The 121,215-nt window shown below is 49.8% G+C and overlaps 6 protein-coding genes and 1 long non-coding RNA gene across 10 annotated transcripts; 1 reads left to right on the top strand and 6 right to left on the bottom strand.

The window, feature by feature from the left end:
- Positions 1-16,202: 16,202 nt before the first annotated feature.
- On the bottom strand, positions 16,203-19,034 carry LOC142929799 (uncharacterized). Its single transcript, XR_012945948.1, has 2 exons — positions 18,903-19,034; positions 16,203-17,911 (listed from the first exon to the last, which is right to left on the bottom strand). It is a non-coding gene; the product is annotated as an uncharacterized LOC142929799 (long non-coding RNA).
- A 15,813-nt stretch (positions 19,035-34,847) lies between these two features.
- Positions 34,848-53,700, top strand: TRMT13 (tRNA methyltransferase 13). 2 transcript variants are annotated; one of them, XM_032965882.2, is made up of 12 exons: positions 34,848-35,710; positions 36,259-36,305; positions 36,897-36,963; positions 40,307-40,366; positions 41,418-41,487; positions 42,614-42,720; positions 44,503-44,673; positions 45,693-45,787; positions 46,440-46,509; positions 48,747-48,955; positions 50,325-50,539; positions 52,049-53,700. In XM_032965882.2, exons 1-12 carry the CDS (start codon positions 35,543-35,545, stop codon positions 52,303-52,305), a joined length of 1,536 nt encoding a protein of 511 aa, XP_032821773.1. In that variant the 5' UTR covers positions 34,848-35,542; the 3' UTR covers positions 52,306-53,700. The 2 variants fall into 2 exon arrangements, with proteins under 2 accessions (XP_032821773.1, XP_032821775.1); XM_032965884.2 differs by having other exon boundaries at positions 34,849-35,710; positions 45,693-45,765; positions 46,435-46,509.
- Positions 52,886-68,796, bottom strand: LOC116948792 (leucine-rich repeat-containing protein 39-like). 2 transcript variants are annotated; one of them, XM_076071784.1, is made up of 9 exons: positions 67,638-68,796; positions 65,191-65,334; positions 64,472-64,577; positions 62,770-62,926; positions 56,777-56,913; positions 56,387-56,532; positions 55,442-55,594; positions 54,833-54,990; positions 52,886-54,003 (listed from the first exon to the last, which is right to left on the bottom strand). In XM_076071784.1, exons 2-9 carry the CDS (start codon positions 65,319-65,321, stop codon positions 53,951-53,953), a joined length of 1,041 nt encoding a protein of 346 aa, XP_075927899.1. In that variant the 5' UTR covers positions 65,322-65,334; positions 67,638-68,796; the 3' UTR covers positions 52,886-53,950. The 2 variants fall into 2 exon arrangements, with proteins under 2 accessions (XP_075927899.1, XP_032821780.1); XM_032965889.2 differs by having other exon boundaries at positions 52,886-54,990.
- Positions 56,933-61,614, bottom strand: LOC142929850 (uncharacterized). Its single transcript, XM_076071958.1, has 2 exons — positions 61,599-61,614; positions 56,933-60,935 (listed from the first exon to the last, which is right to left on the bottom strand). The coding sequence occupies exons 1-2, from the start codon at positions 61,612-61,614 to the stop codon at positions 59,434-59,436; spliced, it is 1,518 nt and encodes a 505-aa protein (XP_075928073.1). The 3' UTR covers positions 56,933-59,433.
- Positions 68,797-68,912: 116 nt separating the features above from the next.
- On the bottom strand, positions 68,913-81,449 carry LOC116948790 (TFIIA-alpha and beta-like factor). The gene is made up of 11 exons (XM_032965881.2): positions 81,038-81,449; positions 79,527-79,628; positions 78,161-78,269; positions 76,809-76,864; positions 76,007-76,079; positions 75,376-75,749; positions 73,884-73,976; positions 72,438-72,730; positions 71,295-71,703; positions 70,178-70,267; positions 68,913-69,810 (listed from the first exon to the last, which is right to left on the bottom strand). Exons 1-11 carry the CDS (start codon positions 81,068-81,070, stop codon positions 69,703-69,705), a joined length of 1,740 nt encoding a protein of 579 aa, XP_032821772.2. The 5' UTR covers positions 81,071-81,449; the 3' UTR covers positions 68,913-69,702.
- Positions 81,450-88,296: 6,847 nt separating this feature from the next.
- BTBD17 (BTB domain containing 17) lies at positions 88,297-97,531 on the bottom strand. 2 transcript variants are annotated; one of them, XM_032965879.2, is made up of 3 exons: positions 97,050-97,531; positions 96,055-96,346; positions 88,297-95,743 (listed from the first exon to the last, which is right to left on the bottom strand). In XM_032965879.2, exons 1-3 carry the CDS (start codon positions 97,132-97,134, stop codon positions 94,678-94,680), a joined length of 1,443 nt encoding a protein of 480 aa, XP_032821770.2. In that variant the 5' UTR covers positions 97,135-97,531; the 3' UTR covers positions 88,297-94,677. The 2 variants fall into 2 exon arrangements, with proteins under 2 accessions (XP_032821770.2, XP_032821771.2); XM_032965880.2 differs by having other exon boundaries at positions 96,055-96,310; positions 97,050-97,529.
- A 1,530-nt stretch (positions 97,532-99,061) lies between these two features.
- On the bottom strand, positions 99,062-120,971 carry LOC116948788 (phospholipid phosphatase-related protein type 5). The gene is made up of 6 exons (XM_032965878.2): positions 119,008-120,971; positions 107,915-108,047; positions 107,541-107,812; positions 106,753-106,929; positions 106,010-106,141; positions 99,062-103,656 (listed from the first exon to the last, which is right to left on the bottom strand). The coding sequence occupies exons 1-6, from the start codon at positions 119,209-119,211 to the stop codon at positions 103,615-103,617; spliced, it is 960 nt and encodes a 319-aa protein (XP_032821769.2). The 5' UTR covers positions 119,212-120,971; the 3' UTR covers positions 99,062-103,614.
- Positions 120,972-121,215: the final 244 nt, after the last annotated feature.

Genomic DNA, 121,215 nt, shown 5'->3' with positions numbered 1-121,215 from the left:
TGTGGATGAAGCGGCGAACGGTGGCGCAGTGATTAGCGCACTGCTCTACGAACTCGCTGACGACCCGAGTTCGATTCCAACTCACGACCAATAACAGTGGCGAAAATTGCAACCGGTGCTGGGCCTCCCCTAGGTCGACTCAGCCTTAAACGAGTACCTGGTGCGGTGTCTAAACATCAGCACTGGAAAGACAAAGGCGGCTGGTTTTGGTGCTGACCACCCACCTCCCTCCTGTGCTGTCAGCCTTCACAGGTGCCCACAAAAAGCACTTGCCCCAACAAACGTGTACTGTGGGGAGTGCAGGGGTATTGCATTGTAAACCCGCTGACTTGAGTTGGGCTGCCATCCACGACTCCCACCGGTTTCCAGTGGTATCAGAACCTGGCCTGAGCCTTAAATGTGGTCCTTTGCAGTGTGCACAGATGCCGACAATCAATCACCTAGGAGGAGAGGGTTGGTGGATCACACGGAGATTTTTTAGACTCCAAACCCCACAGGGCTGCAAGTTGGCAAGAAAATATTGACTTCACGATCTGCAAGGAGTACAATATGGGAAATCTGCGTGGTTCAAACAGCAATGGATTGAGATAACATTGGCTAACAATTCTGGTTATTTAATACACACGTGTGTCTTATATTATCATGCATACAGACATAGAACAGCCCATACATTGCTTTGAAAAATATTCACGTTATAGCAATCAATCATTATTTGACTGTTTGGTATTTTAATGTTTTCCACATTGCACTCGGCTGCCGTGTTACCAAGACACCAGCCTTTGCCGCGTGTTTGCGCTGGAAACGACGCAGGGTTGATGATGCAAGTACTAGGTATGAATTTCGCGAGCTTCAAATCGGCGTTAAACGTGTAAGTGTGGTCGCGTTGTCGTTCTCTGAGATATCTACTTTGGCGTGAATGTTGTCACGGGAGAATTTCGCGCTCGCTCAACACCACCACCACCACTACGTTGTGATCACGTGACTTGGCTGAAGGTGGTGCTAAGTAAATGAATGCACTTAAGTGACCCTTCGTAATATTAACGGTTACATCGTTCACAGAGAATGTCACATACACGTCTGAGTGTCTGAATCGGGAAACAGCGAGAAATTAGTACCTTTGGCGCGTCCTTCGTTACTATAACCAAGCACATTGCGCAACGGCAAATTCATTCTGACATCCTGCACAGCAATGTGTGAAATGGAAGCTACTCTCCTTTTCCCAGCGACACTCGCTGCCCTCAACTCTCCCAAGCAGCCGTGAAACGTCGCAGTGAAGCGCAAGGCGCTCCAATCACGCCTCCAGTTACACATGGCGGGCTGCTGGATGTTAGTTCGGAATATCGAGGTCAAAATGTTGGGCATTCAGAAAGCCGAACAATATAGCGGGAATGAAACAGCGCGACAGAGACTCACGGACCGAGGGATGGAATCAACGGACAGACACTTGTGAATTACATCATTATATATAAACCATTACTAAACATTAACTCAAACTAAAACACTTGCAACAAAGTCGATATGTAGCCTATCATTTGGTGATTTAAAGACATACATTTGAAGTTGTCATTCTTGCAACTCGAGAGATTAACAAAAATATATATATAATGGGAAATGTTTTAGCATGTGAAGCTATATTTAGCGGTGTGCAATGGGCTTACGGAATACGGAGTGCTCCGCCCAGAGCACCGAGAGGCACTCCCCTTGCCTCTGGGTCCACGGTTCATCGGTTTAAAATCCAATTCCATCCCAAGGAGCTGCTCGGTGCACGCGGCACCAGCGCTCATTTTGTGCCCAGCTAATCCGATGTCATAGCGACTTTGTAGGTGTGCAGCATCTCTTGACGCTTCTCTCGAGAGCATGGCGTGACGGGCAACTTCTCTCAAGAGTCACTGCCAATGCCCAGGACGTATAATTAAGCGTAATAAAGCGGATCGTATTGGGGAAATTACATAATCGATCCTGATGAAATGACATAACACGGCAACACATTTTATATTATAAAAATATCGGTTATCATTTATCCGTGCTGTATTCATAAACAGTTCCAGCTAATGGTGTATGTGTTTATCGCCGCTGTTTCATTCAATGTTGTAATGAGTGCTGTGTTAATGAATGACTGGAGCCAATTCAATGTATAAATCCAATATTCGGTCCCCATCGCTACCAGCTTGTGTTGATGCTGCTCATCATCAGTAATATTCATGTTCGTCCAACCACCGTGAGCCCATTCTTCTCGTTGAATGTGGTCGATGCTATTTGCGGACTGTGCACATAACGCCAGCTATCTACGCTTCTGTCTGTAGCTAACAAGGCGGAACTTCCAGCACCTCGTGGTTCCTCCTGTTGCCTGCGGAAAGCCACAGCTCACAGAACCAATTTGACTCCCAGGAGACCAGCTCAGGTGACTTCCTATCTGAGAATAAGTGCCGGATGGTAGAAGTAATGTGATGCACATTTTGGTGATTATTCATATCCACGGATAAGTGTGGATTATAGGATAAATCCATGTCGATTTTCTGTGGATTGATGAACTGACCGTAGTTAATCTCATCGTGATCTAAGAAGCCTTTTTGCACGACAGCCACGCGTTACTTTTCGCTGACACGTAACTCGATATTTACATTCATAATTCTTACAGTGCACATATCCAGGTGACATTATGAATGCGCTTCGTGCTTAACCCTTTCCGAGTAATGAGCCAGCGGAGTCCCGTGTCGGTATGGCTCACAGGCTGCGAGTCACGCGGTGTGTTGGGTCGCGGCCTCCGCTGTGGTCCCTCTGGGTCCTACCCCGCTTCTGCTCACCCCGGCACTCGGCGACTCTCCGTGTTGTCTGCGACTCTCCGTGTTGTCTGCGACTCTCCGTGTTGTCTGCGACTCTCCGTGTTGTCTGCGACTCTCTGTATTGCACTCGGCGACTCTCCGTGTTGTCTGCGACTCTCCGTGTTGTCTGCGACTCTCACTGTTGTCTGCGACTCTCCGTGTTGTCTGCGACTCTCCGTGTTGTCTGCGACTCTCTGTATTGCACTCGGCGACTCTCCGTGTTGTCTGCGACTCTCACTGTTGTCTGCGACTCTCCGTGTTGTCTGCGACTCTCACTGTTGTCTGCGACTCTCTGTATTGCACTCGGCGACTCTCCGTGTTGTCTTTGACTCTCCGTGTTGTCTGCGAATCTCCGTGTTGTCTGCGTTATTGTCCTTTTGCACAACACAGAGAGAGAGTTCAATGTGGCCTTCATAACAAAGAGTTCCGAGGCCAGTCAAACAATAATAAATACTATGTACAAAACGGGAGTGACGTCTACATGAAATATCCGAGAAGCTCGAAACAATAAAAACACGCATGCGATATCCTACTTGAATGAGCATCAAGGTCGTGTTTATTAGATTCCACAATCCCGTGGCAGGGACGAGTCTATCGATAAGACAGCCACTGTGGACTTCCCCACAAAGTGGTACCTGTTTTATGGACTCGGAAAGGATGATGGGGTGAGCCAACCTCAAACCAGGATGTGAACTCACACGCTTCTGATTGCGAGCCGCTCGCTCTACCGCTGAACTATCACTCTTGAGATGTAAATCCAAACCTGGGCAAAAAAAACGAGTCGTTAACGATCATTTTGGATGTTGATTTTACGCCGCTCCGCTCGGCAATGTCTTCCATGCCCAGGCACAGCGAGCACGTGGGCGAGACGCAACCCACGGGGATGAGCACACGGGCGGGGTGCGTGCGGAACGCGGTAGGCGATCTTCACTCGCTGCTCCTCTGAAAATCTGATTATTCTTCCATAGTTTTTCGCGGAGCACATTTGTGCCACGTTCTCAACTTTTTGTGGTGGTGAGTGGGGGGGGGGGGACAAAATCGCCAATTGTATGGGGCACTTATTGAAGCGCATTGTTCCTGCAGAGCAGCCGGCTGAGGTTGTTATGGCGACACGCTGCGAGCACAGATTGGCCTCTTGGCACTGTCAAAACCACATCCCCGTAATGGATGATCGGGAGAGCCATTTGGAAAACGCGTTTTAATTCTGCCCTGTTTACTGACGGGTGTTGAATGTGCTCAGTATCGAGCCAACCAGTGGCCGAGTTGAGTGGGTTACCGGTCGTTAATGTGATGATAATGATATGATAATGATATGATAATGTGATGGTAATGTCGGGATGATAATGTGCAATCGGAATGGACTCTGAGGCATTCCGAGCGCTGTATTCAACAACGAGCTCCGCGTTCATTCCATAAAATTGAGTCTGATTGGATTACGCCGGCAAGGCGTTTAATGGATGGAGCGAATAACGCGATTAGTTTTTATTACTACTGAGAATCAATTAATTGTAACCATTTCTGAAGCTCATCAAAATGACAAAAAATGCATTCTGTCAACTGTTAAAATATGTTGCTCAAGCCGATAGAATGCAGCCTTCCCAGAGCGGTTTATCTTTGTTTGAACCCCCGAGAGAGCTCACTGAGACTAAAGGCCCAATTCATTTAGAGTTTTTCGCTGTATCTACGACATTTTTTCTGAAATTCTTACTGTGCATAAACATTGGTCCCATGCCTCCGATTTGTGTTCACGTGGTCTGCTTCGGCACCAAATGGCGCCGAACGGCCCAACGCGGACCGGGTTAGGGAGGGGTTGGGGTTAAGATGCCATTGCAAGACTTCGATAACCCACACACCTGGATCGTATGATTGTGTATTTACTCAGCCCATCATCTTTATGAGGTCGATAAAGTCACTACTACCAATTCATCTTTGTTTTTTTCGGTAAAGTCACGTAGAAATAAGAAGAAATAAAATTACATAATATACGACGTTTCGATTGCAACACAAGCAATCATCATCAGGTAGAGGAAACACATAACCGCAGATATATATACAGACCTTAAGTAGAGGGAATTAACACAGATATACCAGGGGATACTTTGTGGGAAATCAATGGTCGTTGCCCTATGGAAAATCTCGTCCTGTCCACGCAGTGTGGAATTTCCTCCACTCACTGGAGGAAGTGAGCGGGAGTTGAGCTCCGTACGTTGCACGTTCGAGTGGAGAAGCGATTTCACGTGCTTGGGTCCACATCGGGGAGTGAGAAAACCGGAGAAGTTAACACAGAGCTCTGTTCCCCAAGACTCCTGTTTGTTGCTCCAAGGGGGAACCGATAACTGTGCCATTACCATAACTATTTATTTGCTCGGTCCCTTCAAGAGTTAGTGCCGTACCGTACATGTGCACATACGCACTCAATGTTAACAGCGCTAAGTATGCACAGGTTAAGAGAAGATCACAGCTGCACTTCATCTGCACAAACTCTCCAGGATGAATACTCCAGTGACAGCTTGTGCCTGCTCCACCAAGCTGCCCCTGCAGCACCCTCGACTGTAAATGCATCGTCTGCTCGTGAGCTTATGAAGACATTCGTCTGAGTCTCTGCATTGGAGCTCTTCGCTAAACTCTCTGCCAACCAAATGTCCTTTCTTTGACGGTTCTTCGCAGGGATGTCCTGAATTGGGAATGCGACGTTGCATCGATTATTCGAATCAACTCAATTATTTATTTCATGATGCACGCCTTGGATGGTGTATCAAAGAATCGTTTCTTTACAAAGTATGACCATCGCATGACAACGTTACGTTCGGGCTAATGGAGCGAACGGAAATGCACAAATGAGACAAACAAATGGGAACGAATACAAACGAGAGAGCGAAACATCAGAACGATGTTCGAGGAGCCGCGCGTCGCAGGCCGTGTTGCCGGGCTTGCTTGTTAGCCGACTTCGCGTCTGCGCGCCCACGGTAAGAGGCAATGTTTTAGGAATATTAAAATTGTATTTTATGATCATTAAAAATAATGGCTATGAAAAGTCCAAAGTAATCACTGCAGCTATGGTCTAGGGTGGTTGATGATGATAATAATAATAATAGCATGTGTGTGTGCTGTTTTGTGAGGGACATTTTCATATTCCGTCCCTGTAGCAGGCGATTCTATTGCATATCGTCAACGTAGCAAACATTGCAGTGATGCAGACAACAGTGATGCAGGCAACAGACGCTGGAGAAATTGCATAAGATGATCAAAGCTGCACGGAATGGGGCGCAGTCGCTAGACGACGGGGAAGGCTTTCATCGTGGCCGTTACATCCAAAGGAGGACATAATAGGAGGTTGCATTTAGGGTAAATTGGCAGAGAGATGGGTGCGTTCTTGACGGGGATCTTATAGCAAACCGCACTGGAACAGCGGTGACCCAAACAAGGAGCAGGTGTCCTGTGCAGTACACGTGGAATTTCCCTGGCATTTGCTTATGGCAGAATATCCATCAAATGGCCATAACGAGCAAGACACGTGTATTTGTATGCGAGCGCTTAAAAACAATCAGCAATGCGTACCGCTGTTAGGCTGAGCAGGTGAATGCAGGTTAGTGTACTGCCAGTGCAGCGTTCATAGTTGTTGTCTTGTATGTAATTAGGGGCTCGCAGACAGAAACCCGGGTATTTTTCTGGAGTCAAAGAAGGGCTTCATTTTTCACTTGATATTTTCCGGTGCCCTGCTGGAGATTAGCGCCACCGGACAGCCGAGCCGCGGAGAGCAGAGCGCGGTCTCTTCACAGTGGAAGCAGGGGCACCGATAATGATGACGACGAAGGAGCTTGCCTGGCTGATGCAGAGCCGTAGCCTGGACCCGTTGGTGCTCAGCGCAAGGTGGGGTCATCCTCTCGCTACCCCCCCCCTCCCCACCTGGCTGAGGCACCGTCACGGCCCCACCGGTATTTTGAGGCACACAGCCACCACCACCGCCACCACCGCCGCCGCCACCACCGCCACCACCACCTCCGCCGCTGCTGCTTTGTTTCCAACAACTCGGCCGCACATCCTGGAAGCGCCGTCCCCACTCTCCTTGCGCCCGCGCCAACCGCCAGAGCATATTTGTCAAGAAATACGTTGAGACTCAATCACCAGATATGTCCTTAGTAACACACGGGTTCTCGTTAAGCAGCAGGAGGAATTGGCAAATACGAATACAGGAACGGGGCTTAAACTATCAGCCGAAATGGGAAAAGACAGGAGCCATGGTTGTTCAAATCGTGCAGAAGCATTGAAAACGAATACAGAGGGAATCATTGTGAAAGCTACAAGATTTGCGATAGGGTCAAGATAATAGTCTCATATACGGAAGTTAATCTTTGCACATAACATGAGGATTCTGTAGTATTAAACTGCGAATTCATAAAGTAGATAGACTCATTGATAATTTGAGAGTAAATGCTTTCGAGACCAACTCAGGGATCTCATGGATGGGGTTGCGTGAGCAGACAGCGCAGGGCAGGGCCTCATTTGTGAGGGCGGTGTGCGACTGTTTAGCAAGAGAGCGGGTGGTGGAGGTTTCTCGAGAATTGATGAGAATATATTTGGGGCAGATGATCTTGTGACAGACCATGAAGAATGTGGAGATACATGAACCAGAAGATGTAAGATCATTCTGTTTGCTATGTATGACGGGCAAGTAGCGAGACGCGCGGGGTGCGATTTGGAGAACGATGGCTTTGGTGGAGATGGGGACGTGGCGTGGCACGCCCAGGCGTGGCCGGGCGTGCGAGAGGGCCTTGCGAGGCAAGCTATGGCGACAAAGCACGGGCTTTCTACTCGGTGAGCAGAGTCTTAGCCACGGCAGGAGAACGACGACGTGTATGTATCGTCTCCTTCTTGTTATCTGCGGTCAGCAAGAAAATGTACGGACCGTGTAGAGAGTGGCGCACACGTGCTGCAAGATTTTCAGGATTTGAAATTCATCGCGTATTGCATTGCCTGACAAAAAAATGCTACTCGGCATTTACCACTGATCCTCAGCCAGCAATGTGTGAAAACAAAGTATAGTGTACATCATGTGATTTATTTTACCGCCAAAGTGAAAGAACATTGAAGCCACTGAACAGGAATGTGTCTAGTAGAAACCCTGGACTGGTTTAATAGCAATGACCTATTCTACATATTGTTTGTCGTCATCATCGCCGCCACCAACCGTGATCTATCCGTCTGCTGAACGAATGCCACCCCACATCATCACCATCCCTCATGGTCTTGCCACCCCACATCATCACCATCCCTCATGGTCTTGCCACCCCACATCACCACCATCCCTCATGGTCTTGCCACCCCACATCATCATCATCCCTCATGGTCTTGCCACCCCACATCACCACCATCCCTCATGGTCTTGCCACCCCACATCACCACCATCCCTCATGGTCTTGCCACCCCACATCACCACCATCCCTCATGGTCTTGCCACCCCACATCACCACCATCCCTCATGGTCTTGCCACCCTACATCACCACCATCCCTCATGGTCTTGCCACCCCACATCATCATCATCCCTCATGGTCTTGCCACCCCACATCATCACCATCCCTCATGGTCTTGCCACCCCACATCATCACCATCCCTCATGGTCTTGCCACCCCACATCACCACCATCCCTCATGGTCTTGCCACCCCACATCATCATCATTCCTCATGGTCTTGCCACCCCACATCATCACCATCCCTCATGGTCTTGCCACCTCACATCACCACCATCCCTCATGGTCTTGCCACCCCACATCACCACCATCCCTCATGGTCTTGCCACCCCACATCACCACCATCCCTCATGGTCTTGCCACCCTACATCACCACCATCCCTCATGGTCTTGCCACCCCACATCATCATCATCCCTCATGGTCTTGCCACCCCACATCATCACCATCCCTCATGGTCTTGCCACCCTACATCACCACCATCCCTCATGGTCTTGCCACCCCACATCATCACCATCCCTCATGGTCTTGCCACCCCACATCATCACCATCCCTCATGGTCTTGCCACCCCACATCACCACCATCCCTCATGGCCTTGCCACACCACATCATCACCATCCCTCATGACCTTGCCACACCACATCATCACCATCCCTCATGGCCTTGCCACCCCACATCATCACCATCCCTCATGGTCTTGCCACCCCACATCATCACCATCCCTCATGGTCTTGCCACCCCACATCATCACCATCCCTCGTGGCCTTGCCACCCCACATCATCACCATCCCTCATGGTCTTGCCACCCCACATCATCACCATCCCTCATGGTCTTGCCACCCCACATCATCACCATCCCTCATGGTCTTGCCACCCTACATCACCACCATCCCTCATGGTCTTGCCACCCCACATCATCACCATCCCTCATGGTCTTGCCACCCCACATCACCACCATCCATCATGGTCTTGCCACCCCACATCATCACCATCCCTCATGGTCTTGCCACCCCACATCATCACCATCCCTCATGGTCTTGCCACCCCACATCATCACCATTCCTCATGGTCTTGCCACCCCACATCACCACCATCCCTCATGGCCTTGCCACCCCACATCATCACCATCTCTCATGGTCTTGCCACCCCACATCATCACCATCCCTCATGGCCTTGCCACCCCACATCACCACCATCCCTCATGGCCTTGCCACCCCACATCATCACCATCCCTCATGGTCTTGCCACCCCACATCATCACCATCCCTCATGGCCTTGCCATGACAGAAACTTTCCATCCCGCTTCGTTCGTTGTTTGGTAAACTTGTTGCACGCGACTTTTGTGTTGCTCCAATTTCCCCTGAGACCGTTATTCACTTTTTCAGCTATCAATCATCCCTATTGGTTGTTGTAATTAAGGCTATAGGTAACACATATTATGCTTAACACTCACCTACAAATTATAAATGGGAAAACTACCGCATCATAGGTTTGCTTTACGCACAGTTTGCTGAAGCATCATATATTAAACGAACGTTTATTCGTCAAAGTAATTATAATCACTTTGAATATTAAACGAACGTTGTTATAATCACTTCGACTAGCTATTAAACGAACGTTTTCAGAAAATGTGTTGTGAGCAATATTAGTTTTTTTCAGAAAAGACGTGAATTCCAAAAGTGTGAAAAGCATTTCAAGTGACTTCGTGAAAATAACACTTTAAGCTGAATTCAAATTGTCATGGTTGTGGCTCATTTGCAACAATTTCTAGGTGGAAAGAGTTGGTGGGAGAACAAGTTGTACCAGTGGCGTTACACGTTCCTCTGATACAGTCACATTGAGAAACTGACTCAACATGTTCATCCAGAATTCAGTTACACTGCAGAGTAGTGCAGAGTTGTTTATACAGAAAGCAGGACGAATGCTGAGCCGTGGAGTTAACCTGTCGATAGTATATTCAGCATTAACAAACATACATTCTTGCAGTTTCATTTGCAAAAAAAAATATTTAAGATACAATTGTGATTTAATATTCAATTTGGCCAATCAAATTTATATCCCTGCATTGGCAGCACCCCGCTGAGTCTGCTCGCTATGTGTCCGGTATCCACACCCACACAGTGGCACCGTACACTATTATTATTATATTGTGTTGGCAACAATTGGGTAATTTGCTTCATTTAAACCAGGATATGAGAATACACACACCAGCTAAGGTCTTGCAGTCAGTCCAAATCACGAGAACCCTGCAGTGTCGTAACCCTTCGCGTGCGTGGATTGATCTTGCATTGGACTGCTTGTACGAGAACAAGCTACACATTCGGGGAGACGTGTCCCTGGCATGGCAATGTGGAATGTATAGCACTGGCTCGGGGCTGCCAATGGCCATGGACACCAGACGAGTGCTCGCCTGGGAAGTCAGACACTCCGTTGACCGGTGCCGCCCACTGTGCAGTTCTTCAACGTGCGCCCTCCACCCCATGAGAGAGTGGAGAGATTCATCTTCGGGTTAACAGTGGGAAATGCGACCTTTATTGTGTTTGTAATCCACTCAATGTTAACAAGGCGAAACGATGTGAGGGTTGAGTGAGCATGTCTGGTTCAAAGTACACGCGATCGCTTAGTCTTTGACAGCTGAGAAGAGGACGAGGCCACTGTAGACTTGGATGTCACACTGTTAAACATATTTAAACATCAGCTTCGTTCATGATCATGCTATTGTTTTTCAAATACTTGAATACTTTAAAAGCTTGCTGTGGAAGTGTTGGGGCTCTGATTTGTCTTTTGATCTGAATGACTCTGCGTTGTTCATGCATAACCAATGTAGCATTCCCTTTTTGTAGATATTTCAATACATTATTTATACGGGCTTCTTTTTTCTAGTTTATAACTTGGCTGTTGAACATTTGGTGGCTGATTTATTGCAGGCAAATCAAAAGCATTTTCAGAGTCAATAAAAATAATTTACTGCCGCTTATAGATCCTGGCTCTTAGAAATATTTATCCATGAACATTGTCTAAGTAGTTTGTTGGAGTAGAATACCATTTTAATTTGATGCCCTTGTATTTTCTGTGAATAGTTTATGCGTGCAAGATTGAGTTCTAAGAAATATTCTGCAAACCTGAGTTGTCTCATTTATGAGATAAATTAAACAATGATTGGCTTTGTGATGACATCAGACTGTTAACAATCCGCAGTGACCAATGTGGTGAGGTATGGTGAAACAACTCCTATGACAGACACGGCCTTCATACAGCAGTGGATTGGCAAAGCAGTAAATTGAACATTATTTAAAGGAATTAAATTTAAACTGCTCATACCCACCACAGGAAGTAAATGTATAGATGCTACGCTTGAATAATGTCGTGCTCATCTCCTCTTCGCAGCTCTGAGCCAGCGGTGTAAATTCCACATTACTATGTCTGGGACGCGTCTATCCATAGGACAATCACTGTTGACTTAACCAGGAAATGGCAAATATTTTATCCACCCGAGAGCGATGATTGGCAATAGCACTATTTCATTTTTTGCAAATGGCACTCTCTAATCACCTAGGTGTAAAAGCTACACACAGTGGATCTGTTAAATTCGATAGATGGTCATCTGCAACAAAGCGATGCCTTTCAAGGTCTCAAATCTCATGTAATGCGCATGAGGGGTAGTCGAGAGTGTTCTCAATATCTGTGCGATAAAATGCCCGCTCGTGGTGTTAGGAAAGCCTGTCCCGTGCCTTGCAAATTCACCACAGTGCCGTCAGGCCCACACGTCTTACAGATCTCCGTCATCATCATCAGCCATGGACAATCTACTGCTGAATTAAGGCCTCTCCAAGCCGTCGTCTTCTTTCTTATTCTGCGAAGTTTTAATTCACTCAACACCTACTACACTCAAGCAGATTCTTTCGTTCCATCTCCTCGATGGACTTCCTACCAGGATACCTTCCTTGGTTGCCACGCCGCCACCACCGTGGCCATTGTCCACCGTCCTTCTCTCCCACTCACTGTGCTCAGCGGTGTGGATTACGTTGCTCTCATCAACATTCATATCTCGACATACTCTCAAGCGTGCATCGTCTATCCGTGATTTTTTGCGAACTTTTTAGATTTCGTTCCTTTTTCTTTGTTAACGACCGTGTCGCTGAGCCATACGCCACACAAGATGGCGCGCACGCCTCTTGTTGCGTCACAAAGGCACGAGGCGTGACGATTTGCGCCCTCAGACGTCGGCGTTTTTGGCGTTGCGCGTCGATTCAATCGTCGTGGTGAGTTGTGGTGACCTCTCGTGACAAGGGCGGTCACGTGAAGCAATTAAAGACGTGCTAATCAAACACGCGGCGTCGACTCTGGCACATGATGAGTGAGCTGAGAGCCCGTAATGAGCGGATGAGTCTGCGTGCTGCACCCCTGCTATTGAGGGAGGTGTCAGGGTGCTCCGCTCTGACACAGAGGTTCGAGGTCACGGCATTGAGTACAAGGAATGGAAATAACAGCACACAAATCGCCTCCTTCCCATCGCTCTCCCTCCACATTAAAAATATATATTCTTTAGACATCCCATCAGCCGCACTGCTGATGGAAATGGGAGTCCCTTCATATAAACAATTGGCCAGTTCACCAGCATTGGTTCAAGCGAGCCCGACTCTGCTGATGAGACACTGAATGTCGAAACCTGCTCAGCGTTTGCTTTCACTGAAGCAACGCTGCTTAAATGATTCACTCCCATAAGGCCGTGTGGTTGATGGGATGTGTAAAAACTATACTTATGTATTTATTATTTGGTGGGACAGCTGTGGGAAGGCGTATTGTCTGCTTATGTATCGTGTTACTTATATTCTCTACAACGAATGTGCATGAAGTGCGGTGTACAGAGTGCGTTCCGAATGTGCATTACTGCACTTACACTTGTTGCTAAATATGTAGATGATTCGCGTACATGTATATGTTTGTTGACTATTACAGGCCTCTCCGCATATAGTTGTTGTTGTCGTCGAGTCAGGGGCGTGCGCAGGCGGTGCAACTGCCACGAGGCTCGAGCAGTGAGCGATGGAGGGAGAGGGACGGGCCTCGCTGCTGCCTGCACCACGGCCCGGACGGCCACCCCGCGCCGCTGAGTGGAATGGCCCTAGAAGGCCACCGCAGTTCACCAGCAGATCGTTTATTGTTCAACCAGGCGAGAGCCCAGTGAGACGAAAAGTCTCTCTTTGAAGGGGCCTGGGTCGCAACGTCAAATACAGTTATAATAACAAGAACAATGCATCCCAGTGGCTCTCAGCATACAGCTGAAGGACGTACTCTCCACACCATGGCCAGTCATGTTTAATTTGTTTGAACGTACTTCGCCACGTTGTTGAGTGCGGGTTGGTGAAGTGGGGGGAGAGCATGGCCAGCTGAAATCTCTCACCATCGATGGTCGCCTGTTTTAGCGGGACTCGAACTCGGGCCACCAGATTCAAAGCGTGACGCACTCACCACTGCACTCCCACTCCACACTCAATGCAATTGATGAACATTTCTTATCTCTTAAAAAGCAAATGTCTATGAAGATGTCCATATTAGTTGGTGTGTGAAGTGTTCTGTAATTCTTGATAACGACTGCAGTCAATGATTCTGCCACTTTGTTTGCGGTGCTCCTGTCACGCAAGCCGTTTTGCCGGCTGCTCTGTGATTCACTGCAACTGAGAGACATCATTCTGTTTGAGAGGCACGGTTCTCTCCCACGTGCAACGTGTCACCGGCTGTCATGTGGAAGGCCATGCCTTGTGCGTCGTGCAGATCCCACTGCGCGCCGAGGATGTCCCTGTGTATCGGCGTGCTTCGCGTTCCGAGGCGGTTACACCGTGCTGCTGCCCTCTGCTGTGTGGACCAGAGGTGACTTGAAGGGATCTCAGAGGTAGCTCTGTGATATCCGCTTCCCCGGGCCGTTCTCTGCCAAGAAGGGTTGGACTGATCTATGAGAGATTCGATTTTATCATTCGTCTCAGGAAAAAAAAACAGTACTAATCCAAAACAATGTTGGGGAAACTAAAACATTAAAAAAAAACGGGTACACAACATCCAAACGAGACAGCTTGCTTCAACTCAGCCATTCTACGGAATTGGTTTTGATTTGGGATCACACCAGATTAAACTGCGGACAGTTTTAATATGTTTTGTTTGCCACTCATGTAGGTTACACTTTAAGAGAACGAGGATGCTGCATTTCATTGTCTGGTGTCGTGACATTTGAAAAGGTGACCACTGCCTCGCAGTGTGGTGCACGGACACAGTGACAGTACCGTGGATGGATTCTGGTGCATGTCCCTACCTGCCTTGCTTTCACCTACACACACACCACACAACACCACCATCGACCAGGAGTTGCTCAAATAAATCCATCTCCGTTCTCTATCTGCACATACAAATATATATTTTATTGTATCGACCTATCGCCCTTCTAGACATTTATCAGCAACAATTGTTCAAGCTCGCAAATTCTCGACCGGTTTCGACCTTCTGTGTGTCATCAGCAATCATGCCTGCAAGTCAATCAATCTGCTGTGCAGAAGAGTCATTGCGCGCAACGTCGCCTAACGTATGTTTCCTCTTTAGGGCAGTGGCCTTAATGGTTGTGTTCAGTTTTAGCTATTTGTACCTGTGCAACACTCGCAACGCAGTTTAATCACTGCACACGCGTGAGATTAAATACTGCTGCTGGTTTACCAGATGTCATTGGTGACAGCCCTTCCTCCTCGACGCGACATGGGCCATGTCTCCGCCCCAGCGTGTTTCAATAAACTCTATATAGGACGCTCTAAAGCAGTGCTCTTCGTTAATTTTCAGAGGGCGACCACTTTCCCCGATGAGACATTATCAGTGTGAGGGCCGCACTCAAGGCCGCCAGTGGCCCGCGGGTGTCGCAGTGAAGAACGCTGCTCTCACGTCGTGCAGCACGGGCAGCACGTGCAGCACGTGCAGCACGGGCAGCACGTGCTGGGGGGTGGAGGCGGCGGTGGGAGGGCGCCCCGCGCCGACTCGGGCGAGCCTCCAGGCCCGCGCACTCGGCGCCAGCGCGGTCCGCGAGCGCCGCGCGACCCCAAAACGGAGGAAGAGGGGGGAGGGGTGAGGAGGGGGAGGAGGAGGGGGGAGGGGTGAGGAGGGGGAGGAGGAGGGGGGAGGGGTGAGGAGGGGGAGGAGGAGGGGGGAGGGGTGAGGAAGGGGAGGAGGAGTGGGGAGGAGGGGGAGGAGGAGGAGGGGGGAGGAGGAGGGGGCAGGAGGAGGGGGGAGGAGGAGGGGGTGAGGGGGGCAGGAGGAGGGGGAGGAGGAGGGGGGAGGAGGAGGGGGCAGGAAGAGGGGGGAGGGGTGAGGAGGGGGGGCAGGAGAAGGGGGGCAGGAGGAGGGGGCAGGAGGAGGGGGGCAGGAGGAGGGGGTGAGGAGGAGGGGGGAGGAGGAGGGGGTGAGGGGGGAGGAGGAGGGGGGATGAGGAAGGGGGAGGGGGGAGGTCGCAGCCCGTTGATTGGCAACGTGGCTCCCGTGAGCCGCGTGTAATCCCGTGCCGGATGACGGCTATAGGCATAAGGAATAGGGAGTTGAAACCTATCGATTCATTTGTCAAGCCAGGAGACGGCTACAGTGCCATCGATTTTCACTTTGATACATTAAACTAATAACAAAATCATACGACGCAGTCCTGTGAGGTTAATGAAGGAAGCCGCGATCACGCAAAGGAGACGGAAAACGGCGGTGGGGAATGCACGGCACCGTCGCGCCGCTGTGGAATTTGACGTCAAACTGCGGTGAGGAGTGCAGCGCTCTGGAGGCAGCGTGCAACACGTGCCGCTGCTACTGCTGCGTGGCTGTTACACCACCACGGGCCGTCCACACATCAGGGCGCGACGCGGGTTCCCATGCAGCTTGGCTCACCCAATCGATACCGTTGTTGTTGTTCTTGCAGAATTTATTGATTATAAAACATTTATTTGAAAATACTCCAGTGTTTGGGTTATCACCTGACGCTCATGCTATCAGAAATAATATATGTCTACAAGCGTGTCAAACATCACGTGTGCGCATGCGCATTGGTGTGATGGTAAAATGCGACGAGAATAGCTCTTAACTAGACAGTGACATTACAAGCTAAAACAGGTGACTGCATTCATGTCTGTTCAAATACACGCATACGTAACAGCTATGCAATACAATTAGGCAATTGACAAACGTTAAAATATGTTATCCTCCCGATTTTAACGTAAATTACAATTCACGATAGCGTGCGTGCCCTGCTCCACAGTCCTGTGTGACTCACCGCATTCCGTACACACACACACACAAAGATCACCCGTATAGCCTTAACAGACTGTTGGGGAAAGTGCTATTAGTGAGCACCTATGAAGGCCGGCAACGCACACGAGGGGGTGGGTGGCCAGCACCACGTCCAGTGGCGATGTTTGCACACCACACCAGGTACTCATTTGAGGCTGAGTCGACCTAGGAGAGGCCCATGACCGGTTAAGATAATCGTCACTGGGGTTGACCGTGAGCGGGAATCTAACTCGGGACGCCGGGTTTCTAGCGCAGCGCGCTAACCGCTACACTACCGCTCCCCACATATACATACACACACACTCATACACACACTCATACACACACACTCGTGCCATTTGGCACATGTCAGACAGAGCTGGCACGCCGACCACCGGCCGTTGAGAGGACATGCGCCTCACTGTCCCATTGGCCGCGACACACACACAGCCAGCTCACAGCAGCAGGACAAACAGAGAGAATCGTCGGCGACAATTAAAGGTAAACAAATGCATCAATGCAGAAAGTGTGTACGCGTGTGTGTGTGTACGCGTGTGTGTGTGTACGTGTGTACGTGTGTGTGTGTACGTGTGTGTGTGTGGGGAGCGATAGTGTAGCGGTTAGCGCGCTGCGCTATGAACCAGGCGACCCGGGTTCGATTCCCGCTCACGGCCAACACCAGTGACGATTGTCTGAACCGGTCCTGGGCCTCCCCTAGATCGACTCAGCCTCAAATAAGTACCTGGTGCGGTGTGTTAACATCCCCACTGGGGAGACAAAGGCGGTCGGTCGTGGTGCTGGCTCTACCCACCCACCCCCTCGTGTACCGTTCCGGCCTTCATAGGTGCTCGCTAACAGCACTTGCCCCTACAGTCTGTTAAGGCTATATGGGGGGCGCGTGTGTGTGTGTGTGTACGCGCGTGTGTGTGTGTGTGTACGCGCGCGCGCGTGTGTGTGTGTGTACGCGCGTGTGTGTGTGTGTACGCGCGTGTGTGTGTGTACGCGCGCGTGTGATATGAAGGGGCGACGCTACGTCGCTCGCGACATCGCGTTTTGGCAGGAGCTCCTGCGCTCGTGACATTTCCCCGGCCTTCACGTCGCTGACTCATCCGATCCCAATATTCCATTAGCGCGCGGCTCGCTGCTGTCGTGCCGCCGTGGCTGGTCGCACTCCCCCCGGCTACGTGTATTCTTAAGCAATAACAGCGGGAAACGTATTATTTACCCAAGAATACGCGTCGCCGCGAGGAGCTATTGACGGTCGTGAGCTTTCTCCATTGCTGCTCAACGTCTCACTTTGCCTGTTGAAGCAGAGGTTTACACCGGACACGACAGCATCGCTTTCTACATTCCACACAACGACGGGAGGACAATCACAAACACACACACATATGTATACACATTCCAAGTCCACACGATATCACAGGCAATCATGAATGACAGTAATATTAGAACCGTTGCAATATATGAAAAATGCACTGCATTATCAATACAGATTATTATACATTCGGTAGAGTATATTATTAAATTAAACGCGAATATATAGCGCACAGTTAGTGAGTGTACATTTGACAAAGCGCAATACAACAATGTACGGTCAGTGCTGACTCGGAATTATTCGCATCAGCCCAGTGCCCATTACGTTTTATGCAAAATATCCCGTGTGCGGATGGTTATACGTTCTGTGCACTGATGTTAATATTAAGTCTCGGGAATTTACATCGCATTTGATATCAATCCCTAACAGAAGAAACACGGCATTTAACAAGTCGCCTTTTTGTACGATGGCAATATTAAATATTCAAGACGGATGCTCAGAGGTATATTATACACGAGCATTAGCGGTCTCACACAAAGGCAAGCGGCGCGGCTGATAGCCCAGCACTGCTGGCAGGCACTGGGTATGCATCGCGTACGGCTTACACATGTCACATGTCACACGCATGTAATAAAGACGTAACAGGTCGGTCTCATTCCCCCACCGCTACCTTGCTACCGTGTGGCTGTTAGGATAATCAGACGATGACAAATTGGCGTTGCGTACAAAATGCGACGTGAGCGGATATGTAAGTGATTTGATCGTATCGCGCTTTAAGAGAGAACATCTCCGCAATAAACACGGGGATCGACCCTTTGTCGTTGTCGTTGTTAGAACATTAGCAGCCAGATGCGAGGCACGGACGAGCAAACTCGAGCGGCGGCGGCGCGGTTCGCCTCGGCTTCGAGCGTGCTTGGGTCCACGTAGAAGCCTCGGCACATTCCCGGTTCAAAGTGTTCCGCCCCGCGTGCGTCGTGTGCAGGGTGCGGTGCAGGGCGAGGGAAATTGGCCTCTTACCTCGCCCGCCTAACACGCGGCTCGGATTCAGCAGCTGGACAGCGCCCGCGGGGCTCGGCGCCCATCGGCCGCGAAGCGTCGCTCAGCACCCGGGCTCTCGCTTCCCACAGCCGGCTTCGTGCACGCGTCTCTATAGGTATGACGGCTATTGGAGAAGAGTGCGCTGCGCCTACGTTAGCCTATGGAGGGAGGCGAACGAGGAGGAGGGCGAGTTAGTGGGCGGAGGGGGGAGACAGGGATAGAGGCAGAATGGGAAGGGGGGTGGTGGTCGCGGCGAATCTTAAGCGCTCTCTGTTGCACCCCCGTTCCCTCTTGGAGGCAGGGGCGGATGAACGTCGCAGGCCCGGGTGGTTTGTCCGGCCCTGGTCGCGGCTTCCACCGATGCCGTCCGTAGCCCGCGGGCCCCGGCGGCAGACGGGGGAACCCCAGCGGCGACGCGGAGCCCTCCAGGACGCGGCGCGTCCAGGAGCCATCTGCGCCGCCGCGGCTTTTATCGCCGCCGCCTCGGGCCCCCGGGGAACCCCGCGTGACGCCGCGGGAACGAAGACGAAGAGCTGATTGCCATCAGTGCGCTACCGGTAAACGAGCTTAATGGGCGATTACATAAAGCACAGGAAACGTTTAGAGGAAGAGCCGCGCTGGCCGAGCGCGCGGCGTGCGGCAGCGGCTGTGGTGATGGAGGAGACGGCGAGAGGAGAGATACGCGGCCCCTCTCAGTGCCCCACCCTCCACTGCCTCCTCCTCCTCTTACATCTGCTGCTACATCTGCACTTAGAAGCGAACATCGCGTCACTATCGATTCCTTAACAGAGCGACATATCGTTAAGACGAAGAGAGGGTTTTTGTCTGCACTTGATGCCTGGCATTTATTACGTTATTTTATAGCCCGCTCATATTTTATTAATGTTTTGTTTGCTCTCTCCTTTCTGTAACGTCTATAACTAAGCCTCGTAGCAACAGCCACCGTTGGGCGTGACCGATGCTGCGCCGAGCCGCGGGACCCTCAGCGGGAGGGACATCACCACCATCACGATATTTAACAATGGCCCCATGGCCATTGTGGCTCGGCGAGAGCGATCGTTTCGGGGAATCGCTCTGTTCACGACGCCAAATTGTCTCATAATGGACAATTGTCCCATAAATCTTTGAACGTGGCGACGAGGAATAATATTTCTGGGGGGGGGGGGGTAGAATTATGAGCCAGCCCCTTAACGAGCTGTGCGCTCATTCGCTGTAAATGACAAGAGGGCAGAGCACTTAATGTATACATGATACCGTGCTGTATTTAACATTTTAATTAATAAATTAAAACATTCGCGCGTAGAGAGGTCATCAGAGAAGGGAGAACACGCATGGGCGACGTGTGTCCGCACAACGCGGAATTAGTGCTCTCATTTGTGTGGATGTTGTTTGCAATCTAAGTAGGCATCAGTACGTCCCACCGTGAAACATCTCCCGTGTTGAACTATGGCGCCATGCGCGCGCCACGCACACAGCCATCCCCACAGGCGGGGGAGGGGGGGGGGCGAGTGAGACCCACCTGGGGGGGGGCTGGGGCGGGCTCCACCCTTGGGGGGGGGGGGGCTGCCTCCTCCCCTCACTGTGTGGCGCTCGGAGTATTCAGAGGAAGTTGATTGGCGGAGCGCGCCTCGCGGTTTCCGAGCAATGTGGTGACGTCACAACATAACCGCCATGGGGAAACGTGTCGTGGAAGCCATCTTTGTCGTGCCAGAGTTGGCGTGGTCGGTGGTGAATTACGAGCGGGTTAATAATACACAGCACGCCTCAGTTATTACTTCACTGGATTTATTTTGGAAAATACTAATTTTGAGCTTTGAAAGATTCGTATGGGAAATTTTATATGCAGTCTCGCTAGTAATTTAGGCCCAGCCCAGCCCAAGAAGCCTGTTTTCCTAGATCCTTCCCCGGGATATGAGGCCCTTGTCTGGCTGCGTGGAGCCCAGCCCACCAAACCCACTCTCCTGCTCCCAGTGCCGCGCCTCCTAAAGTTGTACTCGACATTTTAAACACACACTTTATTGAGCAACGGGAATAAACACATGTTAGTATACTGTACATACAAACATTTACGTGAGAAACTACCTTCTATGTAAAAAGAGGATTGCATGTATATGTGTATGTGGTGACCTCCTGTCACAGGTGCTGGCTAAAGTGGCCCCTCGGGATAGAGTCATCTTGTTGGGTGACTTCAATGCCCGAGTTGGTCATGATGCTGGCACCTGGTCTGGAGTGATTGGAGGGCATGGGCCAGATCAGCTCAATAACAACGGTAGGAGGCTGCTAGATTTTTGTGCAGCCCATGGGCTTGTAATTACCAACACGCTGTTCCAGCATCGGCGCATCCACACAACGTCATGGATGCATGCCGGGTCCAAGCAAGAACATCTACTTGACTACACAGTGACGGACCAGTGGATGCGAGCCCATGTCCTTGACACTAGGACCTACCGTGGAGCTGATCTGCCCTCTGACCATCGACTTGTCATCTGTAAGATGCACCTGCAATTCTTCCGCTCCGGTGGTGGGTATACACCCAGGACCCCATTCCAGCCTAAAGTGGCCTGGTCTAAGTTATCTGATGAAAGTTGCAAGCGAGAATTTCATCATCGCTTGCGGCTGGGGTTGGCATCGTCCCTCACTCCTCCTGATATTGAGGGTAAATGGGCGAGGTTGAGGACTGTGACTCATGCAGCTGCAATGGCTGCTTTGGGTACGCGGTCCAGACGTCCCCAGAGACCCTGGCTGACAGAGGAGGTGTTCAGGATGGTTGAGAAAAAATGCGACAGGCCCACTGTCATCGGCTACAGAATCCCACGTCAGAGAATGAGGAGGCTTACCGCAGCCTTCGCTCGGAGGTTCGGAGAGCCGTGAAGCGCTGCAAGGATGGGTGATGATCGCGGGTTGCTGAGGAGATGGAGTCTGCCTCCGTGGCCCGCGATCACAAATCTCTATTTAACTCCATCAAAAAAGTAACCTGCAGCGCGACACCTATTACCATCATTAGGGGAAAAACGGTGATCCAATCTCCGACCCCCAGGAACTGGTTTGCAGATTTGCTGAGCATTTCTGTGAGGTCCTGGAGGAGGGAAAATCCCTCAGCCAGGAAAACATCGTGGCACAAAGTGAGGATGACCCTGCTGAGGCTGCGGTGCCTCTAATATTGGAAGAAGTCACCCCCTGTGAGTGGCTGGCTGAGGTGCCATCTGTTGAGGAAGTACTGAAGGCGATCCGGAGTCTGAGACCAGGAAAGGCAGCGGGCAGAGATGATCTCCCAAGCAAAATGCTGAGGGAGGGTGGCGTTTGTGTACAGACTGCCCTATATGACATCATAACAACAGTCTGGACCACTGGACGGGTTCCGCAGGATTGGAAGGATGCCCTAGTGGTCCCCCTCTTTAAGAAGGGGGACCGCACAGACTGTAACAACTACAGGGGCATCTCACTCCTCAGTGTGCCGGGAAAGGTCCTGGCAAGGATTATTCAACATCGCCTTGCCAGGCACACTGAGGAGAGGCTTGTGGAGCCCCAATGCGGTTTCAGGAAAAGGCGGTCCTGCACAGATGCCATATTTTCTGTCCGTCTGCTACAGCAGAGGTGTAGGGAATTCCAGCAAGACCTACATCTCTGCTTTATTGACCTGGTCAAGGCCTATGATGCCATCAGTAGGCCTGGGCTCTGGGTTGTTCTTCGTGCTTTTGGAGTCCCTGACCCTCTGCTCACGATCATTAAGGACCTTCATGTTGGTGAGCGGGCCCGGGTAAAACTACTTGGCCGGGAGTCAGAGCCATTCCCTGTATACCTTGGGGTGCGACAGGGGTGTCCTCTGGCTCCCACATTATTTAACATCTATTTTGACCACGTAGTTCGTGAAGCCTTTAATAGCTGTACCGGGGGAATCTCCGTTTGGTACAGATATAATGGGAGGCTGATCGATGCTCGGGCGCGGCAAAGGGATGGCTCCCTATTGCTCAACCACGTTATGTATGCCGATGATTTTGTAATAGCTGCTCATTCAGAGGAGGAGTTGGAGACGCTGCTGCCGAGACTGGAGCGTGCCACTAAGAGATGGGGCCTTACCATCAGCCCCACCAAAACTAAGCACCTGCCTGGGTATTTTGTACCATCGGACACTCCACCCCCACAACTCCCAATCGGTGATGGGGCAGTTGTGGAGAGAGTGGAGAGTTTCCCATACCTGGGCAGTGTGCTTATGACCGGCTCCAGTTTAACAGCAGAGGTCTCACTCTGAATCAGTCGAGCGGCAATATCTTTTTATCGGTTGCGTAATGCTGTGTGGAAGCTACCTGGTCTGTCGCTCCGCACTAAGCTTCAGGTCTTCTCGGCCACGGTCATTCCCTCCCTTCTCTACGCTTGCGAAACGTGGACCACCCTAATGGAACATCTTCGCCGGTTAGAAACATTTAGGCTAGCCTGCCTACGATCCATCCTGGGTTTAACCAGGCTGGATTGTGTGAGGAGCTCACAAATCTGTGAAAGATCTGGGCAAGGTCCCATCGGTGAGCTCCTCCGGCAGGCAAGGCTGCGTTGGCTAGGTCGGCTAGGTCATGTAGCCCGCATGCCCAGCCACCGCATGCCGAAACAGCTTTTGTTCGGCCGGATCGAGGGGGCTAAACGGGCGCGGCATGGGCTACAGAAGAGATGGAGTGATGTGGTACAGGAAGACGTGGAGCTGAGTGGACTTGCCGATGACTGGTACCAGCGGTGTGAAGATCGGCCTCTGTGGAGGAGGCTCGTGAAGGACGCTACTGGGCAGTTGGAGGTAGTCCCCCTCCAACAACAACGGAGGGCGGAGGAGCGACGCTCACAACAACGAGCGGAGTGCCGGGTGGCTAAAGCACAGCAGGTTGGCACAGTAGGGGGCACAGGTGGTGCATCAGCCAGTCATCTTAGTCAGTCGACCCGTGGCACTTGGGTCTGCCCTGTGACCTCCTGCCCGCGAGCGTTCGACACTTCACGTGGCCTCAAGGTGCACATGGCCTGGCACAAGCGTCGTGGTGACGTCACCGCCACTTAGTGGCGAATGGCGGTTGTTGTTGGTGGAAGGGTGGTGAGGTGGTACAACAAGTTTGTGCCTTCCAGCAAGAGGGAGTCTCTGTTCGATTCCCGACGGGCACCTTTGTGTGCGGAGTTTGTGTGTGTTCTCCCGCTATTCTACATGGATTTCCTCTTGGTTCTCTGGTGTCATGTATCTAGAAATCATACACGTACAATGTCAATGGTATTGGGCAAGCATCCCTCCTGGATATAGACTTGAGACTCAGTGACGCTTTTTTGGGTAAATGAGCATAATACAGTTTTAATTCAATCATAGCATAGATCCGCTTATGATCTGATTTCGCCAGATCTCAAAAGCTAAGCTGGGTTGAGCCTAGATGGTGCTTGTGATAGGCGACCCTCCACCATAAAGCAGGCGGGATCATCTGAAACTGGTTGGATGCGTGGTGTGCAGAAGTTGGCAGTGCATCAGCAGCATTCATTGCTCTGCACTCCTGTGTTCTCACGTCGATGCTCCACACATTCACCAATCCGTACTGACCAGCGTGGTGAAGAATAGTCAAATAAGGACCCACCACCACCTGCACGGCGTGGGGCGGTCCTGATCCAGCTGTGGATTTACAACATAGCTGTACTCGTAAAATAGTGCACTTAATTTAGGTTGCGTTTTATAGTTAATATTTTTTAAGTGTATTACAGTACAAAATTATGCTTTGCAAATTAACCAAAAATGTGGCAAACACGATTAAATGTTACTCGAGTTACTACATTTGTTTTGTTATTTTGCATGATTAGGCTTATTCTTTTATAGGAAATGGCACGTGTGTAATTAAATTAGTGTAATTAATGGAATCCTGAACTGTGTAGTTAATTACTGAATTACAACGTGTGTACACAGGCTGTTTGGAAGCAGCGTGAGTCTGATTAAATTGAATTACGGTGTTCTGTAATGGTAAGGCATATTGGGAGAAAACATACATCATCTCTGTCTTATGACTACAATACTACAGTTACACGGAGTTATAATGTTGTGATAATGATGTCATGATTTCCAATGAACCAAGGTGCCTCTCAATTTTCATGAATAGAGAATTGCAATTCCAACTTTATCTTATCAATTCATTGTCACAACAATAGTTCAAAGTGTTTACAGAAGTGTCTATGAGTGACATTACAGGATTTAGTATCAACTCAAGGGCTAAGTACGGGAGTTTAAATAAACATATCCTGGTAGATCAAAAACAATGTGAAAACTAACCAAGTCAAAACAAATTTTGAATCAAATAAATTTTATTATTTCGATAGCAAACACTGTCCAGTGGTGCTTTAAAAAAGTAAATTTCATCAACACTTAGGTAAAGTGAATAATGCACGTATAATAATCACAGAGGAAATGCCTGACGCTTTCCCCCATTTCTTTAACAGCATATTATTGCACTTATTGCCCTGGGTAAAGAAGTGTGCATTTTGAAATCCCTATCACAACGTGTTTTAAAAGTAATATAGATGTGTTACCAAAGGGAATATATTTCAGCAATGCTGTATAGTATCAAGAACTACCCGTACATCCATTTCCACTTGATTTCTAAGATAATTTCTTTGCTACAAGCAACAACAACAAAAATCACGACTTGGGGAATAAACTATACTGCACAGTAAACTGTGTGCTCATCTGTGCGTTGTCTGAAAGCTTAATTAGCTGAGTCAAGGCACAATTCACGTAGAGTCTGCTTCCGCACATTTGCTAAATCCTGGCGATATGCTATTTGCTAATTCGCGAGGTGGTGTTTGGCACGATTCGCCGTGTGGAATGGATCGAGTCACATTCCAGTACAAACCCGCAGCCACGTCAGGAGCCGGGGGAGGAGTGCCGTGGAGAATCCCATGAGTAGCACCGCCGTCAAGATCCTCACTCTGCCAACGCACACAGCTGACCAAAATGGGTGGCTCCTGTCCACTCTTTCCATTATTCTTTTCACAAGTTTCTCCTTTTGTGCTGCTATCCCCTCTCACCTCCTTTGATTTCCTGCCCGTCTTCCCCTGTCTGTGGTCTACATGGTTTTATTTTTTAATATGAAGATGACACCTTGACCATAGTCTGTTTTTGTACGGACTATAACAGAATGGCAGTTGGAGGCGATGGTGTTTCCTCCAAAATTTTAGACAAGCGGAACGACTTTGGGAACGTCATTGGGTCCTCATAAGGAAAGCCTCTTGTTGATTCTGCTAGATATGACATTTGTAAGGCGCATTGGGATCTACAGATGAAATATGCCTTACAATATAAGCAGTTGGCGGGACCCCGGGGTCCCATCACTGCCCCGGGGTGGGAATAACCGCGTAGCGACACGAGTCTTGCCTTACCGACAACAAAACGAGTGTCAATCGATTGGCCTCGTCGAGAGCTACTCGGGTCACTAAGTTTCGTAAAAAGTTGAAAAATTGCATAAACACGTTAAATTCACTGCGGGGGCGAGCTCGCCTTGGCAAAGAAGCTGAGGATCGACGGCTGACCGGAGGGCGTTGTCGCCACGCGCGACTGCGGCGGACGCCCCCCGGGCTTGCGTTTGGCCGGTGGGGTGGCCCCCATCGTGTTGATCGCCGCCTGCTGGCGCTTGTTGGCGCAAGTCTGGGCGGGCGGCGCGTTGCTGTCGGGATCACGAGTGGGCGGACTGAAAAATAATAATTATTGACCTGATTTTTGCGGGACCCCAGGGTCCCGCCAAATGATTCAATTGTAAATTATTATTATTATTACCCTTGCAGACGAGTGTATGGCTCAGCGTATTGGAAACCATACACAGTGGAAAGTTAAAGAACAGGCATCTGTGAACTGTGATCAATAAGCTACCTTCCTGAAGTTATGGGTCACCACATGGGACCAGAAAAATTAACTCAAGTACTAAACCAAGTGGTGGGACTGTTAGCTCCTAAACTATGGACAACAAGGGATTTTAACCATAAGCGTTACTTGTGAGCATTATCAATGGGTACTTGTTCGATTCATAAACCTTGTTTAGGTTACCATACTCATTATATTGCGTGATGTTTTGTTATATCAAATTACAAAAGGCTCATTTTGTTGGTGTTAATGCAATTGCATTGTTAATTTTCTAAGTTCCAGTAGAACAGTTTTATGTCTTTGGATTAGCTTAAAATCCCAAAAAGTCTGGGAATGCATGCACCATTACAGCGATATTGTTATTAGGATAACAATTTGTGCTTAAATTGTTTTAAGTGTGGGCATGCCCATAATGTTGTTCTGTAACAAGCTAGAAGCAATTTGTTCGGATAAAAAGGAAACATGGTCAATGATGGCCATGCTTAAATTCAATGTCTCAAACTCTTGTTACTGTTGTTCTTGTGTGTACAGTACCGTAATATGAAGGCACGTTAAAGCCTTGGCATAATAATTCTAGGTTTTTTTTACGAAATTCGAAGCTCATAACACTTGCTTTATGAAATTATATTATAATTTTAAAACGACATTGTGGTTATTGGACGTGTGATTTAAAAATCATCAGTTTATACATGTTTGCCTTCAATGCTATATGAAGCATAGTCCTACACAGTGCATACAATCGAAACAATGACAATGTAAGGTATGTGATCTCAACTTAATTGATGTGCCAAAATTTAATGTAGTGTTTTACAAAAGATATATTTTTGTACTGAAACCTCTGGAAAACAGAACAAAGTATAATTGAATGAAAAGTGTATATACTATGCAGCATGAGGACACAGCAACAATAAACCCATTGCACACGGGAAGAGCTTTTTATAATATTTCATCTTTATTTAGTTTTAATAAAATGCCATATGTTTCACTCGTGATTCGGTGATGTTGACAAATCAAAATAAATCTACTGTCAAAATTGTTGGCTCTCAAAGAGGTGTTTGCCATGAAGGGCGACACATTATTTTTTCAATTTCAGGTTCAAAATATATATCCCAAATGTATCTGTCTTGTTTCACAATAATGTGTTGGTAATACATCATTTAGTGGCAAGGACATTGCATCTCCCATATTTGCCATCACACATTCTGGTCAAACCCTATATTTCTGTCGGAAGATACTGTATGGCAATATAATAGACATTGGATTCCATTAAGGGCAACCGTGTTTTTGCTACTTGAAAGCAGGTGGAAAACTCGGATTGCGAGTATATGTATCTACCACTTCCATGATACATCAGTCAAGGCCTGCACAGTTTTGTCACGTTCCAAAACTTCAAAGTGGTCAGAAGGTAATAGAAGTGAGACAGGCATTTAAAGTGTTTACTTTCACATGCATAATCTCATGCTGGTTTATAAATCTACATAGTGACAAGTCGTTTTCTCCCATATGGTCACTGGCTTTTATTTTATTACATGGTGAAAGTGACTCGGATTAAACTGGGCAGTGGTATGTTTTTAAAACGATATTAAAGTGTGACTATTACATTGCTAGATATTACGTATCATGAATTAACTAAATGTCTTGGGTGTTAATTATGTGTAAATGTAATTGCATATTTTATCAATATTTATGGTTTGCCGTACTGTACATGGTGGTACATGGACAGTTGATAGGTCTGTAAGGGGCCACACAACCAGCTGCATTCTATCCTCATGGATCAGGAGAGGTTCAGATGATGGTTACAGTGAGGGAAAAAAGTATTTGATCCCCTGCTGATTTTGTACGTTTGCCCACTGACAAAGAAATGATCAGTCTATAATTTAAATGGTAGGTTTATTTGAACAACAAAATCCAGAAAAACGCATGTCAAAAATGTTATAAATTGATTTGCATTTTAATGAGGGAAATAAGTATTTGACCCCTCTGCAAAACATGACTTAGAACTTGGTGGCAAAACCCTTGTTGGCAATCACAGAGGTCAGACGTTTCTTGTAGTTGGCCACCATGTTTGCACACATCTCAGGAGGGATTTTGTCCCACTCCTCTTTGCAGATCATCTCCAAGTCATTAAGGTTTCGAGGCTGACGTTTGGCAACTCGAACCTTCAGCTCCCTCCACAGATTTTCTATGGGATTAAGGTCTGGAGACTGGCTAGGCCACTCCAGGACCTTAATGTGCTTCTTCTTGAGCCACTCCTTTGTTGCCTTGGCCGTGTGTTTTGGGTCATTGTCATGCTGGAATACCCATCCACGACCCATTTTCAATGCCCTGGCTGAGGGAAGGAGGTTCTCACCCAAGATTTGACGGTACATGGCCCCGTCCATCGTCCCTTTGATGCGGTGAAGTTGTCCTGTCCCCTTAGCAGAAAAACACCCCCAAAGCATAATGTTTGACGGTGGAGATGGTGTTCTTGGGGTCATAGGCAGCATTCCTCCTCCTCCAAACACGGCGAGTTGAGTTGATGCCAAAGAGCTCCATTTTGGTCTCATCTGACCACAACACTTTCACCCAGTTGTCCTCTGAATCATTTAGATGTTCATTGCCAAACTTCAGACGGGCATATATATGTGCTTTCTTGAGCAGGGGGACCTTGCGGGCGCTGCAGGATTTCAGTCCTTCACGGCGTAGTGTGTTACCAATTGTTTTCTTGGTGACTATGGTCCCAGCTGCCTTGAGATCATTGACAAGATCCTCCCGTGCAGTTCTGGGCTGATTCCTCACCGTTCTCATGATCATTGCAACTCCACGAGGTGAGATCTTGCATGGAGCCCCAGTCCGAAGGAGATTGACAGTTATTTTGTGTTTCTTCCATTTGCGAATAATCGCACCAACTGTTGTCACCTTCTCACCAAGCTGCTTGGCTATGGTCTTGTAGCCCATTTCAGCCTTGTGTAGGTCTACAATCTTGTCCCTGACATCCTTGGAGAGCTCTTTGGTCTTCATCATGGTGGAGAGTTTGGAATTTGATTGATTGATTGCTTCTGTGGACAGGTGTCTTTTATACAGGTAACAAGCTGAGATTAGGAGCACTCCCTTTAAGAGTGTGCTCCTAATCTCAGCTCGTTACCTGTATAAAACACATCTGGGAGCCAGAAATCTTTCTGATTGAGAGGGGGTCAAATACTTATTTCCCTCATTAAAATGCAAATCAATTTATAATATTTTTGACATGCGTTTTTCTGGATTTTTTGTTATTCTGTCTCTCACTGTTCAAATAAACCTACCATTAAAATTATAGACTGATCATTTCTTTGTCAATGGGCAAACGTACAAAATCAGCAGGGGATCAAATACTTTTTTCCCTCACTGTACGTGGGCTCATGTAAACGGTAATGGTGCAGCTCTGCAATTGCTTGCTCAAGCTGCTGCTGCTGCAAAAAAGCTCTCCGCTAATAGAAGATTAAGAGAGCCCTTCATACGGCATTTGGCCTACGCTTCCACACTGGCAAGACGTTTTTTGAAGAGGAGAGAGTAGCCACATCTGACTCCACCATACGCGACCCGACAATCGACTGTGGCGTTACCCATTTATACTGTGCTGCAGTGCTGGTGCACTGAGACGGAGGGATTTAAGCAACTTGCTTCTTAAATTTTGATTTAAAGCTTTCGTGACTGCAGTAATTCATATTCTTAGTTTTTTCGGTAAAGTCACGTTGAAGAGAAACAACAAAATAACAAAATATATATATATTTTTTATTGTTTTATATATATTTTGTTATTTTGTTGTTTCTCTTCAACGTGACTTTACCGAAAAAACTAAGAATATAACTTGCTTCTTGTTTCAACCGCCGCGTCGGGAATAGAACCGGGAATAGAACCGGGGATAGAACCGGGAATAGAACCAGGAATAAAACCGGGAATAGAACCGGGAATAGAACCGGGGATAGAACCGGGAATAAAACTGGGAATAGAACCGGGAATAGAACCAGGAATAGAACCGGGAATAGAACCGGGGATAGAACCGGGAATAAAACTGGGAATAGAACCGGGAATAGAACCAGGAATAGAACCGGGAATAGAACCGGGGATAGAACCGGGAATAAAACTGGGAATAGAACCGGGAATAGAACCAGGAATAGAACCGGCCTAACTCTGGATTGGATTGCGAATGCAGCTCGCTAAACCATTGGACCGCGGCAGCATCCCCAATGGTCGAGTGACTCGAGTGTGCCGTGTTATTATATGCTAATAACATAAGGGCCCACAGCTCGTGAACAAGCAACCCCCTGCCTCAACGACGTGGTTGGTGTTCCTTGTTGGTGCAAAAGCGGGGAGAACGTGTGTAATTAACACAGTGCTGTACGCTCGCTGCATGCTCTGTGATTAATGCCACACACACACATGCAGCCAATCTTGTGAAGTCACTCGATTGTTTTTTTTTCACGAATGATTTTGAACGCTCATAAGGTAACGTTTTAAAAAAAAAATTATATGCCACAGAGCCACTTGCAATAATTGCTGCAACACTTGCCTCGGAGGTGTTGATGAAAACATTGTAGTGTTGTTTAAACTCCACCAATAGCATAAGTTTCCTCTCTCCTGAGAGCCACTAAAAACAGCCAAAATTACCATTGAGACACGCTCGTGTGGGATTATCTGTGTGTCTAGACTGGAAACGCGTCGATGTGAATGGAAACTGTTAAAAATATGTTTTACTTGGCACGTAAACTTATTTTTGCCCACGTGGAATGTTATTCAAGTTGACGATGTAAAACTCGATGACAAGTTGTTAATTGACAAGTTATCAAGTATTTACAATAACTGTCAATTACTAACTCGTCATCAACCCACTCTACTCTTGTATGATCACGTTGATGGAGGCGGCTTGGGTGTTTGTGCTTGTGACGCACGCGACAAAAGAACCGACAATGGGGCACATCTGCTGGCATATCCCAGCATACTTCCCTTTCTTCCGCATGGGAAAGTAATACGCACTTAGACAATACAACTATTTTATAATGGCTGCAATATTGGTACGCACATCCAACCTAATAGCACATTGCTTCAAACTGCAAATCCTAACACTCAAGATGAATACACTAAATATGAATACACTAAAGATGAACACAATAAAGATGAACACAATAAAGATGAACACAATAAAGATGAACACAATAAAGATGAACACACGAGAGATGAACACAATAAAGATGAACACAATAAAGATGAACACACGAGAGATGAACACAATAAAGATGAACACAATATAGATCAACACAATAAAGATGAACACAAAGAGATGAACACAATAAAGATGAACACAATAAAGATGAACACACTAAAGATGAACACAATAAAGATGAACAGAATAAAGATGAACACACGAGAGATGAACACAATAAAGATGAACACAATAAAGATGAACACAATAAAGATGAACACACGAGAGATGAACACAATAAAGATGAACACAATAAAGATGAACACAATAAAGATGAACACACGAGAGATGAACACAATAAAGATGAACACAATAAAGATGAACACACGAGAGATGAACACAATAAAGATGAACACAATATAGATCAACACAATAAAGATGAACACAAAGAGATGAACACAATAAAGATGAACACAATAAAGATGAACACACTAAAGATGAACACAATAAAGATGAACACACTAAAGATGAACACAATAAAGATGAACAGAATAAAGATGAACACACGAGAGATGAACACAATAAAGATGAACACAATAAAGATGAACACAATAAAGATGAACACAATAAAGATGAACACAATAAAGATGAACACTCAAGATGAACACAATAAAGATGAACACAATAAAGATGAACAGACTAAAGATGAACACAATAAAGATGAACACAATAAAGATGAACACACTCAAGATGAACACAATAAAGATGAACACAATAAAGATGAACACACGAGAGATGAACACAATCAAGATGAACACAATAAAGATGAACACAATAAAGATGAACACAATAAAGATGAACACAATAAAGATGAACACAAAGAGATGAACACAATAAAGATGAACACAATAAAGATGAACACACTAAAGATGAACACACGAGAGATGAACACAATAAAGATGAACACAATAAAGATGAACACAATAAAGATAAACACAATAAAGATGAACACAATAAAGATGAACACAATAAAGATGAACACACGAGAGATGAACAAAATAAAGATGAACACAATAAAGATGAACACACGAGAGATGAACACACGAGAGATGAACACACGAGAGATGAACAAAATAAAGATGAACACACGAGAGATGAACACACGAGAGATGAACACAATAAAGATGAACACAATAAAGATGAACACACGAGAGATGAACACACGAGAGATGAACACAATAAATATGAACACAATGAAGATGAACACAATAAAGATGAACACACGAGAGATGAACACAATAAAGATGAACACAATAAAGATGAACACAATAAAGATGAACACAATAAAGATGAACACACGAGAGATGAACACACGAGAGATGAACACAATAAAGATGAACACAATAAAGATGAACACAATAAAGATGAACGCAATAAAGATGAACACAATAAAGATGAACACACGAGAGATGAACACAATAAAGATGAACACAATAAAGATGAACACGAGAGATGAACACAATAAAGATGAACACAATAAAGATGAACACAATAAAGATGGACACAATAAAGATGAACACAATAAAGATGGACACAATAAAGATGAACACAATAAAGATGAACACACGAGAGATGAACACAGTAAAGATGAACACAAAAAAGATGAACACAATAAAGATGAACACACGAGAGATGAACACACGAGAGATGAACACACGAGAGATGAACACAATAAAGATGAACACAATAAAGATGAACACACGAGAGATGAACACACGAGAGATGAACACAATAAAGATGAACACAATAAAGATGAACTCAATAAAGATGAACACAATAAAGATGAACACACTCAAGATGAACACACTCAAGATGAACACAATAAAGATGAACACACTCAAGATGAACACAATAAAGATGAACACAATAAAGATGAACACAATAAAGATGAACACAATAACCACCACGAATCTCTCATTCGCGTGGAGTTGTCACACAATCGCCATGCCATCCACTAATCTGAGAAACATTTAGCAAAGCGACAATTGAATCGGTAATAAAGTATCTATGTATTTAGGACTTTAATTACACTTGCGAATTTCTGTCACTGTCATATTAACATATTTAAGGGAGATTTCAGAAAAAAATTAAGCCATCACAGTATTTTTGAAAACGAACGATTCGAGAATCTTATTCGACAATTGGACGTCCGGGACGCGCTGTCCTCCAGACAGTCTCGTCCCTTCACCTGATGAAGGCCGCTTGTGTTGTGACCGAAACGTCGTGAGAATTTGATTGTGTTATTTTATTTTATCAATTTATTATTTTATTCTCATTCTACGTGACTTTACCGAAAGAACCAAAGAAGGGGACGCCCGACTTTACACGACTTGGGGGGGGGGTTCAGACAGCACGCGGCATCTGTGCGTGCTGCGAGCACCACCACGAGCACCACCACCACGAGCACCACGAGCACCAGCACCACCACGAGCACCAGCACCACCACGAGCACCACCACGAGCACCACCACGAGCACCACCACCACCACCACGAGCACCACCACCACCACGAGCACCACCACCACGAGCACCAGCACCACCACGAGCACCACCACGAGCACCACCACGAGCACCACCACCACCACCACGAGCACCACCACCACCACGAGCACCACCACGAGCACCACCACCACGAGCACCACCACCACCACGAGCACCACCACCACGAGCACCACCACCACCACGAGCACCACCACCACCACGAGCACCACCACGAGCACCACCACCACGAGCACCACCACCACCACCACGAGCACCACCACGAGCACCACGAGCACCACCACCACCACCACGAGCACCACCACGAGCACCACCACCACGAGCACCACCACCACGAGCAGCAGCAGCAGCGACGGGAGTTGGTGAAGGCGTGCGGGCTTCGTGCCGTGCACGAGCTTGGGAGAGAATTCATGGCAATTCCGCCCCCTAGCGTTCGGGCTGACTGTGGTCCTGGTGACGAGGCGTGTGGTCAGTTGTTTGCGCAGTCCACTCAGGTCGACTCATCCTCAAATGAGAACCTGGTGCGGTCCGTAAAAACATCGCCACTAGGGATACAAAGGCGGCTGGGCGTGGTGCTGGCCACCTACCGCCTTCATAGGTACTCGCTAACAGCACTTGTCCCAACAGTCTGTTACGGCTATACGGGAGGATCTTTGTCTTGTATGTGCAGTATGTTGGACTTATTTCGTCTCAAGTGCAGACCTCCCTTGCTCGCCGCTGATGCGAGCAGGCGATGGGGGGGGGATCGTCCTGTGGATTTGCCGCCTGATAAACCTCAGGCGAGGCTCGGTCGTCGCAGCGGGCACGCTCGCCCGGTTCGTTCCGACGCGCCGCCGCAGCCATCTTACTCAGGGCAACAACGCCGCGGGTTAGCCGTGGTGACGTCATCAGAATGTGCGCCGCAGGGGCGAGGCCACACGCGCGCTGGGCCCCCGAGTAAGATGGCGGCGGTGACTTCACGGTGTCGAACGGGGTTGGTGGCGGTGGCGGCCACGTGGTCGCGGCTCCTCCCTTCTGCCCCCCTCGGTCACTGGGGCGGCTGCGATGGAGGTGGTGGCGGCCGCGGGTGGCGGCGACGCAGGGATCCAGAGCCCCGCGCCCGGGTGCTGCGCATTCTTTGTGGCGAGGAAGCGACGCTACTGCAAGATGAGCGTGGCCGCGGGCAGGGCGTTGTGCGGGGAGCACGCCGCCTGTTCGGGCACGGGCGCGCCGGTGAGTGAGGCCCAGTCAAGGCTGACCCTACACGTGGCTCGCACGTGGTCCCGCGGTACAGAGAGAGTGGCTGAGCGAGGTGCCTAAAGAGGGATACCAAACAGATGCATGTCGCAATTACACGAAGAGACAGAAGAACATACGCAGGGAAAGACGATGCAAATTTAATAAAAGTGAAGCGAAAGTTGGCAAGACACGTCGTGGCTAGAAGGGGGGATGATGACCGACGGCCAATATCGACGGGAGCGCCCACCGAGGAGTGAGTGGAGCGGGTCCGAAAGGAAATGCCGCGAGGGGAAGGAGCGATTAAAATGAGTAAATTAGCTCGATGGATTGTTACATAGCACGAGTGAGGCCGAGAGCTTGCGGAGGCCTTAATCCAGCAATGGATAGAACATGGCTGAAAGGCTATAACGTAACATTCATTCTGTGATACAACTTTTGCCCGCACCTTGCAGTTTTGCCAGTGCCCTAAATAAATTTACACCTTGTTTCCACTGTGATGTGTGTAATGATCCAGTCTAAATCACGGGATGTGTGTATTTCAGGTGGCTAATGAGAGGAGACGAATCGTTTGTCCACTTGATTCAAAGCAGTAAGTGTCATACTTTGTACCTTGCATTAACATACGCTGCACATACAGATTTGACACGCATTTTTTTTTATGAAACTATAAGCGATGCTATAAATGTATGATGATCACAAGGGATATGTGATTGAGCGAACTCCCCACTTCAACTAAACAATGGCGAAAGCTTCCCTGGAACGATCAATAAATCTAACCTTACTTGCTCTTATTGGAACAATTGATGTCAACGAGAATATTAAAATTAACGCTCGCTATGGGCAAGTTGCGTATCCCTCCCCCAGCTCTGTCCAGCCAGCAGGAGAAATGGGTTCACCACGTTTGACGTAAAGTTTTATTACTCTCACCTTAGGACTGCACCGTTCCAGTGTACATGGTATTGGTGATATATCATTAGCAATATCAATGAAAGTTTTATTTAACTCTCGCTGCCTCTATCCCACGAGTCTCCCTCAGCCTAGACCAGCCAGACCCCTTGTTTCACCGTCTCCACGACCCCTGCCCAGATAGAGCAGCATGTTAAAGTTAAGGTACCGTTTTGTTTGTTCTTGTTAACATATAATGCATATTTCCCCCTTCCAAAATTGGAAAATCTTTCAGTACAGTTTATGAAGATGTTTTGGAAAAACACCTCAAGAAATGTAACGCAAGGGAAAAATCCAAACCGGTGAGTCTAAGCCAGTGGTTCTTTACCTTATTGGAGGTACTGAACCCTGCAAGCTTCATCAGCGCATTCACCGAAACCTTCGTAATTGGAAAAAATAGAATATGATTTCTTCAAAACATAGGTATATATTTTATTAGTGCACAAAATGAACCATGCATCAGTTGCACACGAAATCACTGTGTTCAAAGAACAAAAGCAACAAAACATGAATTTCACACAAAACATAACTCAATGAATATTTACTGCAAGTGCCACTCTCATATCATTTTCGCAACAAAGTCTGTTCCTTTTCTTAGTTTTTATGTCTACCATCCTCGAAAAATATTGCTCGCAAAGATACGTTGTAACAAACGGTGTGAGTATCTCAAGGGCTTTCTTAGCAATAAGAGGGTATGGTACGATTTGGTGACACCAAAACGTTGAGAGCGTTGTTGTTCTGAAGAGTTGCTGTTGAAGCTGGCTCTGCTGAAGTTCAATGATTTCCTCGAGGTATTCATCGTTGACATCTGCTGTCGCAACACTAAACGTGAACGGCTGTCTCACCCATGCTCGATATGACTCTCTGGTGGGGAAGTATCCGTCGCGAGACTTTGCGAGCTCATCTAAGTGCATGGCAATTGCTTGCATCAGCTCCCCAGGTACAGAAATGTCTCCAATTTCAGACACGTCTTCGATCTTACACAGTCGTCCAGCAGGGGAAAGTTTGCGAAGTTATCATTCTCTGTTCATCGTTTCCATAAAGGTAGCTTTTTTTTAAACGCCTTCAGGTTTTCTTCTGCTTCGATGATGTTGACTCCACCGCCCTGCATCTGTCGATTGAGATGATTGAGAGCATCGAAAATATCGGTCATGTATGGCAAAATGAGAATGAACTCAGAATTTTCGAAGCAATCTACGTGACAATGTTGGTACTCTCGCAAAAACAGGGCTAATTCCACACGCATGGCAAAAACACGATTCAGCACCTTTCCCCGGGATAACCACCGAACGTTAGAATGGTACAGAAGTACCTCGAATTAAGAGCCCATTTCCTTACACAGCTCTTTGAAGATGCGGTGCTTCATAGCACTTTCGCACGTAGTTCACACATTCAACTCCAATTTTTAATACTTACGCCAGTTTTGGAGGCAAGGTTTTTGTTGCCAACGCATGCCTGTGCAGAACACAGTGCGTAACAATGATGTGTGGTGCATCGGATTTCACCAGCGCTCCAAAATCAGTGTCATCCCAGCATGGCTGGAGCTCCGTCCGAACAAACTGCAGAAACCATATTCCACGAAAGATCGTTGTCTCTGAAGAAGTCATCCACGAGTTTCTTCACATCGACTGCCTTGGTTGTTGTAAGAGTCTTACAAAATAAAAAAATCTTCCTTTATCACGTCGTCTTTCATATAGCGCACGAATACAACAAGCTGGCTTAGATTGGAAACGTCGGTGGTTGAGTTGGAGGCTGAACTTTGCTGGGCTTGAAATCAGATCTGCAACTACTTGAGCCAAGATGTCATCGCTCATGTCGTCTTCTGCTGCTGATAGTTTCATTTGAAAGAGGAATTTGGGATAACTTATCTTCAGCTTTTCCCAGCATGATATTCGCCATCTTCAACGCAGCTGGTTTTACGAGTGTTTCACCAATGGTGTGTGGTTTGCCCTGCTTTGCGATCAGGTACGCAACTTCGTATGATGCTGTGAGGATCGGTTTGTCGATGGGTACAAAGCCGAGAACAGGCAGAGTAGCCTTTTCATCGAATCTGGCTCTCTTCACCTTGAATTCAGCGAGCGTTGTGTTCTTGTATTCCCCATCTCCATGCAGCTTTAGGAAGTGTTCCTTTAGTTTTGCTGGTGCTAGACTAGAATTGCTCAACTTGGCATTGCAAATCATGCATTGAGGACGCTGACTCCCATCACGTTCCTTTATACACGTGAATCCATATTTTATGTATTCGTCCAACCACTTTCTTTTTTTTGCTCGACATAGTATGAAGGGATTGAAAGATTAAAAGAAATTCACAAATGACGTACAATCACAACAGCCACAAGTCGACTACGGAGCGCACCAAGTTCCTGATCACGCAATGTGGCATGATCAGCTGCAGCCAATGATGGCCAAGCGGAGCGTGACGTCACGAATAATACAAGTGGGCTGAATTTATTTTGTGTAACACATTTTTACTGAGCAACTAAATATTTGTAATCTAACACGGCGAAGAAAAATTGTATGTTGCCAATTTTTTGACGGCCGACAAACGGCCCTACATTACCGGTGCGAACCGGGTTGCTATACTGTGTGTGTCTTGACCCCTGCCGAACCCCGGAGAGTGACTCAACGAACCCCTGGGGCTCGATCGAACCCAGCTTAAGAACCACTGGTCTAAGAGCTCTTGTACATTCTGCATATGACATTCTCTTTTACAGGCGCAGATGTGAATTAGCACAGACTTTCAACAGTTGGCTGTAATACATAGATTGACATTTTTTTTCTACCTTTCTAGTGTGAGTTATAATTTTAACCATGGTAATTTTTCTGGACCATGTGATTGTTTTATATTGAGCTGATCTGGAAGTTGCTGCTATTGGAGCATGTGTGTGTGTGTCGCTTGGTGCATCGCAATTGCCCCGCTCTCGATGCAGCTCAGAAAATGTATAATCAAATTTATAAAATGTATGATCGGTTTAAAAAATATATTTGCCACAACTTTCACATTTAACCTATTTTGTGGTTGGGCCACATAGTACAAGTATTTTGGCACAACTGCCATATGTATTTCATCTGCACTAAAAATGTGGGAAATTAAACGGAGGAGCATATAAATGGAACGTCCACGTATTGATTTGGGAACACATAATAGGAGGCAGATAAATGTGTTTTGCTTTCAGATGTAGTGTCCAATGCGTTTATTAACGTCTTAATGGACATTAAGGGTTATGGACTTAAGGAAGCAGAATAATAAATAGCGGGATGGTGATAAGTATTTCATAAGATGGGATTAAGTGTTCAATAGGACAGTGAAGGATTATGACCATGCGAGTGAATGGGTGTTCACATTAATGTGCGGAGGCCGTAAGACTTATTCAAGATGAGGTCGTCAAAAAGATGACAGAAAATGGGAAATTGCATTAACGTGGCTGGGAGGTGAATAATCCGTAAACTTAGTTCATAAAGTAAATAAAAAAAATACAGGCAAAGGAAACAAATTCTAATCTACAAAAGAGAGCTGGTTAACCAGAATTGTTTTGTAATAGAGCATTGGTTTAGAATAAAAGGATCACAGGGAGACGTGTGGTAATTTAACTTCTATTTAGCAGTTTATATGACTTAAAGGTTAAGTAATTTGTTTTCTTGCAGGCTTACTATGTGCGAGATATCAACTGTGGAGAAAACGATGATCTGCCTTCAAAAGAACAGGTACGTTGTTGGAATTCATTAATTATCGTTGACTCCTTGATGAACGCTATTAAATATATTCCCCAATTATATAATAAACTTGTTATCGGCGTCATGACATACGTTAAATCGGAGTTCTTGGGGAGAGCAGTGCACCACCCTGTGAGAAAATGGCCATAGAAGATTTATCTCAGAGCTACTCTTGAAGTCACTATTGAGATGCACATTTTGTATGCCCCGCAAAGATCCGTATCTTCGATTAGCATGTACGGTGCAAAGAAAGTTCAACATACATATCAATCAGTCCTAAATGTTTTATTTACAGAGCTGAAATAAGCTAAATTAAGTTATCAAATCTCATGTGTTTTTGTGCAGTTATTGATAACCAGGCTGAGACCATCAGCTCACTATGCTGGAGAACCTGGCTTTGCCATGCACGGATATCCAGATTTAATTCAGGATCTCAATCCGCACCTCCGATTAGCACGGTTGGCTACGTACCGTGCGAAAGAAGTTCAACACACGTGCATACGTATCAGCGTCCTGACTCTGCTCGGACCCTTGAGCCACTAAATATAGCAACGACCAAAAATAAATCAAAACAAACACTAATTGTGTTGTCTGTCCATCTGCCCATTGGCTCAGTGATGGGATAAAATAAGATTACGTGGGTAGGACTTCTTAACGTGATGTCAAGTTGAAGGCTCAAGTGTATAAATTAATGACAGCAAGTGACACTGTTGGCCATGGATATAGTCTTGAAAATAATTTGATTAATCTCCATTAGAGGCTTACACCTTCGATTAAACGTCACTGGTTCAACACACAACTAACTAGCTGTGGGGTTGGTGGGGTCAAGTTTGACCAACTCAGGGCTTTGAACATGAAATCTATTTTTACCATTTTGGTTTTTACCTTTCCACATTGAAGTTTTTTTTATATATAATATGTTGTAAAGTAAATAAAAAACACTTTTAGAAGTTTTCTTTTAAAATTCAGCCTTGTATATTGAAGCAGAGTAGCACTGAGTGCGTGGTATGTAAGGACGTGTTGCTGCTGTGTTGTGGTGCAGGTTGCGTTATCCTCGCTCTCAGCAGAAGAAATGTCAGCGCTAATAAGCAAAGTACAAGGTGTATTTCAAGGTAAGCATCACTTTCTTTGTAAGTTAAGTCTGATGGACTGGATCTGAGCCGAGGTGTCATGATTCGCACGCTAGACTTGCAATCCAGAGGTCGCTGTACATATGAACCGCTACAAACATTTCCTTAATCCCCCTGCCTCTGTTCATCCAGTGGTGCAAATAATTACACCACAGTTGGTTGTGTGTGGTAGAGTAAAATGTGGGTACTCCTACCAACTTCAAGACATCCTTGAGTAGATGTCTTGCCAGCAGTGGTAAGTAATTTAAGGACTGCACCTGTGCCCTTTTTAAACTGGATGTGACCAATTTCAAACAAGGTGTTCATTATCTCTATCTGGTGAAAGCCCCCTGAGATATCCTACCACTTGCTGCAATGGAACCGTGGGGTCCATTTTTTCACAGGGTCGCAGTGACATGCCCACGTTAGATCAGGGATGACCACTACAGCACGTTCACCGTTATGAAATCACTTCATTTTTTATCTCATCAAAATGTTCTTGAATCTGCACGGCCTGTGGGTAACCGAGATAATTTATCCTCCAATTACCTCCACTACAACAAGATTAATAAAATAAGTTCCATGGTAAATACTTGCATACAAAGTTCAATAGAAGTCATCCATTTACATGTTACATTTATTGAAAGTCAAAAAGTCTAATTTCCTGCTCAATTGAGCATTAAGACCTTGATGATCTGTTGTTTACAGCCTTGACCCAGCGGTGGAAATTCCACATTACTATGGTGGGGAACAAATTTACCCACAGGCTCATCACTTAACTTTACCAAAAAGTGGAAATAATTTAATCTAAAACATTTTAGATTTTAAATAAAAGCTTTACTTCCCATCAATCTTAACTCAATAAAAGCTTTATTGTATGGTAATATAACATGTTTAATTAAATCGAAATAGCCTAAAAGTATGTAAACAAGCGGCTGCATAAATGAATAAAATATACCCCTTAGGCTTCCTTGCTTAACAATAATGTTGACAAAAGTGCTGTGGCAGCCTACCCGGTGTTTGACCAGAATGTGCCAAAGACTCTCACAAAACTTAATCCATGAAACGTGGCGACAACCGTCGCGAGAGTGGGCGTGGGTGACGCATGGCATGCATCTCTCTCTGGCAGGCGCAGAGGCGGTGCTGGAGCTTCGTGTCCTGTCCCACCCAGCCCTGCAGCAGGAGCTGACAGATCCCAGCAATGGAAAGTCAGCCCTCAAACATCTCCAGCAGCAGGTGAGGAGAGCTTTGCTACCACCATCTCTTGTGTAGTACGACATCGTCATGACCATAGGACGAGTATTGCGCAACGATCGATGTGCAGGGCAGGGCTACGTGGCGGCGTGGCAGCACATTCACCTGTTCTCTGTCCTGCGCCCAACTGTGGGGTCACCATTGTAAAGTTATTTTAGCGTTCCCAGCGATTCATTCTCATCGGACGTTATGATGGCTGTTATCAGAAAGTAATAGATTGTGAATGCTATGGCCATTAATATTTATGCCTTTTTCCCCTCCAACTTTGGGAAAATATACTGTATTCCCATGTCGCTTTAATTCAGTGTGGAGAAAGCGTGTCCCCTTGCCTTATTCACATTCTCATGCGTATTTTAGAGATGTCATCTTCACCATTGAGGAAAGTGAGTGTGCTTGGGAATGGCTATAAGGAATTATTGCAATGGATGAGACTTTTAACAGAATGGCAGCCAATGGGGAGAACTAACCAGAGAGGATGCGCCCTGCGTAGATGAGCCAACGAGATCTGGTGTATGTGTAACACTGAGATGAGTCGTGGCATTGCAGGACCTTGAGGGATAGCTATGGGTGTGGCTGGTCTTTATCCATCAGTCGGTATACAATGGCTGCTGATGTTGATGATGACCTCCGAATATTCCTGCCTGCAGCATGGGACAATTATCCCTTCAATTTTATCTTATATTGGCTCGATGGGCCTGAACTCCCCCATCAAAGCCTGATAGGAAGTAGGGAATTGTGATTGAGCAATGCCATTGACATTCACGATGCAATCTGCGCACGATCACGCTCGGGGAAATCGGCACTGTCAGGCACTTGATGTCATTGTCATGCACTTCAACCCCTAGACCTCTGATGGAGCGAATGGTAAAAGCACATCTCATTATTTCTTGTGCCAAGCGTAATGTTTCATATTTGAGCCTCGGGACACAAGTAGTTTTCTTAAAATAAAGTAAAAATAAAATTGTAACAATGGTTGTTAGTTCTAGAAATAAGTGCATAGCTTTTATTTGAGAGCACAGTGGTGTTTCTTTAGATGTATAATATTATTGCATTAGACAGAATAATGTAAATCTACCTGCAGCTGAGTATAGCCTCGTCTCTCTGGGGGAAACTAAACCCCGCTCCAGATGATGACACTTGAAGGAATCGGTATTGGAATCTTTATTTAGACTGCAGGAGGAATCCGATGAGCTATGAAGCTCTTTTTCACAAATGCCCAATATGGGCGGGTCAGCAAGTTACATGTTTTTCTTTAAGTGGAATAAAATATGAAAGGGTCACTTTTTTTTAATAGTCGTCTGAAAACTTGGTACGCACACCTCGGCATGTCTTGTGCCATAACTCTGCTGTAGGATGCTGATGACGTTCAGAACAGGCAAACGCCTCTAAGTTCATATACAAAATACGTTTGATTTTTGTGTTTGTGCTTGTTTATTTTCCGTGGCGGAGTGTGCGGAGCTGTAAACATAGCGGTCAACGCATTGCATTCCGACGATATCAACAGCCTGAATTTGAAACCCGCCTACGGCGAGCATCGGTGGTGATTCTCAGTACTTGTACTGGGCCTCCCCGAGGCCCAGGCTTCCTTGAGTGCCTGATGGGATCATCAGCACCGGGGTGACCATAGCCAGATGTGGTTTTGGCCCCTCGTGCTCCCTGTCAGCCTTCACAGGTGCTGCTTGCTAACAGCATCCACTCACAACGGCCTGTGTGGGCTCCACGTGGGATCTCTCTGTCTCCTGTCTGTGTGTTATTCATCGCTAGGCATCCATAGTGGGCCACCTGTCGAGCCTGGGCCTGCTGGGAGCCGACCGCTGCTACGTGGAGTTTGGCGCCGGGCGGGGGAAGCTGTCCCACTGGGTGCGGCGTGCCCTGCCCGGCGCCACGCGCGGCGTCTCCTTCCTGCTCGTGGAGAGGTGCAGCACGCGCTTCAAGGTGCAGCGCCGATGCAAGCAACGTCAAAAAGAAACATTTAGCACAGGTTTTGTTTTGTTTTAAAGCGTGAGAAACCACAGACAAGCGTTAAGGCAGCCAGAACCGGCGCCAACTATTTTCAAAACTCTGGCCCTTTGATTGGATGTTTGGCCAACTCCTTAATGAGTGTTTATACATGCGGGAGGAAACCAGAGTGCCAAGTAGCTGATTGCACCGAGGGATTAGGAAGCCTTTTTACAACATCTGTTGTGACGAGTAGCGCAAGAGCGCGAATGGACACGAGTGCCGCGTCAAAGGCGTCGGCGTGCCCCCGAGTTTCCCCGGTGAGACTGCCATCCCCACGATCCAGACATGGACCACACAGTGGCAACCACTGCCCACTCGGGTTGTGCGTTGTCAAATCATAGCTCTGTCGTGCGTGTTTTTGGTCATTGCATGATGTCTGGGAGCTTCAGCTCGAACAACAAATGTAAGAATATGCAACGGTGAATCCTAGCAAATGTGCACTTGCCAATACGCGATCACACGGTCATTCAGATACTGAGCGGTGCCCAGGAGATGGTGATGAAGCAATGAGTACAGTCCACAGGTGATTCGGTGTGTTGGATCCGTCTGTGGAGCGATTTTTTGTTGGCTGGACCATACTTAATCAGCCCAGCCCCTCCTTCAATGGATGTGGCTCGGGGTCATAGGTCACAGCCAGAGCAAACGTCCCATTTTAAAGCAGCCCGCCCTGCCGTGGGTGACGCTGCGTCGGAGTGGGACCACAACCCGAGTGTTCGAGAGACATCTCCGACGAGTTCTACCACGTGTTGTTCGCCATGGTGTCCGACGTTTCGCTGCACGTGCAAACCTAAGAGCTTTTCGGCAAAATCGTGAAAGCATTCGGTTACTCTTCACGCATATAAATGTTTCCCCATTTAAAAGAGACAAACGAAATTGATTTACTGATTGCATTGTTTGGTTTGTCTGCCCGTATTGTTCAAGTCACTGAAACATGTACGACGACTGCTTTGCAGGTGGACGGGAAGCACCAGGAAGGGGACGTGGATTTCCGCCGCCTGCTGATAGACATTCAGCACCTTCACCTTGGTAATAAAGCCAGTCTCTTCAGGTGACCGAAAGGATTGCTTTCAGATGGAAAACATTTAGGCCACACACGGACATATACAGTACATCGTCGCACATCCAACTCGCTGGGGACTGAGGTGTAGGCGGATATGCGAAAACGTCTTCTATATGAACGTCTCTCGAGTGATAGTTATACGACATACTGCTCTGTGGTGCGATTAATCGGTCAGGGAGATACGTGGTGGTTGGATAATGCCACGTACTGTATTATATGTTTGAGTCTGTGCATTGTGCATGAAGCGATGCATTGATTATTGGGTTAAAATAAATTATTTTGCTCAAGATACACCTGTCACGGTTGTGTGTTTAAGAATCCGTTTATTTACATTTGTGTGTTGTCTCCAATTGTTTGAAATGCCTGCAGTTACAGCTGCTATATTTACCACGGAAAAAAATATATGCAGTAGTTTCTTGAATTGTGATCACATTATTGGAATGCTTGGAAGTTGAGGAAGATGATGGTTACCAGCCTAAGTAGTTCTACTTGTTATGTTAGCACATTCTAACTGGGCAAGTAAAAATGTCAAGGGCCTCCACTAGAGGGAGCTCTAGCGAGCCCCTCTGTGGAATGGGTGGGATTACCCACACTTTACCCCCACCACACGCTGACCGTGAACTTGATGTGCGCAGGGAAGGTGCCACAGCTTCAGGATAAGGGGACGTCTGTGGTGGCCATCGGAAAGCATCTGTGTGGAGCGGCAACAGGTCAGTGTGAGCGAGTGACCCCAGAGTGCCGCTCGTCTCCAGCGGGCACTGCAGTCGTCCGCACTGCGGCACACCCCGTTGGTAACACGGCCGGGATTTGTGCTGTGCTTGTAGGGCAAAGCCAACACCAAGGTGCCATGTCTCACTGACAAGTGCAGTCTTCCATTAGGAGGGGCGATGTTGCCACGTGGTTATCCAATTAAGTAATTTGTGGGTAATTGGCAAACTTGGACCGTGACCCCAGCACACACGCCCTACTCTTTTAGAATAATTTCAGAGGGACTATATAATGCCTACTGTGAAGCAGATGGCATATTTTAATGGTTCATGCACCCGCAGTATTAATCAGGGCTGCCCCTGGGCCCTGAATCTCTGCAATGGATGCGTTGCTGCATCCATTCTGCACATTGATTGCTTCTGAGCCTGTGTTTACCTCTGGCTGGACATCCCCAATGTGTTCAGTCCAGACCCGTGCCTCAGGGATATAGAAATTGTGGCCATAAGCTATGGTCCCGAGTAATCGTGAGCATGGAAATTATTTTCTCAGCAATTTTCAGTTCTCAATTCAGAGTACTACTGTAACCAATTTATCTGGAATGCTCCAAATCTCATCAGTGCTCGCAAGCCAAGCAGGGCTTGGACAGGCGATCACCATGCATAGAACACCTATTCTGCGTGGCTATATGGTGTTCAGCAGAGGGTAGTGCAGCAAGAGACATTTGTATTGTACTTATATACCCCACATCTATACTCCCCGCCATAACAACCGGCATCGACCACCGTAGCGAAGTACGGTCAAACAACCCGTATGGCGTGGGGAGGCTCTCGTTCAGAAGTGGATTGATGCTGGCTTTCTTTCTATTTCCATTTGCTTCATTGTCGTACTATTGGTTCTATATTTGTCATTTTGGTGAGTCAGGAGGTTACTCTGGGAAATGAGCCTCATCTTGGTCTCTTGAGTTCTCACTCTCCTGGTCACAACAAAATGGACTTGGAAAATGACTGAGTGTTGTGACTCAGCCGAGCCAGGATGTGCCAGCCGTACGCCCTGCGATGCCTTCATTCATCTGGAAAACATTCCCCATGACTTGTTTCACTCACAGATGTTCTCGGTGTCAATTTCACAGCCTCCTTTGATAAGATTTGTGCTGATTTCTCGTGTTTACGTTGCATTGGTTCAAATGACTGCCGTTGGCACATCGGAGATGGTGAATATGTTTTCTGATTATAATCTTTGTTTCTCCAGCCCAATTGGAAGTATTTCTGGCTGAAACGTGACGGGTATGTCGCGTTTTCATGCTGTCATTAAAATAAATGCCGAATGGCGCCTGAGCTTCATCTTCAGGGGACACTTAATGCTTCTTAATGTGATAACTGCAGACGAAAGTAAATATGTCAAAGCATGCCACAAATGTGTCCGCTACACTGTAATGGGTGAAAGTGATAAATTGGGTTTATTTCAGATTCGCGTGATGCTTCAGCATGCACAATGCCCATGGCTCTCACTCCTGCTGTTTTAATTATCCGGTGTCTCGCTTATGCCTCCCAGTATATTGAGCTGACACGGCGGCTAATACCACGCTACGTTATTCACAGGGATCTGTACGTTTTCACATCGAGTGAATGCAATTTGTAACCCTAATGTACTTATGCAGGAACAATATGCGTTCAGATGCAAGTCAGGTGTCATCGCTCTCTCTATGCCTATTTCAGTAAAGCGATTACATCCAACCCAGCATGCACTCGCCACCCAGCGGTTACGCTGCCAGTCGGCTACTCGGCAATGGGCTAGGTGATGGTGGGGAACCATTGAGTACAGTCCACAGGTGAATCGGTGTGTTGGATCTGTCTGTGGAGCGATTTATTTTGGCTGGACCAAACTTAACCAGCCCGGCTCCTCGTTCAATGGGGGCGGCTCGGGGTCACAGGTCACAGCCAAAGCAAACGTCCCATTTTAAAGCAGCCCGCCCTGCCGTGGGCGACGCTGCGTCGGAGTGGGACCACAGCCTGAGCGCTCGAGAGATCTCTCCGACGAATTGTACTGTGTGTTATACGCCATGATGTCCGATGTTTCGCTCCACATCCTCTGCGAGCTTCAGAAAATGAAGAAACTCCCAGCATGGCGATGGTCACACCGCAAATGACACCGCGCATTTCGTAATTGGGCAATGCAGAGCAATCATCTCCCCCCCCCCCCCCCCCACCATGACCACGGTGTTGCCAAATGCGTGCCCCAGACCTGGCCCTGCGCTGCCTCATGGAGACCCTTCCGCGGCACGGCACCCGGGCCGCAGCGCCAGGACTCGCCGCCTGTGGGGAGGAGGCCCCCGGCCAGGCCCCCTGCGAGACCGGCACGGGCCCCACGCTGGGCATCGCCATCACGCTGTGCTGCCACCACCGCTGCAGCTGGCCGGCCTACGTCGGGAAGGAGTATTTTTGCTCTCAGGTGATGACTGGACGCTTTGAGCTGATCCGAATGGATCCAGAGTTGCTTGTGATGAACAAATGCTGCTTAAATTGTACATTTCCATAAGGCCACGAGGCTGATGGTGTGTAAAAATCAATACTTGTTTACGTAGACAGATGTACGTCATGGATGTGTTAGTGTCTGCTTACTTTCTTACCGATGGGTTTTATATTTACAAGAATACCACATTAAAGGAATGGAGAATGTTTTTACTTTTCTGCAGTGCTGTTTTGAGCACAAATTTAACCTGATCTTTCATCCATAATACTACGTGCCTCATGCTGATGTTAATATTTACAGGTACTTTAGAATGGCCTTTTAGTTGGCAATTCCTGCAGTAGTTAAACATAATTTGGCCTATGACAAAATGACCCCGAAAGCACCAGATCTCATCAGTTCTCAGAAGCTACGCATGGTTGTGAATGGCTTGGGTTGGAGACCAGTGCATTTACAGGGGTGACATTCTATAACGTGTAAGACGTGTTGTAGATCCTTGCATAATTAGATCTGGCGAAAAGGAAGTGGCCACCCGATCGACCCTGTTTTATGATCCTGCACCTCCAGTTAGCACGGTTGGCTATGTATGGTGTGAAAGAAGTAAAAAATGCATTCGTCCCACTTGAGAAAATAGGAGCCTTCCTGTATGGTCGCCATGAGGTGTTGGTGAACCAATGAGTTAGGCCCACAGGTATTTCAGTGAATTGAATCAGTCTGAAGCGTATCTATTTTGGCTGGACCAAACTTGATTAGCCCGGCCCCTCGTTACATGTGGGTGGCTCGGGGTCACAGGTCACAGCCAAAGCAAACGTCCCATTTTAAAGCAGCCCGCCCTGCCGTGGGCGACGCTGCGTCGGAGTGGGACCACAGCCTGAGCGCACAAACTCCTCTCCCTGCTCACCCCCTGAGCACATCAACATTCCCTGCTCGTCACATCTGCCATCCCATGCTTCCTCCTGCCCTTTTCCAGACATCCTCGCTCCGCACTGCCTCCAACGGGCCTCTTCTGCCACAAGGGCTTGTCCCTGGGACTGTAGTGAAGGGCTGCCCTAGTTGTCCCTGGGCTGTAAAACTCATTTTCATGAAACTTAAAATAAAAAAAATATACTTCCTTGGGGAGGAATGGTAAGCAAAGATTATGATAAAAATAGAAAGTTCGTTTTACATTTTAAAGAATAGACAGGAAGTAATTTTGTGCAGCAGCCTATGTATGGAATTCCCAGACTAATGTGTTCCAGTGTTGTTTAAGCCGTTAAAAACTGTTAATTGTATTCACAAGCAATTGCGTTGGTGCTTTCACACAGACGCCGGTAATGCTCCAGTGTGTATGTTGCTGTCTTTGTCCGAGCAGGGCCTGGGCCCAAAGGAGTTTGACCTCATCCAGAGGATGTCCAGCTGGGCCACCTGTGGCTGGAGGAGACCGACGGACCAAGTGCCGGACAACGGAAATGAAGACGCCACAAGAGAAGAGAGGGCGAGCAGACAAGGAGGAGTGGAGTGGCATGCAGAGGAGGAGATGGAGGCCATTGATCATGCTGCACCTTGTCAGGCAGAAGATCAAATCAGGTGATTCTAAGCTAAGGTTTTGCATTATTCGGGCATCTTAATACCTTGGCAACTTCAAGCACTTTACATCACATCCCAACCATTCCAGCGCCCTACTGCAGTCTCGACATGGGGACCCACTGTGGTAGCTGTCTTTATGCAGCACAAGAGGTGGACGACACCACTGGCTGCAAATGAACAAAGCCTGACAGTAGGGGGCGGTGTTGCATTGTAGTTTTTTCCAACACCCAGTCATTAGCTGGGTGCTGGTGGCTATGCGTGCCTGTAGTCCAGCTCTGGAGTAAGCGAGGGCTTTTCTCTGGGTGCTTCAGTTTCCTCCCATTAATTGGCAGATAATACCTTTATATCGAGGATCACAGCTTGGGGGTGGAATTTGGCACAGGCTCACCGCGTGGCTATTGCCCTTCCCGGTCGTCTTCTCTTCGCACCTCCGAGTTGTACTCCCTTTCTCTTGAGAGCGAACAATGTAATGGGATGTGATGTGGAAGAAAAAAACTAATATAAAGTGTTGGAAGAGGTGCGTGTACCCACACTTTACCCCGCCATCCGTAGCTTGCCAACTGACTTACTGGTGTATAACAAAACCAAATGATATTTTCACCGACTGCACGCCAGGATGAGTGGGAGTTGCATGCAGTTTAAAATTAGATTATTTTCTGTTACGCTGTGGAAGCTACCAGACATACAGACATCCGTCGTAATAATCAGGTTAGAGAGCTCCGATGGGACCACGAGTTTTTCTTTCAAGGGGCACATGGGAAATTAAGAGAAATTTGCTGAATCTAAAATGAGATGCGGCTTTTACCGGACCGAAGTTCTGTGCATCCTCTCTCGTCGTGGGTTTTTCACCAACATTGGGTGGAGTGAAAATAAAAAGTTACGCAAGTCGATGATGAATGTCGGTAAGAGTCATAGCAGAGTGGCTCATGCTCCCCGGCCTCGTGTCGCTCAGCACACTCAAGACGTGTGGTGCGTCAGTCACTTGATTGCCTTGCCGGAGGTGTCAGCGTCATAGAAAAGATGCGCAAATATCGATACGTCGCCGTGTGTTTGTGCCGAGGTTTTGACGGCTGTGCTGTTTGAGGAATGTCCGACGTTTTGCTCCACGCATGGCACAACATCGAAGAGCTGGGTCTGTTAACTTGGCTCTATCCATCCAACAGTAGACATGGCTTCACCAGCTTCAATCCGCAAGTCACATGTGGCGTTATAAAACGTGGGTACGCCCACCTCTTCTAAGACGTCTGTTCAACGTCGAAGAGTAGTACCCTTCAGAGTTCCCCCTCGTGGAGGCCCTTCCGACAGCTGTGGCTTGATCGAGAAACGGCAGGGCCCCACCTTTACCTCTATACTGAAATAAATTGACCAGGCAATTCCTTTCAGGCCAGCGACTGTGAGTAGAGACGCACATTCATGTATGCGCATGTAAAACTGCGTTTGTACCTTACGTAGCCAACAGTGTGTGGGGAAGGACACCTAAGAGCGCGTGCTGTGTCACCGTGTATTTAGCTACGGCCGGAGCCGTGCAGAGCGGGAGCAGCTGGGCCGGCTGTGCAAGCGCGTGCTGGACGAGGGCCGAGTGCGCTACCTGCGCGAGTGGGGCCTCACGGCCCGGCTGCAGCGCTATGTGGAGGCCGGCACCACCGTGGAGAACGTGCTCCTCACTGCTCGCTCTGCCACCGCCTCCTGAAGCCACCGGCCCGTACCGTCTGGAGAGCTCAGCTGATGCCTGGCGGCAAGGGCGCCAAGAAAATGTACCTTGGTGACACCAGTTGGAAGACAGCCTCCTTGTCTGCCATGGAATCACCACCATGCCCAGAAGTATTTATATGTACCTATGTATATTTTATCTGTAGGAAAAACTAAGAAGAGCCAGAGTGTACAGTGCTGGCAGTTGGGGAAATTGTAAAAAAAATTGGTATGGACAATTTTCAAATGTTATAGACACGAGAATGGATATGTTGGTGACACAAATAGAAAGGTCTAAGGAGAGCCATCCATGAAAAAGATTAATTGAAATGTTCATGAAGGCAGGGTGGAGGAAGAGCAGAAATGGTTGGGTTGGGGATTGGTTTTTCTCCCAGTTATCCCTCAAGGTCTCCAGCTGTTGAGCAAACTCGTGCATGTGACCTTTGATTTCACTTGTTTATCCTTTGCTGCCTTGTACTATTAGACATGGAGATACGCATGGGAGCCCAACAATAGACTTTTAAATGAATTTATTATGGATGTGATTATATAATGCTCAAAAGCCATCACCCCAGCCTGGATGTCCCATTCTTGGAGTTGGCAACATCTGCATATTTACCTACAGCTGGCAAGGAACATTCACCAAGCATGCTTCCATAAGTATAAAAACTGTTTTATTTAACATACAGCATACAATGCAAAGGTATCCGTTACAGTTCTACATAGTCAAATGCAATTGGTGTTTACTGCAAAAGTCACATGGTGTCTACATTATTAATGCACACTCGCTAGCAGGATATGTTGTGTTAGACCAAACACTATCACCATTTTGACACCAGAGCAGCTCACATCTGATATGTTACACTACATTATTACTACTTGTAAAAACAGCCTTTTCTTCTGTGTCACCTACAAAAACAAATTTGAAGGCCATGTAAAGTGTCTGCAACTGTGGCCTAGTTCCTGCTCAAAAGCACCAGCATCTCGTGGGGCAGTTGGAAACCGAAGCCAAGTCCTTGTGCATGGGATTCATGAAGACGTTGCAGCTTATCCACCATTAGTCGACGTTAATTTAAAAAGTGCTTCCTTGGGCTGGGCAGAGCACAGCCCGGGGCCCTTCCACTTGAATTTGTGAATCTGCAATGCGTTGTGCTTCAGTCACAAGTCAACATGTATTGTACATCTTGACTTAAAGCTTTCATGACTGCAGGAGTTAATGTTCTTTGGGTCTTTTGGTAAAGTCACTTACATAGGCTGAAAGAAAATAACGATGCTTTTTTTCTCCTCCTTATGATGGTCACTTGTGTTGTGATTGAAACGGCATAGTTTTTTCTTATTTTCTTTCAACCATCTACGTGACTTTACTGAAAGACCCAAATAATATGTATTGTTACATTGTGGTGAATGTAATGACCAGTGTTTGCACAAACCCAGCACATACAACATGGAATAAAACAAATTGCTACTTACAAGCGCTGTTTGACGGGTGCTTGTGAAGCAACGGATCATTACCCCTCTACGTCATTCTCAGCAGCTTTGTCTTCACGGAATCAATGAGCTTTTATTCTAAGGTGGCACTACAAAATGTGAATACTTTCATTGTCCATGTTGTGGTGTAAGCAGTCAGATTGAGTGCGCCCATCAACGGAGGGAAGGGGCGTAGGCACTTGAGGCTGAATGCAATACTGAACGTGTGACGCAGCCGCTGGCCCAGTGCTGACGTTAGCCGAGCTGCAGACTCAGGGAGACCACGGTGGTGTATTCTGGGCTCGTCTCTAAAAGCCACAACGGAGAGAGAGAGAGGTCAATGCTGCCATCGAAGTTAATGAACACTTACAGGACAACACTGCATCAGCCACTTCGTTTCAGCATAATTACTACATCTGCATTACGTTGGCCCTGCGGACATGATTCAGGTGGCAGTGCTAAAGGGGAAGTTCCAACACCAAGAATGAAACTAGCCTCCATCGCTCACACCACTTGGCAGACGGGCATCTACTCGAGGGTATTTGGCCTACTCTTCCATGCTGGCAAGATGCCTTGTAACAAGTATCCCCTTTACAGTTCGCACAATGCACAGCATAAGGTTACTATGGACATGGAGTATTAAATATGCATTCAATGGCTGTCATTAACTATGTTACATTGGCCAACATAACACACAAGCTAATAATTTGCATCATCAGCCTTTCCACAAAAAATAAAAGTATTGTTTACACATCCACTCAACCACATGGCCTAGTGGTGCATAATTTAAGAAACAAGCACATGGTTGTTTTATTGGTTTGATTGAACTAGAACCCAACTCTTTCAGAGAGGGTCCTTGCCTACGAACATTCCACAGTTTCAGCAAGGCTGGCTGCTGGTGAGACTCAAAACCGGTCCTGAGTTTGCTTGTGTTGAATCTAATACTGCTAAAATTATGCACTCCCATAAGTCTGGGTGGCTGATGCGATGTGTAAAAGACATTTTTTAACACGGAGGGACAGATGTGGAAATGTATTGCATAACACGGGTAAAGAAATTTAAATCCAAGTTGTGGTGCGGCACCCTCCGTCGTCGTTTTGCCGTAACAAAGGCAACGTGCGGGCCCAGGACACATACCTCTCTTCTGCAGGTCCTGGAAGTACGACGTCATGAACTCCTTCCCCATGTCCTCTTGCTCTGCGTCGACGACCTGCAGCCGCTTGTTGAGCGGTGGGGGGGATGTCTGCTTCGTGGTCCTCATCTCCTGCAGCCGGTTCTCCCTCATGTCCAGGATCCTGGCCCCACATGGGTCCCAGGCACCACGTGACGCACACAACTAGACGCGCCGCGTGTATTTGGCTGAAAGAGGCGACGTTATTTGTCCATAAAATTCACTGGAGTGGAGATTGAGATAGGGCAGGAGCGAGGGGAGATACAGCGCCACAGAGTGGAGGTCACTGCTGGACGGGAGCGGTGATGGGGAGGGAAGGGAATTCAGGGAGGCCTTCGTCCAGCAGTCGGATGGTACAAGCTGACCCTGTGATGTTATAAACAAAACTATTGACACCCTGGAAGGGTCTGCGGGAAAAAAAACGTCAAGAAATAAGCTTAAATGATCGCAGGCACATATCGAAGATTAAACGTAAATGTGATGACCAGGCGATAACGGAGTTCTGCTGTTGTGTGTGTGATGTTCACGAGATGGTGGTGCTGGTGAAGCCCCCTGGCTGAACACCGCTCGCTCACTTGAGGTGGGGCAGCTTGTAGAGCACCGTGGGCACCTGCACCAGATGGTCGGCGCTCACCACGAGCGTGCGCAGCTCACCCATGTCGCTGAGCGCCAGGGGCAGGTAGCGGATGCTGTTGTGATGCAGCAGCATGGTCTCCACTCGCTCGAGCCTGCGGGCAAGGGACAGCGGTGCTACTCGGTGCCCTCCACCATCCGCAGCAGTGGCACCAGCCTGGTGTCTTGTGAGGCTGAAAACCACGCGAGCGCTCGCTCCCACGTTTGGTGCATCACCTTACGCAATAGATTCCACTGTAACACCCCCATTGAGAACCTTAAATTAAACATTTTATTGATATGTCAAAATACATCGATTGTCTTCATTATTAATGTAGGGCCCTCTGAAAAGCTTCACGCTTTAAAACCACAATCCCCTTGGGTGTCGACATCCACCTCTGTATTTGTGTAATGATCACGCTGTCTCTGCGGGATATTATTGCTGTAACATCACTGCACTGCGAACGTTTTAAAAAGTTACTTGTCGGAGCCAATTTGCGTTATGGGGTGTTATCTTCAACGTAAATAAATATATTTTCCATTAATATGGTGCTTTGTCAAATGTTTTCTAGGCTAGTTAATAGCATGGCAATTATTTGATGACATTGATTTATCCATTTTAATAATTAATTAGATCATGACTTATAATAGCGGTGTAGATGGTCATGTGATTCGGAAGGCCTATGACAGGATTATGTCGAGGGGACTGCAGCTGAACTCTTGAGCGATATTTATTTGTATTGGAAGTACAGGAAAGCACAGGAACAATGCATACACATATGAAATGCAGAGTTATGGGAAACGGACACGGTAATCATATCGTGAAATTTGATATACAGTATGGTAGCAATGTGAAAAATATCACGGCAAAGCACAGCAAGCACATGCGACTACCACCGTGGCCTGACCTGTCAATGTCCTGGGGCAGTTCATGCAGCCGGTTCTTGCTCATGTCCAGCCACTGGAGACCACTCATGCGTAACACGGCGATCGGCACGGACGAAAACTTGTTCACCGACAGATCGAGCAGCACCAGCTTCTTCAGAGAGCTCAGCTGGGGCCACAGAAAGAACAGACGGATCAGATTCGCAGGGCACCGAGGTGTGTGGAATTGTCGGTTTAGTGAACTGTACAGGGTACACAATCCTTGCACTGGATGTGGGCGGTTCATCGCGGGTGTCATTTAGCCACTGCAAATCAAACAGCATCGAATCGCAAAATCAAACCCCCCGACCAACGCAGTGTCTGGGAACGCGCGCACGTTTGTGACGGCGTCTGTGCACGGGGCGAGTGGGCACCTGGTAGGGCAGCTCCTCCAGGGAGTTGTTGGAGGAGAGGTCGAGCCTCTCCAGGCTCTCGCAGTCCCCCAGCTCCTCGGGGATGCGGCGCAGCTGGTTGTAGCTCAGCAGGAGCTGCTGCAGCCCTTTCAGGAGGCCTGCGTGCCACGTCGTGCATGCAGGCACAGTGACGTGGAGATTATTATTATAGAGCTCGTTTACCCAGCAAAGCTTCTCTCGAGCCTCAAGATTTTTTTTCAAGAGGGTCCTGCCAACTTCGCAGTAGTGAGCGATGTTTTTCCAATAGAGGTATTTTTTTCAGCATTGGAATGTTTGTCCCGAGTTTGAATCCAGGCCACAGATTGAATCAGTAGTGAGTGATATATGCACATGTTGCTGTTAATAATGCATTTAATTATTAAAAATACGGGAAACATTAAACATTAATACAACATAACTAATTAAGAGCTTCATAAAACATATCGAGGGTATGTTTCCACACTTTGTTTTAGATTAATATCCGAAGCAAAGCCATCTTGAGTACGTTGTGGATATTTCCTGATGTGATCACTTCCCATTCCCTGGGTAGGGGAGCCAGCTGACGGTGAAGTTTTAATCGGGGAAACCTCTCAACAGTTTTAGGGGAATGTGGTATCTGGTGGGTTGTGGATGACCAGGAGCCACAGGGAGATAACAACGCAGGCACGACTACTCGTGCCCCATTGGTCCCCTGGAGAGACACCAGGAACCTCGACACAAGGTCCCCGAGGAGGAGCCCGTCGGGTCGATGTGAGCCAGATGCTGAAGGGGTCGGCCACATCCTGAAGCAGTTGAACATTTGTGAAGATCATCTTCCTCGTGACATTACTCGTCACACAAGTGCTGTCATTCCCCTCCATGTGTGGTCCAAGAACAAAGATCCCGCCCCCCCCCACGCGTATAGCCTATTACATACTGCCGAGGCAAGTGCCATTCAGGTCAGAACAGCACACGAGGGGATGGGTGGCCAGCACGACACCAGGCCGCCTATATCTCCATGGTGATGATGTTTACACATTACACCAGGTACTCTTTTGAGGCCAAGTTGATCTAGGGGCGGCCCAGGACCGGTTCAGATACTCGTCACCAGTGTTGGCCGTTATCGGGTATCGAACTCGGGTCAACGGAACGAATTCGTAGCGCAGCGTGCTAATCGCCACACCGCTGCCAATAACCCAGTAACCACCACACTCACCGATGCCAATAACCCAGTAACCACCACAGTCACCGCTGCCAACCCAGTAACCACCACACTCACCGCTGCCAATAACCCAGTAACCACACTCACCGCTGTCAATAACCCAGTAACCACCACACTCACCGCTGCCAATAACCCAGTAACCACCACACTTACCGCTGCGAATAACCACACTCACCACTGTCAATAACCCAGTAACCGCCACACTCGCCGCTGCCAATAACCCAGTAACCGCCACACTCACCGCTGCCAATAACCCAGTAACCACACTCACCACTGCCAATAACCCAGTAACCACCACTCACCGCTGCCAATAACCCAGTCACCACACTCACCGCTGCCAATAACTCAGTAACCACACTCACCGCTGCCAATAACCCAGTAACCACCACACCGCTGCCAATAACCCAGTAACCACACTCACCGCTGTCAATAACCCAGTAACCACCACACTCACAGCTGGCAGTAACCCAGTAACCGCCACAATCACCGATGCCAATAACCCAGTAACCACCACACTCACCGCTGCCAACCCAGTAACCACCACACTCACCGCTGCCAATAACCCAGTAACCACCACACTCACCGCTGCCAATAACCCAGTAACCACACTCACCGCTGCCAATAACCCAGTAACCACCACACTTACCGCTGCGAATAACCACACTCACCACTGTCAATAACCCAGTAACCGCCACACTCGCCGCTGCCAATAACCCAGTAACCACCACACTTACCGCTGCGAATAACCACACTCACCACTGTCAATAACCCAGTAACCGCCACACTCACCGCTGCCAATAACCCAGTAACCACACTCACCGCTGCCAATAACCCAGTAACCACCACTCACCGCTACCAATAACCCAGTCACCACACTCACCGCTGCCAATAACTCAGTAACCACACTCACCGCTGCCAATAACCCAGTAACCACCACACCGCTGCCAATAACCCAGTAACCACACTCACCGCTGTCAATAACCCAGTAACCACACTCACCGCTGTCAATAGCCCAGTAACCACCACTCACCGCTGCCAATAACCCAGTCACCACCACACACACTGCTGCCAGTAACCCAGTAACCGCCACACTCACAGCTTTCAATAACCCAGTAACCACCACACTCACTGCTGCCAATAACCCAGTAACCACACTCACTGCTGCCAATAACCCAGTAACCACACTCGCCGCTGTCAATAACCCAGTAACCACCACACTCACCGCTGTCAATAACCCAGTAACCACCACACTCACCGCTGACAATAACCCAGTAACCACCACACTCACCACTGCCAATAACCCAGTAACCACACTCACCGCTGCCAATAACCCAGTAACCAGCACACTCACCGCTGCCAGTAACCCAGTAACCACCACACTCGCTGCTGCCAGTAACCCAGTAACCACCACACTCACCGCTGCCAGTAACCGCCACACTCACCGCTGCCAATAACCCAGTAACCACCACACTCGCCGCTGCCAGTAACCCAGTAACCACCACACTCGCCGCTGCCAATAACCCAGTAACCACCACACCAACCGCTGTCTAACCCAGTAACCACCACACACACCGCTGCCAGTAACCGCCACACTCACCGCTGTCAATAACCCAGTAGCCACCACACTCACCGCTGCCAATAACCCAGTAGCCACCACACTCACCGCTGCCAATAACCCAGTAACCACCTCACTCACCGCTGCCAGTAACCCAGTAACCACCACACTCACCGCTGCCAATAACCCAGTAACCACCACACTCACCGCTGCCAATAACCCAGTAACCACCACACTCACCGCTACCAGTAACCCAGTAACCACCACACTCACCGCTGTCAATAACCCAGTAACCACCACACTCACCGCTGCCAATAACCCAGTAACCACCACACTCACCGCTGCCAGTAACCCAGTAACCACCACTCTCACTGCTGCCAGTAACCCAGTAACCACCACACTCACTGCTGCCAGTAACCCAGTAACCACCACACTCACTGCTGTCAATAACCCAGTAACCACCACACTCACCGCTGCCAATAACCCAGTAACCACCACACTCACCGCTGCCAATAACCCAGTAACCACCACACTCACCGCTGCCAGTAACCTAGTAACCACCACACACACCGCTGCCAATAACCCAGTAACCACCACACTCGCCGCTGCCAGTAACCCAGTAACCACCACACACACCGCTGCCAATAACCCAGTAACCACCACACCAACCGCTGCCAGTAACCCAGTAACCACCACACTCACCGCTGCCAGTAACCCAGTAACCACCACACTCACCGCTGCCAATAACCCAGTAACCACCACACTCACCGCTGCCAATAACCCAGTAACCACCTCACTCACCGCTGCCAGTAACCCAGTAACCACCACACTCACCGCTGCCAATAACCCAGTAACCACCACACTCACCGCTGCCAATAACCCAGTAACCACCACACTCACCGCTACCAGTAACCCAGTAACCACCACACTCACCGCTGTCAATAACCCAGTAACCACCACACTCACCGCTGCCAATAACCCAGTAACCACCACACTCACTGCTGCCAGTAACCCAGTAACCACCACTCTCACTGCTGCCAGTAACCCAGTAACCACCACACTCACTGCTGCCAGTAACCCAGTAACCACCACACTCACTGCTGTCAATAACCCAGTAACCACCACACTCACCGCTGACAATAACCCAGTAACCACACTCGCCGCTGCCAGTAACCCAGTAACCACCACACTCACCGCTGCCAATAACCCAGTAACCACCACACTCACCGCTGCCAGTAACCTAGTAACCACCACACACCGCTGCCAATAACCCAGTAACCACCACACTCGCCGCTGCCAGTAACCCAGTAACCACCACACACACCGCTGCCAATAACCCAGTAACCACCACACCAACCGCTGCCAGTAACCCAGTAACCACCACACTTACCGCTGCCAATAACCCAGTAACCACCACACTCACCGCTGCCAGTAACCCAGTAACCACCACACTCACCGCTGCCAGTAACCCAGTAACCACCACACTCACCGCTGCCAGTAACCCAGTAACCACCACACTCACCGCTGCCAATAACCCAGTAACCACCACACTCGCCGCTGCCAGTAACCCAGTAACCACCACACACACCGCTGCCAATAACCCAGTAACCACCACACCAACCGCTGCCAATAACCCAGTAATAGAACGAGGGTCAGGCCTGGCTGGCTCCCTCGTGAGCGAGGCAAGGCCGCGCTCTTTGCGGCCGCGCTCTGCGGCGCTCGAGGGCTCTGCCGCGCAGCTGGCGACTGTCGCAGCTGGCAAGGGGCGCCTCTCTCTTATTTTTGGTCTCTCCCGCTGGCCACGCTGCCACAAGTGGAGATGACTTCTCTTGCGAAACACTTATTGACGCCATACACATACAACATATTGCTGTGAATAATCTTTTTTTTTACCTATGCCGATTATTTTACCGAGGAGAGCCTCACTTGAGTCGCAAGACTCCTTTTTGGAGGAGGAGGCTCCTCCTGCCTTTTCATGTTTGGCAAAACACCGAGAGGCGTGTGGAGGCGACAACACTAAGCCAGCCTCTGCCACAGCCCCTTCCCACCAGCAGGCTGAAGCATGGTCACAGGGACTGCAGTGACTGCCACGGCGTGGGGAGGAGGTCTCTATCCAGTAGCAGAACGACAAAGGGCTGAACGAGTTAAGAACCAAAGCTTGAGACATCAGTAAAAACTACGCAATGGAAGAATGGTGGACTATGTCCTATTAACGTGAATGGTGGACTATGGCCTATTAACGTGAATGGTGGACTATGTCCTATTAACGTGAATGGTCGACTATGTCCTATTAACGTGAATGGTCGACTATGTCCTATTAACGTGAATGGTGGACTATGTCCTATTAACGTGAATGGTGGACTATGTCCTATTAACGTGAGGCTTACGAGCAGAGATGATAACAGCCCGTGGTGGTTGGTGGCGAGCTGTAGACGCGTTCCTGAGATCGGGTCTTGCGTGGTTTACTAAAGAGAAATCTCTTATTCAAATAGTAATCTCTTTACTCAAGAGATTAGAGATTACTTTTAATAAGATTACTCTTTAGTAAGCGATCACTCTTTAAGAGATTACTATTTAGTGATAGATTAGTCTTGAGTAATCTATTACTAAATAGTAATCTCTTAAATAGTGATCTCTTACTAAAGAGTAATCTATTACCAAAGAGTACATTACTAAAGCGTAATCTCTTTGCAGCATTCGATGTCTATTTCAGTAATAGACAAATCTATTTCCATCCTCAGCTGACTTCCCCAGCCAAATGGCGTAAACATGCAGGCACGTGCCGAGATCCGAGACACCGCGACTTACACCCCTTCCCTGAGTTATGATGCAGACGGGTTCACTGCTCTTGCACTCCAAGCCGATTATCAGCTTCGGGATCGTTGCAACACAGACTTATCAGAATATCACTCAACCGCACGAATGGCACAGCAAGAGAAAGTTGTGTTACAGGATCGGGAGTCATTTTCGGAGAGTTGGTGACCCCCAGGCCACTGCCGATGTGGGTAGGCTGACCTACAAGTTATTTCTGACTGCCTCCGCGTGTCCGCCGAGTGTTGCGGGACTAATCCAAAATGTCCTTTAAGACGAACCGAAGATAATGTTGACTTTGAGAATGTCGGTATATTCTTCACACAGTCATAACATAACTTCTGTTTAAGGCACAAAAACAAGGCACAATTGAAACCCTACGTCGTTCAGGTAATGCAAAATGTTCACCTATTTCTTTGGGAAGCTCCTGAAGGCAGTTTTTGGACAGATCCAGGGTTTGCAGCCTTTGGAAGTTCGCCACGAAACGCGGAAGAACGTGGAGGCGGCTGTTGAGGACGCGGAGCTCGTTGAGGTCGACCATGTCCTGCAAGGACTGAGGCAGAGCCTGGGCCAGGCGGAGGCGTCGTTCAGCGCAGGCACGCGGCAGGCACGCGGCACTCACGGCGCATCGCGGGTCCCTGCGATAGTCCCAGGGAGAGTCCCACGAGGGCCCGCGAGAGTCCCCACGAGAGTCCCAGGGAGAGTCCCAGGGAGAGTCCCAGGGAGAGTCCCAGGGAGAGTCCCAGGGAGAGTCCCAGGGAGAGTACCAGGGAGAGTGCCAGGGAGAGTGCCAGGGAGAGTGCCAGGGAGAGTGCCAGGGAGAGTGCCAGGGAGAGTCCCCGGGAGAGTCCCCGGGAGAGTCCCCGGGAGAGTCCCCGGGAGAGTCCCCGGGAGAGTCCCCGGGAGAGTCCCCGGGAGTGTCCCAGGGAGAGTCCCAGGGAGAGTCCCAGAGAGAGTCCCAGGGAGAGTCCCAGGGAGAGTCCCCACGAGAGTCCCAGGGAGAGTCCCAGGGAGAGTCCCAGAGAGAGTCCCAGGGAGAGTCCCAGGGAGAGTCCCAGGGAGAGCCCCACGAGAGTCCCAGGGAGAGTCCCCACGAGAGTCCCCACAAGAGTCCCCACAAGAGTCCCAACAAGAGTCCCCACAAGAGTCCCAGGGAGAGTCCCAGGGAGAGCCCCACGAGAGTCCCACGAGAGTCCCCGGGAGAGTCCCCACGAGTCCCTGTCCACCCAGCGGTGTTAATGCCCTACGGACCAGGGGACCAGAGTTCAATTCCTGTCCACGGATAACCTGGACCCCCCTCTCGCTTTACCAACCTACACGAAATGGTGAAGTATGGTCAAAACCCCCCATGGTTGACACGGTGCAGGAAGACCTTGATCCAGCAGTGGAATTACAAAGGACTGGGAGTTGTGATTTTGTAAATAGATAGAAATACATAACAATATTATATGCATGAAAAGAAGCATCAACTGGTCAATGAAAATTGATTATGCTAATCATACACACATCGCGTGTCAAAATTGATTATTTAAGATTAATGCAAATGATATGCTGTTACAATTAGGCTAATGGCGAAACGTCGTACTCAGATTGTAAATGTTGTGGCTTGGCTCTCCAACACACCGGTGTGCTGTACTAGTGACCAATTGGCACGTTCTGTTTACGTGACAATCTTTACTAGTTGGCTGTCGGGTGGTGGCGGGTTTTAACGACACATTTATATATTTACGCGATCCAAACCTAAAAAACAATTTTATGGATGATATTGGTCGCGAAAGCCTCGTACGTGTTAAACGAGGCGAATGGAGCAAAAAAAAAACCACAGCTGTGAGCCGAGACGCTCCGCCTCCAGCCGAGCGCTCGCCACTCTCTTTCATCCGGGGGGGGCGAGACTCCGAGTCGAGGGCCGCGGCGCTGCCGTCCCAGCGCCTCCGAGCCCTGGGTCACCCCCCACCCCGTTGTGACCAAGTGAACGTGACACTCGCTCGAGAGGTTCACCGCTTGACTCGAGAGTTCATGCTACGGAAATGCATCCAAACCGCGGCGATTTCGCATTTCGCTTCGTCCTCTCGGCCCGCGTGGCCCGTGTGGCCCGTGTGGCGGCGCTCACCCTCCAGTCCTCCCCCTCCACACGGAGCGCCACGTGGCTCTCGTCCCGCGTCACTTTCTTCTTCACCGCCGCGATATCCACGTGCGTATGCCACTCTGCCCGTAATCTGGCGCGCGCGCAGAGTCACCACGTACACAGCCTCATCATCACTTGGTGTGCCATCAATCGCATCGGAACATCAAAAACAGGCCGATGCGTACTTCTCTCCTTCATGAAATGTAAAATGAAAGACAAGCCACAGAATTGATATTGTGGCCATGCAACTCGGAACTTTGGAGCGTACAGTAAACCACGAGTCTGCACTCCTTCAACAGCAAAACGAGGCGAACCCTCTCACTGCTGATGTCCTCTAGTGGCCAACTGACCTCGACATTCACCAGTGGCTGTCCTATGAATATACAGCACAACCCCCCCCCCCCCCCCAAAGTAATGTGGAATTTCCAGGGCTGTAAAAAAGCGGGCACCGAGCACCGCCTCAATGCGAGTTTGAGCTCGGCATCGCCGACTTCATAAACTAGATGTCGCCATCGCCCGTGTTGGCAGACGACAGCCAGAGTTGCAGGCGCTGCACAGGCACAGCTGCCTGTGGGGTCAAAAAAGACTGCAGCAAAGGATTGTAATGGTTGAGATGCGACGCGAGAGGGTTGATGCGGCGTTGAAGCCCGCGGCGCGTGCGACTCCTCGCGGGCTGGTGGAGTCTGCTAAGCGGCAGTCCCCACCTCTCAATGGCGCTCCTGGCCTTGCGCTCCTGCTCCCGCTGCTGTCGGACTTTCTGCTTGCTGATGCGGCTCTCCCACATGGCGCGGATCTGCGACACTCCCGTGTACATCACCTTCGCCATGTTCACCATGGAGAGAGTAATCCTGCAAGATGACATGTGTTCTCTACTGCGCCTGTTGACTCAGGAACGTGTCCCCGAGTCTCAACTCGTTCGTTTTATAGGAGGGGCGATGCTGCTGCATGTCATCCCCAATGAGTCATTTGCAGGTATTGTTTAAGCATTGGGATGTTTGCTCACACCAGGTATGTTTTATTTTAGCTATGGGAGGAAACCGGAGAACAGAGGGAGAGAATACGAACTCCACACAGAAGAAAGGCGCCCAAGTCAGGGAATCGAACCCAGGGGCTTCTTGCTGCGAGGCAGGAGCGTGACCACAGCGCCACCAACCTTGTCGCCGATTGACATTTCAAACTTTTTAATACATTAGACTCGCACACAAAATATTACAAAGTATATCAGAAATCCAATGGTTTTTTTACGATGCATTTTGCACTTTGTAAAAATGTGCATTTATGTATAGTACACAATTATACAATGACACATGCACTGAAAACCTGGCAGTCTCCCACATTACAGAGATAACGTTCCCCCATATAGCCTTAACAGGCTGTTGGCGCAAGTGCTGTTAGCGAGCACCTGTGCAGCCCAGAAGTGAACGCGAGGACGAATGGCCAGCACCACACCCGACAGCCTTCGTCTCTCCCCAGTTCTGATGTTTACACATCGCACCAGATGCTCGTTTAAGGCCGAGTCGACCTAGGAGAGGCCTAGGACCTATTCGGATATTCGTAACCGAGGGTTGGTCATAGGCGGGAATCAAACCGCTAAACCCAGCACCCTGTGCCCACACGCGCGTACGTTACCCCCCACACGCCACCACACCACGTGCACTCCCCCAGTCGCGAGTAAGTGAACAAACCCGCCAGCGAGTCGCCAGGCTGACGTAATGCATCGTCGCTGCGAGGAGCTTATTCTGCCCCGTGGTATGGCGGGTGTGGAACAGCATGGCAGGCCGTGCCTTGCATTTCACGATCATGCCACAAAATAGCCCCGAAGAGCAGGGGCTATCGGAGAGACAGCACAAAGGTCACCGCAGTTCGACCTGATTGGAAATGTCCTCATCGACAAATCTCTTACTCCCCACTGCTGATGTCACTGCTAACAAGACCGGCTCCGCTCAATATTCAAGTCTAGCGATTTGACTGCTCAAATAACCCTTGCAGCGGTGCTCAGGTCCTGCCCCGAGCCAGTGGTGGAAATTTCCAATTGCGATTGCTGGGGTGAGTCTATCCAAAGGACAAGGACGAAGTGGTTCTAATTTGATCGATTCCAGGGGGGTGATGGGCCAAGTCAACCCCCAGCAAGTTGAACTCTCAACCTTCTGATCACTCTACCGCTAAGCCACCTCCATTGAGCGGTAATCGCCCCCAGTTTCACGAGGTGACATCAATAAATGTCATCAGATACATTACATGGACGGAATTTTAATTATGCACTCCTTTGTTACAATTATTTGTAATTATCATTACATATGATACGTGCCAGTTGAATGCAAAATTGTGATATGGTAATTTTACGTTTAGGCTAAAGGACGACAAAACAAAATGAGAAAACGCACATGGTGAGGCCTCTGCCATTGTTGGCATCGCTAAGTATCACGTTCTCACCTCTCGTACGGTATTTTTTTTTCTATACTGAATTTTATAATCAGTTAAATAATTTAAATCAATGGATGTTTTAACAGGCGTAGTGTAACACAGGATTATTTTTAAACACACTGTATCCTTCCATTGTTCTATTTTTGAGTATGATAGCAACAGGAGTAGGTACAGGAGCTAAATGCCAACGTGGAGGACCACGACGAGAAGGCTTCAAAGGGAGCGAGTCCGTGGTGGTGTTTTGCCATTCCGCCTTCAGCAAAGGAGCGCAGCAGCCCCATGCAATGCCCACGTCTCCCTCGGTAAAAAACAAATCGCATATTAATGAGTATGACAACTCAGCTATAAATACACAACTGTGCACACGTGCGAATGTGGCGGCACACGTTCTTGTGTCTAATCTGATGCCACTAACGACTCGCTCGCACACAGCGTAGATAACGCATCACTCGCCTCGCTGTGGAAAAACAGAAGACAAAACGCGTTATCCTCACACGTCTGTCCCTTCCCATAAAACATGACCTTATTTCTCCTGGGAGTTCATCTCAACATTAGTTTAATACAAGCTCTAAACTCTGGCCCGGTTTTGATGTTCAGTATCTCATCGGCAGTCAGGCTTACTTGAACCCACGCTGCTGGTTCAGTCTCACTAGAGACGCGACTCCAGCGTGGGGGGGAGGGGGGCCTTGAGAATCTCACCGCGACACTCACTCACCGCGACACTCACCGGCACGGGCAGCAGCAGCAGCAGCAGCTGGGACATGAGCGGCGGCGGTACTGCCGCGCGTCGACAGAAGCGGAGTGTCTCGGCCCGTGCCACGGAGCCCAGTGCGGGAAGCAAACGTGGACCGTAAACAGATCAAGGTGTCCCTCGCTGCACGAGAGCTGCTCTAATTATAAACCGTGAGGCAGGGCGCACGCGGCCCTGGCATAGTGCGGCAACTGAGTCACGAATGCCCAGCGAGGTTCCGTCGTCAACCCTTGCCGCCCGGCCACGCCGGGGCAATGCCCCCCGCTCTCTCGCCTCCTCGTGCCGACTCAAGCGGACACCGATCGCGAGGAGGGCCGCCTGCGGCCCGCGACGAACAGAACAACCCGGACACGTCATGGGACGGAGACATGTTAAATTGTAGAGATGTGGTTTCATGTTTTACGTGGAGAAACAGGATATGGGAAGGAGGCGGATCGTCTCATTGTTTCGTTATGTTCTCCACGACGACGCGAGTGACTGTTCTGCGTTGTGCGAGCTTCGTGTCAAACTAGGACCCATATCTAACAGAGCAACGGGGTTCTTGCCTGTACACATCTGGCAGTTCACCAGCATTGGCTTAATAAAACTGGATTCTGCTGACTAGATGCTGGGCATTGAAGCCAGTCCATTCTGCTTGTATTGAACTCGGGTTGTTAATTGTTAATTTTTGCATTTCAAGTATCCGCATGAAAAACCGGTTAAACTACTCGTTACCGGTTTGACGCAAATATAGGCAGACACGTTTAGCAACAACCATAACACGTTTTAGTTTTTAACTGAGAAACAGAGGGAGCTGCCGTGTGATAATGGTGACCGAACTGGACTTGCAGTCCAGGAGCTCCTCCCGTTCGATTCCATCCCCCGGCGCAGCACAACGCATATGGTGGGGTAAAGTGTGGGTACACCCACCTTGTCAACGTCCATGCGGGGAAGGTCTCTAAACTCGAGGACGTCTAGCGGCCTCTAGTGGAGGCCCAGCCAGCAGCAGTGGCATGAGCAGGATATTGCTGGGCTGCACCTTTACAATTGAACGAAGACACGAGGGCAATTGGTGTATTCATGACGTAGCATTCCACTGGAATCTGTGACCGCTTCCCGACTTACGGGACTGGATTCTGGTGATCATTCAACATCCCTGTGCTTTGAGAAAATTCACTCAGAGGGTGGTGTAAAAATAAAAAGTATTACTTCGTGTAGAGAGACCATGTATAAATGAGATGTGCAATGTCTCACCGAGTTACAAACACAGCATTTGATAGACAATTTACAAAGCAATTTATTATCAGCAACCAGCCAATGTGTGTTCACTACTTTGTACAAAAAATATATACAGTACTTGCAACCACTTTTCAATGAAGCTGAAAAATCACGAAAATATAATATTCTTACAAAATAGCATGAGTACAAGTATGAATGTGATCAATGATAAACATTACAAAACCATGCACTTTAAAGCACAATACGAGTTTTCGCGGTTGTGCTGCGGAGAGAAGCTCCAAGCAGGTGCAGCGGAACATCTGACATCGTGCCAAACACCGTATCACCCGGACCCGCAGCGGGGAAGCGGTGAGTCGTTCTTCAGGTCATGCTACGTGCATCATGGACCCGTTCCTCAGACTGGAAAATTATAATTTATCTAATTTTTGTCAACAACAAAGACCACACAGGCCATTGTTTCCATTACCAAATACTGGGCAAATCGCAAAGGCAAATGTGAATATGGGTTTTTCATTTAAATATAATAAACCAGTGTTCATGTGAAGTCAACTCTTTAGGAACTACCATTTAAAGAGATTATGGAAGAAATATCACCAATGTGCCCCCCTCGGTAAATGGCACAGAACTGTTACAAATGAGATTGTAGTTGTTGACTCAATTTTAAGTTGAGCATCACAACTCTGCCTAAACTCACGAACACAAGTCAACAAGGGCTGCTGCGCCACTCGTAGCAGCGCGTGCACGTGGGTGTGTACACACACACGTGGGCACGTGCGCGTACACACGTGTGCGCGTACACACGTGCGTGTAGCGAGGCTCTGAGTTACCACTCGGCGTCGCCGGCGAGTTTGGAGAAGAAATAGTCCAGTCCATCGAGGTTCATGATGCCGTCCTTAAAATGGAACTTCCATTTGTTCTTGCTTCGATGAATCTGAAAGTCAGCAGAGTGAAAAAAATCAACTCATCTCCCCGCTACAGTCTTAACTGCAGCCCATGAAGTCAAGAGAATTGCAGTTGATAAAAAAGACTCACGGATGTAAATGACAAAGCCAGGATGTGCAAGGGCCCAAAAACGTCAATGACCAGCAACAAACAGCATCGTCAAAGTGATATTCGTAAGAACGTAACACACGGTTTTTTTTATTTGGGCAGGGTTATTGTTACGAGAGCTGGAGAAGAGAGACGGCGATGGGAGGAGGGCATCCCAGACTGAGAGAGTGCGGGGGAAAAATCAGAGTGCCAAGTGGGGCGAGACCTGCAGTGCCGTGGTGGTTGTGGTGAACGCAGTGTCGCCATACCTTGTCGTACTGACACACCACCACGTTATCAACATCAAACATCTCAGAATTGTCCTGCTCGCTCACATCGTCCCCGGAGTTGAGGGGGTCCTGCCGGGAGAAGTGGGGGCACAGGGGAAGACGGGGGGGGGGGGCGGGGGAATTCACGAGCTGCACCGCGGGTTGCGCACTGCGCTCGATGGGCAATGGGGCCTCGGGTCGTTGGTCACGGACGCTCCAGTTGTGCTTCATTGCTCTACCTCGGTTTTATTTGTTTTGCTTTTGTTATTTTGGTGACCAAAACTACAAACACCATTACGGTCTCTCGTGACCTCACGTGGTTAAACATGAACCTGAAACTTCTGGTGATTTTTAACAACTTTACCTTATAAGGCAGTGAGATACTGGACATGACGGCCTAGTCTCTCACTTCCATCCTGACGTACTTGGTAATTGCTCGATGCTTTGTCGTGGATTTGAGTTCGTTCCGAGATGGCGACTGCTCACAGGCACTAGTAAATTGGTTTTGTTTTGCCCTTTATGGTAAAATCACCGAAACGCGAGACCTCAGAGGCCAACCCCCATTGTTGTTCTGCACTCCCCTCACAATCATCATCCCACACTGACCAGCATGGCGAAGTATGGTCAACTCCCAAACAGTCGATTGACAGAACGGCTGTACACGTGCATACTGCTTCGTTAACGAGGTGTTCCTTTGAAAAGGGTTATCCTCCTCGACGGCTCCCGCCTGACTTAAAGGACGTGTAATGTGTCTGCATCCTTACCGCGCAGTAAATATATTAGTAAGCCACTGCACTTGTACCAAAAGACGTGGTTCACTTGGACCGATGTGTATGGACACGTCATGCATGGCACTAAGAATGTTTACAAGACAATGAGAAACAAGCAAAACAGAATGTGCAGGTTTTCCCACCTTCTAAAACCTGCCCGGCGTGAAAGAGTAGGCCAAATACCCTCTCGTAGGACTCCCTGGAGCTGTCAGTAGCGGAGGCCCTCCTGCTAGCGGTGGTGCGAGCAAGCAGTTGCAGGGCTGCACCTTTTTCCAAGCGGAATGTTCACACAGCGCATGACAGAACCACGAACCGCATCGGCAAAACAACGCCTCGGGGTCAAATACCTCCTCCACAACGAGCTCCTCTTCCAGGAACTTGGCGTCCATGTCGTCCACCCCGTCGCTGTCGTCGCTGCTCGTGGTGGTTGTGCTGCTCAGGTCATGACCCTCGGGCTCCTCGGAGCTGTCTTCAGCACCGTCTAGCTGCAGGAGCAAGGGCAGCTCGTCTGCATCTCGTCGCGCCTTCTCCGAGCCGAAGCTGGTGCCGCAGGGTTTCAGGCCACAGACTTTTGGCTCCTCCTTGACATTCAGCACACCGTCAAAGTCAAAGTCCATCTGGAAGTCGCCTTGAGCGTGGTGCGACAGAGCCCCCAGAGATTCCAGGCCGATTGCGGCGTGCGTAGTGAAGCTGTCGGGATCTATTAACCGCGGTGAGGTTTCGAATTGCAGGTCTTCCAGCAAGTTCTCCGCATCGCTGGAATGTAAAGTCAATGTCCCTTGAGTACAGGATCAAGACATAACAACAGATGATGTACGGCACATCACAAATCCGACCAGCTATAGGCGAATCCAAAAGTTAGAGGGAATGTACCTTTACACCACCAAGCACAAACACAGCACTGGGCGCTGGCAGCTACTTCGTCAGGGTGGATACGTGACATTGTACTGCATTGTACATTACACTGTTCATGCATCAATAGACCTCCTTTGCCAGTACCAAAATATAATAATAGGGGTTTTTTCCCCTTTTTTCTGGCAACAAAACTGAAACCTTTTACAAGGAATCATGTGTGCATTAACCACAATACTTGTGGTCAAAATACGAACAAAAAACACACTATGATAATATATGCATTGTCCTTGAAACTGATTGATCCACACCATGGACGGCTTTCTTTTGAGCCTCGACCCAATTGGTGCTAGACCAATTGGTGACGGAAACCAAACAAACCCAATTGGTGTTAGACCAGAGGACGCCAAAAGGCGCCAAAAGGCGTCCTCTGGTCTAGCATAAGAAGGGAACGTCCCACTAAAGTGGACATCGCAGAACTACTTCTGACTAACATGACGGTTTTCACATGTTTGAAACGAGTATGTTCTAGTCTGCTCATCAATCCGATATTCTAAATGAACTCAACACTGCTGACATGCTTTATACTGTTCTACAGAACAAGCAGCAAGCTTTGTCAGTCGACAGCTGCAGGGCACCTGTTGAGCAGATAGAGGCGATCGTCTCCCAGAGCAGCAGCAGCAGCAGCAGCGCTGCCGTCCGCGACGTTGGGGAACGGCTCCCCCTCACCCCACGACTCCAGGCTGGGCTCACACTCTTGCACTCTGGGCGCCACCTCTGACCCCACTCCTCCTGTTGCCGCCGCTGCTGCTGCTGCTCCCTCTTGCGGTGCCGCGCTCCCGTCGAGCTCCAGCAGCAGCTGCGGCTCCAGCAGCGAGTCGAGGTAATCGGGATCCGACATCGCCGACAAGTCCATCGCTCCTCGTCCTTCCTGTAGAATGTCATTCCGGACATACAGTACCCTGGTGTCTACAAACTAAGTTGCCTCTGTGGTAGTAGTTACATTGGAGAAACCAAACGCCATGTCTCGGACCGCATTCGTGAACACAAAGCAGACCTTAAACACGGTAGGACCAACACCTCGGCCGTGGCAGATCATTGTTATAATTCAGTAGGCTCACATGATATTGATTTTTCCAAGACAGAGGTTCTTTGTAAGCCATCTGGCTACCATGAGAGATTCGTTCATGAGGCTATCCACATATACAAGCAGAGACAATTTCAACCGAGCAGATGGATTCTGGCTTAGCAATCATTGGAAAGATTTAATAAACCATTTCAGGTCTTAATTGATTGTTCACACTTAGTGGCTTTCAGACAGCATACAACATTAATTTTTCGTCTCCCCCCTCCTCTTTTCAGAACATAGATGGACTAGTCCTTCTAAATAAACTGCCAAATCGCTGCGCGTGGCGCTGACGTCTTTTTATAGATAAATAAATACACCGTTTAAAAATAAATAAATTTATGCAAACCGACACACCTGATGACGACCGTTTGTGTTATGGTCGAAACGTCGTGAAAATTTTTATTGTTTTATTTTATTGTTTCCCTTCAACGTGACTTTACAGAAAGAGCTAAGAATATGAATTACTGCAGTCACGAAAGCTTTAAATCAAAATTTAACGGCCCCAGCGTCTCCGTCCCTGCGCTGCCCCAGGGGGACGGAGACGTTCCAGACTCACGAGCTGCGGTGGACCCCTCTCCCCCCTCTTACAGGGGCCGATGTCCGCTACGTTGGGACGTCATGCCAAAGGCGCAGTGAACTTCTTCAGAAATCGATTCAGTTCTGATTCAAGAACCGATTCGGTTACGATTTCGTTCCTGAAAAGGCTCCCAACAAGTGGAGCAAAATGTCGCACATCACGCCGCATGACCCGAAAGAAAACAAATCGGAGGAGGGGGCAATTCCATATTCTGTGACGTCAGCAGTCGTCACAGCGCACTCTGGCTGCGTGACATTGGACCTCTCTCCATCCCCATGCACGTCTCTGTTTAAATCTTCTCCACGAACTGCCGACGCTGTCCAATCCATGATCGTGGCTTGCGGCTCCCGAGCGAGGCCCTGCGAGCCGCCGGCTTACCTTATGTGCACTCACACAGCCGGTGACGGCCAGCTCCAGCTCCTCCAGCACGGCCAGTTGGCTGGCGCTCCTCTGCAGGGATGCCAGCTCGCGCTGGGGGGGCACGCACAGGCACGGCGAGACGCCACTCGCGAAATTACACCGCTCGCGCTCAAGCACTTTGTCAGGAGAGTTTGAGATGCATCCAGGAGCTACGTCGAGACACTGCAATCAGCGCACCTGGCAGTTGGGTGGAAAAGGAGCCTACGCGCGTTAGGCTCCAGCAAGTCTGAACATGTTATTGTGCACTCTCACGGGTCCGGTCCATCCCGAATGCGCGCAATGATCGTTACACCCTCGCTACCAGGAAAATTGCGATCGTTGGATAATTCACTTGCGAGACGCTGGAACGGGCAACAGCACTTTGTAGACATAGTCACATGATTAAATCACTGGTCCTTGGTTTCGGGTCCAGGTTCAGATAAATTACATGTTATCATTTGTGCATGAACCAAGCCAGGTGGTCCAGCGGTAGGAGTGAACGGCTTGCACCAATCAGAAGGTTGAGTTCTAATCCTGGCTGGGGGGAGGGTGGCGGGGGTTTGACTCAGTCCCATCACCTGACGAGAGTCAATAACTTGGATGGGGAAGTCACCAGTGGCTGTTCCATGGATAGAAATCGCCCCCTCCAGTAAAATCATGTAAATGGCACTGTAGGATAATCATTAAATTGTACATGCACAAAAGTTCAGATTTCTGCTCACAAGCAAGGAGTTTTCCTGTCCTCCCATCGACATCTCTGCTGGACTACTACATTCATAAATGTCGTGTTCTTCTCCAGCCTTCAACTGGACCCACACTGTCTTCTTGCAGCTATGGTTCCCAATTGTTTAAGTTTCTAAATTGATTTGAAAAGTTAAACTACAAGATAGAATAAGTGGAGAATCGTTACCCAGTCAACATTGCAGCCGATGGCTCGATCTAAAATGCGGCGGTGTAAAGATTGTCACCAGCAGCACGAGCGTCCTGTGAGAGCCACACAGATTGTCACAAGGAGCACGAGTGTCCTGTAAGAGCCACACAGATTGTCACGAGGAGCACGAGTGTCCTGTGAGAGCCACAAAAGAGGCTCCATAGAAGTGTTAAGTCAAAAATTTGTAGAATCTTAACCGGCGCTTGTTAAATAAAAACCTTTATCCCAAGTCACTGGAGATGCTTCACCATTCGCTGTCAATGCTGAAAAATGGACGCTCAACGAGGCAAATTCGGCATTCGTGAACTGGAAAAAGCGTGGATGGTGTCGATTATGTCGCAAAACACCGGCGCGTGGAGGCTGCGGTGGTGCCGCGACTTCAGCGCCGCGTCTCTCCACTCGGCGTGCGGCAGCAACCGGCAACGCCTGGCACTGCTGCCGTCAGCGGCGCTGCGGATCAGACATGGGCTTTTTTTTCTGTCCAAATCCCAATGAACGAGATGACCAACCCCTTTACGACAATACTTCACTCCAACTCACCTTGTCGACAGCAGATCGGTCCTCGGCGTGCCATCGCTGCTGGATCTTTTCCACTGGCTGCTTGAGATTTGCGGCGTCTGCAGCCGCTGGCGCCGCAGGGCGGGGTGCGCCACGTGGGCCAGGTTCCCGGCCTTGTGGCGGAGGTTGCGTGGCATTGTCCTCCGCACGGTCCAGGGCCTGCGACGTGCGAGGCGCCGGCGCGTGGAGCGCCATGCCGCCGGTGCTCGCAGGCAGGCCCAGCGCGGGCCCAGCCGAGGAGATGGTAAGGTGGCCCAGCTGGATCACCTGCTGGTTCCGCCCATACATGGCGAGTCTGCCATCCGACTGGATGACAACCACCTTCTTGTAGTTGTGGTTTGGATCTGGCATCTGCTCTGTGGAATCGAAAGAAAGGTTGTCTGTGTTATACATTTGGGTGGCAGGGTGGTACAGGGATCGGTACACTTGTGCCTCACGGCAAGAAGAGCCTGGGTTCGATTCCAAACTCAAGCCCACGGAGATGCACATCTCTTGAAGTAATGGAACAGGAAATGAGCCACACTCCGCCATTCTCGTGAAAACGCAGAATTCGTGCAGGGCCTGATTGGTGAAAGTGACTTGAGAAGCGTAAACCCACTCCGGCAATTCCTACCTGCATTGAGAGGCGCTGGTTTTGACATCGCAGGACGCACATTGGTGCATGGCCAGGTCACTGTAGACTCTGCCTGTGGAACACAGCGCATGGAGTCAGCCCAGAAGCAACTTCGAGTCCAGCATTGCTGGCCAAGCCTCAATTACGGCCTCAGTTGGACTCACAGGAGCTTAGCAGCTGCAACTCTTCAGAGCCCCAAATACAGCACTAACCACAATCTAGGTAAGATGATCATCGGGAAATTCACGTAGAATGTTTGTAGTGAACAGATGGTGTGTAGCTCACTACAACCTGTTAATAGCGCTAGTTTACAAACTATTTCAAATGGCAATGGTCCCCATTGTAAGGGTTACGCCAACATCGCAAACAGGTATTGCTTTGACAACGCCCGTAAAAAGGCCTCACCAACTCGTATCCCAACTAAACCATTCCAATGCCCTACTGCAGTCTAGCCAAGGTGACCCCCAGTGGTAGCTATCTACATGTGGCATGTGGTGTATGCAGCACTGGCCTGCAAATGAGTGTTCGTCTGGCAGTCTCTGTGATTCTTCATTTTTATGGAAAATTAAGAGTATCTATGAGAGACTCCGTTGTAAGCGATTTAGCCAAATCATTTTCTTCGGAGAGTTGGTGGATTGCAGATGCACCCACCCACCGCCTTCACGTGTATATTGTGGGCAGTGTAAAATTATGTGGTCCGTGGTTTAGAGTTCGTCGCTGCAGTCGCAGGTTCGCTCCGCTTCTGCGCATCTCACCAAGCGTCATCGGAGTGGATGAGTCGCTGGAACCACGTGCGACTCACCGAGTTGGTCGTGTGCAGCTGGTGGAAGTTCCTGCCATTCTGGGCCACGATGTTTGCTGCAGAGTCAACACGCAGCACACACACGCACGAGTCGAGCACCCCGAGACTTGTGGCTCACAAACTCCGTGCCTAGCTCTCTCAATGTAAACGGCTTTGAAATTCATATTCTTAGGACATTCATTCAATCACTTTTGCCTTTTAAAAGTAGTTTATTTTTTACAAACATCGCTAGGTACCGGACAACTCCAAGAGGAATTCATGAATTGAAATGAGGACAGCTCAAGGTCGGACGGAGGACCCAAGTCCTGCAACTGGGCAGAGGAGTAACTCTGGCGATGTAGCAGCTTGTGATTCACCAGAGCAACCTTGCCCCATGCTCAGGCCGAATTATTCTCGGCCGGTTTGTGTTTGGCGCAAACTGCAATCAACCGAGCTGGGATGTAAGTAATGCAATGTTTTATGCGTTTTAAAATGGTCAGGGCACCAGGTCTAATTAAATACTTCCACCTAGATAATATCTTTTGATCATAGCATAACAGTGCAATATAGAGTGTCATCTCATTTATCATACAATGTGTCATCTTAATGTCTCACATCGAAGACGTAACTTTGATGTGCACACAATGTGCTTGTAAACGTACATGATTGATACACCGCTGTATTCATTTAAAACACCCAATGGGTTCGAATGTGACGTAAATGAGACCGAGGTTTCAATGTTACCATCTGGAGCGTTATCAAATATCTTGAGTTGATCTCAGACAAAGTACAAAATAATAATCGATACACATCTTGCCTATAGACATCTGAGGAGTTCAGTAGTATTGGTTCAAGCAAACCTGACTGCTGGTGAGACACCGAGTGCCAAAACTAGGTCATAGTTGGTTTGTCGTATTTGTAACCAAATGTTTATGGAATTACACTCCCAGAATGCCATGCGGCTGACGGAATGCGTAACCAAAAGTTGTTTTGTTTGTTTATATGACGGTGTATTGATCGTCTGCAATGTCTTTGGAGTGTCATCAATGGCAGAGAGAAGAGAGGCACACTCCAAATCCCTCAAACCACCCCCCGCCTGTCCTGTCACCATATCTACACCACCACTTTTAATAACCCCACTCATTATCATCAACCACTACCATATTATGTACAATTAGTTATTTTTGCTATCTACTTTAGACTAAATTAAGTTCCAAACAATACCGGAACAGACCTCGGTACAAATCAACTCCACCGCCCAAACTGAGATGCCACTTCCCGGACTGTCTGGACCCAACCCGGACAAGTGACCGCCCCACGTGGAGGGGAATGGAATCAGCTGGAAACGCGACATGTGGGAGGAGCAGCCTCACTTGAACACGGGATCTGCAGGAAGTGCACGTGAGCTTTGAGCAGGAGAAGTTGATTGTCGACGGGAAAGCTGCCAACTGCATTCGACTGCAGTAGCTTAAGCTCCCAGAGCTGTAAAGCAATGTTCACGCGCCAGGTTAACAACACACGTGACTGCATCCGTGTCGTCTGTACGGGAGGAGACAAACGCACACGAGGCATTCAGAGGTGATGCCGCTCTCTCGTATGAGCACCGAGGTAGCTTTGCTAAAGTCCAGAGTGTAACTCAGAGATCCGAAACGATGTCAGGCAGCAAAAAGTGTCAAGCTTAACGCTAGAACGGAGGCCTTCATACCAAATATTCGGATTCATTATTGATTTGTGGATCAAATTGCTATCATGGCATTATAATTCATGCAAACCCACGAACCTTTAAGCATCACATAGATGGCATCACACCCAATCCACTGAAGGCTCAAGGCTGGAGGAGATTTAATAATTGTGGCAGGCGCCTGATGATGCTGGTTTTAACTACCGGCAAAACGTCCATACCCAAGTGTTCAGTGTGGATCGCTTCACACCGGTCGTGGTGCTGCTGAATCTATAATACCGTGGCACGTTTGGCCCCGTGACACCTTTATTCATTGGGTGTGTCAGGTGGAGGAGGGTATGACACATTTTACTTTAGCGATTTGACCCTAAAGATAAATTATGAAGTGTCAAGTTTGTTTCACAGTTTATCAACTGCACAGAAGTACAGTATAGCGAGAGTCCGATGTTTATCTCGATGTATCCAAGACAAGCTTTGTGTGCCGTGGGTTTATCCAAAACCCAACACTGACATTGCCACACAGCTGAGCACAACGCTGTGACGTGTCCCGCGGTTGTATAGGACGCAAGCCGAGAGGAAACCAGGAGCACGCTGGTGAAGCGCTCAGACGAGCAGGAGACGCGCCTCGGGCTCCTTCAAGACCTTTCCTCTCAAGGCTTTTCCTCATCCCGCGACAGAGAGAGGAGCTCCACTGGGCTAGCGACAGCAGAACGGAGCGGTCCGGCTGCAGCCCCGTGGTCTGGCACACCCTCTGACTCCGCAGTGTGACAATTTGTGAGTTTAAGATCAGACTAAAGGCATTTATTTTCTCTTTTGTTTAACTTCGTTTAATCTTTGTCTTTGACATCTGCGTTTTCGTCTTAGCTTTGTGATGAATATGGCGTGCGTTATACATCTTAATGTGGGCTGGGCATGCTGCTAGGTTTTTCGCGACCCTTTATGAGACAAAAACAGATCTCCCGTATAGCCTGTATCAGACTGTTGGGGCAAGTACACGCGCACCATTATCCAAAGTACTCGCATCACGATATTGTGGAAATGTGAGCAATTCGACTTACCTTTTTTAGATCTCTTAAGACAGTCTTTTCGACTCCTTCTTCCACAAAAAACTCAATGGAGTTTTCAATCACATCCTCAATTATGGTCCTGTACAACCTCACCTGGATTTACCACAACACATTCATCACGTTCATAGGCACAGAGTTAAATATCGGATTCAACGAGGGTCGCCAACTGTTCCACTGCAGACCAAACCCAGACACATTCCTCAGCAAGTCTAGGCCAGGGGTCGGCTCCAGAGCTCTCCAAGAACTGCTTCGTGACGGTCATTTATTCAGGACCGTCTCGTATTCACGTGACGTGCATTGCGGCTCTTGAAATTGAAAGGTTTTTTTTTACGGAATTCGATTTTTTTTATTATTATTTCGGTTGCCCACCCCCGATCTTGGTCTATCGAATAAAGTTCCAGCAGAATCCAACCAGCAGATCGCGGCAAAGATCAATGCCTGCCACCTGACCACGGATCTCTCTTGTAAGATAGCCGTGTAATGAAAAAAATATTAACGAAACGACCACAGATGCCAATTCCCAGACAGATGGCCCAGGGCGCGGTTTAAAGCTCCGCCTCTGGCGGGACATTTGGCACCGATTCGCCGCCGCAGCTGTGGGCTCGGGAAGGTCGCAGCGTTACACGGGAACTCGCCATGGCATCCGTTACGATTCCCGAAATGAGGCATCTTTCAATGCATCGGCAGCACCGTAATGATGGTGATGAAAACAACTTCCACATTTACCGTTGCAATTTAGCCACCTGTCAATAGGCGTCTCTAGCAAACCGATCACCACCAGAAACCGCTCGACCACCCACCGTGACGATGGGATGGATGCTTGTTACAAAACCTGAACCTAAAATTTCAGTATAAAATCACAATATAGATTTATCATGTTTTTGAAACCCTCCTATAATTTCCACGAATTGTTTTTGAAAGTAGACAATAGCCCACCATCTCTAAATGGCTCGCCATGAAGATAAACTAAATCCCGCGCTTCGTTTCCATGGCCATCATCAGGAGGAAAGTCTACAACAAAAACAAGGTGGAGTATGATTCTAATCATCTCTAGCACACGGAGTGATATTCCGTTTTCGGCGAGAAAAGAGCAGACGCCAAGAAGTGGTGTTCGTGTTGGTCCGCCATGCCCCCTCTGGGAGGGGAAGATGAGCCCCGTGCCACGTGCAGCCCATCAGCCCGGGGATTTCAGGCCGAGTCTGAACTCGTGAATACTCAACACGTATTGTGAATCAGCCCAGCTGTAGCGAAACAACAAACTCTGCGCAATCCGCGTTACACGAGCTCCCATCGAGTGTAAAACCTGAACGGAATGGGTAACGATGCCACCCGATTGTCGCTACCGTGCGTTCTGTTCAAGCTCTCGCCCTCACGGACGTTGTGTGGACGTTACCGTCCCGTTTCTCGGAGCCCCGAGCAGAGGAGCCTCGCTGCTCACGCGCCCGGCGACTCCCAGACGGGGCTCGCGGCGAGCCGGACAGAGGGGGCCGTGCGGGACTGACCACGGGGTGGAACCTGACGGAGTCGTCCGCCATGCCGAGTGCTGTCCGCGTGCGGTGCGCTGTGGTTGACGCTCACGCAGCCAGGGAGGGAGGGAATCCTGGGTTCGTCTCCCAGCGTAGGTGTGGGTGGGTCCAGGTGTGATGGAGGAGTAGGGATGCAACGATATGGCGATGCTACGATATATCGTACGATATGAAGTCCACGACAATCGCTTCGTCCGGTTATTTTTTAAAAAAATGCTTTGTAATTATCATTGATTGAGTATATTTTCTCTACATATTTTACGTCCGAAACATAAAAAAATGAGCAGAATCACAATCACACCTCTCGATAATAAACAGCTGCTACCCATAAAATGAGTGCTGTGCTGCATGTGATCCCGAGTGATTGGCGGGATGGTGATTGCATGAAGTCATCACTTTCGCAGTTAGTTTATTTTATTATTTTGTGTAATTGAATGCACGTGCGTGCATTACAGGCGTGTGTGTATGCCCAGGTATAATATTCACTGCATAATTATAAGATTTACAATGTGTATATGTGATATCACGTGTTTCCTGTGTGGGTCAAGTGTAAATGTGAGAGTGGTGGCGCAGTGGTTAGCGCATTATGCTACGAACCCTTAAATGAGTACCTGGTGAGGTGTAAAACATCGCCACTGGGGAGACAAAGGCGGCCGGGCGTGGTGTTAGCCACCCACCCCTTCGTGTGCTCGCTAACAGCACTTGCCCCAAAAGTCTGGGGATCTTTGTCTGTGTAAACGTGTCATTACGTGTTTGCTATGCATGTGTCAATGGATACTCCGGACACTTAGACACGAGATTCTACATCCCAAGGGGTAATCCACGTGGCATATTGTCCACTCAACACGAGCCTGCCAGACGACGGTAAGTCGTTGCAACTTTGTATTCAGTACCGCTCATAACGCAGATGCTGTCAGTTACAACCAACGTCATGAGATCTTGAGATGGAATCTAACAACTTTGACACGCCGTGCAATTACTCTTTGCGCAGATTTTAGTGGATGAAAAGGTGGTCACGCTTCCGATACGTCTGGCCGTCGTAGACGAGTCGGCCAGAAATACTCTCCAGAGGTGGGTGTGGACTCTCCGTGGTCCGCATCGAGAGGGCTCCCCGCAGTGGAGGAGGCGTGGCTGCTGGAATGAGTTGGGCCCCATCACCACTCCGCGCCTGTGCTGCTGCAGGCCACGTGCCGGCGACCGCTGTGTCGTGACTCGCACCGCAAGCAGCAGTGATACCGGCACGTGGTAACACTCATTAGTCATTGTCCACAGCAATCCAAATCATTCATCGCATTTATTCGGTAGGCTTACAATCGGCGTATGGAAGCACGAGATCGCGAATTGTGATTTCTGATTACCCCGCACGCAGCCATCGCTCGCTGTCGATGATTAGTGACCACGTGAGCCTCGTGGCAAATTAAGCACAGTGCACGAATCACAAATCGCCTTGTACGTGATGGGTTTCAGAAACAGGTTCATCGGCAGTGTGCGTGTGATGGGGTAAAGTGTGGGTACTCCCAGCTCTTCTTCCAATACGTCTGACCGGCATGGATGAGTAGGCCAAATACACTCTGGAAGGGCTGTTTAGAGCAGGGACGCGCCTTTACCTTTACAGAGATTTGACCACGAACTGCAGCAACGAACTACTCGTGGTGGCAGTGGGGCTTCAACCGGGGAGCAGACGACTCAACACGTTCGTCAACACCGCGTGGCCTTAAAATGACAATCACATAATAGGCGACGTTTCGGGCAATGGCCTGCGACATAGCACCACATGAATGAACGAGGCTTTGCTGTCGCACGCAGGGGCGGAGCCAGGGGGGTGACAGGGTAGATAATTGTCACCCCCGAAAAAAAATAAAAATCGAAAATCTGAAACATTCTGCGTATAAGTGTTCGACACTCGGTCTGGCGGACTCCGTGCAACTGCATTGTCAGAGTGTGTCGCCAACCGATGGCGTCCAGTTCAACAGCCCGACTCTCTAAATCATTCTTGAAATTAACATTTGTTGAATGTCACCCCGGGCTGAAAATCCTGGCTCCGCCCCTGGTCGCACGCGTTGTGTTGTTCGCTATGCAATGCGCAGCAGCACCAACTGTGTTTAACCCGATTTGTATGGTGACTGCTATCGTTTATTTAACCATGTGAGACCTCGCTGAGATGACTTGTATACACTGATTCATCTCCTTTAGTCAATCGGCCGAGAGACGATGTCTCTTTGTTCATGCTGTCCTTTATTTAAAGAGGTGAGAAGCTCTTTTGAATTTGTTATCCAGAGTGATTGACGCCCTTAACCAGGCGAGAACCCATTGAGATGCATTATCTCTTGTGATTGACGAACTTTAACCATGGGAGGAGAGTCCATTCGCTTGAATCATTTAATATCATGTTCATAGTTTTATTTTCTTACTAAAATATAGGTTAAAGTATCGCCCTTTGTCGATCCACTGCTAGATGCAGGCATCTTGAAGCCGTGTTCATCATGGAGGTTTGACCATACTTCGCCACGTTGGTCAGTGGGAGTTGGTTGAGACAGAAAACGTGAAATGTATGTGTGTATGTTGAACTTCTTTCGCGCCGTACCTAGCCAACCGTCCTAATCGGAGGTGGACGTCGTTTGCACTGCCCTCTGCCGTGCAGGTCATCATCCTACAGCACCCGAAGTTCATGTACGGTGGTGGCCCATCCCAACAAGCGGAGCGGCGTGAACACGGCCAGCAAGCCCAGCCGCACGCACGCGCGGCCGCACGCGCAGCGCCGCGCCCGCACTGCCCCCGCGTGCACCGCTCTGGCACTGCGGCTCCGAGTCCCCAGCGCCTCTCTGCACGCAACGCTGCGGTGGCCGCTCTCAAGCTGCTGCTGGCTATGGCGACTATCGCGATGTTCATCTCCATACCGTCTCACTCATGTGCATTTATTGTTTGCATATCTCTGCATCTATGTCTCTCGATGACCTCTCTTTCATCTCACTAGTCGCGATCTCTGCATGTCTCGTAGAGGGCGACCGACTCGCAGCTGGAAGGTTGTGAGTTCAAATCCTGGTTGCGGGTGGTGGTTGACTCAGCCCATCATCAATACGAGGTGGTTAAAAAATGGTACCACATTGTGGGGGCGTGTCATAATGAATACAACGATCATACGTTTAGTTTTATACACTGTTATCAGCGGCTGTGAGTAAGCAAATATGTGATTTAAACAGTTTCCGAGCACAGCTCAAAACGTTAAGCGAACAGCGACAAGCAGCACTGTTAAAGTTGCAACAGTTTCAACATACACACACGATGGGGGGACAGGGGGGCTCCACAGTGGAGCAGTGCGAGAGAAGAAGCAGAAAGGCGGAGTACGAAGCGTTGTGAGCTGGTGAGTGAGTGGGTGAGTGAGTGGGTGTGTGGGTGAGTGGGTGGGTGAGTGAGTGAGTGTGTGGGTGAGTGTGTGGATGAGTGGGTGTGTGGGTGAGTGGGTGGGTGAGTGAGTGGGTGAGTGAGTGGGTGAGTGAGTGTGTGAGTGAGTGGGTGTGTGGGTGAGTGTGTGTGTGGGTGAGTGGGTGTGTGGGTGAGTGGGTGTGTGGGTGAGTGTGTGTGTGGGTGAGTGGGTGTGTGGGTGAGTGAGTGGGTGGGTGTGTGTGTGTGTGGGTGAGTGTGTGGATGAGATTGTGCTGTTGTGAGCTGCAGTGTGTGGGTGAATGAGTGTGTGAGTGAGTGAGTGGGTGTGTGTGGGTGAGTGAGTGAGTGGGTGAGTGAGTGGGTGAGTGAGTGAGTGGGTGTGTGTGTGGGTGAGTGAGTGAGTGGGTGAGTGAGTGTGTGAGTGAGGGTGTGTGGGTGAGTGAGTGTGTGTGAGTGAGTGGGTGTGTGAGTAAGTGGGTGTGTGCGTGTGTGGGTGAGTGAGTGTGTGTGAGTGAGTGTTTAACTCGTGGTTTCGTGGTAATTAATTGAAGGTGGAGGGGTTACCAGCCCCTCGCACCCGTCCAGAGCCCCCGTTTAGCCCCTGTGGTGGACACATATGCCATGAGGGGAGGAGCCAATCAAAATTGGATCTCCCCACAGCACTGTCCACGACAGAGTTGCCCGTCCGGCACCGCGAGGAGGTAGGGGGTTGATTTGCCGGACGCTGTTCCGGCATCGGCGCATCCACACAACATCATGGATGCATGCCGGGTCCAAGCAAGAACATCTGCTGGACTACATAGTGACGGACCAGCGGATGCGAGCCCATGTCCTTGACACCAGGACCTACCGTGGAGCTGATCTGCCCTCTGACCATCGACTAGTCATCTGTAAGATGCGCCTGCCATTCTTCCACTCCGGTGGTGGGTGTACACCCAGGACCCCATTCCGACCTAAAGTGGCCTGGTCTCAGTTATCTGATGAAAGTCGCAAGCGAGAATTTCATCATCGCTTCCGGCTGGGATTGGCATCGTCCCCGACTCCTCCTGATGTCGAGGGTAAATGGGCGAGGTTTAGGACTGTGACTCATGCAGCTGCAATGGCTGATTTGGGTACGCGGTCCAGACCTCCCCCAGAGACCCTGGCTGACAGAGGAGGTGTTCAGGATGGTTGAGAAAAAGCGACAGGCCCACTGTCATCGGCTACAGAATCCCACGTCAGAGAATGAGGAGGCTTACCGCAGCCTTCGCTCGGAGGTTCGGAGAGCCGTGAGGCACTGCAAGGATGGGTGGTGGTCGCGGGTTGCTGAGGAGATGGAGTCTGCCTCAGTGGCCCGTGATCACAAATCTCTATTTAACTCCATCAAAAAAGTAACCTGTAGCGCCACACCTATTACCATCATTAGGGGAAAAAAACGGTTATCCAATCTCCGACCCCCAGGAACAGGTTTGCAGATTTGCTGAGCATTTCTGTGAGGTTCTGGGGGAGGGAAAATCCCTCAGCCAGGAAAACATCGTGGCACAAAGTGAGGATGACCCTGCTGAGGCTGCGGTGCCTCAAATATTGGAAGAAGTCACCCCCTGTGAGTGGCTGGCTGAGGTGCCATCTGTTGAGGAAGTACTGAAGGCGATCCGGAGTCTGAGACCAGGAAAGGCAGCGGGCAGAGATGATCTCCCAAGCGAAATGCTGAGGGAGGGTGGCGTTTGTGTACAGACTGCCCTATATGACATCATAACAACGGTCTGGACCACTGGATGGGTTCCGCGGGATTGGAAGGATGCCCTGGTGGTCCCCCTCTTTAAGAAGGGGGACCGCACAGACTGTAACAACTACAGGGGCATCTCACTCCTCAGTGTGCCGGGAAAGGTCCTGGCAAGGATTATTCAGCATCGCCTTGCCAGGCACGCTGAGGAGAGGCTTGCGGAGCCCCAATGCGGTTTCAGGAAAGGGCGGTCCTGCACAGATGCCATATTTTCTGTCCGTCTGCTACAGCAGAGGTGTAGGGAATTCCAACAAGACCTACATCTCTGCTTTATTGACCTGGTCAAGGCCTATGATACCATCAGTAGGCCTGGGCTCTGGGTCGTTCTTCGTGCTTTTGGAGTACCTGAACCTCTGCTCACGATCATTAAGGACCTTCATGATGGTGAGCGGGCCCGGGTAAAACTACGTGGCCGGGAGTCAGAGCCATTCCCTGTACACCTTGGGGTGCGACAGGCATGTCATCTGGCTCCCACATTATTTAACATCTATTTTGACCACGTAGTTCGTGAAGCCTTCAATAGCTGTACCGGGGGAATCTCCATATGGTACAGATATAATGGGAGGCTGATCGATGCCCGGGTGCGGTCAAGGGATGGCTCCCTATTGCTCAACCACGTTATGTATGCTGATGATTTGGTAATAGCTGCTCAGTCAGAGGAGGAGTTGGAGACGCTGCTGCTGAGACTAGAGCGTGCCACTAAGAGGTGGGGCCTTACCATCAGCCCCACCAAAACTAAGCACCTGCCTGGGTCTTTTGTACCATCGGACACTCCACCCCCACAACTCCCAATCGGTGATGGGGCAGTTGTGGAGAGAGTGGAGAGTTTCCCATACCTGGGCAGTGTGCTTATGACTGGCTCCAGTTTAACAGCAGAGGTCTCACTCCGAATCAGTCGAGCGGCAATATCTTTTCATCGGTTGCGTAACGCTGTGTGGAAGCTACCTGGTCTGTCGCTCCGCACTAAGCTTCAGGTCTTCTCGGCCACGGTCATTCCCTCCCTTCTCTACGCTTGCGAAACGTGGACCCCCCTAATGGAACATCTTCGCCGGTTAGAAACATTTAGGCTGGCCTGCCTACGATCCATCCTGGGTTTAATCAGACTGGATTGTGTGAGGAGCTCACAAATCCTTGAAAGATCTGGGCAAGGTCCCATCGGTGAGCTCCTCCGGCGGGCAAGGCTGCGATGGCTGGGTCATGTAGCCCGCATGCCCAGCCAACGCATGCCGAAACAGCTTTTGTTCGGCCGGATTGAGGGGGCTAAGCGGGCGCGGCACGGGCTAGAGACGAGATGGAGTGATGTGGTACAGGAGGACGTGGAGCTGAGTGGACTTGCCGATGACTGGTACCAGCGGTGTCAAGATCGGCCTCTGTGGAGGAGGCTCGTGAAGGACGCTACTGGGCAGTTGGAGGCAGTCGCCCTCCAACAACAACGGAGGGCGGAGGAGCTACGCTCAGAACAACGAGCGGAGCGCCGGATGGCTAAAACACAGCAGGTTGGCACAGTAGGGGGCACAGGTGGTGCATCAGCCAGTCATCTCAGTCAGTCGACCCGTGGCACCTGGGTCTGCCCCGTGACCTCCTGCCAGCGGGCGTTCGACACTTCACGTGGCCTCAGGGTGCACATAGCCTGGCACAAGCGTCGTGGTGACGTCACCGCCACTTAGTGGCGAATGGCGGTTGTTGTTGTGTGAGTGTGTGGATGAGATTGTGCTGTTGTGAGCTGCAGTGTGATGGTGGTGGCTAGGCACAGCGTGGAGCCTCTCTGAGCTTCATCGCAAGGCAGAAAGGAGCGCAATCTCTCGAGCCTGGGCTCCAACTGGGACAGGGAATCGACAGCACGGGCGACTGGTGGAGGTCATTCCAGACCGGGCGTGGAGTCGCTGACGATGAGCGACCTCCCATTGGCCGAGTGTATGCCCAGAAAGCGCAGACCTTGAGGATACACTTCGTAAGTCCAAGCAACAGCAGCAGCAGCAACATTTTATCCACCAAGATTAGACTTGGTGATGATGGCAATGACAGTCGCCGTGCTCTGTGTTTATTTGCAATGTAACAAAAAGCCAAAGGAGCGACTCAAACCACCGAGTCCATGCAGTAGCACGTGTCTTTATTGACTGGGTTAGTGCGCGGTTAATACGGCGAGATCGGACGTGAAGGCGCTGACTTGGTCCGAGTCGCAGCTCGATGCAAGGACGAGGCCTGACACCTGTCCCGGTTTGACACCGGACGCTCTGGAATTTGGCATCTGTGGTCGGACGGCAGGAGATGATTTTCACCGAGACCTGGTACCGGTCTCGTGTGCAACTCTATTCCAGGAGACTGCTCGGTGTTGACAGACCCACACTGGCCGAGTGTGGTCAACGGTGGACACGCGGCCACCCGGATGAGCAGGCCCATTGGGAGCAAGGCCAGTTGTGCTTATATCCGAAGTATTTGCCGATTTAAGAAGTTGTCTTAACTTCCCTCTACGAGTGTAATGTAAGCATGCGTTGTTTACGTTGTAACTGTGGCATATATAATGTGTGCTTTGTATCCAGCTTCCACCGCATCAGAGCCACGAGAATATCAACAGGCGAGGTTCTTCAACCGACCCGCAACGAATGCGGAATCGACACGATTGTTATAATGACTCGATTCTTGTTTAGTAAGCACGCGACTACATGCGAGTATGGTGAGCACTGAGAGTCAACGTTGATCCACCGATGGACACAGAGTGGGGGGGGGAGAGCTCGCGAGACGCGTTCCGGGGACACGCGTGCGCCTGCGTGGTGCCGTGTGGTGAAAGGCTGCCGTGAGTCGTCACTGTCGTGAGTCGTCACTGTCGTGAGTCGTCACAGTAGTGAGTCGTCACTGTAGTGAGTCGTCACTGTAGTGAGTCGTCACTGTAGTGAGTCGTCACAGTAGTGAGTCGTCACAGTAGTGAGTCGTCACTGTAGTGAGTCGTCACTGTCGTGAGTCGTCACTGTAGTGAGTCGTCACTGTAGTGAGTCGTCACAGTAGTGAGTCGTCACTGTAGTGAGTCGTCACTGTCGTGAGTCGTCACTGTAGTGAGTCGTCACTGTAGTGAGTCGTCACTGGTGTGAGTCGTCACTGTAGTGAGTCGTCACTGTTGTGAGTCGTCGCTGTCGTGAGTCGTCGCTGTCGTGAGTCGTCACTGTTATGAGTCGTCACAGTAGTGAGTCGTCACTGTAGTGAGTCGTCACTGTCGTGAGTCGTCACTGTCGTGAGTCGTCACTGTCGTGAGTCGTCACTGTAGTGAGTCGTCACTGTTATGAGTCGTCACAGTAGTGAATCGTCACTGTAGTGAGTCGTCACTGTCGTGAGTCGTCACTGTAGTGAGTCGTCACTGTAATGAGTCGTCACTGTTGTGAGTCGTCACTGGTGTGAGTCGTCACTGTCGTGAGTCGTCACAGTCGTGAGTCGTCACTGTCGTGAGTCGTCACTGTTGTGAGTCGTCACAGTAGTGAGTCGTCACTGGTGTGAGTCGTCGCTGTTGTGAGTCGTCACTGTAGTGAGTCGTCACTGTAGTGAGTCGTCACTGTCGTGAGTCGTCACTGTAGTGAGTCGTCACTGTAGTGAGTCGTCACTGGTGTGAGTCGTCGCTGTTGTGAGTCGTCACTGTAGTGAGTCGTCACTGGTGTGAGTCGTCACTGGTGTGAGTCGTCACTGTCGTGAGTCGTCACTGTAGTGAGTCGTCACTGTAGTGAGTCGTCACTGGTGTGAGTCGTCACTGTTGTGAGTCGTCACTGTAGTGAGTCGTCGCTGTTGTGAGTCGTCACTGTAGTGAGTCGTCACTGGTGTGAGTCGTCACTGGTGTGAGTCGTCACTGTCGTGAGCCGTCACTGGTGTGAGTCGTCACAGTAGTGAGTCGTCGCTGTCGTGAGTCGTCACTGTCGTGAGTCGTCGCTGTAGTGAGTTGTCACTGTCGTGAGTCGTCACTGTAGTGAGTCGTCACTGTAGTGAGTCGTCACTGCAGTGAGTCGTCACTGTAGTGAGTCGTCACTGTCGCAAGTCGTCACTGTCGTGAGTCGTCACTGTAGTGAGTCGTCACTGTAGTGAGTCGTCACTGTAGTGAGTCGTCACAGTAGTGAGTCGTTACTGTAGTGAGTCGTCACTGTCGTGAGTCGTCACTGTCGTGAATCGTCACTGTCGTGAGTCGTCACTGTAGTGAGTCGTCACTGTTGTGAGTCGTCACCGTTGTGTGTCGTCACAGTTGTGAGTCGTCACTGTCGTGAGTCGTCACTGTCGTGAGTCGTCACAGTAGTGAGTCGTCACTGTCGTGAGTCGTCACAGTCGTGAGTCGTCACTGTAGTGAGTCGTCACCGTCGTGAGTCGTCACAGTAGTGAGTCGTCACTGTCGTGAGTCGTCACAGTAGTGAGTCGTCACCGTTGCGAGTCGTCACTGTCGTGAGTCGTCACCGTCGTGAGTCGTCACTGTAGTGAGTCGTCACTGTAGTGAGTCGTCACCGTCGTGAGTCGTCACAGTCGTGAGTCGTCACTGTCGTGAGTCGTCACAGTAGTGAGTCGTCACCGTTGCGAGTCGTCACTGTCGTGAGTCGTCACCGTCGTGAGTCGTCACTGTCGTGAGTCGTCACTGTCGTGAGTCGTCGCCGTCGGGAGCCGTCGCCGTCGTGAGTCGTCACCGTCGTGAGTCGTCACCGTCGTGAGTCGTCACTGTCGTGAGTCGTCACTGTAGTGAGTCGTCGCCGTCGTGAGTCGTCACTGTAGTGAGTCGTCACAGTAGTGAGTCGTCACCGTAGTGAGTCGTCACAGTCGTGAGTCGTCACTGTCGTGAGTCGTCACAGTCGTGAATCGTCACTGTCGTGAGTCGTCACTGTCGTGAGTCGTCACTGTAGTGAGTCGTCACTGTAGTGAGTCGTCACTGTAGTGAGTCGTCACCGTTGTGAGTCGTCACTGTTGTGAGTCGTCACTGTAGTGAGTCGTCACTGTAGTGAGTCGTCGCCGTCGTGAGTCGTCACCGTCGTGAGTCGTCACTGTAGTGAGTCGTCACTGTAGTGAGTCGTCACTGTAGTGAGTCGTCACTGTAGTGAGTCATCATTGTCGTGAGTCGTCGCCGTCGGGAGCCGTCGCCGTCGTGAGTCGTCACTGTCGTGAGTCATCACTGTAGTGAGTCGTCACTGTCGTGAGTCGTCACTGTAGTGAGTCGTCACTGTCGTGAGTCGTCACTGTAGTGAGTCGTCGCCGTCGTGAGTCGTCACTGTAGTGAGTCGTCACAGTAGTGAGTCGTCACCGTAGTGAGTCGTCACTGTAGTGAGTCGTCACTGTCGTGAGTCGTCACTGTAGTGAGTCGTCACTGTCGTGAGTCGTCACTGTAGTGAGTCGTTGCCGTCGTGAGTCGTCACTGTAGTGAGTCGTCACTGTCGTGAGTCGTCACTGTAGTGAGTCGTCGCCGTCGTGAGTCGTCACTGTAGTGAGTCGTCACAGTAGTGAGTCGTCACCGTAGTGAGTCGTCACAGTCGTGAGTCGTCACTGTAGTGAGTCGTCACTGTAGTGAGTCGTCACTGTCGTGAGTCGTCACAGTAGTGAGTCGTCACTGTCGTGAGTCGTCACTGTAGTGAGTCGTCACTGTCGTGAGTCGTCACTGTAGTGAGTCGTCACAGTAGTGAGTCGTCACTGTCGTGAGGCGTCACTGTCGTGAGTCGTCACTGTAGTGAGTCGTCACAGTCGCGAGTCGTCACCGTCGTGAGTCGTCGCTATTGTGAGTCGTCACTGTAGTGAGTCGTCACTGTTGTGAGTCGTCGCTATTGTGAGTCGTCACTGTCGTGAGTCGTCACAGTAGTGAGTCGTCGCTGTCGTGAGTCGTCACTGTCGTGAGTCGTCGCTGTAGTGAGTTGTCACTGTCGTGAGTCGTCACTGTAGTGAGTCGTCACTGTAGTGAGTCGTCACTGCAGTGAGTCGTCACTGTAGTGAGTCGTCACTGTCGCAAGTCGTCACTGTCGTGAGTCGTCACTGTAGTGAGTCGTCACTGTAGTGAGTCGTCACTGTAGTGAGTCGTCACAGTAGTGAGTCGTTACTGTAGTGAGTCGTCACTGTCGTGAGTCGTCACTGTCGTGAATCGTCACTGTCGTGAGTCGTCACTGTAGTGAGTCGTCACTGTTGTGAGTCGTCACCGTTGTGTGTCGTCACAGTTGTGAGTCGTCACTGTCGTGAGTCGTCACTGTCGTGAGTCGTCACAGTAGTGAGTCGTCACTGTCGTGAGTCGTCACAGTCGTGAGTCGTCACTGTAGTGAGTCGTCACCGTCGTGAGTCGTCACAGTAGTGAGTCGTCACTGTCGTGAGTCGTCACAGTAGTGAGTCGTCACCGTTGCGAGTCGTCACTGTCGTGAGTCGTCACCGTCGTGAGTCGTCACTGTAGTGAGTCGTCACTGTAGTGAGTCGTCACCGTCGTGAGTCGTCACAGTCGTGAGTCGTCACTGTCGTGAGTCGTCACAGTAGTGAGTCGTCACCGTTGCGAGTCGTCACTGTCGTGAGTCGTCACCGTCGTGAGTCGTCACTGTCGTGAGTCGTCACTGTCGTGAGTCGTCGCCGTCGGGAGCCGTCGCCGTCGTGAGTCGTCACCGTCGTGAGTCGTCACCGTCGTGAGTCGTCACTGTCGTGAGTCGTCACTGTAGTGAGTCGTCGCCGTCGTGAGTCGTCACTGTAGTGAGTCGTCACAGTAGTGAGTCGTCACCGTAGTGAGTCGTCACAGTCGTGAGTCGTCACTGTAGTGAGTCGTCACTGTCGTGAGTCGTCACAGTCGTGAATCGTCACTGTCGTGAGTCGTCACTGTCGTGAGTCGTCACTGTAGTGAGTCGTCACTGTAGTGAGTCGTCACTGTAGTGAGTCGTCACCGTTGTGAGTCGTCACTGTTGTGAGTCGTCACTGTAGTGAGTCGTCACTGTAGTGAGTCGTCGCCGTCGTGAGTCGTCACCGTCGTGAGTCGTCACTGTAGTGAGTCGTCACTGTAGTGAGTCGTCACTGTAGTGAGTCGTCACTGTAGTGAGTCATCATTGTCGTGAGTCGTCGCCGTCGGGAGCCGTCGCCGTCGTGAGTCGTCACTGTCGTGAGTCATCACTGTAGTGAGTCGTCACTGTCGTGAGTCGTCACTGTAGTGAGTCGTCACTGTCGTGAGTCGTCACTGTAGTGAGTCGTCGCCGTCGTGAGTCGTCACTGTAGTGAGTCGTCACAGTAGTGAGTCGTCACCGTAGTGAGTCGTCACTGTAGTGAGTCGTCACTGTCGTGAGTCGTCACTGTAGTGAGTCGTCACTGTCGTGAGTCGTCACTGTAGTGAGTCGTCGCCGTCGTGAGTCGTCACTGTAGTGAGTCGTCACTGTCGTGAGTCGTCACTGTAGTGAGTCGTCGCCGTCGTGAGTCGTCACTGTAGTGAGTCGTCACAGTAGTGAGTCGTCACCGTAGTGAGTCGTCACAGTCGTGAGTCGTCACTGTAGTGAGTCGTCACTGTAGTGAGTCGTCACTGTCGTGAGTCGTCACAGTAGTGAGTCGTCACTGTCGTGAGTCGTCACTGTAGTGAGTCGTCACTGTCGTGAGTCGTCACTGTAGTGAGTCGTCACAGTAGTGAGTCGTCACTGTCGTGAGGCGTCACTGTCGTGAGTCGTCACTGTAGTGAGTCGTCACAGTCGCGAGTCGTCACCGTCGTGAGTCGTCGCTATTGTGAGTCGTCACTGTAGTGAGTCGTCACTGTTGTGAGTCGTCGCTATTGTGAGTCGTCACTGTCGTGAGTCGTCACAGTCGTGAGTCGTCACTGTAGTGAGTCGTCACTGTCGTGAGTCGTCACTGTCGTGAGTCGTCACAGTCGTGAGGCGTCACTGTCGTGAGGCGTCACTGTCGTGAGTCGTCACTGTCGTGAGTCGTCACTTTCGTGAGTCGTCACTATCGTGAGTCGTCACTGTTGTGAAGCCTCACAGTCGTGAGGCGTCACTGTCGTGAATCGTCACTGTCGTGAGTCGTCACAGTAGTGAGTCGTCACAGTTGTGAGTCGTCACAGTCGTGAGTCGTCACTGTCGTGAGTCGTCACCGTCGTGAGTCATCACTGTTGTGAAGCGTCATCGAGAGCTCTCTCACTGTGACGCTTAATCTTGTGCTGGTGAAACACACACGCAGCGCAAATGAACGATAGTGAGACAGACGCGCTGCCTTCTCCTCTGTGAGACGTTGGACTCCAGCTGATGTCTAGGCCTGAAAACCATTTACCCCGTTCACAACCACGACCACCACCACAACAGCGATTCCGCGGGTTGTCTCCAGGCCACTTTCAGCAGCAGCAAGCCATGCTGGGGAAATGAGAAGGGGTCACGTGGGTGGTCAGTGCACGGGTCATTGACTTTGTTAATTCACTGCTATTACTGCATTGGTCGCCTGCAGGATGGCGCGTCAGTAACTCGCGTCACGTGTCTGAGAAGGCGCTATCTCTCTCTCTCCCTCTCCAAGGCAGCTGTTTGTGAAGCCATCATTTCATGTCAACGATCGGTTGGTACATGGGCTTGACGATGATGTGGAGGTGGAGGGCGTTATCCACGAGGTACTCTGAGGAGCGCTTCACTATGTCTGCATCCTTTAAGAAGTTCCCCATTTCATCCGTGCTCTGATAGAAATTAGAAATCTGCTTCACGATCATCCGGCCCTGCCTCTTGCTCCCGATCAGAACCGTCTTTTGGTACTTGACGCCCGCCCCTCCGATGGTTGGCGAGGCGGGGATGATGTGGAGCCTGGGGCTGAGGTCTGCGTGCCCGCCGCTGCTCTGAGAGCCTCGGTACCCCTGCTGCTGCATCACGCCCTGCTCGAGCTTCAACTTCCTTGGTGAAAAAACTACGTTCCAGGAAATCTTTTTGCCGTAGTCAAAGTTGCTGGGGCTGGTTTGTGTCTGGAAAACGATGCTCCGATCGTCCCGAGCGGGGTTCTGAATGGCCCAAAGGGTGCCCCAGGGCGGCGAGAGATAGTTGCGCGGAATGAACATGGTCTTCTTCACATCGAAGTATTTGGCAAACTGAACGGGAGATACGGAGTGGAATTGAAACGACTGGTCGAGCAGGTTATTGATGGAATATTCGTACTTCTTCAAAACCGTAGACTCTGTCTTCAGCTGCAGGATTTGCACGGGAGTCATCATGGGGAAGCGAATGGACTTGAGGAGGGCTTCAGCAGTGGAGCTGTTTGGCTGGTTTCTCTCGATCCACTGCGCCACAGCACTGAAGAGGGAGAGTTCATTGTCTAGCACCAGGTCCGATCGCTGAAGCAAGCCGTGAAGGTGTTCGCCAGACATCGCAGCCCACTCGGGGGAGCTGATGACTGAGGACAGGTTCCAAGCGATGAACTGGTTGAACTTTGCCACGAGGCTCTGATCCCCGACCTTCCACGCGAACTCATACCAGGCGACAACAGGACTCTGACTCAGGTTCTCCGTCATGAACTTTGACAAGCCGAGTCGCAGAGAATCCACTTTGAACTCGAATGCCAACATGCACAGAGGGATCACTTGCTCAACGTTGACTACAATTTTCCCAGTGTATAAATACCTGCAAAAACACAAACAAGCACATCGATATTGGCACGTGTATATAGCTAGAGTAGCATTTAAAGATTAGCAATATTCATTCAGCGTCAAAGTGAAACGTGAAAACTGCTTGAATGTGATTTATGTGAATTATCAACCAAGAGGTCTCCCTGTTGAAATGATCAGTGGGAAGCATTCATCGATTGGTGATTCGCCTTGCCGAGCCGTGAGCAACCCGTGCTGCACTGGCCTCACAGCAAGACATCTGAGTCTGGCTCGGGGTGGGGGGGGGGGGGGCAAGCAGGGCCAGGGGCCTGCGCTACCGACGCGTACCGTAGGAAGGCGCTGAACACGCTGGCGCAGTCGGGGCTCAGCGTGAGATGCAGGAGGCTGCCGCTGCCATTGGCGAGGAGCGCGGAGAATGCGCGGCTGCGCAGCGCGAGCAGCACGCGGTGCGCGGGGTAGCGGCGTGGAGCCGCGCCGCTCCCCGCGCCCTCGGTCAGCACCCGCAGCTCCGTGTCGCTCGAGTTCGCGTCCTCCACCAGCAGCGAGAGCTCCTCCAGCAGCTGCGGCGCCTGGTTGATTGCCCCTTGCGTCGGTAGGGGCGGCGACACCAGCACGCGCCCTTGTTGTTATTCACGATACAGGCAACGCCGTTTAATTTTGGCTCCAGCGCTGTCCTCCAGACAGTCTCGTCCCTTCACCTGATGAAGGCCACTTGCGTGCGTTGTGGCCGAAACGTCGTGAGAATTTTATCGTGTTATTTTATTGATTTATTATTTTATTCTCATTCTACGTGACTTTACCGAAATAACCCAAGAAGATGAACGCCGCTTAACTCGAGGCCAGCCTCACTTGAGTCTCACGACTCGTTTGTCAGGAGGGTCCTGCGTTGGGATCTTTTGGCAAACACCGTGACGAGTGCGAAAGCAGCGACCTGTCATCCACGGTGGATAAGAGGCCGTTCGTGCCGACCAACATCTCGTGACGGAGGGCCATGGTCACGTTCCCCGCTGTAGACCTCACCCGGACATATTCCTCAGTCAGCCTCGGTCTATCAGCGCGGCATGCTGGTCACAAAGTCCAACACAAGACCCGTATCAGATCTCGGTAGAAACCAATTCCTGCCACTCGAACACAGTTTTCGCCGATGTCGCCATGTGTAATCCCAATCGAGTCATCTTCTCGTATGGCGGAATGTAACATTTCAACAAACAATTTGGATATTTAGCTCCAGTTGATCAATCACCCCTAACTACGCACAGTGAATTACCCATCCACCGGCAAGACGCAACACAGCAACGCTGGACGGCACACACAGTGGTTACCTGCACTGGCGGGGTTGAGGACGCCACTCATGCACAGAGAGAGCAGCAGAGCCGCGAGGCCCCGTGGTGCCCGTACGATCAGCATCTCGGGTACTCCTCGTGCGCAATCTGCAGCTCCCCGCTTCCTCGCGGCCCTTTTAACCGCACGCCACTCCAGCGCCCACAAAGGCCCCTTTAGCCACACATAGCAGCGGGCGGTGAATGGGCGTACAATGAAAACCGTTGGAAATGTGCGGAAGTCCGAACCCAAATTCGCTCTGGAGATATCATGAACAAATGTTTCTTTCAATGATGCGAATCGGTTGAGCACCTCTGAGTCCGTGAGCACATTTCACCGGGAGTTGTTGCTTCACCAGGACGGCGCCGTTGTTTGGTTCGTGAACAGAGGAACCTCCGAGGACTTCTGTGAGCCACCCCGCCACTTATCGAGTTGTGTTGACCCTCGCTGTTGCCATCACAACTGCTGCTCACTATATGGAGGTGGATAATTTATGCAAATCACATCGACAGAAATCAAACGCTTGGCTCGTGGAACAACCACGTGATTCTGAGAGCATCGGCTGCGTAACAAACTACACACAACCACACCACACACAACCACACACAACCACATCACACAACCACACACAACCACATCACACAACCACACACAACCACATCACACACAACCACACAACCATATCACACAACCACACACAACCACAACCACACACAACCACACAACCAACCACAACCACACACAACCACATCACACAACCACACCACACACAACCACACCACACACAACCACAACCACACACAACCACACCACGTTACACAACCACACACAACCACGCCGCACACAACCACACCGCACACAACCACACCGCGCAAACACAGCCACGCCGCACACAACCACACCGCACACAACCACACCGCACACAACCACACCGCACAACCACACCGCACACAACCACACCGCACACAGCCACGCCGCACACAACCACACCGCACACATCCACACCACACACAACCACACCGCACAACCACACGGCACACAACCACACCACACACAACCACACCACACACAACCACACGGCACACAACCACACCACACACAACCACACCGCACACAACCACACCACACACAACCACACGGCACACAACCACACCAGACACAACCACACCACACACAACCACACCGCACACCACACCGCACGTGGATTCCAGTACAGCGATGAAACGCGGCATCATCTCACGATCCCCGACAGACAGCGGGCGAGCTTATTAAGTAGCGAGCCGAGGAGGAGTTTGGTCTCCAGCCTGCACTGGAGCAGGGCCAGGGAGTCACCAGCACCTGCGGCGTTCCAGATTATGGAGGAGGAAGCAGAACGTGCAGGTGACAGTCCGAGCTGCTGCGGTAGGAGACTCGCTGCAATATTCACCGCGCCTCGGTGTGGTGTTCACATTCAACACTGCGTGGATGTGCATTTAAACTCACGAATATACATGGCCCAGCGGTGTTGCAGCTGTTCGCCGTTCGACATGCCGCCCTTATTGTCGGCAGGTTATATGCCACCTCACCTCACCTGCGCACTCAACTCCTAATCCCTGTCGAGGGCTGATTGGAGTTGGGATCTAAGTCGCCCCAAGTGTGTGGTGGTTGAACGTTGGGGCAACTCCTGGGAAGAGACGGGTTAGAGACCGGACGGGGTGCGGCGAATGTCCCCGAAGCAGCGCGGTCTTTTGAATGCAGTAGTTCTGCAAGGATTTGTTTCATTTAATGCCTCGATTCCAATTGAAGCTAAACACAGTGATAACATTACATAGCGTTGTCGGCAAGTGTAATTGAGGAAGGGTACATTTAAAAGCTTATTTTGTTTTGTCGTGCATTTACATATTCGTCAGACTTCTGATAAAATGTTATCTGGCAAGCTACATACACAAGCAAGGCACAGTCTTGAGACTGTTACTGTGAGTCACAGCCAGAGGTGTTAATGGACACGAGCTTGCATTCGTGAAAAAATCGACACTTGGCATTTCGCATTTTTATTTTCAAAACAATATAGCAAACACGTGACAATAAATGACAATGCAAAGTGTCGTGAATTTGCGTCCACATCGAGTATAAACAAGTCAATCCTGTGACGTGTCCCCTCTTCCTGTTGATTGTAAGACGCCGAGAGAAGTCAGCCCCGTGGCACGGCCGCGAACCTCGAGACTCGCGGCCCGGGCAGCAGAGGGGCTCCCCCCCCCCTCGGTATTGCTTTTGTGGGGGCACCTCCACTTAGGGTTCAATCACAAAGACCCCCCCCCCCCAACACACCACATTGCTATTGATTGCCATTAAAAGCCATTCGCGAATACACTCGTGTATTTAATTTACAAAACCTTGTTATAAAAAACACCACTTCACTTCGAGTCCAAATCGCCGTCGCCCACCGCGCGCTCGTCCCAGCGGGGGCGGCCGAGTCCCCCACAGCGGGGGGGCCTCGGCGGTATCGCGCCACACCGATGGATTTAACGATTCTGCTCCTTCACTCACGGTGTCTGCATCAGCAGAAACATCGTCGAATATCCGCCGCGCGTTTCAGAGAAGAGATTATTCACCATTGATGCGAATCGCGAGAGAAGAACGTGAAGCAATTGGAGCGAGGCCGCATATCAGCAGCAATGCGATCTCTCATCACAACCCCCGGAGCGGGGAGGGGGGCTGGGGGGGGCGACACGGGGAGTCTCGACCGCCCAACATCGCACGCCTCTCCCTGGGCACGTCGCCAACGCGGCCGTCATCCCCTCGGGCACATTTACGGGCAACCGTTGCCGGCAACCGTTACAAGCAACACATTAACTGTGAGCTACTGTGGTAATTTGGCAGGAAACAGAACGGAGTGACAGAGTTCTCTTCAAAGTCAATAACTGCCGTCTGTACGCGTGTGTGTGTACGCGTGTGTGCTTAGCAATGCTGGGGTTAGTGTACAATACATTCGTGGTTGATGTGAATCTTCTTAAATGGATCAGAGGCCCATCATGGCCCAAGTGTGGCCCTTCACACCATCACGCCACACCTTGCCAGCACACCATCACGCCACACCACCACTACCCACAGGTTTATTCAGAACGGATTGATTTTGTTTACCACGGGAAATTCTGCGATAATTATTTGCCCTAAAATTGCCGCAGTGGATCACTGCCTCCCAGGGCGACAGCCGCACTGCGAGTTGCATTCAGTTTCTCTAAGTAATGTTCACATTACATACATGCATTGATGTACTTTGACCATTCAAGTACGACTCAACATCTAAAGAAAAAAATCAGATCTCGTAAAGACTCTAAACTAATTACAGCGACTCTCTTCCTACTCCTTCTGTACTCCCTGCGTAAGCAACAGCAGCAGCGGCAAGATGTGAATTGGATACAGAGCGGCGACCCGGGCCTCGGCACCCTGGCACGCTCAGCAGGACAGGGGCTAAGAGGGGACGGTGAAGGGTGAACTCGAGTGTGGGTCAGGGTAGCGGGATCACGGTGAGTGTGGGGTGGAGGGGAATCAGAGGGCGTGGAGGGTAAGGGGACCACCCCCTCACCTCCGATCAGCACGGTTGTCTACGCACGGTTCGACGTACACACACATACCGCAGGCTGGCATGTGAAGGGTCAAGCCATTGGTGAGGGTGACAGGTTAATTTGTCGAGGAGAGGATTGGTTGCCGCACCGGGTAGAGAGCCAATGGCAACGGGATGACGCCTCTGAGCCGCTTGCTCTGCTGTGGATCTCCATCGACCCAGTGCCCATAAGCATTCCTGAAGCTACAGGCGTCTCAGTGATAGTGCAGGCTGTGCCACGTCAGTAGATACACAATGATATATTGGGGGTATTTTGGGGGTAAATGTTAACGGTGGTTGTCCCTGACAGCGCATTTACTGTGAGCACCGATGCCTGAGCCGTATCCAGCCAATGACAAGAGAGTGGGCTGAAAGGTGATTGATGGAGCAATGATCGGTCCACTGGGCACAGAACGTCATGCGGCCTCCAAGATCCGATTGGAATTTCCCAACACGGCCACCCACTAGAGGGAGTGTGGCGGGTGCCGGGGATTATTGCCCCAATGTATCGTGACCTTTACCAGGGCAGGTGATGCCGTCAAAATGGAGACGTCGCTAATGCTGCACCACCTCATCGCTCCTGCGGTTCACAGGCAGATTCCCGAGCTGTCAGCTCTGAAGGCTTCCAGCTCCTGAAATAAATTAAACACACTAAATTCAATACAATAAATTAAATACAAAGGAATACTGAAATAATCATAAAAACTTAAAGCAGGAAATGTCCGCTCCAAGAGAAGAAGTTCAAATAATATAAATGCCCAGGCCACGCCTCGCATGACAGCCAAGCTTATATAAAGTGTGCACGTGCACTTTTGTACAAGACGCGTGTGTGCGGCAGCTTCAGCTCCACCAAGAATGACAAAATGTTGACGAATATGGCCACACTGTAAGCACAATGATACGTGAATGGGCAAATGGAATTGGTTGCTGGACCACACAGCTTGAAAGCATAGAATGAGGGTTGCCAACTTCCCACTTTAGACCAAAGTGGGACGTATTCTTCAGCCAACCTTGGTCTGTCACAACCACAGTTCACTGCAATGCAGTTAAACACACAACACCGGTACTAGATCTGGGTATAGATTCTTGTCACCCGAACGCCGGTGGTGCCAATTCACGATCAGTCTCGGGTCAAACCCAGAGGGACCGGGAATTATCAGCATCTGTGAAATGAACCCTGCCTCAAAACGTAGAGTTCAGCCTTTAGCTGGGAAACGTGGAGATGGTCATGCTGCCTTGATCCCGACCTCAACGTCGAGACTTTTCTCTGGCAAACGCGGACGGGAGGAACCCCAAACGCGAGAGTTTTGTCAACTGCGCTTATATTTCTCCGGACTCTTGGAGCAACCCTCGAGCTCACGTGCACCACAAGCCACCGCCATCCTGGTGGACCGTGGGTTTGCGGCGGCAAGGGCGCGCTCCAGTGCCAGAAGCCACTTCGTGTTGCGCAGAGTGGTGACATCCCGGTTCAGGCATGGCGCAGACTTGCTCCGCACAGATCACGGACTAACACCGCCTGGAATCGAACTAACGTCTCCGCGGTGCTGCTGGCTCCGTGCTGGCTCCGTGCTGGCTCCGTGCTGGCTCCGTGCTGGCTCCGTGCTGGCTCCGTGCTGGCTCCGTGCTCTCCCGCCGAGCCACCGCACATTCTTGCCTTGTCCATGTACTTTGTGTTCCCTTCCAGTCGAGACTTTCCGTGTCAGTGAACATATGGAGATGTCGGCAGCCATGGAATCATTCATTTACACGGTCGCACAGGGATGGCACTGATCGCGTTCTATCTGAAGTCACGCCGAGTAACGAGTGTCGCGAGTATTGTCTCCGAACCAAACGTCGTTTACCAACAACAGATCAGACGTTGCACGCGGGGTTAGCAATCGTGAAACCCACAACGTCTCCGCAGGAATAAAAATCGCCGTACAATTTGTGAAAAGTGAAGACTCTGTGGGGTTTCTCGCTTGACGCCGCCGTCGTGGCTAACCGTCCAGCACACTCGACATTGGTGAACCCCAGCACGGACGTGCAGTAGGCAGGCATCACGCGGGGTGAATGCATCACGCGCCGTGAGAGCGTGGGGTGGCGGAGCGCCGTGACGGCCCGGATTGCTGAGAGCCTCGACACCGAACTCGATCCGACTCACGGCGAAGGAGCAGCCCCTTTCCAACGAGTCGTGCATCCCACTGCTGCCAGAGCACTGCCCACTGCCGATTTACTTGAGCGGCATCGATTGGCACACGGGCATTGTTTCGTAATGGCACCATCACTGCAGCGCAATTACACGCGCACATGTGCAAGTAAACGTACTCATTTGAAAAGCGCGAGCGCGTTTGCCTGGGATGTGTTTTGAGTGCCACGCTAATTCAGTGCACATGGCACAATCTGAGCCCGACATTTGTCAAATTTCCCTCTTTACTGTCTTGCGCCATGCGATGAAGATGACAAATGTAGAAACGAATGCAGAGCCCCTGCAGATCATCGCCAGCGGTGTCCCTTCACAATGCCAGGGCTCTCCAACAACTCGAATTGTGGTCTCTCCCCATGACATGCAGCCCCGGTGGTGCGGCGTCCCGTCAGAGCGGTGGGCTGCGTGGAGGCAGACGTGCCGGGGTTAGGCTCATGGCTAAGTGCTGCTGTTGTCTTCAGTGCCTCCTCCTGTGTTCGGCGAAAATCCTGTCGGAGGGACAGGGGGTTGGCACGGCCGTCTGTGCAGCAAGAGATCACCGAGCATTAAAGCCAAATAACCATTGTGTGCATCAGCATCATCTCATGCTGCTGCACCACAGCTGTCAACTCCCAGTCCTCACACCTCCCAACAGCTTGCCCTCACACACACAGTCTGTTCTATTTTGGTGTAAACTAGGTAACAATGATGCCTGTGTATCCTCGCAGCAAATGTGTAAATAAACAACAGGATGAAGGAGGGAGGTGCGACGATGAGAGTTTGAGAGCTGCTGCCGCCGCCGCTGCTGCTGTCGGAACCCTCGTCACGGCTCCAGGACTTCTGACAGGAAGCCTGCCGGGTGATTCTGAAAACGAGAAAGCGGTGCAATCACATTTCAGAAATATCAGCAGACCTCGAGCAGCCACACAACATTTGTTTTCACAGAGTAGCGGAGCGCGGCCAGGAACAAACAGCACGAACAAGCGGCGCAAGTTCTTTAAATGCGCGAGAGATGATAATCAGAGCTCGTGGGGGAAAATAGATGCTGGGGGGAGGGCATTGCGAAGTGGAGCGGTACGAGGGAAGAAGCTTAAATAAGCAGTGTCGTGACCTGAAGTGTGGTGAATACCACACTGGACCACTGAACGGGTTCCGCAGGATTGGAAGGATGCCCTGGTGGTCCCCCTTTTTAAGAAGGGGGACCGCACAGACTGTAACAACTACAGGGGCATCTCACTCCTCAGTGTGCCGGGAAAGGTCCTGGCAAGGATTATTCAGCATCGCCTTGCCAGGCACGCTGAGGAGAGGCTTGCGGAGCCCCAATGCGGTTTCAGGAAAGGGCGGTCCTGCACAGATGCCATATTTTCTGTCCGTCTGCTACAGCAGAGGTGTAGGGAATTCCAACAAGACCTACATCTCTGCTTTATTGACCTGGTCAAGGCCTATGATACCATCAGTAGGCCTGGGCTCTGGGTCGTTCTTCGTGCTTTTGGAGTACCTGACCCTCTGCTCACGATCATTAAGGACCTTCATGATGGTGAGCGGGCCCGGGTAAAACTACGTGGCCGGGAGTCAGAGCCATTCCCTGTACACCTTGGGGTGCGACAGGGATGTCCTCTGGCTCCCACATTATTTAACATCTATTTTGACCACGTAGTTCGTGAAGCCTTCAATAGCTGTACCGGGGGAATCTCCATATGGTACAGATATAATGGGAGGCTAATCGATGCCCGGGTGCGGTCAAGGGATGGCTCCCTATTGCTCAACCACGTTATGTATGCTGATGATTTGGTAATAGCTGCTCAGTCAGAGGAGGAGTTGGAGACGCTGCTGCTGAGACTGGAGCGTGCCACTAAGAGGTGGGGCCTTACCATCAGCCCCACCAAAACTAAGCACCTGCCTGGGTCTTTTGTACCATCGGACACTCCACCCCCACAACTCTCAATCGGTGATGGGGCAGTTGTGGAGAGAGTGGAGAGTTTCCCATACCTGGGCAGTGTGCTTATGACTGGCTCCAGTTTAACAGCAGAGGTCTCACTCCGAATCAGTCGAGCGGCAATATCTTTTCATCGGTTGCGTAACGCTGTGTGGAAGCTACCTGGTCTGTCGCTCCGCACTAAGCTTCAGGTCTTCTCGGCCACGGTCATTCCCTCCCTTCTCTACGCTTGCGAAACGTGGACCCCCCTAATGGAACATCTTCGCCGGTTAGAAACATTTAGGCTGGCCTGCCTACGATCCATCCTGGGTTTAACCAGACTGGATTGTGTGAGGAGCTCACAAATCCTTGAAAGATCTGGGCAGGGTCCCATCGGTGAGCTCCTCCGGCAGGCAAGGCTGCGATGGCTGGGTCATGTAGCCCGCATGCCCAGCCACCGCATGCCGAAACAGCTTTTGTTTGGCCGGATTGAGGGGGCTAAGCAGGCGCGGCACGGGCTAGAGAAGAGATGGAGTGATGTGGTACAGGAGGACGTGGAGCTGAGTGGACTTGCCGATGACTGGTACCAGCGGTGTCAAGATCGGCCTCTGTGGAGAAGGCTCGTGAAGGATGCTACTGGGCAGTTAGAGGCAGTCGCCCTCCAACAACAACGGAGGGCGGAGGAGCGATGCTCACAACAGCGAGCGGAGCGCCGGGTGGCTAAAGCACAGCAGGTTGGCACAGTAGGGGGCACAGGTGGTGCATCAGCCAGTCATCTCAGTCAGTCGACCCGTGGCACCTGGGTCTGCCCCGTGACCTCCTGCCAGCGGGCGTTCGACACTTCACGTGGCCTCAGGGTGCACATAGCCTGGCACAAGCGTCGTGGTGACGTCACCGCCACTTAGTGGCGAATGGCGGTTGTTGTTGTTGTTGTGTGGGTGAGTTGGTGGGTGAGTGTTGTTGCAACCTACAATGTGGTGGATTAAAGAGTCCTCATCGTGGGAGGAGCAATCAACGAGCGAAGTTCATGGGAACAGTCGCCACAGAAGTAGCAATAGAAGAGGAGCAATCGAGATGCTAATTTTATTTCTCGCTATCTATAAAAGTAAAGGTTTCAGCATACACGCTCCAAGTTGGGCTAAGAATGTTTGACCATCACCTAACATTCGTCAGAATGAGCAGTGGTAGAGTGGTTTGTGTACTGTGCTATGAAACTGGAAAATTCTGAACTTTGCACCATCTCCAAGTTGCTCCGATTGACATCGTTCCGCGTGACGTGGCGACGGAGAAGCGCACGGCTCACCTGGAACGAGTTTGTGATGTGCACGTGATGGCTCCCTCGGCTGGACACCTTGGCACCGTGGAACCCAGCCGGCTTGCTCTTCCACGGCTTGGTGTAGCGCTTCCTCTTGAAGTTCCCCACCACACAGCAGCACTGCACACACAGAAACGCAGACCCATCCCCCACACCTCCGATTAGCACGGTTGGCTACGTACCGTGCGAAAGAAGTTCAACGTCCATACATGTTCAGGTCAGTGCCCTCAAGTGCAACAAATGACGAACACCGTGTAGGCTTTAGAATACTAATTTTAGGGACAGTTCAGAAGGAAGGGAGAAAGGAGGACGTTTGGGGTAGATAAGGGGATATCGAGGTGAGCAAGGGTGGATGGAAGAGGTGGGTAATAGGTGGATAAGCATGGTGCAGGATGAGCTTGCAGGATGAATTCCAATTGGAGGGGTAGATATCAGAATTATTGTCGCTTATTACTCTGCATGCGTACTCTCAAGGGCCTCACCGAGCCTGAAGGTTCTTTTGCAGGATGGTCCTGCCAAGTATTTGCAGTCGGGGGACAGTGTTGCTGCTCTGTGTAGTCCCAAATGAGTAATTGCCAGGTATTTGTTTCAGCATTGAGATGTTTGCTCAACATCAGTTGCATTGAACGTTTTGTTTGGCTATGGTAGGAAATCAGAGAACCCGGTGAAAACCCATGGAGAAGAGGGGGACTCAAACCCATGGCCTTGTTGACGTAAGGGGCAGCAGTCACCAGGAAAGTGGCGATGCCGGTGCCGATGGTGTAGCCGGTGATGACGTCGGCCCAGTGGTTGCGGTGCTCGCCGATCCGCACAAGGCCCACGATGAGACCCAGGCCCATGAGGCCCAGGCAGCAGGTCGGCTTGACGAGCCGGATGCCCCAGCGCTTGCTCGTGCTGGTCACGTACAGCTGAGGAAACAGGCACGCGCATGCAACGCACGCACCCAGATGTTCGTGACAAACACAGCGGGTGGAATGATACGTCAATTCAAATGAACACTAATGCTGTGCGGTACGATCTTGCGTATCCGCCTCGCAGGGGCGTCAGTGACAATTGTAGCCACTTTGGAATATTGTAAACCATACCAAATTTCAGCATTGGCATAATAAAATCATGTGGTACTGCAGCATCTTGTAATACTAGTCACGTTGGTGTGATGAGTTAAAATTTCAACGAGTAGACGATGTCGAGGATGTAATTATAATGAGTAGACGCCGTAGATTATGTAATTATAATGAGTAGACGCTGTAGATTATGTAATTATAATGAGTAGACGCTGTAGATTATGTAATTATAATGAGTAGACGATGTAGAGGATGTCATCATAATGAGTAGACGCTGTAGACACTGTTATTATAATGTATACAAGTATCCTGTGGCGAGACAAAATCTGTCAAGCTTTGACATCAATCGGGGTTAATGGTGAGTGGGGTCTAAGGTCAACTGAAAGCGGTTTCACGTGGAGATGTATCGTTGTTATTCAACTGATAACTGCTGGAGGGGCGACAGTGAAACCCACCACGGTGTAGACGGCCGAGTAGAGGCTGAAGGCCGCCTCCTTGCAGGGGAAGGAGAGGCGTGCGCGCGCCACCAACTCGGGACTGCCGGTGCACGCCGCCGGGTCCGTGATGAAGACGCCGCTGCTGCCGACCCCCACCGCGGCGGCGTGGCAGGGCAGCGCCGTGTAGTTGGGCTTGCACACGCTCAGGAAGTGCGGCGTAAGCCCTCCGCTAACCACCTGCCCGACGTTGGCAAAAATGTCCGTGGCGACCAAGCCGTAGAGAAAGAGTCCTGCGAGGGCGACAGCGGTCGACAAGAGGCGAATTGACAGCGCGCGGCGAGCGCCGAGCGCTCACGACCGTGCGGGCGGAACGCGCGGAGCGGTCCTCTCACCGGCGAGCTTGCCGATGCGGCGCAGCAGCACGTTCACGTGGCAGTGGTCCCCCGGCGCCTCGGGCGGAGGCTCGTACACGACGTGCTTGGCCGAGGTCTCCAGCACGTACTGGGCGAGCTCCACGACGAGAATCTGAGAGGGACTCACGCAGACGGAGCGCGCCCCTCGAACACGCACAGCGCTGGCGGTGACCGCTCGTCGGGCACTGACGACGCAGGATGTACTTTCAGATTTCACGAGCGATCCAAATATTTTCCGCCGCGCAGGTGTCCGTGATTGTTCGACACGAAGAGGCTCCGAGAACGCGGAGCGAAACGTCGGACGTCGGGCCAAACAATTTGCGCTCCGATCCGAAAGCACTACCGGAGATGTTTACGCTCGTGGGACATCTGTCGAATCTTGCACGTTGGAGGAATTATTTACGAGTCTGAAAATTGCCGGGAGGGAAAATCATTAAATGCAGCATAACGTATAAAATATGATATCACACAACGGGCCATTAACACAGCGAGACATTGTGTTTTTGACGAGCCATTTGTTATTTGTGTAACGAGATTGGAGAAACTGATGAGTTGCTCAATCGAAGCTCAATTGGAAGGTTGTTAGGCAACAGATTAATGGACTTCATTATACGACGCTTCCGTGCTTGGCCTACAGTGGGATGTACCGAATAGGCACGGTTCATAACACTGGCAGAAGTGTAATGTGCATACTTGCGAAGTTAATAACATTCTCAATTCCAAGAACCTCCATGCCTTTGGAATTGTACGAGCGAGTGGTAACGATACTTTGTTGTGTAGCGAGTGTGCTATTCAGGGTATGAATTGCACCATAAATTACAATGACTCAAGGTGGACTTGAATGTAGGGTGGCTGTGGGTTGACACTGAGGGTAACCTCCGTGTAAATTATACGGCCGAGTAGAATGGTGGTGGGGTTGTTTACCACGATGTGCTGGTTCGTGTGTAGCTCGTGTGTGCCCCGCGTGTGGTTTGGGTGGCTGCTGCCCCTGCACTGGGGGTCGTCATCTTTAACGCCCCACGCACTTCTCTTGGCAGAACAAAGCCGTACGAAGCAGTGCTGGGGGCCCGCGAGGAGGATTTTGTTGTGAACCTCAGCAGAACCCCACAGATTGGCCTGCGGCTCTGATGGAGAGGCGATGCTGGATTACTCCGGCGATGCTGAATTACTTTGCATGGCAACTGTTAAGCAATACTAATGCAGGGATTGCTGTAAATGGTATTTTTTCAAAATTACTACAAGATCCTGTCCACCTTCCCTTACCCTATTCCATAGGTGGACGTTCCGAGTATCTACACCTCCCCATTTCTCTTATTTGCACGTCCCTGTGCGTGGATAAGACAAGTTAATTGTGTGGATGAACAGGTATTATAGGATCTGCCCAAGTGCCCCCATCACCACCATCACCCATGATCGATCCACTGCTGGATGAAGACCTCCCTAAGTGACCACCAACTCTCACGTTTCTGCAAAGTAATAATCCACCCAGTATCTACGGACGATCTGATTTCATCGCTCCATCTCCCACGGTGGACGTCCTCTCACTCGTTCCATCACTTGGCTGCCATTCCACCGTTACACTCGACCATCGGTCATCACCCGTTCTAGCGATGCATCCTGCACAAGCCCGCGTCCTTTGCCTAACAGATGCCGTGAGCCTGCGCGTTCCTCCTTCTGACTCTCAATGCAATTCCAAACTTGAACATTTCCATGTTTTTTTGTGCCCTTTTCATCACTGTTGGTTCTTTGTTCCATTTCGTTTGTCAATGAGCGTGTCTCTGAACGGCGCAGCGCAATGGGTAGGACGCTCCGATGGGAACGCTCTTCGCTGGGCCACGCTGCTCTCTGCTACCGTCCAGTACGGAGTGCCCCCACGTCGGTGCCGACAGGAGAAGTCGTCGCCCCGCATGATTCTGGGAGGGGGGGAGGGGGGAGCTTCTTCCCCGTCGCCCACCACCTCCGGCGCACGGCCAGCGCTGCGTGCGTCACTCCCAGCGCCACATCCGCACGGTTACGTAACAGCAACCCTACAACAACGATTATTTTTTTTATAAAGCGTCAGAAAGCACAAGGCATTAAAACCATTTAATTTAAACTAATTACACTGATATAGCAACACGAACAATTAATTCCCCTTTAAAACCAATGTTGCATTCTATATTGAGAGAGTGAGTGTAGCCCTGGGGGTTGCTATGGGAATCTATTTCTGAGCACATCACGCGCAGTATGAAAGCAGTGGCTACGTGAACAGAAATGTAATTTGCTGCTGGTAAATGTGGAGGGTAGAAATTCCGCCAGAAAACAGCACCACGACTGTGGCACTATGAGCACGGTTTCACATCTGCCATGATTTAAATGCAACGAGCGTTCACAGTTGGTTTAATTCATCATCTGCCATGAGCTGCACAGAATAAAAGGTCAATGTGAAATCATCGAGGTCTTATTTTAGTGTGACCGAGAGGAAAGTGAGATTATGCTTTGACCGACTGGATTTCTACAGGAAGCAGCGAGATTTCTAACGAGCGTCGTTACTAAGATTCATCGTTGACTTTTGGATTAGGCCACATAACGGTCTAGCCAAATTTATGCCATGAAAACCTCTACATGAACAAGCATTCCACGTGCTAGTTATTGTTTCCGCTCACCAGGAAGATGTTGTTTCAGCTCACCAGTAAGTTATTGTTTCAGCTCACCAGTAAGTTATTGTTTCAGCTCACCAGTAAGTTATTGTTTCAGCTCACCAGTAAGTTGTTGTTTCAGCTCACCAGTAAGTTGTTGTTTCAGCTCACCAGTAAGTTATTGTTTCAGCTCACCAGTAAGTTATTGTTTCAGCTCACCAGTAAGTTATTGTTTCAGCTCACCAGTAAGTTGTTGTTTCAGCTCACCAGTAAGTTATTGTTTCAGCTCACCAGTAAGTTATTGTTTCAGCTCACCAGTAAGTTATTGTTTCAGCTCACCAGTAAGTTATTGTTTCAGCTCACCAGTAAGTTATTGTTTCAGCTCACCAGTAAGTTGTTGTTTCAGCTCACCAGTAAGTTGTAGTTTCAGCTCACCAGTAAGTTGTAGTTTCAGCTCACCAGTAAGTTGTAGTTTCAGCTCACCAGTAAGTTATTGTTTCAGCTCACTAGTAAGTTATTGTTTCAGCTCACCAGTAAGTTGTTGTTTCAGCTCACCAGTAAGTTGTTGTTTCAGCTCACCAGTAAGTTGTTGTTTCAGCTCACCAGTAAGTTATTGTTTCAGCTCACCAGTAAGTTATTGTTTCAGCTCACCAGTAAGTTGTTGTTTCAGCTCACCAGTAAGTTGTAGTTTCAGCTCACCAGTAAGTTGTAGTTTCAGCTCACCAGTAATTTATTGTTTCAGCTCACCAGTAAGTTATTGTTTCAGCTCACTAGTAAGTTATTGTTTCAGCTCACCAGTAAGTTGTTGTTTCAGCTCACCAGTAAGTTGTTGTTTCAGCTCACCAGTAAGTTGTTGTTTCAGCTCACCAGTAAGTTATTGTTTCAGCTCACCAGTAAGTTGTTGTTTCAGCTCACCAGTAAGTTGTTGTTTCAGCTCACCAGTAAGTTATTGTTTCAGCTCACCAGTAAGTTATTGTTTCAGCTCACCAGTAAGTTGCTGTTTCAGCTCACCAGTAAGTTCTTGTTTCAGCTCACCAGTAAGTTATTGTTTCAGCTCACCAGTAAGTTATTGTTTCAGCTCACCAGTAAGTTGCTGTTTCAGCTCACCAGTAAGTTGTTGTTTCAGCTCACCAGTAAGTTATTGTTTCAGCTCACCAGTAAGTTATTGTTTCAGCTCACCAGTAAGTTGTTGTTTCAGCTCACCAGTAAGTTATTGTTTCAGCTCACCAGTAAGTTATTGTTTCAGCTCACCAGTAAGTTGTTGTTTCAGCTCACCAGTAAGTTGTTGTTTCAGCTCACCAGTAATTTGAAGATACATTTTCAGTCAAATTGAGCAATTAGGTTATCTAATTGCTCGACTGTGCTAGAAGGTATCTAGCAATTAGTAGCAAATTTTTGGTGTGAAAATTGTTCTTCTACTTACCGGTGAGCTGAAACAATAGTAATAATAATGGATGCATTAAACACTCGTCCACACGAAAAGTGAATTTTCTTGACTATGTCGGATGGTGGAGGGTTTCATGACAAATTTTGGTCGGATAATTACGTGGCCTAGCCTCAAAGTCAGTTATGAATCATACTACTGGCTGTGAAAACCCCCGCACTGTCTTAAAGATACGAGGGCCTCCGCTTCTCGTAGTAACGTCGCAGAGATTCAGTGGAGTGGCGGTGTTAACCCTTTGATGTTCATTGCAATCATTAGAACTTTATGCCAACAAATAGCACACCGATGTTAGTGATTTTTTTAAATAAAATCACTAAATCACGACTCGCATTTGGGACATACTCAAATATTCACACAAACGCGGCGTACAGCACAAAATGCCAAGATGTAATTATTTCACTCGGGATATTGAGAATAGTTCGCAGACTCATCCTACACTCGGCAGCTCCGTCATTATCCTTAGAACATTGATTCCAAGACATGTGTGTGGGTGGCGATGAGAGATCCGATTTCACGACTGCACACCCCGGCTCGCACTGCCCGCATGAGTCGGTCCCTTTATACCCTTCCCCTCCACTCCACAATTAACTGCAAAACGCAATTCCACTTTGCAGCGTTCCTCGTGGAGGCCGGCTAAAATAAGAGGGGGGAAATTAAAACTCAAAGTTTACGTGACGCTGCGGAGCTCACAAGGGGCAGATAATATGACTAAATCTATTTTAATCTGGAGGTTTATTATCCCCCCATATCTTGTTGAGAACGACATTGTATCATCACGCCCACGATATTTCCTTCCCGCGGTGATGAAGCCGGCACGCTCACTCTGCTCTGGTAAAGACTCCGTGATCACCGGCGCTTCCCTTTCCTGCCTCGCAAACTCCCCGCATCAGGGGGCGCGATTCGCACGTGCGGCACGGCCCCCCACTCGCCGGTTCGTGGCCACATACGCAGACGCACGCACACAAAAGACAAAGATCCCCCCCACATTAGCCTCTTGGGGCAAGTGCTGTTAGCGGGCACCTATGAAGGCTGGCGTAGCACTTGAGGAGATGGGTGGCCGCGTGGTAGTGGTGGCCAATATCACGCGCGGCCGCCTTTGTCTCCCCAGTCCTGATGTTTTTACATTCCGTAACATGTATTCAATTGAGGCCGAGTCGACCTAGTGGAGACCCAGGACCGGTTCAGATAATCAGCCGTGGTGTTGGCCATTAGCGGGAATTGATCGCAGGTCGCCAGATTAATAGCACAGCAGACTAACCACTGTGCCACTGCTTCCCTGTATACTTTACACGAACACATACACACACGTGTATATACCTCGTACACACACAGACATACAAAGAGCAACCCTGTAGCCTCTAAGAGACTGTTAAGGTAAGTGCTGATTAGTTTAATGTCCTTCCCCCACACCTCCGATTAGCGCGGATGGCTACCTACGGTGCGAAAGAAGTTCAACATACATACAACATACATGCAACGCGGAGAGGCATTCATCCAGCAGTGGATTAATCAATAGATGCTTGATGATGGTGATTTTAAAAAATGTCACATCCATCTCCCACTCGACTCGGAACCTGGCTCGTTGGAAATGAGAATTGGATCACTGCCGATGTACTGTGCATTGCTCATCCTCGTACTGATTCTTGAATTGCGGGCAGAGCGACGCACAAAGACATCGCAATGCTAAATCAATAGTGAGAATGTTTAGATTTGTGCCGCTGAAGCTTTGCCACCTCCGTTAGTAATTCCTCTTCTGGCTCGTAGACGTGTAATGTCAGGCCTCCCCCGAGCCATCACCTTGAATAAGAAAGTCTTGCAGGCTTCACGACAACAAACTGGTATATCCCAGCTGTCAAGTGTGTTCAGTCTACGAGTGAGTTGATTGCAAGTGATTATATTCAATATTTTCTCTAAAATGCCCCAAAAGTAAAATTATTAAATTTGGCAAAAGTCTTTGAAGTATATTTCATAATGTATTAAACGCAATTGAATCACATCTCTCCCGAGGGCATCCTTTAATGAACTCATAACCAGAGCGCGGAGCCGGTGCTGCTGAGATTCTGGGGTTCAAACCCAGTCGGCCACTGGTGCAGAGCGTTGAAGGTCTCCGGCTCGACCTCCACAGTCGTACACACGGTGGTTTAGGACTTTGCCTCTTTTATTTGTAATATTTTAAGGGCCTGTGAATGTACGCCACCTCGTGCGGATAGGGGAGCTATTGAAGTGACGTCAGCCATTCTGCGACGTCACCTCACGAGGTGACGTCACAGTGCGGTCCACTGCTCGCTCCAAGTTCCAAACGCGGATCGTCGCCACCTCGTGGCGCAATGCCCGAACATCGCTCGGCGCCCAGTGGGAGTCTTTACACTTTGCCCTCTTTCACAGTAAACCTAAACAAAGTCACGTTTATATCTTGAACTCTGAGCTGTAATATTCATAAAAAGCCACATTGGTTAATAACACTGCCCTGAAAATGAAATGTGTATGTAATATACGCTGGAGTAATAAAGTGTTAAAGAGTTGCGGTTTTGGGCCGTGAGCTTTCTCTGCTGCGAATGTCCTTCTGCATTTTTGGGAATGTCTTATTTCATACCTACTATAGTCACCCAGGAATGTCTGTCCTTAACGCTCGTGACGTCACTCCACATCGACCAGCCCCTCTCATTAATAATCATGGGAAGGCGACGTCCTCCAAATGGACCACCCCTCCTCATTAATAATCATGAGCAGGTGACATCACTCAATATGGAGAACTCCCCCCCTCACTAATAATCATGCGCAAGTGACGTCACTCCACATCGAACAGCCCCCTGCATTAATATTCATGAGCAGGTGACGGCCTCCAAATGGACACCCCCTCAATTATTATTATTACCGACTAGAATGAGCCAAGATTCTCTGTGTGCAACGCTCGTGACGTTATTTTCTTTGAACCATATACGTGACTTTACCGAAACACCCAAGGAATATGAATTCCTGCAGTCACGAAAGCTTTATGTCAAGATTTTATCATTTAATCATTATAAGGCGCCTCCTCCCCCCTCCTCAGCGTCAACTGACAACTTTCACTACAAAGGCAGAACCCTCACGTCACGCCATCTCCGTAACGCTGTTGAGACATAGAAGTAAAAAGGACGTCATGATGAACAAGGGATTAGAACCTTAAAATGAAATAGGTCTGTGTCACCGCGCCCTTACAAATTGCACACGCATTGAAGCAATGAATATCACGTCACGGTCTGATTTTCGCTTGCAAGTTTCAGATTTGGACGGGCAAAAGGCTAGTTTATAAGAATATCGTGCCACAGACTACTCTTCAACACGTTTCAATATTTCCCAAAATATCTTTCATTTACTATGCATGGGCATTTTTCTGTATCTGACACTCAAGCGCTGCCGAGCGGTGGTGAAGTTGTTCTGACAGGCCGTGTCGTCTGTCACATTTACCATGGACAGAGCCCGGCATTTACCATGGACAGAGTCCCGGCATTTACCATGGACAGAGTCCTGGCATTAACCATGGACAGAGCCCGGCATTTACCATGGACAGAGTCCTGGCATTAACCATGGACAGAGCCCGGCATTTACCATGGACAGAATCCTGGCATTTACCATGGACAGGGCCCGGCATTTACCATGGACAGAGCCCGGCATTTACCATGGACAGAGCCCGGCATTTACCATGGACAGAGTCCTGCAAGGGAAACTTGACCTCGACCCGAGCGGTGCCCCCGCTCTGCTGAATGGGCCTTTTGAAAATCGCTTTAAACTCGCCAAGTCGCCACGTCCACTTCTACGGAGTGTGCTCTCCCCGGGGTCGGTCTGGAGCCATCTCGTGCACCCAGTTCCAACGAATCCGACGCAATCATCCTGAGCCGCTCCAACCGATCCTACTCTCTTCTATGTCGGATTCATATAGCGGCCTTTCCAGAGCCCCCCCCCCCCCCCCCCTCGTGAAGTTTGCTGTTTGGACGTTCGACGCGGAGTTTGAATTTGTTGCACTGGAACCCGTTTGCTTCGACGATGTTGCACTCTGAGTTTAGGAGAGCAGGAATTTGATGGCCTTTGCAAACCACTTTAAAAGAGAAGAGCATAAATGCGAGGGTACTTTCGAGCAGCACCGCTATCTGTATCGCTGAATGGATCAGAGAACCGGACCCCGACTAAGCAGCTCAGGAAGACGTTGTCGAGAGGGATGCGGGGAACTTTGTGGCAAGCCAGGATAAACAATGCACACGTGGCAGGTGACAGTTGTAGATGCGATTGGGCAAAAACGGCTGTGCGGTGTGGGCCAATGAGCACGGTTGGCTACGTACGGTGCTAAAGAAGGTTAACATTAATGCACAGGTGGGTGTGTGCAGGATAGGGGAGGGCGGATTACCGAGACACCCATTGCAGTGGTCTGCATGAGTCCGGCGACCAAGGGGAAGAGAAGACCTGGGAGCAGACTGGGGGACACTGAGGGCAGACCTCGTGGGTAAAACCTGTTTGCTGTTATGAAGCATGCATTCTCTCCCAAGTCTCCCTTTAAATAAATAAAAACTCCAGGTCTCAGAGGGCTCTTAACCGATATAAATCGTCGAATCGTCTCGTGTTGTGTTGACTGCTTTTGACTTTGCTGCAGTATGTCACGTGAGAATTTATATTTTTAATCTTCAGTTCGCATTTTTATATTTTCCCATGATATCTAGATTGTTGTACTTTTCTTACAAGCAGAAACTAAGATTCGCCACCCTTTCCACTACAGACCAAACCCGGATATTTCTCAGTCATCCAAAGTCCCTCCACACTGTGCCGTATCCTATCGTAAAATTCAGCACAATAACGGTACCAGATCTCAGTAAAAATCTATTCCTGCCACCCTACAACAGATGCCAATTGCCGGACTGTCTGGCCCAATCCCGGGCAGCTGGCAATCCGAGCCTGGTGGGCTTTAATACCAGGCTGAAATCATTGGTGCAAGATGTGAATCCGTACCCTTTCACAATTTCCTACACGTGAACACATTGCACCGATCATCAAACCGCTCCACCTGCTCCGTGTGATAGGTGGCTGAAGAGACCCGGGGTATACAGAGGCAGAGTTCGTGTTGACACGAGGCTGACAGCGCAGAGGTATTCTGCACACCGAGCATTGTGCACGGAGCGGCATCCAAATTTGATTTAAGCCAAAACGTATTCAGACATCGTTTTCATTTAAAGAGAAAAGTTATGGACTAGAAAAGAAAACAAGTGTGCAGTGCAAATTGGTAGTCTTAGGTATTTTAAACATCGCACGTTAACATCGACGCGTGAACGTCGACGCATTAACATCGACGCGTGAACATCAACGTGCTACAATCGGCCTGGTCCAGCGGCGAGGGCCGACGTGGCACTGCGCTCGGCGTGGTCGTGGAGCGCACAGCCGCTCACCACGTGTCGGAACGAGCGCCCTGGAGCGCTGCGCGAGCAACGTCTCGGCCACGACTTCATTTGCCGGAGCTCTACCAAAGTGCTCCCGTCAAGCGCAGATGAAGTAGCCGCACGCTGCATGCGCCTGATGATTGAGCGCGCCGGGGTTGTGAGAGCCCCGACGCGCCGACACAGAACCCCGCCTGTCGGGGTGGGGGGCACGCCGCGTGCACCGTCGATAAGCACGGTTGGCTATGTACTGTGCGAAAGAAGTTCAACGTACATACAGGTCACAAACCGTGTCATCTGCCCTCGTAACAGGATTTGTGCTCGGGATGCGGTCTTGGCCAAAGCCGCGATGCCACCACCGCACCGCCAACGCTTTCTCCCCTGCCTCAGCTCCTGCAGCTGCTGCAGAGCAGCGCCCTCCACGAACTGCCCTGACGGTCTCCACCGCCACGGCCTGAGGTCCTCCTCACTTCGCGTTGGTTGCTGGACCCGTGGAGACCGCTCCCGGCTCTCCCCCGTCGTCCCCACACGCGCGCAACGTTCCTAATTCGTGTCCACAACACTCCTCTGCTGCCACCTTCTCTTCCGGACGTGTGCCTCACTCGTCCTGTCTCGCTGTGGACCGAACAATACCTGTGGTCACGTGCGCGTGTGATTACACACCGGGCCCGCACTGCCACGTGTCACCATTCATGGCCGAGTTTCGTTCCTGCGCCCATCAGATGGGGCCCGCGTGGGTTTGTACCCAAATGACGTGACACGCTAATGGGGAATTTATGTTAATAGGCGAACACAAATATGACGGGTACAGACGAGAGTGAATGTTTAAATGCCTGATACACTACACACACACAGAACAAGCATGCACAGACACCCGTCAATGTACATACACTGGTCACGCAAGTCGACCCGACCTGGATGTATGCGCCCACACACACACACGTGTCTACACACACACACACGTCTCTCCACACACACACACACACGTGTCTGTCCACACACACGTGTCTGTCCACACACACGTGTCTACACACACACACGTGTCTACACACACACGTGTCTGTCCACACACACGTGTCTGTCCACACACACGTGTCTACACACACACACGTGTCTACACACACACACACACGTGTCTACACACACACACGTGTCTGCTCGTGCGTGTCTGTCTGCACACGCACACACGTGTCAAAACACACACACACACGTGTCAACACACACATACACGTGTACAATGCCCTCTCCGTGCACACACTATACCCCCCCCCCGTGTATATCCTTTAACAGACTATCGGGGCAAGTGCCGTTAGCGAGCATCTATTGAGGCCGATACGGCACACAAGGGGGTGACCAGCACCACGCAAGACCGCCTTTGTCTTCCCGGTGCCGATGTTTACACATCGTACCAGGTAGTCATTGTTAATGCCGAGTCGACATAGGGGAGGCCCAGAATCGGTTCAGATATTGGTCACTGACTATTGGCCGCCGTGTTCGTAGCCGAGTGCGCTAAGCACTACACTGCCGCTCCCCAATGCCCACGAAGACACTCATCCGACGTATCGCCCTTGGGACGAGTGTTGTTAGCGAGCCCCCCCCCCCCCGGCTCACCGTGGCGCAGGGCAGCGCGGCGAGGACGGGGTAGAGGATGGCGGGGGGCACGGCCCCCCGAGCCTCGGGGCCCGGGTCCGGGGCCGCCAGGGCGCGCTCCCAGCAGAAGAAGCCGCGCTGCGTCACGGGGAACGTGTCGGAGCACTCGAGGTGGTAGGCGAGCAGCACCGTGCCAGCGCCCAGCACCAGCTGCACGTACAGCATGCTGCCTCGCACCGCCCGCCCTGCCGCACTCCCCGCTCGCTTGGCTCACTCCACCAGCCGAGACTGCAGTCTCATACACCCACCACCACCACTGCTCTAGCCCGCCCGACTCCTACAGCCTCCCTGCCCAATACAGCAGCAGCAGCCTGCCCTGCTGAAACAGCAGCATCAAGCGCGCACGCCGACGCGCCGGCGGGTATGAGGGTAGTGATGGTGGTGATGGTGAATCTGGTGACGGGGGTGATGGTGGTGATGGTGGGGGAGTAGTGATGGTGATGCCGTGTGCGCTGCCTGTTCGCTTTGTCCTCTCGTCCTCCTTATCGCAGTGATGCACTCCCCGCCCCGTGTCGTGTCGCCTCTCCATATGAACCTTTCATGGTCCCCTGCTCAGCCTCCTCCCCTCCCTGATCTGTCGCCGCCCCTCACAGATCTCACCGACGAACGCGTCAATGAATGTTTTCTAGATTGTCCCCTTCCTCGTCTCCTGCTCTTTTTCCCGGCTCTTTGTCTCCTCGTCTCTAAGCCTCTGGTTGGCCCCGTCTCGGCTCGCGAGCTGCCCGGCGCGCTCTCTGCTGCATGGATCCGTGATCTATTGTCGAATAAAAAATGACCCGAGGAGGAGGAGGCTCCTGCTGCTGACGCGTGGAGTTCAGCTGCCCCAGTCACTGCAGGCGCCGTGAGCGGTCGTGACGACGCCTACAATTCTTACATTCTCTCCTGCCAGGGTGAGGCAATGCTCATTTAACATTTGCAATTTCAAAAATAAAACCCCTACATCAATTCCTCATTCAATGTAAAGCTCAGAATAGGGCGACTCGGCGTCAAGAGAAGGCCTCAAGTCACTGGTGCAGAAGGCTTGAAGAGACGAGTGCAGAGAGATGGGAAGGGAGAGCCATGCAGCGACGATTCCATAGAAGATCGTGATGATTATACCATCAATCAGATTGATGGGCTCATGTGGTTCTCATTAATGGATGTGAGGATGAAATCTTGTGGCATCATTGTGGCTCATTTGAAATATTTTGAGAGGGATAGGGGAAGATGGTAGAATAGAGAGAGTGATATTGGTCAAGGCGAAATGTGAGGTTAATGAGGTGGTGGATACGGTCGGCATTGAAGATTTGGGGGACAAGATGACAGCTATGGACACAATATTCACATGGAATTTGTAGTATATCATTAAAAGCTGATGCATCTTAAAGTTATTTTGAGTTACGTCCAGACCACATTATCCTTGCGACAGTGTGGTCTGTGATTTAATTGGCTTCTCTGTGGCTAAGGCTCTTAATTTTTTGCTGCTGGATTGCCCCCAAATTGGATTGTCTTTGAACCATTTGAGCCGTGAATCATTTGATTATCTGCGGATAAAACAGCCGTCAATCACCAATGTTATCGAGTTAAGACTGTTAAAAGCTCGTAATTTGTAACAGTCTCTGGAGCGAATTATAATCACACAACCATGCATCCACAGGGAGTTTCCTGACAGAGATGATCAATTGAAAATGTTTCTTATTTTCGCCACCACGTGAATTCCCAACCAGGGTTCCTTCGCTGTCTACCTTTCGTTTCTAACTGCAATGTTGCCAGCGGATACACGGAGATTCTCAACTGCCATCCCCTCTCCTCTTTGGCTCCTACGGTCCCTTTATGTTGCAGCAGCTGAGCCAATTACCCAGCGCACATCCTTGGTAACAATTGCCCGCTGCCACCAATCAAGTGAGCTTTGCTATTATTGAACCATCACCCAACCCGAATGGATGCACCTGCGTCCAGTCGATTTCAGAGGACAGGCGCCTCTCACGTCTCTAGCGCACGGACCAGTGATGCTGTGGCACCACGCACAGCACGTAGCGGGTGCCCCACATTAGCCGTGGGTATAGGATTCATTAGGTCTAAAGTTGACAAATGATTTAACTTGTCTTGTTGTCTGTTTATATTATTTCAAATCTTTGACGCTTAATAGCTTCCAATCTACGTAGCCCAACGAGCTGAAATTTCCGACGC

Source organism: Petromyzon marinus, chromosome 35 (assembly GCF_048934315.1).
Source record: "Petromyzon marinus isolate PM22_M1 ecotype Great Lakes invasive population chromosome 35, UKy_Petmar_22M1.pri1.0, whole genome shotgun sequence".
In the NCBI taxonomy this organism is placed as follows: Eukaryota; Metazoa; Chordata; class Hyperoartia; order Petromyzontiformes; family Petromyzontidae; genus Petromyzon; species Petromyzon marinus.
This window is presented reverse-complemented; position numbering and strand designations above follow the sequence as displayed.

Excerpts from the sequence above, each read along its gene's own strand:
- TRMT13 (XM_032965882.2), top strand. The coding sequence starts at position 35,543 with ATGGAGGTGGTGGCGGCCGCGGGTGGCGGCGACGCAGGGATCCAGAGC. Across the intron at positions 40,367-41,417 it reads ATCTGCCTTCAAAAGAACAG|GTTGCGTTATCCTCGCTCTC; the intron begins GTACGTTGTTGG and ends GTTGTGGTGCAG. Across the intron at positions 48,956-50,324 it reads AGGAGTATTTTTGCTCTCAG|GGCCTGGGCCCAAAGGAGTT; the intron begins GTGATGACTGGA and ends TTGTCCGAGCAG.
- BTBD17 (XM_032965879.2), bottom strand. The coding sequence starts at position 97,134 with ATGCTGATCGTACGGGCACCACGGGGCCTCGCGGCTCTGCTGCTCTCT. Across the intron at positions 96,347-97,049 it reads CCTCAACCCCGCCAGTGCAG|GGCGCGTGCTGGTGTCGCCG; the intron begins GTAACCACTGTG and ends AATAACAACAAG. Across the intron at positions 95,744-96,054 it reads GTGTTCAGCGCCTTCCTACG|GTATTTATACACTGGGAAAA; the intron begins GTACGCGTCGGT and ends GTGTTTTTGCAG.
- LOC116948792 (XM_032965889.2), bottom strand. The coding sequence starts at position 65,321 with ATGGTGAACATGGCGAAGGTGATGTACACGGGAGTGTCGCAGATCCGC. Across the intron at positions 56,533-56,776 it reads TGGAGGAGCTGCCCTACCAG|CTGAGCTCTCTGAAGAAGCT; the intron begins GTGCCCACTCGC and ends CTGTGGCCCCAG. Across the intron at positions 55,595-56,386 it reads CTGCCCCAGGACATTGACAG|GCTCGAGCGAGTGGAGACCA; the intron begins GTCAGGCCACGG and ends CCTTGCCCGCAG.
- LOC116948788 (XM_032965878.2), bottom strand. The coding sequence starts at position 119,211 with ATGCTGTACGTGCAGCTGGTGCTGGGCGCTGGCACGGTGCTGCTCGCC. Across the intron at positions 108,048-119,007 it reads CCGCGCTGCCCTGCGCCACG|ATTCTCGTCGTGGAGCTCGC; the intron begins GTGAGCCGGGGG and ends AGTCCCTCTCAG. Across the intron at positions 106,142-106,752 it reads CCGGCATCGCCACTTTCCTG|TGCTGCTGTGTGGTGGGGAA; the intron begins GTGACTGCTGCC and ends CTGTGTGTGCAG.
- LOC116948790 (XM_032965881.2), bottom strand. The coding sequence starts at position 81,070 with ATGGCGGACGACTCCGTCAGGTTCCACCCCGTG. Across the intron at positions 75,750-76,006 it reads ACCAGCGCCTCTCAATGCAG|AGCAGATGCCAGATCCAAAC; the intron begins GTAGGAATTGCC and ends TCGATTCCACAG. Across the intron at positions 71,704-72,437 it reads CGCCTCTATCTGCTCAACAG|CGATGCGGAGAACTTGCTGG; the intron begins GTGCCCTGCAGC and ends TTTACATTCCAG.